This window comes from Phyllostomus hastatus, unplaced genomic scaffold, assembly GCF_019186645.2.
Source record: "Phyllostomus hastatus isolate PE091 unplaced genomic scaffold, TTU_PhHast_1.1 phas_contig_17, whole genome shotgun sequence".
Taxonomy (NCBI): Eukaryota; Metazoa; Chordata; class Mammalia; order Chiroptera; family Phyllostomidae; genus Phyllostomus; species Phyllostomus hastatus.
Window position 1 is genome coordinate 20,074,751 of NW_025333664.1, and position 140,973 is coordinate 20,215,723.

Here is a 140,973-nt window from a genome sequence, read left to right on the forward strand (position 1 = left end):
TTTACTTATCATGAGCATACTAAGAAACTCTTATTTTGTATGAATTGAAGACGCATGAGTCATTTTCTGCATGAAAACAGGATAATTATTAAAGAGATGATTACAAAATGCCAAACATCCCTATTCTTCATTTTCTCACACTTGTTAATTCAAGGTAACATTGGTGAAATTTTAAAGGACAGTTGACATTTTCAGAATACTATTCAACTTGGTTCCTTAATCACAAGGATGCCCTTGACTCAATATTTCTTCAGAGAACTTTCAGAGTGCTTTCATTCCCGACAATTCTTGGGCATCAGGTGTTAGATTGCTGCCTGAAGGTCTCTCTGTGGGGAGATAAAACATAACTGATTATACTCCTAATGTGTAATATGGCTGCAGGCACAGGCTGCACCAGCCAGCACACTGGTCTCCCTGACCACAGCACTTGCCCTAAGGGGGAGGTAGGGAACAAATCAGCCAGGGGAGCCCCAGAGGTTGTATCTGGATGATTGTCAGTTGAGCTCAATCCATCCAGAAATGAATGGATGGTTGAAGCTCCTGGTGGGTGAGGGGACCTCCATGTGGAGCCCAAATAGAGCCTATCCAGAAGCGGCAGAGCCCAGAGATGGATTCTGGTGTCGTCCTTTGGGCCCAGAATCAAGCCACTGCTGAACCTAACACCATATCTGGATGTTTGGGAACTACCATTTTGTTGTTGCTGTTGCTTTAAACCAGCTTTTGTTTTGCTTTCTGTCATTTGTAGCTGAAATATAGTTGGCATTCCTCTGATCCAAGTCCTTGCCTCAAGGCTGACTTAGAGAGGCTAAGTGATGTGTCCAAGACACTCAGAGCTGTGGAGTGTAAGAGCAGGAGGTAGGAAACCAACACTGAGGCAAAGGCTGATTTTATGACACTCTCCACTCTGGTAATTCATTTGGCCACAGATATGGGACTCTTTGGGGCTTATGTAAACATGGGACTGTACAACTTCTGATTTTGAGCCAACATGAAAGAAATAGACTTTTTTGTTGTTGGTCTGAAACCATACTCATTAAGCATGTTTATTAAGAATGGAACATGTAGCCCTGACCTGTGTGGTTCAGTTTGTTGGGCATCACCCCACAGAGCAAAAGGTTACCTGTTTCATCCCCAGTCAGGACCCTTCCCTGGGTTATGGGTTCTGTCCCTGATTGGGATGTGTGTGAGAGGCAACTAATAGATGTTTCTCTCTCAATGGATCTTTCTCTCTCTTTCTCGCTCCCTTCCCCTCTCTAAAAAGAAATAAATAAAATCTTCTAAAAAAGAAAGGAATGGAACATCTAAGGGTGATAGGGATTTTAAATTATTTTACTCTCTCGTATGTCTTCCCTAGTTCCACCTTCACCATTTACTGTTTTTCTGGTGAAAATTTTAAATAGACATCTAATTCTTTTAAGTTTTTAAAAAATGTTTTATTTATTTTTAGACAGGGGAGAGAAGGAGAGAAACATCAATGTGTAGTTGCCTCTTGTGCGTCCCCTACTGGGGACCTGGCCTGCAACCCAGGCATGTGCCCTGACTGGTAATCGAACCAGTAATCCTTTGGTTCACAGGCTGGCACTCAATCCACTGAGCCACACCAGCCAGGGCTCTTTTAAGTTTTTAAAGAATGAAAACCTCCAAGAGGAGGAAAAAGTTTGTTGCCTAGAATCTTTATTTTTTCTACTCTGGAACTTGGGAAATGTCACCAATTTCCTGCTTTGGCTGTCTTGGTGCCACCCTCCCAACAATTCCTATTATCTCTTTCTTCTGGATGTGTTTGGGACACTGCAGGGAATCTCTGCCTCTCAGCATCCCTGGTGTGAGGCACTGGGACCGCTCCTTGCTCAGGCTCCATGCACGCATGCGCTTTGCAGACCATCTGGACCTGGGACACTACCACCGAGACTCCTAAGGGGCTTTTGTCCTGTTATGCCCTGGATAATGAGTTACAGTAATTTGGAGAAGCAGGTAAACTGCCACATTCTCTTCCCTGAGGGTGCTGAGGAGTTTGTTGGATGCTTGCAGCTCACAGGCCCATCCTCTTCTGTCTATCACCCAATGGGATTCCTAGGGAGGGTTGTCCACCCCCCTGCATTGACTTGGGCAGCCCCTGGGAGGTTGTGTGTCTGTACTCACAGTTTTTGCATTCGGTGAAATCACTGAGATCAATGTCACATGATTTTGCTTCTTCCAACTGTGAATGAACCACCAGTTAGGTTTGCAGAGGAAACACAGCAGGCCACCTCCTCTTCTCCTCCTCCCCTGTCCTCCTGTCCTTCTTCCTCTTCTACTTCTGGGCCTCCTTTGTGGCAGAACTCATTCTCTCCTTCCCCCTGCCCCCAGCTGGAGGCACTGTCCTATCCTACTGCTGGGGTCTTTTGGGCCAGAGGGGATGTTGCATTCCCTAGCCTCTGGACTCCTGAAGGCCAAAGTGTCCTGTTCATGTCTCTCCCAGCCTTAGGCCATATCTGAAGAAAGGGCTTCTTCCTGTCTTCCACCCAATGACAGATTTTTTTGATGGTACCCTCCCCTTTCTATGACTTACGTTTTCTTGCAATTTAACTGTCAGCAATTGAGAAATGACATCATCCAAGGGCAGAGGGACAGGGAGAGGCAAAACATCTGTGACCCTGAGAAAGATACAGGCAGAGAGTTGCATGATTTTGCATTTTTGGATTTCACCCAAACATTGGTGATAACCCATCCATTGATGATACAGCTGCATGATGTCCTGCTGCTTAAATTTTGCAACCACCTGAGTCCTTTCACCTTCGGTTTTAGTCATGAAGGAAGATGCAGGGATACCTGGGAAAATTAGCAAAGCCGGGCATCCGACCAGCGTTCCCACATGGAGGAATTTATCCTTCAGATACTGTGCACCTCTGGGAGCACACTTGTGTGAGACCTTACATATCAGCATAGGGTACAAAGCAACTATTCTTTGTTAAGGGACCGGTTAAATAAATTATAGTGCATCTTCATAAAAGAAGTATAGGTAGAAATAACATAAGAAGCTATTTACTGATGCAACTGATTCCAAGGAATTTTTTAATGTGAAATGATTGGAGTGTAGATATTACATAATTTCTACCCATTTCTCTGTTCGTGGATGTACACACATATTAGTTGCCTATGCAGGTAATATCTCTAAAAGTCAAAAAGAAGGACTGGATTCATTGGTTGCTTCTGGGGAATATAATTAGCCAGCTGGTATACATGGTGGATGGGAGACTTCACTGTATGGCTTTTTATATCTTTTCAGTTTTGATCTAGGTGAATGCATTGCTTATGCAAAAAAACTAGAACAAAATAGAAGTGTGCTTAGTAGGTAGGATGCAGGCTGAGTGGAGAAAAGCTGTTCTGAAATATAGTAGGCTGCTCCCTAGCAGAGACCCCTCTCTGGGCCTCTGTTGATTGATCATTGAAACCATTGGGTTGACTGAGCTGATCTATGAGGGTACCGCCCTGTGTACCAAGTGGGGACCTTCCGGCACACTGGCCCATTGATCCAGAAAAGGAGAAAAATGGTCTCACGTACGTCTTCACCAACTGAAGGTACACTTTGTTGACCTTGATGTCCTTCTCCTTGACTTGGAGGTTGACACATTGGGTGCTGTTTATGGAAATCCCAATTTTCAGAGTCATGTCCCCATTCACCTGAAATCCCAGGAGGCTGATAACAGGTCCTACTAGGCTGTGGACAACAAGACACAGGTGAAACCAGACCTGGCTGCAGGATATTGCTCAGCCAAAGAGGTGTGTGTTTGGGGAGTGAGCCTCATGGGTTTGTTCAGGTTTTGGAGACGGGGAAAGCTTGGTGCTTCCCAATGAGCAGGCCAGTGCCCTGTACACGGGATTCAGAGCCTGGTTCATGGCAGGCATTGCATTAAACACTGACAAATCCCTCTCTTGGCCAAACTTCAGGAAGTCTTTTGCCAGAGGCACCAGGCTGCCTTGTATCTAGATGCCCATCACAGGTTCACATTTGTGCCTAGCACCTGGGCTGTCTGTTGTGTGGGTGACAGCATAAGAAAGACCCTCTGTATACCAGAACCAGGTCTCATTAGCACTGAATGTTCTGGAGAAGACAAATGGCTCTTCCTGCCACTGCTAGTTGTATTGGTCACAGACATGGGTTCTGGAGGCAGAATGCCTGGATTCAAAGGCTTTCCCTACCATATCTCAGCTGTGTGACTGTGAGCAAGGTTTGTAACAGGTTTGCTGGTCTGATTTGGTTTTCTAATCTTGAGACAGGGCTACTTTTCTGATGAGGTCATCAAGAGGTTTCAGGAAGGTGAGAGTGCCTCAGTTAAGTGCCTGGGTGGAGCTGGGTCAGTGAGGTATCTGTGCTGTGTGTGTTAGTGCAAGAAGTCTTCTTCTTCCCAGTGTGGACTCCTGCCCTCTCCTGTCTTCCTGTGTGCCCTGGGCTTATATGTTAACCTGTTCTTCCCCCACATGTTGACTCTCACTGGCAGGGAGCACTTCTAGTCGTCCCTCTGTGCCCAGCATGGCACCTGGTATGGAGTAGCATTTATTAACTACCTGTTAGGTGGGTGAGTGAATGTGTGCATGCACACGTTTACTTTGTTAGCTTCCTGAGTGCTGTTAAACATGTTTGTCTCTGCCAGCTGCCTAGGACCGTGTGTGTAACTGTGGGCTGATTCTCCTTAGAGAGTGCAGGTTATCTGGAAGGTGTACTTCCCGAAATTCCAGTGTTATCAGTACAAGATGCACTAAGCTGTTTCTCTCTGTGTTGGCCATCTGTATAAATGTGCATATTTCACAAGGAAATGTGATTTTCTGATTGGCTAACACTCTTTGAGGGTGGAGCTTTTATGGGGTCATTGTCCTGCCTTGGTCCTGTGGGCTGGGGAGGGGGACTACTGTGCCTGGTGCCTAATCTGCCCCAACCTCAGACATCCCGCCTTACTCTGTGCTGTCTCTGCCTGGCCCTTGAACACTGGATATGAAGGGCCTGGTCCAGGCCAACCCACTGACTGACTAGGAGACAGTCTCACCCTTTTCCACCAATGAAGGCAGTAGTCTGGGCTTGGACAAGGATCTCATTGTCCGTCATCGCTGACATCATGTCGTCCACCGTTGCTTTTTGAACCTCTAATCTGCAAAGTGACAGCATCCACAGTCAGTTCTGGCTCAAGGACTCAGCCTGAGCTGCAGGAGAAATACCCTTGAAGCAGTCAGTTAACAATCTACCAACCCATCCATTCCCTGGATTCCCCAGTCCTGTTACCCACCCAGTTCTTAAACTCAGGAAATCTTGCTCTCATTACCCCACAAAGGGCAGAGTTTTAGCCCAGAGCTGGAATATTGCTTTGTGAAAATGTGGTTGTCTCTGTCCATGGGATCCATTATGGGAAGATGAACTTGAGTATCCCGATCTTAAGCTTTCTCATGTGCCATACCTTAGGGTCAAGGAAGCACTTACCCTAGCAGGAGATCCTTCAGGTTCACACCTCTGAGCAGGCCTGAGAGTGCATCAGTGACACCACCTGGCACCACACTATTCAGTATGCCCTCAGTGGATTCTGTGAGCCCGCCCACTGTGTTGAGCACACCACTCAGGGGTTCACTGACTTGGTTGAGCACACCACTCAGGGGGAGATTAGAGAGAAGAGAAGAGCCAGCTTTCCTTGCAGGATCCCTCTTTGCACCATTGGGTAGTAGGCCTCCCAAGACCCCCTGGGCCAAGGGTATCAGGTTACCAACAGCATCAGTGGCTTTGGAGAGTGATGGCAATGGGAGATTTGAGGACTCGCTGCTGGTCCCCTTGTCTGGGGGACCACTCTGGCCACCACCACCGAGGATATTGAGTGGGGAAGTGAGGTCTAACAGAGACAGCAAGTCCAAGTTGGACACTGTTTCTAACAGTGTCCCAAGCAAACCGGCCAGATCCACCTCTGCACACTTGAGCATCTCCTCAATCTGGGGGGGCAGGGTGCTGTTCAGATCTGAAATGGTAAAGAGACACGTTCTTACCATTAGCTGCCCAGCTGGTTCAGCCAGAGGAGCCTTCCCAGCTGGAGAGCCGGCACTGAAGGGTTGGGGGCCCATAGGCACTGTCCATCCTGCCTTCTAGACACACCAATCCAATCCCTGCTCTGCCCACCTGGAGGATGGCCTGGCCACCTAGAAATATACTAGTCCCTGTTAAGAGTTAACATTTGTTAGCACATTCCTGAGGCTGGCCTGGTGTGAGTATGTTACTCTGAAGTGACTTGGGCATGGAATGAAAGGACCCTGTTTAGCTTTTGAGCCCAGTAGCCTAGAATATAACCTAGGCCTGGCTCTGCCTCTCGAAGACCAAGTGACCTGAGGCAGGGTGTTCTGTTTCCTAAGCCCCAGTCTCTGCAGCCATCCATGCGTGTGTGATGGGACCTACAGTGTGGGTACTGGGTGCTGGATGAAATGAGTGAGGAAGTAGGTGAGGGGAGTGTTGGTGGAGCTGACAGTTCTGGAGTTTCCTGGTGTCCACCTGGGTGAGTCTGTGCAAGTCCCTTCCCTTCTGCAGGCCTCATTTTGCCCTTGTGTGTCCTTGGGAGGTCCTGCATGTTGACACACTCCCTCTGCTGGACCTCCTGCATCAGCTCTCATCCTCCTGCAGCACTGTTATGGTGGGGGTGGAGCAGGTGCTAACCATGGGTTTGCCTCCACACTGGAGAGAAGCAAGTCAGGGAGAACTGGGACTTCAGAAGATGGTGGTGAGGGGAGGTAAGGGTGGTCAAGAGCCAAGTAGCAGAGCTGTGAAGTCACAGGGTTTTATCCTGTCATGCTGCTCAGAAGAGCTGTCACATCTGGAGGGTGGACAGCCTTGGCTGCCTAGCAAGAAAGTGAACTGGGCAGAGGGACAAGATTCTTGGCCCAGTAGAGTAGCAGGAGAAAGAAGTGTGCTGGTATCAGCCCCTGTCCAGCTGCTGGGCCCTGGCCTGTGGAGCTTGCCCACTGCTTCCTGTGCCCTCAGGAAGGCTTCCTGTGCCCTCAGGAAGCCTTCCTGAGGGCTCCTCAGTCTGGAGGACCCTTGCCTGTTAGGGTGATGTGGACACACCTCCATCCCCCATATGTCTTAGACAATGTCTTGCATATGTGAACCTGGAGACCCACACAAGAGTGTTTAGGTCAACATTGCTTAGAGTAGCATACAACTGCAAGAAGCAAAGTTGATGTGTAAATCGTGAAGGATTCATCAGGTAGAGTAATACAGTGAAAGGGACACAAGTTTCTCATGGATTAATCACATCACAAGCATGAGTATGAGAGCAAATGCAAGCAGGCTACCTTTTGAGAAACTTTATAACACAGAGTGGGGATTTTTAGAATGAGTAGCTGTATAACATAATGATAAAGAACTGGCAAGGGAGGAATGATCAGGCTGGAAGCTTCCTTTGGTCGGGAGGGATGGGGGGGTAGGAAGGAGATCTAGCCCAGTAGGAGCCTTGGGGCCATCAGCAGCCCTATTCTTGGTTTTATTCTTAATGTAGATGTTGGTTACAAAGGTGTTTGCTCTGTATACCTTTTCGGTTTTTGTATGTTTGACAATGAAATTCACTGCTGCCACCACCAGACACTGCTTGATGGACACACAGCTGTCCTCTGCACAACTGTCTGAGCTTTTCTGTATATGTGAAGTAATCTGTAATAAGGGGGGATGGTTGGAGGAGTGGAGCAGATGTTCCTGAGGTAGTGCAGTGGCAGGGAGCTGTGAGGCTGGGCACTGCAGTCAGCAGGCAGGTGCCAAGTTTCCCTCTGTCACCCTGTCCTGTCATGCTGGAAGGCCAACCTAGGCCCCAGCTTCAGGGCCATTAAGAGGAGCCATGTGGGCTTTTTGCTGGTCTTTGCTTACTGATGAGTCCTATTCCCTTCTTATTCCCCTCACTGAGTCACTCATTTGAGAAGTATTACAATTCCTGACTCCTTTGCCCTCTTGCTCTGGGAAATTCTGGGGGGACAGAATTCCACATCTCCTGAGAAGGGAGATTAGGGAGCACCAGTCTAGTCCAGGCTTTTCAGAGTGGCCCTGGATTTCTTATTTTCTGGCTCCTGGTCAACCAGGTTGGTGCTTTAAACACCTGTGGGTGTCTGGGCTGAGCTCTGGAGCTCAGTATTGAGAAGCTGCGATTTCCTGGTACAGTGTCCAGGTGATAATCATATAAAAGGCAGGCAACCAGAATTTGCTGGATCCAAGAGCTTCCTTCTCCAGGCTTGCTTTGACGTGTGCTATACCCAGTATGTGGACTATGAGAAGCAGCCTCAGCATCATCTTGATCTTACTAGAAAACCAATACTGCCCTGACAGGGGAGTTCAGTTGGTTAGGGTGTCATCCTGATATGTCATGGTGGAGGGTTCAGTACCTGGTCAGCACACATACAAGAATCAATCAATGAATGCGTAAATATGTGGAATAAGAAATCGATGTTTCTGTCTCTCTCTTTCTCCCCCTTTCTCTCTCTCTGTAAGATCAATAAATAAAACATGAAAAGAGAAGACCGGTACTTCTGTGGTACTGCTACAGCAGAAGGTCTGGGAGTGCGCCAGGCAGCTCTTCTGTTAAGAAGCTTTTGAAGTGACTCTGATACCACCTCCTTTTTGAGAACAATTTGTTCAGAAGCAATAACTAGCCTTTAGTCTTGGAAATGAGAAGCACATGTGAGGGGTGTGGAAGTTAAAGGTGTATAAGTAGAACAGGTCTTACTTACAGTCATTGAGTTTGCTGCTGGACATGGGGTGGTTAGCCACGGGGGGTGTTACAGGTGGGCGTTGTCTAAAGGAAGAGCTTCCTACAATTGGGGGATATCTGAAGAACTGTCCAGATTGTAGAATGGGTCTTCTTCCAGAAAGATTTGGCAACCCAGAAGGAAGGCTCAGCGGGTCAACTGCTGCTGCCTGGACAGCCAGTGTGGTGACCAGGGCCCAGAGGGTCAGCATCTTGGCAGCTGATATCTGTAAAGGAGGGAGGGCTTCGTCAGACACCACATTCCCAGTGGACCAGAGGGCTGCCAGTATGTTTGTACTGGATGTACATGCAAGGTCCTAGCTGTTGTAGGAGGGTGCCATTCACATGGTAGATATTGTAGTTTGCATAGTGTATTCAAGGGACAATGTTTCAGCCCATGGCAGTCAGTGTCTTGAGAAGGGCTTCCATTGACTTCTATTTGACCTTTGCATAAAGGTGTGTATGGGCTGGTGGCCCCCTTTGAGTTCAGGCCACACCTTTCCCTGAAGGGTCCCACATTCTCTTGCCAGTCTTTGAGTTAAACATCCTTGAAGTGGTCTGAGTCACCTCTGGGGAACTAGACAGTGTTGAGTGATCCAACTACAAGTGGTGGTCAAGGTCTCTCCCTGTTTCAGGTCAGGCAATATATAGCGGTTTCTTTGTTGGTGTGAGCTTATCAAGGGCCCATTCCTTTGTGGAGTATGAATGGTTATCAGCTGCTTTAAACTGTCTGCACATTCCCTGAGGGGAGCCCATGTCCCCATTAAGCAGGTGGTGAAACTTGTGTAGAGCAGGCAGTTATGCTTGCCTGTGCCCATTGTCCAGCCCCCTGGTAGTTTTGTCTGGTCAGGATTAAGCCACCCAATCAGCCATTCCTGGGCTTGGCACCTGCCACCTTTTTGGTTATTGGGCTGTCCTGTCATTTTAACTCAGTGTGTAGAGGCCAGAGTTACCTCCCTGTGTAAGCAGCTCAGGTCTACTCTGTCTTTCTAAGGACCATCATTCTGTTTTGGGAAAGCACTGGCATGGTTCAATGGTGGCATTAGCCAGTTCACACTATTGCACTAGTATCTGGCACAAAGTGGGCTCCCTGTGTATGAAGTGAATGATTGTGTTAACCAGGCCATCCACCTGCTGTGGCCCCTTCTGTGTGCAAGGCCATGTGTGGTCCTACTGACCCCCGGCCATGCGGCCTTTTTCCCTCGGCTGGGGTTGAGCAGCCATAACTGGAGCGCTTGTGTAAATGTGTGAGTGTCAAATCCACCTCTGTTGGTTGGGTGTGTCCATGCATATACACTTACTGAGTACTGGTCAGGGTGCAAACATCTGTAATGTCTTATATAATCCTCCCAGCAAGTCCCGGCCCTCGGTAGTGCTATTACTCCCCTTTCCAGCAAAGGCACAGAGCTGGCTTCTCTCCCGGGCAGGAAAGCCCATCTGACTCTGAGCTCAACTCTGTGACTCAGTGGAAGTCACTCCTTTCCTGACTGTCAGAGTCCTCCCTTCCTGTGCCTCTCAAAGTCCGTCTGTCTCTAGCGCTTTGGGTGACATGGAGGCTTGTGTCTCAGGGCCTTTTCCCTCAGTGGAGCAAGTAGTCTCTGGAGTTCTTCTCTGTTTGGATTTTTTCCTCCAGATGAATTTTATAAAATTGGCCTTGTCAACCTTTGTTCTTGCTGTGGGTAGGTAGGCGCTGACCACACCAGGCTGCCTGTCATTCATCAGCGTCACCAAAGAGCCCCTCTTGCAGAAATGTTGGGAAGGACATAATGGGAAGCCAGTAACAATCCTTCACATTGAACAAATTAGGCTTTATGGAAAAAAAATCGTCACATTCTCATTATTCACTAATTTTGTGCTCATCTGTGAGAAACTGGCATTTACTGTCTCAGGTGACATGTAAGTATCCTGTGAGGAAAAATAAGGCAATTCTGTGCCTGTGACTGAGTTGGTGGCAATATTGGTAGACACTGTCTTCAGTGGGACCCTTTGAGAATCCCAGTCACAAATCCCCATATTCTAAAAGCAGAGGCACAGCCGTCAGTTGTGACAGCTGGCGTGCTAGGCAGAGTGCTGCGTGCATTTCAGCCAGGAAGGGGCCTGGCTGAAGAGATTCCAAATGCAAACCCTACTGTTGTGCTTTGATGAATCTCCTATGCTTGTTTCCAGCTCCAAATTTTGACCTGTTCTTTCATGAATTTGATTCAGTGAGCTCTTACCTTGCCGGGTGTAGATGAGTCGGTGTTGATGGGTGCACGTTTTCAGAAGCCACCTCTCCTCCTGCTGTTGTCTGGATCTGTCAGGTGGAAAACCACATCCTACTTTTATAGACCAGTGTGTCTTGGAAAGTCATCAGACATGAAGACATGTGATTCAAGTGTGCTGATAAGGGTGACGTGCTACAGGCTGATTTCCAAGATGGGTACCTGCTAATGGTTGTGACATTTGTCTGTGTCTCTGTGAGAAATGTTCATGGTGCCTGGCACTTTTTCAGAGGGGGCATGCTGGCCAGGTACTGTCCCCTCCCTGATTTCAACCTTTACAGGCCTGTTATCTCTGAGTTGTGCAGCCGTGGTTGAATGGCAGAGTAGAGCTGTCTGTGAGGCCACAGATGCCCACTCACTGAGAGCCCTTCACTAAAGGTGCAGCACTGTGTCCATAGTTGGCACTCAGCACTGAGCGACCAAACTAGTGTGGGGACCCGAGGAGAGGACGTGGGGTTGCTTTGGACAGGGTGTCTGCCTGTTGGGTGACATTTTATATCAGGTGTGTATAGGAAGTATGCAAATGTGCAAATATTTGGGAGTGAAAGGATGGATGCCTGAGGACCAGAGACGTACAGGGCGTCTGCAGTGGGTGCAGCACGACTGCAGGCCTGGGGGCTTGTCAGCGTGGTTGCTCTGGCCTGAGCCCGGCCCACTTTCCTTTCCCAGAGTGCCTTTGGGAGGAGAGTGAAATGTTTTCAGACGTGTGCTGCCCTTTTTATTTGTGTTTTAGAAATTTCAATGTCTATGCTGGGCTTCCTCTCACGTGTTCCTTATTTATCAGCTTGTAAACTCCCAGAGCCCATGCTCTGGGCCTCAGGCTTTCCCCTCCTGAAGAGGGCTATTCTCGGTCATCTGTTCAGTTCCTACCACTGGAATTTTTGTCATTTTGTACATCCTGTCACAGTCCTGCTGTGTGGTGTCATCACAGCTTTAGGAGACCATAGCCTGGGAGAGGGAGATGACTCTGACAAAGCGTATGGTTAGTGTCTGCTTCTGCTCTCTTGAAGTGGGGGAGTTGGTTGGGTCCCTGCCTTGGAGCAGGCTCAGCATGGCTGCTGCCTGGCCCGCCCCCAGCCCACTGTGTTCCTCGTATTGCGAACCTCCAGTGCCGTTCCTGTTGCCAAAGGCCCTGTTTTGGGCTTTGTTGTAACGTCAGCTACAGAGAACAAATGGCAGATGACCTTTCCTCAGGGAGTAGAAGCAAGCATTTTCACACGTGTTGATAAGTGGAGACAAAGCCCACTGTCCTGGGTCTTATTTTTCTTGGACATTTGAGGAAAATTGAGTGATCATTTAGGTGAAATTTGTGACACCCATTAGTGGGTGCGGCCCTTACTTTTGATGTCACTGATGGTTTCTCTGGACCCAAAGAATGACCCCAGCTCCAGAAGTGGGGGAAAGGCGCATCCGGGGTGCAGCCTTTGATGGCCCCTTGGGGCTTCCTGGTTCCTTGTCTTTGTCTGTGCTTCAGCCTGAGGAGGCGGGGCAGCCATTGAATCTGCTAATCCAGGAAGCACGTGAAGCGGTTTCTCAGAAAGTGGCTTAGCAGGCTGAGCAGTAGGGCTCCCTTGTTGTCAAATCCTAAGTGATTTGACCTTCTGACTCTGGAAAGCGGGGGTCCTTTCAAGGCTGGCCAAGGCTTTGCTGGCATCCCAGTTGCTGGTGATAACGCTGGTGCCAATTTTTAATGGCCTGTGGGTAGAGATGTCACCGTAGGCCTTTCTGAGCTGTGCGTGTCCTGGTTCAGAGGCAACAAGATTTTGACCTTTCATGGGTGTTTCTTTAGTGAATATGCACACGTACACTTGTAGTTTTATCTGTGTTTATGTATAAACACAGCCCTCTGTAGCACTGCTGCCTCAGTGTCCTGTGGCAGAACGGTTCTTTGCTGGTAATGGGAGTTCACAGGGGCCTCATATATAGACTGTGTGTTTCTGAGTACTCTGGAGTTGTGTGTAAAATCCAGGTCAATTTTTAGTTCTTAGTATATATCTTTCATGGGTTTTTCAATGAGCCTTGTGTTTTAGCAAAGGCGATGAATCAGAGTTTAGGAAGAGGCAGAGTTTCTGCGCACAGGCTTTGAGGCCAGACTGACATGTGCGTGTGAGTCCTGGTTCAGTATGTGACCTTGGGACAGTAACTGAGGAGGTGATCTTCATTCATCCCAGAGGGTTAAGTGTCTGATGGGCACTTTGTGCTGCTTTTCCTCCGAACGCCTGCTGCGGGTTTGCCATTCTCTGGCTGCACAGTGCTGGTAGTCGGCATCGTCTTGTATAAATGCATCAAATCAGCTTCATATATCGCAGCAGGTGTCACCTTGGTGGCGTTTTCCTGTTGATTCAGCCACCTTGAGTTTCACATGGAGGAGATCTCGCTTTGCCTGAGATGGAGAGCAGGGTCCTGCCGTGAAAATCACACTGAAGCCTTGGTTCTAAGGCAGTGCTTACAACTACCGAACCACTGCGAGTGAGCAATCAGCAATGCTCCTCACCCTCGCAACAGCCCATTGTCACCGTCAGCAGCAGCGGCGGCAGCATCACCGTCATCACCCACATCCCTTTTTAGTGATGAAGAAACTGGCTTATTGAGATTAAGTCGCTCCTCTACAAAAGTGGCAGAGCTGGGATTCTAGATGTTCCTGAAACCAAAGCCTTGGCCCAGGACATGCCATTTGTCTTCTGCCACTTGTCCGTGAGGTTCTTAAGGGCTGGGGCAGGTACATCCTCGTCTTCACCTAGTGTGCAGTGAATGTCAAATAAGTGAATGAATGAACCAGTGAATGAGCCAGTATCTCTGAGGCTCAGTTTCTCTGCATGTCACATGCCTGCCTCTCCTACTTGGGGTTTATGGGAGTCAGATAGGACAGCAGCTCTGAGAGTGTGAAGTGACAGTCACACATGGGGCAGGGAGTTCCCTCCATCTTCAGGCCTCCTTTCTCCTGTCTTCACCCCTTTGCAGAAGGGCACTGGGCAGAGAGACGGGCTCCAGTGGGGTGGTCAGTGTGGACACCTCAGGGATAAACCCCCTGACTTCTCACAATAAAACAAACATTCTTATCCCTCCCCACCCCCTGGCCACCCTTATGGGGTGTCTGTCACTTTTTAGGTCTGGGCCAAGATTTTTCCTCTTAAAAATGTATGACAGCCCTGGCTGGTGTGGCTTGGTTGCCTGGAGCTTTGTCCCATAGACTGAAGGGCCGCGGGTTCGATTCCCAGTCAGGTTGCGGGCCGATCCCTTGTGGGGTCATGTTTGAGAAGGCAACTAATTGCTGCTTCTCTACCACATTGATATTTCTCTCTCACATCGATGTTTCTTTCTTACATTGATGTTTCTTTCTCTCCTTTTCTCTCTCTAAAAGCAATGAAAAAATATCCTCAGGTGAGGATAAAATATAAAAAACTGTATGACAGGATTGAGATCATGTCGCTCTCTTGCTTGACACTTGTCACCGATTCACCATTGCACACACCAGTGTTTGCCCTGGCTGTGGAGACTCTGTGTGGTTTGAGTTTGTCCTGCCTTCCTGTGTCCTCATTCCCCAACACCCCTCGCTAATCTGTTCAGCCAGACTGGCTTTCCTTTAGTTTTGGGGGGTTATACCTAGGTTAGGACCTTTCCATATTCTGCGCTCATTGCTTGAACTCTTTCCTTCACATTTTGCCTAAATTACTCATCCTGCAGGTCTCAGCTCACATACCTCCTCCCAGAGGCCTTCCCTGGTACCCCGTCTAAGCCAGGCTGCCCCTACATCAGTCTTTTTTTCAGTACACTCCTATGGTTTTCCTTTTTGGTCTTTCTTGGAATTTGTAGTCATGTGTCCGTTTGTTGGCTGATTTGTTTCTTGTCATCTCTCTTATAAGCCTCATGAGGGCAAGAAGTGTTCTTGCCTTGTTTTTGCTCAAGCGGAACAAACTATGTGCTAAATCATATTATTTATTTAGATTTTATTTATTTTTAGAGAGAGGTGAAGGAAGGGAGGATGAGAGGGAGAGAAACAATGATTGGCTGCCTCTCGTACCTGCCCCGACCAAGGGCTGGGACTGAACCTGTAACCCAGGTATGTACCCAGACCTGGAATCAAACCAGCAACCTTTCGCTTTGTGGGATGATGCCCAACCAACTGAGCCACACTGGTCATGGCAGATCATATTTATTTATAAATGAGAACATTTTCTACCTATTGGTAAAAGTCAACCATGTTCAACAAAAAAAGTTTCGAAAATATATTAAGAAAAAAACACTTTTATAATCTTAAAACTGTGATTCAACAATCACAGCCAGCATTCTGAGTTAATTTATTTTAATCTGGAATTACATGGTAAATCATCTTGCATACTGATTTTTTAGCGAGCATTTGCTTTTAATATCAAATGCTCTGTAAAACATGATTTTAAGAGCTGTGAGATATTTCTCATTAAGAATTTCTTTAAAAAAAATAAAAATCTTATCCTGACCAAGTTGGTTGGGCATTGTCCCGTAAAGTGAAAGGTCACTGGTTCGATTCCCGGTCAGGGCACATGCCTGGGTTGCTGGTTTGGCCCCTGTTCAGGGTGTGTACAAGAGGCAACTGATCCATGTCTCTCTCTCACATCAATGTTTCTCTCCCTCTCTTTTACCGTCTCTTTCACTCTCTCTAAAATAAAAAAAAAATCCTGTATTGTTGGACATTTCAATTTTTTACTATATAATTGATTCTGTGGTAATAGTTCTTGCCCTTATATCTTTATCTGCACCTCTGATTAATTTTTACTAACTCCTCAGTAGGGTTAATTTATCATATACATTTCTAAGAATATGAATATTTTTAAGATTTTTTATTTGAGTGAGATCTGGCTTGCTGTTGCCAACCTCAAGCATTTGGATTTATTGTAGGGGAAAGTGTGTGTCAATGAGTGAAATATCTGAGTTACAAATTTACTCAGGAAAGGAGAGCAGTGTGACTTTGCTGAACATCTTCAGTTAGGTTTTGTTTGTTTTAAGGCATTATGTAAAGGAACTCTCTGCTTTGATAAACCAATGAGGATTATTTGTCCTTGGAATATATCTTTACGTAAGTGGGAAATCTGAAGTCCTCGGTCCCTGCCTCTCCTCTTGTTTTCACCAATGTTGTATTCTCAGGTGTGTGTGGGGCCTAGATTAGCAGTGATAAGTTCATCCATCCATCACTCACTTGTCTGTCCATCCATCCATCTATCCATCCTTCTTTCTATCCATTTATCCATTCATCTATCCACATATTTCTCAGATATTTATTAAGCACCTGCTATATGCCAGGTACCAGGGATGCGTCCGTGAGCCATCATTTCTGTCCTCGTGACTTGTGGTGAGAGAGACAGACGCAGATTAGTACAAGGGGGGACCCAAGAAAGAACCTGGAATTTATTTGTAAAAAATTGTGTATTTATTCTTACATGTTTAAACTTCAGTCACCATCAAAGTACTCTCCATTTGACGTAGTACACCTATTGAGATGAAACCCAACTCACTGATTTTCATGCCTTTTAGTGCTTCTGCTTTTTTTTTGTTTGACCTCTTCCACATTGGCGAAATGTTTCTCTGTGAGGTCTTTTTTCATTCAGGGAAACAAACAAACAAAAAAACATGTTTGGGGTGAGTTTGGGTGAATAGGGAGAGTGGGGCATGGGGGTCATGCCTCTTTTGGTAAAAACTGCTGAACACTCAGCACAATGTGGGTAAGTGAGCTTGTAAATCACCCATTATGAAATGGGGAAACGTGCTGAAAGAGTTAAAAACAGATCACTGAAGCCAAACACAGTCTCTCACAACAATGCCAGCTGGCACCCTGATACAGATGGGTTTCTAGACCACTCACCTAGTGGGGAAGCCTGCACTACAAGGAGCCCAGGTTCCAGAAGATAATTCTGTTTCTTTTGGGTCTCCCTCATAAACTGTCTCTTCAATAAAATAATATGTTGTGCTAAGTGTTTTGAAAGAGATGGAGAGTTATTATGGGAGTGGTGGAGGACTTCTTAGATGAGGTAATTTCTAAGTTTACTTAAAGTATGTGAGGAAACTACCCACGCAGGGTCAGGGGAGGAGGGAGGGGGAGAGGCCTGTGCATGCCTGCTGCCTGCAGTAGGGAAGAACTGTGGAGTGTTTTGGTGTGTCTGGGCAACTTAGCACAGAGCAGGGTGGGAAGGAGGGTGGGGAGGAAGAAGGGACTAGACACCCAGGCCCAGGACTGGGTCAGGTAGAGCCTTGTGGGCTATGGTTAAGATTGTGGATTTAATTCTGAGTGGGATGGGAAGCTATTGGAGGGTTTTAAACAAAAAGTGATGATTTGGTTTATGTTTTGAAAATCCCATGCTGGCTGCTATGTAGAGTGTAGGCTGGAGGGACAGAGTAGAAGCAGAGAGGCTTTTTGGTGGATTTGATAGTGATTTGGACAGCAGGACAGCAGGATCAGTCTAGATGTTGGACTAGTGGGGAGGAATTGGAGACTTCATTTGCTTTTGGCCTGGGCCACTAGCTGGGGGATGGCGGGACCTCGTCATGGGTGTGTAAGAGAGAGAGCCTTCCATGTTCTCCCTTCTCGGTCCCTCTCTTTCTTCCAGTGAGTTTCCCCCCATTCTTTGGGTGGTTGTCCCTGCTGTGAAAAGGCATCTGTCTTGTGTTCACTTCCCTCAGTACTCTGCTCCTTGGTTCTTGGTGGCTCACACACTGGGGCCTGCCTCCTGGGGAACTCAGTGCCTGAACTCTGGAGCACAGAGGTTCCTCAGAGGTGCTTGCCTTGGGGGTTAGGAGTGGTGCTTGAGGGGGCAGAACCACAGCCCCAGCCTCCTTCTAACCAAAGCCACTCTCTTGTCATCTGTTTTATGTATGGGGTTTGTTTGTGAGCTTTTATTTCAAGAAGAGGATCATTAGCCTTGAAAATTTTGAAAACCACTTCTTAAAAGGTGTGTTTCCTTGGGTAGACCTCTAGGAGCGATGCCAGTGGGGAAGACTTTAGGCCACCAGAGCAGGTGAGTGGGAAAGGTGTTTTGGGCTGTGTGTTATCTGGCTGAGCTTAGAAACCTGGGGGTGGGGATGGGGGGCCCAGAGAGGCCATATGGAGTGGGGGGAGCAGGAAGGTGGTCTTTGGAGCCAGTGTCCTGACTTTCAGCATCAGAAGCGGTGTGAGCTGCCTGACTTCGCAATGGGGGTCATTGCACACACCCTGTCAGGTACCAATGACTGTCACCCCAAAGAATGCATGGGATAACAGGTGTGAATGCCTGCAGACTGCAGAGTGAGATGCACCTGTCAGAGTCATGGGAGGGGAGTGAGGGGCTTCGGTGGCTGGAGGAGAGGCTCTCCCAAGCCTGGATAGGTCTGAGGAGTAAGCTGAGGTCTGCCTAGCTTTCCTCAAGGTCCTGAGGAAGGCCGTATTTGTTCATTTTGTACTCAGCATCTACCATGTGCCAGGCATTGTGGTCACACACAGGTGGGCAAATGCTGGGCTTGGGGTAGGAAGATTCAGCTCTTTCTTGGGAAAGTGTGTCCCGGCCTCCAGCTTATCTTACATGTGACACACACACACACACACACACACACACACACACACACATATACACATACATACTAAAGGCTGGAAGATTTTGCAAGGCTGAAATGCAGGGCTGTCCTAGCTAGAGACCTTGTGGGGGCTGCCAGTTGGGGAATTTTTTTCTTCATTGTTAGGCTTATGGTTCATATTTGAAAAAAAGTTTTCGAGTCAAGTAATAAACCCACAGCATGGTTTGCTCTTGGCTCCAAACCTTTACTCCAGGACAAGGACTCTGCACCAGTCCTTGCGGTTCCTTCCATGATGTGTGCTGCATGGGAGAGAACTGGCCTGCAGTGGGGCCTCCCCACCCAGCTCTTGTTTCCAGAGGCCAGCTGAGGTTACTGAGGGAGATGGACCCTAGTTCATGCCCTGGACAGAGATCATGATGAGCCTCTATCCTGCCTGTGGTGGGGATTTTATCACAATCTAAAATTTCTTTTTATCATTTTTTTTCCTGGGTCCAGGCCTAATTTGCTGTCAGCTTTGGCTGGTGTCCTGAAGTAAGAGGGTCATCTCTGTGCTTTGCTATCTCTTCATGTTTGGCGAGTATGGAGCTGTTCTCATCTGACCGCAAAGGCCTCTGGTTCCTTGCCTTTCTCAGCTCCCTGCCCTGCCCTGCCCTGCCCTGCCCTGCCCTGCCCTGCCCAGGCTACAGGGAGGGAGGGCTTCTGGCCCTCTCCCTGGAGGCCAGTGCTTGTGGGCACATGACAGTTCTGCTGCCCGCCACACCTTTCAGGGCTGCAGGAGCTCAGAGGTGTGGTTGTGAGGTGCGGCATCTCACAGTCTCCCACTTGGAGCCAGCTTTCCTCTTGGGTGGTCTGGCAGTTTCCCTTGGCCCCTTTCCCTCATATTCAAGACCTCCCAGATATCTCTGGGTTTTACAGTCCCTTCTTTTCTTAGGGATCCCGAACTTCTCTTTCCTGCTTCCTTCCTTTCTCTCCCAGGGAACCTTTTCTGCATGTGTAGATTTTCTGTGTGTCTTTCTACACCCCATCCTATCAGGGCCTGAATTTGGGAAACTCAGGCCCCTTTTCCATTTTCTGAGGAACCTCCCTTTTCTGAGACACTGACCACTGAATTCAGAATATTCTCCGAGGGGCCTGGTGAAATCAGAACTATCAGGGAGAAAACTTTTTTTGAACATTTCAAGCTGGCCTCGTCACCTCCTGGAACCCCTTAGGAACCTCAGAACCAGTTACTTTCAGTAACTGTAAGATGCTCTCAGGCCATCTTTTCTATATTCTCTCCAGTCTTAGAATTAGCATTTTCCCTAAGGAGTCCTGATTACTTTTCTGAGGAATGGCACCAGAAACCAACATCTGGGTGCTGGGTATACATTTTGCCAATTTGAATGGGAGGGTGTTTTGTTTTTCAATGGAGTTGAAATTCATATAACATAAAATTAACCATTATGAAGGGATCGGTTTAGTGGCATTTACTATATTCAGAGTGTTGTGCAACCACCATCTTTGTCTAGTCCCAAAAGATTTCCATTAATGAAAATAAAAGCGCATCCTTACTAAGCATTTATTCCCTCTTACCTACTCTGTTCTCCTGGCAACCACAACTTTGCCTTTTGTTTCTATACATGTAGTTGTCCTGAATATTTCTTTAAAAAAATTTTAAAGCCTTTGATGAGGAAATCTACCAAAGGCTTTTTCAAAAAATTATTTATTTTTAGAATGAGGGAAGGGAGGGAGAAAGAGAGGGAGAGAAACATCAATGTAAAAGAGATGCCTCTCGTACGCCCCTAACTGGGGACCTGTCCCACAACCCAGGCACATGCCCTGAATTGTACTGGTGACCTTTTGGTTCTCAGGCCAACACTCAATCCACTGAGCCACACCAGCCAGGGCTGAATATTTCATATATTTCATATAAACTGAATATTTTGTACTGTACAATATGTCATCTTTTGTGTATGGCTTCATTCATTGAGTATAATTTCAAGACACTGGGCACAGTTTTTATGGTTTCACCAGGCTGTTACCTGCTCTGTTCTATCCAGGGTTGAGCATTGGGCCCATGCCTCTCGATGTGTAACATGTGATGTTGGGGAGGTTGGGTTCTAGCCCCTGGGTGATTTTCATGTTGGGCCAATGGGCAAAGGAAAGCACTTGGAGTTGGAGAGGGTCAGGGAACAGAAGTCTTAATCATTGTCATGATTGTCCCCTAGTACACTAGATAAATTAATCCTGGGTTTTGTTACCTCATCATTCACATTATCAATTTTTATGTCCCTTGTAAGTAGTGATTTTACTAGTCATAAACATATGATGAAGCTCCTATTTTGCAGGCATTGAAGACATGTAAGTAATTTTCTGCATGAAAACAGGATAATTATTAAAGAGATGATTACAAAATGCCAAAAATTCCTATTCTTGATTTTCTTGCACTTGTTAATTCAAGGTAACATTGGTGAAATTTCAAAGGACAGTTGACATTTTCAGAATACTATTCAACTTGGTTCAGTGTTGCTTGAGAGGTTTCCAAGTGCTTTCATTCTTGTCAATTCTTGGGTATCAGGTGTGCTGGGTTTAGATTGCTGCCCAAAGGTCTCTCTGTGGGGAGATAAAACATAACTGATTATACTCCTAATGTGTAATGTGGCTGCAGGCACAGGCTGCACCAGCCAGCACACTGGTCTCCCTGACCACAGCACCTGCCCTAAGGGGGAGATAGGGAACAAATCAGCCAGGGGAGCCCCAGAGGTTGTATCTGGGTGATTGTCAGTTGAGCTCAATCCATCCAGAAATGAATGGATGGTTGAAGCTCCTGGTGGGTGAGGGGACCTCCATGTGGAGCCCAGATAGAGGCTATCCAGAAGCGGCAGAGCCCAGAGATGGATTCTGGTGTCGTCCTTTGGGCCCAGAATCAAGCCACTGCTGAACCTAACACCATATCCGGATGTTTGGGAACTACCATTTTGTTGTTGCTGTTGCTTTAAACCAGCTTGTGTTTTGCTTTCTGTCATTTGTAGCTGAAATATAGTTGGCATTCCTCTGATCCAAGTCCTTGCTTCAAGGCTGACTTAGAGAGGCTAAGTGATGTGTCCAACGCCACTCAGAGCTGTGGAGTGTAAGAGCAGGAAGTAGGAAACCAACACTGAGGCAAAGGCTGATTTTATGACACTCTCCACTCTGGTAATTCATTTGGCCACAGATATGGGACTGTTTGGGGCTTATGTGAAAATGGGACTGTACAACTTCTGATTTTAAGCCAACATGAAAGAAGTTGATTTTTGGGGGGTCAGATATCATGTTCATTTAGCATGTTTATTAAAAATGGAACATCTAAGAATGATAGAGATTTTAAACTTCTTCACTCTCTCATATACCTTTTGTACTTCCATCCTCATTATTTTCTTGATGTCAAATTCACATAAAAATCCCTTTCTTTTTTCTTTTTTTTTAAGATTTATTTATTTTCAGAGAGGGAGGGGAGGGAGAAAGAGAGAGAGAGAGAAACATGAATGTGTGGTTGCTGGGGGCCATGGCCTGCAACCCAGGCATGCACCTTGGTTGGGAATCGAACCTGTGATAACTTTGGTTCTCAGCCCGTGCTCAATCCACTGAGCTACGCCAGCCAGGGCTAAAAATCCCTTTCTTTTAACCGTCTTTTTTTTTTTTTTTCTTTAAGGAAGCAAGTTCTCCTTCAAATTTCCTTTGGGTATAGGTAGACAGATGGGGATAAGGGGGGTATTTACTCATGTGTCAGGGTGGCAGAGACTGAGAGGCCTCAGCACACGCAAGGTGACAGTTCAGATGAGTCAGTCATGTGTAGTGGGCATGTCTCCAAAGAGATGACATATTCATCTGAAAGGCATATTCAGTTAATTATGGGTCCTCATGGGGACAGTACACAGATTATTTGATTTTAAGACCAAGAGTAGCCCTGGCTGGTGTGGCTCAGTGGATTGAGTGTGGGCTGTGAAACAAAGGGCCACCGGTTGAATTCCCAGTCAGGGCACATGTCTTGGTTGCGGGCCAGGTCCCCAGTGGGGGTCATGTGAGAATCAACCACACATTGATGTTTCTTTCTCTCTCTTTCTCCCTCCCTTCATCTCTCTCTAAAAAACGAATAAATAAAATTTGTTTCTTGAAAAAAAAAAAAAAAGACCAAGAGTGTCATGGTGTTATGACTTATATGGTGAATAAAGGGACAGTGGATCTGCCTAGGAAAGAGTCAGGAGATGGGATGGAGCTGTTAGGGCAGCCTGGAGCTGCCTGTGATGCCAGGGCCCACTGGCCCCATTTAGTCCTTTGGAGACTGAAGTGCAGAGTGGGCTTTAGTGCAAAAGGAAAATATTTGTATTTCTTTATCTCTTACCGAGTTAAGTAGTTCAACCTTGGCATTGGTTAGAAGATTTGAGGTTATTCCTGGTGGAATATTCCATTGATTGGAAAATTCTGAAATAAAGAAGGAGCATCTTATGATACGTGTTGAAAAAAAGCAATGACAGGGCTGGGTTGTTTCATCCACAGTCTACTGAGGGCGTTTCTGGGCAGTGTGTGGGTCTAGGAAAAATCACCCCTGCCCATTCAATGGAGACATTTAAGACATTGTCTCTCTCAGTCTTTTGGGTGTGTGTTGGTGAGTTTCCAAGGATTAGAAGAGACCCTAGAACTAACTGGAAACGTGGCGAGCTTTCTATGCACAAGGAATTGATACCAAGAGATACTGTATCTTGCTGTGTATAATGCACACTTTTTTGCCCACATTATTTGAGGGAAAATAGGGTGTACATTATATAGGAGTATAATGATTACCTACCATGGGTATAATAATCCCATGTATAATATGCACAAAAACATGAGTGTACCTTATACACAGCAAAATATGGTACATTGGCATGTCTGCCCTCACTATCTTAAGAAACCAGAAGAATTAGCTTCTGCAGTTTTGGTGACATTTTGTACTATAGTGGTCCCCTGTAGAGGTCGTCATGAATACGTACAGGTGGCATTTTGCACTATCATCTCTCGATGGTCATTAGGGTTACAACTTCAGACTCTTTACTGTCCCAAACCCTAGTGTCTGTGTGACTAGAGACCTGGGTCCGTCTTTCCTCTAAGTGGCATGATGCTGTTGTTCTGAAGATACCTAGGGGACTGGATTTCATTTGAACCTGTCGAAGAAACATTTTGATTTGGTTTTTATGTTTTGCTATCTCAAGATGCCGAAGTCTCTATCTGAAAACAAAGAAGTGCTTTTCAACCCAGATGGTGATCAGATGTACTGTGCTCTCTGCCACGACATGTTCTGTGGTGTGACTTCACACCCTTGTACATTGCTTGGGACACTAACTCTCCCAGGTGTTCATGTTGATTCTACATACCAGTAATGGTAGATACAAACTTCTTCATAACTGCAGACATCACATCTTCTACCTCGTCCATCTGGAAGAGATGGGAGGGACATTTTTATCAGTAAATCTAGTAGTCCTCCAGTTAGTCCTCACATCGGGGAAAGCAGTCTTGGGTCCCTCTGTGTGTGTGTGTGTGTGTGTGTGTGTGTGTATTTTTTTTCCCCCCAGTGGAAGAAGTCTCTTACTGGACAAGGCTATGTGGGGAGGTGGGTCTCAATCTAACTCTTAGGACTCTAAATTTTTGGGGATTTTCAAAAACCCTTAGGTAACCCCGACAAATGCTTTTTGGGTTCTTCTTATATCCCAGGCACCTCTGCTCTAGACAGAGGTGTGCAGCTGCGTGCCCTCAGGACAAATACCGAATTCAGTATTGGGGAGGACTGGTTGTTGCTGAATGCTTCCTCTTTTGTGTCCTATCCAAATCCCTCCCTGATCCGGTCCTCCCCGCTGGGGTCTACACACCTTCCTCCCTTTGCCTTCCCCTCCTCATCATGGCTGTGGTTCCATGCTGCCTTCCCTCTGCACAGTCTGTTTCCTTTACCTGGTATACATGTACTTTTCATCTGTGGTAAATACTTCAAGCCTGAGTTCAGGCATCATTGTTTTAGTGAACCCACTGTCTGCCTCCCCGCTGGTTCTCCTCCACTCTGTCTTCTTCGTGCTCAGTGGACAGCTATTTGCATAAATGTCCGTGTCCCTTCAGAAGGGTAGTTACTTGAGGTCAGGGACCATGCCTTCTATTTTCCTTTCATGACACAGAGCCTGGCATACCCCATACCTCCCCAGTAAAAATGAGACGAAGGAACTCTGGGCTTGCCATGACTCCCAGAGTTTGCCTCTTGATGGACTCAGCATTACCTGAAGGCTCCCATATAGGACACAGATCGTTCACACAAAGTCATAAGGTCGTTCCCCTCTGGGTGCCCATTGTGTGCTTCCACCCAGTGTGTGGCTACCAGTCACTTAATGAATGGTTGGGCTTGTTTATTCCTTTAATCTGTCTCTGTCTTCCCAATGAAGCCAGAGGGTCACTCCTGGAGTCAGGAAGTTGCATTTTTAGAGCCGGGCTCATAGTGCTGCTCACTAAATGTTTGTTGGATGATGGCATGAACATGTGCAAGGTCGAATGTGTTAAACATGGGGTTGGCTGGTAAATCTTTCATGAGTTTCCATCCTTGTGCTTGGAGCCTAGACATGGGTGCTCCCCTCACTCTTCCCACTTCCCTCTGCTGATCCATGCGCTTGCTCCGTAGGACATGGATTGAAAACCTCAGATGGGGAAGGTGAGGCCATGGGAGGCTGGGTTTGTTTTTGAGCAACTCCCATGAGCTGAGGCAAGGCTAGAATCTAAATCATTTTTCATCCTTCCTGTGGACCCCGAGACTTCCTGGTGTATCAGAACGACACATTCCACTAAAAAAGCATGGACTTCAGGCTTGCCTTCAGGTCAGTGGCTGAATGGGGCACTGCAGCAGTGGACTTAGGGAGCCAGTTTTACCAGTTCTCCTGAGAAGCCTCAGCGTGGAGCTCGCAGTCCTGCTTCGCATTGGGTCTGTGATCTAGTCTGTGTGACCTTTTCCCTTTCAAAGTCCCTGTGTCACTAAGTGTCTGGGTTTAAAGTGATTTCTCATACATCATAAATAGTTTGAAAATCTAATCAACTTACAGCCTCGGGGGGGTTCGTGCTGTGCACAAAGCTGTCAGGAAACAAAGTACAAGGAAAAATTATTTTCAAATAAAAAATATGAACTAACTCTAAAGTAGAGTTTAAGTATTAGCTCAGTTACTTAGTAAAACCATTTATAAATTATCAGATACAGACAGGTGAATACAGCATGTAAGTAAATCTTTGTTCTGAGTTCCCTGTAAGTATCCAACTACTTCCCAAGGGCCTTATCCATTATTCTTCTCATGTGATTTGAGTAGGTTCTTGATATTGTAGTACAACTGATAAATGTCAAGAGGAATTTGTATCTATGGACAGTACCTTAGAATCCTGAGGTCTGCCATCAATGTTCCTCTTACAATCTTCCATGCATAGGAGATGAAAAACCTCTGAATTCATATAAGACAAATGAGTTAAAAATAATACCATGACCACGCTACTCAGCAGACACGTCATGTTGTGATAGGACAAACAAGGCCACAGGTCAGAACTAGTGTGGAGACTGTCTGACCTCAGGAGATGACCTGTTTGTTCTGCCCTGGAGGCTGAGCCCACCAGACTGATTGATCTCCCTTGTCTTAGGGTCACCCAGGCCTGTGGCCCTCAGGGTTAGGGTAGTAACTCCCCTTATCAGATGCTGTTTTTTTCCATGTAACTTCTGCTTCTACTGGTTTCTCTTTGCAACTGAATCCTGATTTGTTGCTACTCAGCACTCACCGTTAGCCCTTGGGCAAAGATCTCACCATCCTTATTCACGTTAACCCAGTAGGTGACTTGCATTTTGTTGCCTGGCAGGCTGAAGTACAGTATTCTGGTGATATGGGCATTCAGGTCATTCATCTGTTGTAGAGAAGTCATCAGTTAGAGTGTGGAGAAGAGAGGAAGGACTGCAGCATGTTGCATTCTGAAACAACCACACACCATTCAACTTATTTATTCAAATATTAATTGATCCTGTAGTATGAGTTGGTCACCTCACTGGGTGCTGGCGTGGCTGAAGTGACCACACAAACAAGGTCTAATTCCAGACCTTGCCGTTTATCTCATTTTCTTTCTTGGAAGGACAGTGGTACCTACACTAGACAAAATTTTACTTTTCCATTGCTTCTCATCCAATTTAAAGACTGTTTCTTTTTATGGCCTAATGCCCGGCCACTCTGTGCTTGAGTATTTTGGGCGACTTTATTAAGGATATGTTTTAGATTGCTTGAAACAGAGCCCAGCACATAGAAAGTACTCAGTGATCATTGTTTCATTAGAACCACTGTCTCTATTCCTTTGACCACTGGGAGCAAGTGAATACCTCACATGTAGAGTAACCCCCTCCCTTGCTCCTGCTGTGACTCCTGATAAGTTACTTCTCTCACATTGGTCACCAGCAGAATGGGAATAAGAATCCCTACCTCCCAGATCTGTTGTGAGGATGAAACGTTGTTCATTATCTAAGGACAACTGGCTTTGTACCTGGCACATAGAAGGCACTGAGGAAACACATGTCCTCCGGTGCCCTTGCTCTCTGCTTTCCCGATATACACAGGATGCACATATATGTTCATTAAGAGGAAATATGTATCCCATTTCCTCACATTCATCTCTGGAACAATGTTCCAGAGCCCATTTCTACTTTCTCACACTAGAGGTTGACAGACTAGGCTTAAACACAACGGACAGGGGTGCCAGGGGCCACGTGGATGATGCTTACCTTGACGGAGCTCTGCTTGGCACTGACAGTGATGATCTCCCTGAGCATTGTGTTCGATAGAGTTATGGCAATGTTGGCATTTTTAGGATCTGGAGGAAGGAGACTACTAGGTGTGAGGACTTTCCCGTTAAAGAAAGCCTAGAGAGGGAAAACCAGAAATCATCATCATCCTGTGAGACTAAGATCAATTTCAGTGCCTCTGGAGTTCCAGCTGAGAGGTGGAGGAGTGAGGCGGCTCCATGTGGGCACTGCCATGGAGGAGCGTGAAGACGAAGAGCAGTAGACCTCCCCAGCCTCTGCTGAGGGACAGTGGGGGGTCGTAGGGTACCTGGGGACTGGAGAAGGACCTCCTTGTAAAGGAGGAAGCACTGCTTTTCTTCGGCTGATTAGCCCTGATGCCGTGCAAATCAGGCCCCCAGACTTTTGATTTTCCAAGAGAAGCCACAAATTCTCATTTTTTTTCAGGTGAATTCCCCCATTTAAGTGTTGCTTCAAGTAAGGTGTGTGTGTGTGTGTATGCATTTGTTCATAACTCAGTTCCTACCCTTTTTTTTTTCACATGTTCTCCCAACCTGGAAGGACCTCCTTGTCAAGCTCAAGGCCATCTTGTCTATGACACCTTTCCATAGATATTCTGACCTCCATTGAATAATTGCATTTCATATGCATTTTCCCCTCTGCTTATAAAATTCAAACTCTAGAAGGCAGGAAATTTGAAAAGTTCATTGAAGTATGAAGAAGGGAAAAGGGATCTTGGGTGACATCTGATATTTCTCCTTATTTTTTGTTGGCATACCTAATATAATTTTTATTTTACTTTAAAGAAATTAACAGTACCTTCATAAGCATTTTGAAAAACTTCTAATGATCTCATACTTGGCTCAATTATTTCCTTTTTGTTCCATTCTAGCTTTTCTCCTTTTCTCATTGTTAATATTTGTATTTCTTTGTCTTTAAATACATGTCCACTTAGGATGTTTGTACAAATGGATTTTCAGAAGTGCAGTGAAGTGGGTCAAAAATCTTGCCTTTCTTCAGTATTCCTTGTGGTTGGGATGGCGGGGTGGGGTGAGTTGGCCCTTTTTGTTGTTTTGTGTATTTTCCCATGTGTGTCTAGACCTGTGCTTACCACATCCTGTTGATCAAGAAATGATTGTCATTCTTGGAATGCCTCTTAGGCATTGTACATTGGACTTAAAAGGAAGGGAAAACATGGCTGACCCCCATGTCAGATGCTCAAGTGTTGTGGTGGAAGCCTGGGGATCCACCCCATGGTAAATATCTGGGGTCTAAGAAGGGATGAAGGTTGGTTTGTCATGTCATTAGAGTATATTTTGAGTTCAAGGGTGTTTCCAGCTTTCTTGCAGAATTTATCATAATAACAAAGAACACTTACACAGTAGAGGATTGAAAGACCTTGTTCAGATGCCTGGAGACTTCTAATGTAGTACTTGAACAACTGAGTAGCTGCAGGAGAGAGGAAAGAGAGAACGTGGAGGGACCCAACATAACAAGTGTTGTGTCCTGGGTTCTCTGCCTGGCTTTGCCCTCCAGGTGGGAGACCACCCCATTCCCTCAAACCCTGGCAGAAAGCTAGTGCCACACTGGCTTATTCTTATGAGTCTTGGAAGAATCTTCAGGGAGTAAGGTGACACAAGAACTCGGCCCTGTCCCTAATATGCCACAACTGCCAGGTGTAGGACAAGGTTTGTTGCCCATGCCCTGTGTTTTGTCTACTCTGCAACTAGGCACTGTCACCAATTTCCGGTTTTGGCTGTGTGGTGTCAGCTGATTAATCAAGTCCCATCACCCCTGTATACATGGACATATTGGAAGAAAGCTCCGCCTCTTAGCCTCCCTGGTGTGAGGCACTGGAACCGCTCCTTGCTCAGGCTCCATGCATGCTTGTGCTTTGCAGACCATCTGAGCCTGGAACACCACCACTGAGATTCCTAAGGGGCTTTTTGTCCTGTTATGCCCTGGATAATGAGTCAGTAATTTGAAGAAGCAGGTAAACTGCCACATTCTCTTCCCCTTCCCTGAGGGTGCTGAGGAGTTTGTTGTTGCAGCTCACAGGTGCATCCTCTTCTGTCTGTCACTCAATGGGATTCCTAGGGAGGGTTGGCCACCTCCTGCATTGATTTGGGCAGCCCCTGGGAGGTTGTGTGTCTGTACTCACGGTTCTTGCATTCGGTGAAATCACTGAGATCAATGTCACATGATTTTGCTTCTTTCAACTGTGAATGAACCACCAGTTAGGTTTGCAGAGGAAACACAGCAGGCCACCTCCTCTTCTCCTCCTCCCCTGTCCTCCTGTCCTTCTTTACTTCTGGGCCTCCTTTGTGGCAGAACTCATTCTCTCCTTCCCCCTGCCCCCAGCTGGAGGCACTGTCCTATCCTACTGCTGGGGTCTTTTGGGCCAGAGGGGATGTTGCATTCCCTAGCCTCTGGACTCCTGAAGGCCAAAGTGTCCTGTTCACGTCTCTCCCAGCCTTAGGCCATATCTGAAGAAAGGGCTTCTTCCTGTCTTCCACCCAATGACAGAGATTTTTTTGATGGTACCCTCCCCTTTCTATGACTTACGTTTTCTTGCAATTTAACTGTCAGCAATTGAGAAATGACATCATCCAAGGGCAGAGGGACAGGGAGAGGCAAAACATCTGTGACCCTGAGAAAGATACAGGCAGAGAGTTGCATGATTTTGCATTTTTGGATTTCACCCAAACATTGGTGATAACCCATCCATTGATGATACAGTTGCATGATGTCCTGCTGCTTAAATTTTGCAACCACCTGAGTCCTTTCACTTTTGGTTTTAGTCCTGAAGGAAGATGCAAAGATACCTGAGAAAATCAGCAAAGCCGGGCATCTGACCAGCGTTCCCACATGAAGGAATTTATCCTTCAGATACTGTGCACTTCTGTGAGCACACTTGTGTGAGACCTTACATATCAGCATAGGATACAAAGTTAATCATTGGAAAAAGCAACTATTCTTTGTTAAGGGACTGGTTAAATAAATTACAATGCACCTTCATAATGGAGTTGTAGGTAGAATTAACATAAGAAGAAGCTACAGATGCAACTGGTTCCAACCCATTTTTTTAATGTGAAATACTTAGAGTACAGATATTATATAATATCTACCCATTTCTATGTTTCTGTATGTATACACATATTAGTTGCTTATACAAATAATATCTCTAAAAGCCAAAAAGAGGGATGGATTCATTGGTTGCTTCCAGGGAGTATAATTAGCCAGCTAGTGTGTATGGGTTTACAGGAGACTTTAGTGTACAGCTTTTTGTATCTTTTGAGTTTTGATCCAGGTGAATGCATTGCTTATGCAAAAAACTAGAACAAAATACAAGTGTGCTTAGTAGGTAGAATGCAGGCTGAGTGAGCTGTTTCCAAGCAGAGACCCATCTGTAGTCCTGTTTATTGATCATTGAAACCCTCGAGGAGGACTTCTGATCAAGATGGTGGTGTAGGCAGACATGGCTCACCTCTTTGCACAACTGCATCAAAATTACAACTAAAATATAGAACAACCATCACTCAGAACCATCAGAAACTGAGCTGAATGGAAGTCTGAAAACTATGTAATTAAAGAAACCACATTCATCTAGACTGGTAGGAGGGGCACAGACACAGAATGGGCTGGTCCCTCCCTCACCCATGTGTGGTGGATAAAAATTCGGGAGAGATATCTCAGGAGTGAGGAGTCCCAGCCCCAACCAAGCCCCCCTGCCCAGGGTTCCAGTGCCAGGAAGATAAGTCCCCACAACTTCTGGCTGCAAAAACCAGCGGGGATTGAATCAGTGAGAAAAACTTCTGGACCCCCAGGCAGTTCCTCTTAAAGAACCCATACACAGACTCACCTACTCAGACTCATTCCCTCTGAGCTCTAGGAACAGGGTAGTAGCTTGAAACTCCCCAGTGACATACAGGGAGAAACTGGTGTCTGGCATCAAGGTGAGCAGAGGCTGTTCTCCCTTTTCTGAACCCTCGTCCCACAGAGCCACAGAGCCAGCAAGTTCATGTCATATCTGAGACTCCATCAACCTGGCTAACACTGTGTGACCACCTTGGAGATCCCAGAGACTCCACTCAACCCAACTTACGGGCCAATCCAAGCTTCTTTTACATATGAATGACTGTTCTTGGCTCATGCTTTACAACTTCCTAAATCCTCTCAAGCAAGTAACAGCTGGCCTCAGTGAGCCCTGGGTCCAGCACTAAAATCAGCTAGCCTACATTCACAGCCTGGCTTCACCTGGGAATCTCTAAGCCCAGCACAAGTAGCAGCCATCTTGGATTGCTTTATAGCATAGGCAGTATGACCTTAAGCAAAACAGAGGGGGGGGGCTGAGCTTGACCCCCGCCACCTGGCAAACACCAGGGCCAGTGGACCCAGTGGGCAGCTAAAGACCACGATGGGGCACCACCATCCAGACTCTGCACATTTGATCCTCCAGAGAGGGAGGAGTTTGGTAATAAATGATCACAGCCAATCCTTGCTGCTGACTGGCCTGGGCAAATCACTCCCATTGATCTGCCAACAGCAACCAAGACTCAACTATAAGAGGAGGGTATGCTCAGCCCACATGAAGGGTACCGCTCGAGTACCCAGCTTGGGTGATAGGGGAGGCTGTGCCAATGGACCCTAAGGACATCTACTACATTAGGCTACATTACCAAGACATGGAGTCAAAGCAGCTCTACCTAATACAGAGAAACAGACACAGGGAGGCTGACAAATGAGGAGACAAAGAAACATGGCCCAAATGAAAGAACAGATCAAAACTCCAGAAAAAGAAATAAACAAAATGGAGATAAGCAATTTACCAGATGCAGAGGTCAAAGCACTGGTTATAAGGATGCTCTAGGAACTTAGTGAGGACCTCAGCAACATAAAAAAGATCCAGTCCGAAACAAAGGATTCACTAATTGAAATAAAGAACAATTTACAGGGATATTACAGTAGAATGGATGAAGCCAAGAATCAAATCAATGATTTGGAACATAAAGAAGCAAAAACAACCAAACAGAACAACAAGAAGGAAAAAGAATCCAAAAAAATGAGGATAGTATATGCAGCCTCTGGGACAACTTAAGAGGTCCAACATTCACATGATAAGGGGTGCCGGAAGGAAAAGAGAAAAAGCAAGAAACTGGAAATCTATTTGAAAAAATAAGGAAAGAAAACTTTCCTAATTTGGTAAAGGAAATACACATGCAAGTCCAGGAAGCACAGAGAATTCCAAATGAATTAGATGCAAAGAGTTCCACTCCAAGACACATCATAATTAAAATCCCTAAGAGTTAAAAATAAAGAGAGAATCTTAAAATCAGCAAGTGAAAAGAAGTTAGGACCTACAGGGGAGTTTTCATAAGACTGTCAGCTGATTTCTTAAAAGAAACTTGGCAGGCTAGGAGGGATTGGCAAGAAATATTTAAAGTCATAAAAAGCAGGGACCTACAGCCAAGATTGCTGTACTCAGCAAAGCTATCATTTAGAATGAAAGGGAGATAAAGAGCTTCCCAGACAAGAAAACACTAAAGGACTTCATTATCACCCAACCATTATTATATGAAATGTTAAAGGGAGTTATTTAAGAAAAAGATGATCAAAACTATGAATAATAAAATGGCAAAAAATGCAAATCTATTAGCAATTGAACCTAAAAACTAAGCTGAGCAAACAAGAGCAGACAGAATCATGGATACAGAGTGAAGTTTGATGGTTGTCAGATGGGAGGGGGTTGTGGGTGAATGGGTGAAAAGGTGAGGGGGTTAAGAAACACAAATAGGTAGTGACAGAATAGCCTTGGGGATATTAGTGCAGTATAGGACATGGAGTAGTCAAAGAACTTATATTGACACATGGACATGAACAATAGTGTGGGGATTGCCTGAGGGAATGGGGGATGCTGGGTGGAGGGCAGCAAAGAGGGAAAATTGGGACAACTGTAACAGCATAATCAATAAAATAAAATAAAAAAAAGAAACCATTGGATTCACTGAACTAATGTATGAGGGTACCCCACTGTGTACCAGTGGGGACCTTCTGGCACACTGGCCCTTGCTCCTAAAATGAGAAAAAATGGTCTCACGTACGTCTTCACCAACTGAAGGTACACTTTGTTGACCTTGATGTCAATGTCCTGGACTTGGAGGTTGACACATTGGGTGCTGTTTATGGAAATCCCAATTTTCAGAGTCATGTCCCCATTCACCTGAAATCCCAGGAGGCTGATAACAGGTCCTAATAGGCTGTGGACAACAAGACACAGGTGAAACCAGAACTGGCTGCAGGATATTGCTCAGCCTAAGTGGTGGGCGTTTTGGGAGTGAGCCTCATGGGTGTGGAGTGAACCTCCAGGTTTTAGAGACAGGGAAAGGTTGGTGCTTCCCATGAGCATGACAGTGCCCTGTACATGAGATTCAGAGCCTGGTTCATGGCAGGCATTGCATTAAACACTGACAAATCCCTCTCTTGGCCAAACTTCAGGAAGTCTTCTTTTGCCAGAGGCACCAGGCTGCCTTGTATCTAGATGCCCATCACAGGTTCACATTTGTGCCTAGCACCTGGGCTGTCTGTTGTGTGGGTGACAGCATAAGAAAGACCCTCTGTATACCAGAACCAGGTCTCATTAGCACTGAATGTTCTGGAGAAGACAAATGGCTCTTCCTGCACCTGCTAGTTGTATTGGTCACAGACATGGGTTCTGGAGGCAGAATGCCTGGATTCAAAGGCTTTCCCTACCATATCTCAGCTGTGTGACTGTGAGCAAGGTTTGTAACAGGTTTGCTGGTCTGATTTGGTTTCCTAATCTTGAGACAGGGCTACTTTTCTGATGAGGTCATCAAGAGGTTTCAGGAAGGTGAGAGTGCCTCAGTTAAGTGCCTGGGTGGAGCTGGGTCAGTGAGAGGTATCTGTGCTGTGTGTGTTAGTGCAAGCAGTCTTCTTCTTCCCAGTGTGGACTCCTGCCCCTCTCCTGTCTTCCTGTGTGCCCTGGGCCTATATGTTAACCTGTTCTTCCCCCACATGTTGACTCTCACTGGCAGGGAGCACTTCTAGTCGTCCCTCTGTGCCCAGCATGGCACCTGGTATGGAGTAGCATTTATTAACTACCTGTTAGGTGGGTGAGTGAACGTGTGCATGCACACATTTACTTTGTTAACTTCCTGAGTGCTGTTAAACATGTCTGTCTCTGCCAGCTGCCTAGGACCGTGTGTGTAACTGTGGGCTGATTCTCCTTAGAGAGTGCAGATTATCTGGAAGGTGTACTTCCCGAAATTCCAGTGGTATCAGTACAAGATGCACTAAGCTGTTTCTCTCTGTGTTGGCCATCTGTATAAATGTGCATATTTCACAAGGAAATGTGTATTTCTGATTGACTAACACTCTTTGAGGGTGGAGCTTTTATGGGGTCCTTGTCCTGCCTTGGTCCTGTGGGCTGGAGAGGGGGACTGCTGTGCCTGGTGCCTAATCTGCCCCACCCTCAGACATCCCGCCTTACTCTGTGCTGTCTCTGCCTGGCCCTTGAACACTGGATATGAAGGGCCTGGTCCAGGCCAACCCAGCTGGCTGAGTGGGAGACAGTCTCACCCTTTTCCACCAACGAAGGCAGTAGTTGGGGCTTGGACAAGGATGCCATTGTCTGTCATCGCTGACATCATGTTGTCCACCGTTGCTTTTTGAACCTCTAATCTGCAAAGTGACAGCATCCATGGTCAGTTCTGGCTCAAGGACTCAGCCTGAGCTGCAGGAAAAATGCCTTTGAAGTAGTCAGTTAACAACCTACCAACCCATCCATCCCCTGGATTCTCCAGTCCTGTTACTCACCCAGTTCTTTAAACCCAAGAAATCCTTCTCCTATTACCCAACAAAGGGCAGACTTTTAGCCCAGAGCTGTAATATTATTTTGTGAAAACATGGATGTCTCTGTCCATGGGATCCATTATGGGAAGATGAACTTGAGTATCCCGATCTTAAGCCTTCTCGTGTGCCATACCTTAGGGTCAAGGAAGCACTTACCCTAGCAGGAGATCCTTCAGGTTCACACCTCCGAGCAGGCCTGAGAGCGCATCAGTGACACCACCTGGCACCACACTGTTCAGTATGCCCTCGGTGGATTCTGTGAGCCCGCCCACTGTGTTGAGCACACCACTCAGGGGTTCACTGACTTGGTTGAGCACACCACTCAGGGGGAGATTAGAGAGAAGAGAAGAGCCAGCTTTCCTTGCAGGATCCCTCTTTGCACCATTGGGTAGTAGGCCTCCCAAGACCCCTTGGGCCACGGGTATCAGGTTACCAACAGCATCAGTGGCTTTGGAGAGTGATGGCAATGGGAGATTTGAGGACTCGCTGCTGGTCCCCTTGTCTGGGGGACCACTCTGGCCACCACCACCGAGGATATTGAGGGGGGAAGTGAGGTCTAACAGAGACAGCAAGTCCAAGTTGGACACTGTTTCTAACAGTGTCCCAAGCAAACCGGCCAGATCCACCTCTGCACACTTGAGCATCTCCTCAATCTGGGGGGGCAGGGTGCTGTTCAGATCTGAAATGGTAAAGAGACACGTTCTTACCATTAGCTGCCCAGCTGGTTCAGCCAGAGGAGCCTTCCCAGCTGGAGAGCCGGCACTGAAGGGTAGGGGGCCCATAGGCACTGTCCATCCTGCCTTCTAGACACACCAATCCAATCCCTGCTCTGCCCACCTGGAGGATGGCCTGGCCACCTAGAAATATACTAGTCCCTGTTAAGAGTTAACATTTGTTAGCACATTCCTGAGGCTGGCCTGGTGTGAGTATGTTACTCTGAAGTGACTTGGGCATGGAATGAAAGGACCCTGTTTAGCTTTTGAGCCCAGTAGCCTAGAATATAACCTAGGCCTGGCTCTGCCTCTTGAAGACCAAGTGACCTGAGGCAGGGTGTTCTGTTTCCTAAGCCCCAGTCTCTGCAGCCATCCATGCGTGTGTGATGGGACCTACAGTGTGGGTACTGGGTGCTGGATGAAATGAGTGAGGAAGTAGGTGAGGGGAGTGTTGGTGGAGCTGACAGTTCTGGAGTTTCCTGGTGTCCATCTGGGTGAGTCTATACAAGTCCCTTCCCTTCTGCAGGCCTCATTTTGCCCTTGTGTACCCTTGGGAGGTCCTGCATGTTGACACACTCCCTCTGCTGGACCTCCTGCATCAGCTCTCGTCCTCCTGGAACACTGTTATGGTGGGGGTGGAGCAGGTGCTAACCATAGGTTTGCCTTCACATGGGAGAGAAGCAAGTCAGGGAGAACTGGGACTTCAGAAGATGGTGGTGAGGGGAAGTACGGGTGTCAAGAGCCAAGTAGCAGAGCTGTGAAGTCGCAGGGTTCTATCCTGTCATGCTGCTCAGAACAGCTGTCACATCTGGAGGGTGGACAGCCTTGGCTGCCTAGCAAGAAAGTGAACTGGGCAGAGGGACAAGATTCTTGGCCCAGTAGAGTAGCAGAAAGAAGTGTGCTGGTATCAGCCCCTGTCCAGCTGCTGGGCCATGGCCTGTGGAGCCTGCCCACTGCTTCCTGTGCCCAGGGCTCCTCAGTCTGGAGGACCCTTGCCTGTTAGGGTGATGTGGATACACCTCCATCCCTGGTATGTCTCAGAGAATGTCTTGCACATGTGAACCTGGAGACCCGCTCAAGAGTGTTTAGGTCAACATTGCTTAGAGTAGCACACAGTACATGAAAGCAAAGTTGATGTGTAAATCGTGAGGATTCATCAGGTAGAATATTGCAGTGAAAATGAATGGGCGAAAATTTCCCATTACAGCATAGATGATTCACCTCAAATGTAAGTAGGAAAGACAATGCAAGAAGGCCACTTTTTGGAAAACTTTATAGCATGTAGTGAAATTTTAGATTCAGAATTAGCAGCCACATGTGGTAGAATATGAAGAATGGCAGTGTAGAATTGATCAGGCTGGAGGCCTCTTCTGGAGGGAAGGAGAGAGGAGAAGGGAAAGATACGCAGCCCAGTAGGGGTTGTGGGGCTGTTAGCTCTATACCTGGTTTTATTCTTCTTTTTAGAGAGAGAGAGAGAGAGAAAGGGAGAGAGAAACATTGATGTGAGAGAGAAAGCATCAGCTGGTTGTTTCCCTTACCTGAATGGATCTGTGATGTACATACCTGGACTGGGACCAAACCTGTAACCTAGGTATGTACTTTGATCAGAAATCAAACCAGCAACCTTTCAGTTACAGGACGACACTCCAACCAACTGAGCTACATGGGTCCAGGGGGTTTTATTCTTAATGTAGATGTTAGTTACCAAGGTGTTTGCTATGTATACCTTTTCGGTTTTTGTATGTTTGACAATGAAATTCACCGCCGCCACCACCAGACACTGCCTGATGAACACACAGCTGTCCTCTGCACAACTGTCTGAGCTTTTCTGTATATGTGAAGTAATCTGTAATAAGAAGGGATGGTGGAGGAGTGGAGCAGATGTTCCTGAGGTAGTGCAGTGGCGGGGAGCTGTGAGGCTGGGCACTGCAGTCAGCAGGCAGGTGCCAAGTTTCCCTCTGTCACCCTGTCCTGTCATGCTGGAAGGCCGACCTAGGCCATGGCTTCAGAAGGCCATTAAGGGGAGCCATGTGGACTTTCCTGCTGGCCTTTATCTGATGGTGATTCTTATTCCCTTCCCGTTCCTCATAGGGAGTCTCTTGCAATTCCTGACTCCTCTGCCTTCGGGCCCTAAGAGATTGCTGGGGGACAAAATTCCACATCTCCCTGAGGAGAAACCTGAGACTAAGGAATCTTGGGGACCACAATTCTGGTCAAGGGTTTAGGGATAGGCCTGGATTTCTTATTTTCTGGCTCCTGGTCAACCAGGTTGATGCTTTAAGCACCCATGGGTGTCTGGGATAAGCTCTGGAGCGCAGCATTGAGAAACAGATTTCCTGGCACAGTGTCCAGTTGATGAGAATCATGTGAAAGGAAAGCAACCAGAATTTGCTGGATCCAAGAGCTTTCTTCTCCAGGCTTGCTTTGGTGTGTGCTACCCAATGTGTGGACTGTGACAAGCAGCCTCAGCATCATCTTGATCTCATTAGAAACCAGTACTGCTGTGCTACTGCCACAGCAGAAGGTCTGGGAGTGGGGCCAGGCAGCTGCTTTCTTATCAGGCTCCCAAGGTGATTCTGATACCACCTCCTCTTCGAGAACAATTGTTCAAATGGTATAAGTAGACTTTGGACTTAGAAATGAGGAGCACAGGTGAGGGGTATGAAAATTAAAGGTATATTGGTGGAACAGTTCTTACTTACAGTCATTGAGTTGGCTGCTAGACATGAAGAACTTGGCCACAGGGACACAGCTGGGTTTTGGGGTCTCAGACAGATATTTTATGGATGGAGATCCTTTTGGAATTGGGGGATATCTGGGGAACTGTCCAGATTGTAGAATGGGTCTTCTTCCAGAAAGATTTGGCAACCCAGAAGGAAGGCTCAGTGGGTCAACTGCTGCTGCCTGGACAGCCAGTGTGGTGACCAGGGCCCAGAGGGTCAGCATCTTGGCAGCTGATATCTGCAAAGGAGGGAGGGCTTCGTCAGACTCCACATTCCCAGTGGACCAGAGGGCTGCCAGTATGTTTGTACTGGATGTACATGCAAGGTCCTAGCTGTTGTAGGAGGGTGCCATTCACATGGTAGATATTGTAGTTTGCATAGTGTATTCAAAGGACAATGTTTCAGCCCATGGCAGTCAGTGTCTTGAGAAGGGCTTCCATTGACTTCTATTTGACCTTTGCATAAAGGTGTGTATGGACTGGTGGCCCCCTTTGAGTACAGGCCACACCTTTCCCTGAAGGGTCCCACATTCTCTTGCCAGTCTTTGAGCCAAACATCCTTGAAGTGGTCTGAGTCACCTCTGGGGAACTGGACAGTGTTGAGTGATCCAACTACAAGTGGTGGTCAAGGTCTCTCCCTGTTTCAGGTCAGGCAATATATAGCGGTTTCTTTGTTGGTGTGAGCTTATCAACGGCCCATTCCTTTGTGGAGTATGAATGGATATCAGCTGCTTTAAACTGTCTGCACACCCCCTGAGGGGAGCCTGTGTCCTCATTAAGCAGGTGGTGAAACTTGTGTAGAGCAGGCAGTTATGCTTGCCTGTGCCCATTGTCCAGCCCCCTGGTAGTTTTGTCTGGTCAGGAGTAAACCACCTAATCAGCCATTCCCAGGTTTGGGAAACCACCTGCCACCTCTTTGGTTATTGGGCTGTCCTGTCATTTTAGCTCAGTGTGCAGAGGCCAGAGTTACCTCCCTGTGTAAGCAGCTCAGGTCTACTCTGTCTTTCTAAGGACCGTCATTGTGTTTTGGGCCAGCACTGGCATGGTTCGACAGTGGCATTAGCCAGTTCACACTATTGCACTAGTATCTGGCACAAAGTGGGCTCCCTGTGTATGAAGTGAATGATTGTGTTAACCAGGCCATCCACCTGCTGTGGCCCCTTCTGTGTGCAAGGCCATGTGTGGTCCTACTGACCCCTGGCCATGCAGCCTTTTTCCCTTGGCTGGAGTTGAGCAGCCGTAACTGGAGCGCTTGTGTAAGTGTGTGAGTGTCAAATCCACCTCTGTTGGTTGGGTGTGTCCATGCATATCCACTTACTAAGTACTGGCCAGGGTGCAAACATCTGTAATGTCTTATATAATCCTCCCAGCAAGTCCTGGCCCTTGGTAGTGCTATTACTCCCCTTTCCAGCAAAGGCACAGAGCTGGCTTCTCTCCTGGGCAGGAAAGCCCGTCTGACTCTGAGCTCAACTCTGTGACTCAGTGGAGGTCACTCCTTTCCTGACTGTCAGAGTCCTCCCTTCCTGTGCCTCTCAAAGTCCGTCTGTCTCTAGCACTTTGGGTGACATGGAGGCTTGTGTCTGAGGGCCTTTTCCCTCAGTGAAGCAAGTAGTCTCTGGAGTTCTTCTTGCTGTGGGTAGGTAGGTGCTGACCACACCACACTGCTTGTCATTCACCAGTGTCACCAAAGACCCCCTCTTGCAGAAATGTTGGGAAGGACATAATGGGAAGCTGGTGACAATCCTTCACATCGAACAAATTAGGCTTTATGAAAAAAAATCATCGGGGGACTTCCGGCAAGATGGAGGCATAGGTGGATGCACTGTACCTCCACACACAACCAAGATTAGAACAACAACAATTTAGAGGTAGAATAACACCCAGAACTGATAGAGAATTTATCTGAATGGAAGTCGGACAGCCAAGAAGTTGAAGTAGACCCGTTCATCCAGACTGGTAGGAGGTGCGGGATGCAGCATGAGTCTTGGCGTGGAGAGCAGAAAGCAGTGGGCGCATAAGGCAACCGGGAGCGCATAAGGCATCCAGGGTGCGCAGGATCGCAGCGGGTAGACCTTGAGTACGCGAGCGGCAGCTGGCGGACCGAGTGAGGTGGTGATTGTGGACCGGGACAGAGCGTGCAGCCTGGGATTCCAGGGAAGGGACTGTGGTCCCAGGAAAGCGGAGCTACCGCCATTGTTCCCTCCCGCCCCTGCCCCTACATACGATATCACAATCTAGCGACTGGGGTGCCCAGCCCCAGTGAATACCTAAGGCTCCGCCCCTCACCATAACAGGAGTGACCAGACCAAAAAAAAGAGAGAGAGAGAGAGAGAGAGAGAGAGAGAGAGAGAGAGAGAGAGAGAGGGAGACATGTCTCAAACAGAAGAACAGATCAATGCCCCAGGGCTCATCCTTTTGAGTGACTAAGAGGTAGCCAATCTATCAGATGCACAGTTCAAAACACTGGTGATCAGGAAGCTCACAGAATTGGTTGATTTTGGGCACAAATTAGATGAAAAAATGCAGGTTACCATAAAAGAGATGAAGGAAGATGCATGGAGAACCAATAGTGATGGGAAGGAAACTGGGACTCAAAACAATAGAGTGGACCAGAAGGAAGAAAAAAACAACCAAACAGGAAAGAATGAAGAAATAAGAATAAAAAAAAAACCAAGGAGAAGCTGAGGAACCTCCAGGACATCTTTAAACGTTCCACCATCCGAATTATAGGGGTAGCAGAAGGGGAAGAGGAAAAGCAACAGATTGAACACGTATTTGAACAAATAATAAAGGAGAACTTCCCCATTCTGGCAAAGGAAATAGACTTCCAGGAAATCCAGGAAGCTCAGAGAGCCCCAAAGAAGTTGGACCCAAGAAGAAACACACCAAGGCACATCATAATTACATTAGCCAAGGTAAAAAATGAAGGAGAGAATCCTAGAAGCAGCAAGAGATAAGGGGACAGTCACCTACAAAGGAGTTCCCATCAGACTGTCAGCTGATTTCTCAAAAGAGACCTTACAGGCAAGAAGGGGCTGGAAAGAAGTATTCCAAGTCATGAAAGACAAGGACCTATATCCCAGATTACTCTATCCAGCAAAGCTTTCATTTAGAATGGAAGGGCAGATAAAGTGCTTCTCAGATAAGGTCAAGTTGAGGGAGTTCATCATCACCAAGCCCTTATTTTATGAAATGTTAAAGGGACTTATCTAAGAAAAGAAGATAAAGAAAACACATGTATAGTAAAAGGACAGAAAACTCACAATGATTAACAACCACACCTAAAGCAAAACCAAAAGAAACTAAGCAAACAACTAGAACAGGAACAGAACCACAGAAATGGAGATCACATGGAGGGTTAGCAACAGGGGAGTGGGAGGAGGAGGAGTGGGAGGAGGAGAGAGGGGGAAAAGGTACAGAGAATAAGTAGCATAGATTGTAGGTTGAAAATAGATAGGGGGAGGATAAGAATAGTATGAGAAATGTAGAAGCTAAAGAACTTATAAGTATGACACATGGACATGACTAAAGGGGGGGATATGGGTGGGAGAGGGTGTACAGGGTGGAGAGGAGTGAAGGGGGGAAAATGGGACAACTATAATAGCATAATCAATAAAATATATTTTAAAAAATCATCACATGCTCATTATTCATTAATTTTGTGCTCATCTGTGAGAAACTGGCATTTACTGTCTCAGGTGACATGTAAGTATCCTGTGAGGAAAAATAAGACAATTCTGTGCCTGTGACTGAGTTGGTGGCAATATTGGTAGACACTGTCTTCAGTGGGACCCTTTGAGAATCCCAGTCACAAATCCCCATTTTCTAAAAGCAGAGGCACAGCCGTCAGTTGTGACAGCTGGCGTGCTAGGCAGAGTGCTGCGTGCATTTCAGCCAGGAAGGGGCCTGGCTGAAGAGATTCCAAATGCAAACCCTACTGTTGTGCTTTGATGAATCTCCTATGCTTGTTTCCAGCTCCAAATTTTGACCCGTTCTTTCATGAATTTGATTCAGTGAGCTCTTACCTTGCCGGGTGTAGATGAGTCGGTGTTGATGGGTGCACGTTTTCAGAAGCCGCCTCTCCTCCTGGTGTTGTCTGGATCTGTCAGGTGAAAAACCACATCCTACTTTTATAGACCAGTGTGTCTTGGAAAGTCATCAGACATGAAGACATGTGGTTCAAGTGTGCTAAGGGTGACATGCTACAGGCTGATTTCCAAGATGGGTACCTGCTAATGGTTGTGACATTTGTCTGTGTCTCTGTGAGAAATGTTCATGGTGCCTGGCACTTTTTCAGAGGGGGCATGCTGGCCAGGTACTGTCCCCTCCCTGATTTCAACCTTTACAGGCCTGTTATCTCTGAGTTGTGCAGCAGTGGTCGAATGGCAAAGTAGAGCCGTCTGTGAGGCCGCAGGTGCCCTCTCACTGAGAGCCCTTTAATGAAGGTGCAGCACTGTGTCCATAGTTGGCACTCAGCACCGAGCGACCAAACTAGCGTGGGGACCCGAGGAGAGGACGTGGGGTTGCTTTGGGCAGGGTGTCCCCCTGACATTTTATATCAGGTGTGTATAGGAAGTATGCAAATGTGCAAATATTTGGGAGTGAAGGGATGGATGCCTGAGGACTGGAGACGTACAGGGCGTCTGCAGTGGGTGCAGCATGACTGCAGGCCTGGGGGGGCTTGTCAGCATGGTTGCTCTGTCCTGAGCCCGGCCTGCTTTCCTTTCTGCGCTGGTTTTCCTCTCACGTGCTCCTTATTTAACGGCTCCTAAACTCCCAGAGCCCATGCCCTGGGCCTCAGGCTTTCCCCAACTGAAGAGGGCTATTCACGGTCATCTGTTCAGTTCCTACCACTGGAATTTTTGTCATTTTGTACATCCTGTCACAGTCCTGCTGTGTGGTGTCATCACAGCTTTAGGAGACCATAGCCTGGGAGAGGGAGATGACTCTGACAAAGCGTATGGTTAGTGTCTGCTTCTGCTCTCTTGAAGTGGGGGAGTTGGTTGGGTCCCTGCCTTGGAGCAGGCTCAGCATGGCTGCTGCCTGGCCCGCCCCCAGCCCACTGTGGTCCTCATGCTGTGAACCTCCAGTGCAGTTCCTGTTGCCAAAGGCCCTGTTTTGGGCTTTGTTGTAACGTCAGCTACAGAGAACAAATGGCAGATGACCTTTCCTCAGGGAGCAGAACCAAGCATTTTCACACGTGTTGATAAGTGGAGACAAAGCCCACTGTCCTGGGTCTTATTTTTCTTGGACATTTGAGGAAAATTGAGTGATCATTTAGGTGAAATTTGTGACACCCATTAGTGGGTGCGGCCCTTACTTTTGATGTCACTGATGGTTTCTCTGGACCCAAAGAATGACCCCAGCTCCAGAAGTGGGGAAAGGCGCATCCGGGGTGCAGCCTTTGATGGCCCCTTGGGGCTTCCTGGTTCCTTGTCTTTGTCTGTGCTTCAGCCTGAGGAGGCGGGGCAGCCATTGAATCTGCTAATCCAGGAAGCACGTGAAGCGGTTTCTCAGAAAGTGGCTTAGCAGGCTGAGCAGTAGGGCTCCCTTGTTGTCAAATCCTAAGTGATTTGACCTTCTGACTCTGGAAAGCGGGGGTCCTTTCAAGGCTGGCCAAGGCTTTGCTGGCATCCCAGTTGCTGGTGATAACGCTGGTGCCAATTTTTAATGGCCTGTGGGTGGAGATGTCACTCCCCATAAAAGGGAAGCCCATAGGCTCTGCCCCATCTTCTAGGCTCATCGGATCCCAGTAGATCCTGGTATGACTCTGGGAGCCCTACAAGTCTTCTGGTTCAGTGAACCAGAAGAGACCTACTCCAGACAAGATAGAGATCGACTTTCTTATCTCCCTGTCAGTGGGGTTCACCCCCAGATTTAATATGAGTCAGAGAAAGAGTGGAATGTGATGTGTGGGGACACAGACCACTTTAAGAATGGCTGGGAGTCGGCAGTGTGTGGGAGCTGCAGCACAAGGCCTAGAGCTCAGCAGATTCCTAGTAAGTGTCCACTGACCCTGCTATAAGCACCTTGTGCAGGGTCTTATCCTGGCCCCTCCATGTCCCCCTTGGCTTAGCCTGTGCCTTGTAGATGGGAGCTCCTTCTGGGCTGTCTTTCCAGGCAGTGAGCGGTTCTTACGCCTATTTAAGCCCTGAGGTTGGGTCATGCTTTTCCTGAAATGCCCACTCACCCATTCCTGCCAGGCCCCTCATGTAAATGAAGGCCTATGTATGCTGGGCCAGCCCTGTTCTCCAGAGAACAGGAGCCCTATTGTCTGTCCTTTACCTGCTGGCCTCGGGGAGGTCAGGGAGACAATGGCAGTAATGTTGCTTTCCAAGAAAGAAGGGCTTTCAGTGATAAGGCCCAACATCAGGAGGCCAGGTAACAACAGTGTTAATGACATCACCCAGAGGTGACATTGTCTGAGCATCTCCCGTGTGTCTGGAATCATTCTCTCTCATTTCATCCTCACTATAGCCCTCTGAGATTGGGACTGTGATCCCCATTTCATAGAGAAGAAAACTGAGGCCCACTGAGGGGAGGCCACATCCCAGGGTCAAACAGCCATTGAGAGGGGCCAGGCGAGCACTCAAAGCCTGCCTCCAGAGTCACATTGTTTAGACAGCCCTCGACCCACCACATTGCCAAGATCAACAAAACATGCGATTCCAGCCAAGAGACTCCCACTATAAGTGTAAGGCCAACACAGCAGGCAGGAGAGCACAACTGGCTTTCTTATTCCTGATGCTCAGGGAGGTGGCCAAGACTCTGGATGTCATCCACGGGTGGTCTGATGTGGCCCAAACATAGTTCGGATGTGGCCCAGGTTGGCTCAGAAGTGCCTGAACATGACCCAGATGTGCCTTGGATGCCCCCCCCCCCCAAGGCTGCCGGAGGCACAGTGACTCCCGAGTTGGGACAAAGATACATTCCAGACTGCAGAAGTCATAGACAACTATTTATTTATTGCAGAGAGGGACACCTACAGAGTTGGTTTTCAGTGGAAGCCAGCCTACCCTGGATGGCCACTGTCCAAGTCTTCACTGGAAGACAGGAGAAGGGTCTGGGGTTCTACTCGGAGGCTGGGGTGACCACAAGGGCGTCCTGGAATTGGAGAAGAAAAGTCAAATGGGTTTTTTAGCTCCTGCCTTGTGATTTATGTTGGTTTGTCCTCCTCAAGGTGACCACTGGCATTGGGGGTCATGACCATGAACTCACTTATACAGAATCCTCGGAAGGGTCAGAGGAGTAGGGTCTGTGTGTGACAGGTGATGCCACACAGGGGTTTGGAGCACAGGCAGAGTATCTGCACGCAGAGTGTGGGACTGTATAGGATTGTTGTCCCCAGTCCCAGCTGATGACCAGTCTCCCCAAAATTTCCTCAAATGGAGATTCCTAGTTGTATCCACTGGGCCTTAGGCAGCTACATTTTTAACAAGGCTCTGGCTTTTTAAAAAAAACTAGGTGTGATATGAAGAACTTAATCCATTAGATTTCCCCCAACATTTCATTATGGTTATTTTCAAACACATAATAAAGTTGAAAAAATTTTATAGTGAGCACTCATATACTTATCACCTAGATTCTCCTATAAACTTTTAAAAACCATACTTGCTTTATTTCATATTTAACCACTTGTTTATTAGTTCAGCTAGATTTTAAAACACATGTAAAGCTATAAAAAGGAAATAAATGTGCTGCCTAGTCCAAAACAAATGAATAAAACAAAATAGGAAATTTGGAAACAGTTCCAAAGAATGAAATGGTACTTTTCCAATGCAAACTATAAATGTTGTGATGTGAGTTGATTTAAAAAAAAAAAAAGAGGACAGTTGCTAAATGCGCCCTAATATGAGATACGTGAAATGTGGGAAATAAGCCGGTGTCCATGCAATTGTGCAGACACCGGTTGTCTGTCCAACGTGAGTCCAGTGCAAGTATGTGTCTTAGATTAATAAATTGCTTCTACTTTAATCAGATTGTTGTAATATAGTCCACTAGTGCATGACCTGTGTATTCAGACATCTGCCAAGTTTTATGGACGAGGAGCCTGGGCTCAGAGAGGCCAGAGGACCTGCCTGAGGCCCCGGGGCTGGAGAGAGGCAGAGCTGGGGTGTGAAGCAGTCCTCTGGTCCCCGAGTCTAGACTCCCAGCCTCTTTCGGTACCACCCCCAGGACTGTTCTCATTATTCTCCATCACAGACAGCTGAAGGGTGGACATGGTTTTTGAGGAGGGCAGCTGATAATAAGTCAAATGTCGACCTGTCTTTGAAGCTAGTTAAAGAAGCCTCCTGCCATTCTCCCAAATTTGACTTGAGTAGGGTGGGGCACTTGTGAGACTTCCTTTCTTCTGGGGGTTTCTCTGGAACGGAATAGCTCAGGAATTCAGTGGTACCAATCCACAGCTTTGGGCAACTCAGGACAAATAAGAGTTACAGGTTTGGTCCAAAATGCCTCCCTGGTCTTTGCTGTGGCACTTTGGCCATGGAAGGGTGGGCCGTTACCTGCGGATTTTCTTAATTGTTAATAATTCTGCTTTCAATGTCTCTCCCCTTCTAGGGTAGACTAGAAACTCCAAGAAGGCAGGGGTTTCTGTCTGTTTTGTTCACAGTTGTGATCCATGCCTGGCACATAGTAGGTGCTTAGTAAGTTCCTGCTGGCCAGCTGATTGAGAGGGAACCACCTCACTGTCATGGGCTCATGTGGATATTGGGGCCCAAAGCAGGAGGTTATCAGGGCAGGTGCTGAGTGCAAATGTCAAATCTGCCACCTACTGGGTATGTGACCTTGGAAACGGACTTGTCATCTCTTAGTCTCAGTTTCCCCATCTGTCAAATGGGTATTATGACAGATGTGCCTCAAAGGGTGGTTGTGAAAACTGAGCAAGATGCTGCCTATACCCCAGTGCCTGGCACAAAATGATTATGGGCTGTTAAATATTATTAATGATAATATTTGGGGGTGGGGGTGGGAGTGATGCTGCTACAACTCCTCCCCCCAGCAGCTGCCAGAGAGAGTCATGTGCTCAATAAGCATGTATTGAGCATCTACTGTGCCAGGCCTTCCTGAATGAATGAAGGAACAAATGAGTGACAGGAATAAGTTGGAGGTGTATTGACCCCAGGCAAGGACGGTTGTATTCTTCCACTTACAGATGAGGAAGTAAGGCCCCAAAAGAAGAAGGGACTTGCCCAAGGTCCCCCATGAGTGACCCAAGGGGCCCAGGTTGGAACACAGCCCAACCTCCCAGCCCAGGGATCTCCCACTGACTGCGTCCTCCCCTGGGGAGGGATGTTTAACCCCACTCACCTTGGTCAGAGACCATGAAGCTGCCTTGAACCCCAAGGCCTTCACCATCGGCACTGATATCCCAGGTCTTAATTTGCCTGAAATAACAAATATAGTCAGAGACTGGTGGGCCTGGGGTGGACCTGGGCAGCTCTGGGCACTCCTGCAGTTCCCAGAGGGGGACTCAGGACCTGGCATGCCCACTTTAGACTGTCCCTTTTGCCTCTGCTCCTCTGCTCTCCTGCCCAGCATCCACTCAGCCTCCTTAACCCTTGCCTCCAGCACCAGCTGTGGCTGCTCCAAAGGGCACCCTCTGCATCCTCTCACGCTCCTGCTTAAGAACCATCAGGGCCTCCCGTTACCCTCAGCAGAAATGTAGAAATTAAGACTTCTCATTCAAATAAAATAAAGAAATGGAAAAGGTAGCTTGGCATAGGTTACCAATTTTCCCCACCCTTGTGACCTGAGGCTTAATTAGAGTAATTCCACCTTTTCTCTTGACTTCTTCCATTACTAACACAAATAACATTTTTAACAATAGCAATGGTTGAGAAGTGTTGAGCACCGACTGTGCTAGGCACTGCCCTTCTCCCCCATACCCCCACCTCTTACAAACAGCATCTCTTTTATGTTTCTGAGGAAGGTACTCTTATTTCCCCATTTTACACATGGGGAAACTGAGGCTCAGAATAATTAGGCAGCATATCTAAGGCCAGGCAGCCAGCAAGAGGAGGAATCAAGACTTAAACCAGGTCTGCCTGAGGCACTCCAAGTGTGCTCTCCTTGTGTGTTTACACCTCTATCTCCTGTCATCATCCCTGTGAGGCTGGGGCATTGCCTGGGCCATCTTTGCATGCCTGGGCTCTGGGACCAGAAGTTGGAGGTGGGAGAGCTCATTTTCAGATGACTGGGTGACTGGGAAGGCTTCCCGTGGTGGAGCTTGAACTGGGGTAGCAGATGAATAGAAGGGGCCCCAAACGGAGACTCAGGCAGGAGAAGTACCGTGCCACCCCCGAAGCCCTGGGAAGTGGGGGGATGGAGAGCAAAGGCACACACCATTCTCATTCGGCAGCAGAACAGAGGCAAGAATCTCCGTAGTGATGTCTTTCAGAAGCTCAGGCTGTGAGAGAGAAGGGGCACTGTTACCCTGACTGAGATCCTCAAGTCCTCCCAGCCATTCCTAGAATGGGCACAGCCCAGCCCCATAGTGAGGACAGCTGGTGGAGAGGCCAAAATCCCAAATCTCCTGCCAGTCAAAGCTGCAAGAGCTCCTGGGGGTGACACAAACCCAGCTGGCCCTGGGTCCAGTAGGTGAAGGGACTGGGGTACATCAGAATGATGCATCCCCCATCTGCCACTCTCAAGAGTTCCAACAGAATCTACCCAAGGAAATGTAGCCCTGTGCTTCCCGAGGCTTAGACTTCTCAAGGGAAGCTGGAAGTCCTGATTTTCATGGGGAAACCTCCCCACTTAAAAATATTAGGCAACAAATTAAAAAACAAAGTAAAAACATAAGGGAAAGAAAGAAAAAGAAAGAAAGAAAGAAAGAAAGAAAAAGAAAACAACAAAAACCCCACCAAATCCCCAAAAGACAGGACTCAGCCAATTCCAGATCTGTGAGTTAGTCTGACTCAGATGAAGAAACTGAGGACCAGAGGGAAGGGGCTGGGCAGGGTCACTGAGGTGGGTTTGTGATGTAAAGGTATGAAAAGGAAATAAATATGCTGCTTAGTCCAAAACAAATGAGTAGAACCAAATAGGAAATTTGGATACTGTTCCAAAGAATGAAATGGTACTTTTCCAAACAAAACTGCAGATAGAAGAGATTGGTTTTCTAATTTTGGGCCAAAACTTCACAGAAGGAAAGTGAGTGTATATCTGTGTGTCTGTATGTGTGTGTTCTCAGCTCTGTTCGGCATACAGTAGGTGCTCAGTAAATGCCTGAACCAGGAGGTTAGGCTTTGTGGCTGATAATATGGAGGCTGGCCAGCCCACTATGAGGCTACCCATGGGCACCTTGTTGAAAGTACATTCTGGGAAATATCTCCCTTCCAAAGGGGCCATCCTGGGCTATTCTGTGTCCCCAGGGGCAATCTGTCAATACTCACATTGAACAGGCCAATGTCTGAGTTCATCAGGTGGATCCCATCAGAGCTGCAACAGAAGGTGCCCATGAGAATGATTCCTCTGAGTCTCATTCATTCATTTATCCATTCATTCAACAACTGTTTATTGAGTACCTACTATGTACCAGGCACAGTGTAAGCTCTGGAGATATAGCAGTGAACCAAATAAAATTCTTGCTTTATGGAGCTTACATTATAATTGGGGGTGGGGTGGGGGGACAGAAAACAAATAGCTGCCCAGAGAACAGAAAAATTGTCCTCAGGCATGAGGACCATGGTGAGCTGGGGAACTCAGTCTCCTCCTGAAGAGGTACCTGATTCCCAGCTCAACTAGTTACTGCCATGGAGGAATACAGGCCCACGACAGTCAGAAATTCTGATTTTTAGATGTTGGCAACTCATTTATATATATATAAACCCCTTATAAACCCCACTCTAACCCTATGTGGGCTAATCAAAACACATTCATGGGCTTGAATTGCCGTAGGAGGCTCCAGTGTGTAGCCCCTGAACTCCCTCGGGGGCAGCAGGAGGGTGGGCGGTGGGCGGGGGGGCGCACAGAAGGCAGCTGGAGCCCTGTGCTTCTGGGCTGGGCTCCATGACTGTCACTGCTCTGTGATGGAGGGGTCCAGAATGGGCCGCCCAAGGCCGACGGGATGATGCTGGGCAGACTGTTCCTGCAGCCAGGGTCAGCCACCCCATGGCTGCTGCAAGGCCACTTCCCTTCCCTTCTCTGCCTTTCACACTCAGCCCTTGACCGTGGGACAGTCCAGCTAAGGCAGCCCTTCTGCCTGTCCTGGAGTAGTCATCACTGGATGCTCACACCCCAGAGACTCAAGACACTGTGTTTCAAGAAACCCAGGGGTGAACAGGTGGGACTCATTTTCATCACCAAGTCTTCACAGTGATTTACATGTTTACCTGATTTGATCTAAGCTGAGGGTAAGCTGGTCGCCTTCGGTGTGAAACTGAGCGTCTGAGCTGGCTTCCTGCAACGAGAGAAGCCCAGGCCCCATTTCTTTTAGGGGATAAATCAAGGGTGGGGTGTGGGGTTGTGCAAGGAGGCTTTGGGGTCAAGCTGACACAAATCTCAGCTGCCAGCTCTGTGACCTTGGGAAAGGGCTCAGCCTCTCAGAGCCTCATTTTCCTCATCTATTAAATGGGCTGGTACCTGTACCCACCCCCACTGAACAGATAACCACATAGGAGTGTTGTGGGGAATGACGATGATTACAATGATGACAGCAGCCAACATGCATAGAGCCCTCACTGTGGTAAATGACTGAAAAGGGGGAGCAAAAGGCCTGACCGACAAGAAGGTCACAGGGTCAGAGTTGGGCCCCCAAAGCTCCTGATTCTTGAGTTTAGAGCTCCCTATACTCCAATCCCACTGGGTGACAAGAGTGGTGGAAACGTTTAGCAAAGCAAGTGTAGTGAATGGGCACAGCGAAGACTCCCCAGATTGCTGCCAATGTCACGGGCAATGGAACTCACAATGCCCAGGGTGTAGAAGGGGCGGCGGACTTCATTGGTGGCAAATACTTGCAGCACGATGAGTTGGGCCACCTTGACAATGCCCTGGTCCAGAAGGACCTCTGGGGACTCCTGGATTAGGATCTTCACAATCTGCGTGTGCCCCAGCTGATTCGCAGCCTGGAAGGACATCAGACCTGAGTGTGGCCTCCCAAGCACTTCGCCTCGGCCCATAGGTCCCGTGTGGTCCGGCCCGTGCCCAACTTCCCGACCTCCCTGCTTTCTCTCCGTGCTCTAGCCACACTGTTCTCTCAAGTCCTGTGATGGATTGTTGCTCTGTCCATCTCACAGCCTGTGGTTTCGTTTCTCCTTCGGCCTGGAATACCCTTTCCTCCACGGAAACCCTCCCTAGTTTCTCAGACTCCGTCAGGTGCTCCAGTAATGCTCTCATAACCCTTAGAATCTGTCCTCTGTAACTGAAATATTAGCTGTGTAATTATTTGATTCCAGTCAAGCTGTGCTGTTAGACTGACATCTTCATAAGGACAGGGACTCAGTCTGTAAAAGTCACCAGTGCTGGAAGGAAGGAAGGAGAGTGACCCCACACGTATTTTTATTCCCCAGAGGCCCGTGGACAGACCACAGCAAACACCCATCAAGCTGCAGATGGCCGATGGACCAACCTTTTCACTGATCACCTCGATGTTAGACTTCAGCCGGAGGGCCAGCTCAGGAAGCTGAGGATGAGAAGAAGCCAGAGTAGGTCAGCTTGGGGGAGAGGGGAGAAACGCCTCCCGCAGCCGCACTGCTGGGGTCCCAAGAACTCTGGAAGAGCTGGGTGGGCCTGGTGGTCCAGGACATGTGTTTGCCACTGGTGGAAGATAGCCCTAGGTCAGCCGCTGCGGGGCATGGGGTCCCCCTTGGCCTAGACTTTTACTGTGGATTGGTGGTGGTTGTAGGTTTGTGGGCAGCTCACTGCTCCCAGAGGACACAGAGAAGTGACCCAGTTCTCACTATAGTCATGAACGTGGTTGCTGGTGACTCCTCCTTTTCTCTTACCATCTCAGCCCCTTGCTCTGAGTTCTAATCCTAAAGAACTTGGTTATCTGTGGCTTGTCATCTGACTTCAAGTCTTGACACCCTCTCATAACTTTGGGCCAATCCCTTCCCCCTGTGGGCCTCAGTTTCCCAATCAGTCATCTTGGAGGAGGTGGCACACCCTGGTTGACTACTGTGCTGTGTTGATAAAGATTCCAAGGCTATGTTGGCACCTAGGCTCAATAGGAAGGAAGACCCTGATTGATTAGTAATGTCTGCTGTGGGCCCCATGGTGGACAGCAGTGGCATGGTATCTAAGATGCCCTTTGGTTCAAGAGGACTGTTATTTGGTAGAAGAAGCAGGTTTATGAGGTTCCGGAGGGCAGACTAGGACCAGGGCTGGATGTCACAGGGAAAGTTTCAGCTTTAGAGCTACATGTCAGAGACAGAGACCGTTGTGGGGGTGGTGGAGGGTGCTCTCCATTACTAGAGGGATTTAAATTGAGCTTGACAGGGGATTCCGGCCCAGGGGCTTAGGGGTCCCTGCACCCCCTTTGATTCAGGAAATTCCTGTGATGCAGCAGAGGTGGCTGCATCCTCTGTCCCATGCTGAGGCTTACCACATAGTCCAACAGGACCATGATTTCTTCAGGAGGGATCAGGGCAGCCATCATAGCATTCACCACGTCCTGTCTCATGGCGAGGGTGAAAGGGGCGCTGTCCAGGGCGGGCATCGTCAGGGGAACTGCAGACTCATTGAACCACCTCTTCACATTTTTCTCTGAGTCCAACAACCTGGCCTAAGGAGACACAGAGCAGAGAGTGGGCTCGGAACTTTAACTCTGAGGCATACCCAGTAACAACCCAGAAGGACACAACACCACTCAGTCTGTTTCCCCTTTTGTGCTTCCTTCCAGGGAGCTTAGCTTGGCATTCAGTGCCTTGCTGTAGGTGATGAGTTATCTCAGGTGCCCAGTGCCTGAGATAACATCTAATCCACCTGCATCCTTTAGATAATCTGATTGTTTCAAACTTTAAATGTTTTATTTGGCATTCAGATTTCAACTTTTCAGATACCTCATGAACCTTTTGGGTAATGGGAAAATTAAAAACTGCAACAAAATTGATGGAAATGATTGATGCCGCAGTTTTCCAAAGGATCCATGGAAACTGGTCTGGGATGCGAGCTGCTTGGGCTGCTGGTCCCTTAGGGAGTCAAGCCCAGTGTGTATGCAGCTCCATGTACTGGGGTTCTCCTGCTTGCCAGTCTTCAGTCTTATTTCATTCTCTCCTTGGTGACTGTGACTAAGCTACATTTTACAAATGAGGAAACTGAGGCTTGGAGAGGTAAAGAAACTTGCCCAAAGTCACACAGCCAGAGACTGGTGGAGCTGGGAGAGAAACTTAGATCTGTGTGATTCTCGGTGATGTGTTTTGATCCTGGGCTCCCGTTTCAAGGTAACCAGGTAGCTGGGGGTTGGCCGAAGACTGCCTGGGAGAAAGGCCAACAGCTGCAGTGCACTCTGGCCTGTGACTGGGGAATTCAGGGTCGGAGGACAGATCGCCAAGGCCGACATTCTGTGTTTGGCCCTTTGATTCTACCTGTTGTTTTTTCTGCGTCAAATGGCTAACATAGGACATGTTCAGCCTGCTGCGATTTTCCTAAATCAGCCTGTGTCCTAACTGTGATCAGTGTTTTCTCCCTTGAAAGAGACCCATGGTGTCTGACCCTTGGTGGACAGAGAAGGGCAATGATGTCCCCAGTTTACTCTCATGGTTCCATGACACTCACCCCCAGGTTGAGCTGGATGACATTACCCTTGATGGCAGTAGACAGAAGGTCAAAGTTCAGGTGGTCAAAGCTGACGGGAATAGACACTGCTCAGGGACAAGAAGAAAGTTGTGTGAGGTTGAAGGGAGGTATTGGATGGGGTTGTTTGGGGGCTACTTTTGAATGGAGCTGCATTATTGCATGGGGCTGGGTAAGCAGAGGGGAGCAGGGGTGATGGTGATGTTGATAATGACAATGATGAAAATGATAATGACTGACATTTATTGAATGTATACTGAGCTCTGAGCTGTGTGAAACCTTTACATGTATTAGCTCATTTAATCCTCACAATAGCCTTAGGAGGTAGGGCCTATTATTACCCCCATTTTCCAGATGGGAAGCTGAGACTTAGAAAAGTGAAATGACTTGCTCATACTGTGAAATTTGAACCCGGTGGTTCTATGCCAGCGTCCTGGTTTGGAACAAAACTGACCTATTGCTTATAACTCTCCACCTCCCTACCAGACTGACCTGTACCCAGGCAGATCTGGATCTGGCCACTGGGTCTCACATGTTCGCCCTGGGATTCCTCACTTGGCCGCAAGGGGGCAGTGGCATCTCAGTTGCCCTCGCTGTTGGGCCGAGAATGGGGAGGGCATCGGAGGAGGAGGTACAGGGACGGCCAGGGAGTAGGTCCTCAGACCTTCTATACTCACTGACATTCTCCCTGATCCGACTCCTGCCCTGCCCCTGGGGAGGTGAGGAGCCAGATAGACTTCCGTTCTAGCTACAGTAGCCTTAGGTGGTAACTTTCAGCCTCAACCTCAGTTTACTCGCAGGACTGATATCTAGTAAAGTTGGCTTGAATCTGATTTACACCACAGCTGAAATCTGAAGAGTTGGGGTTAAGCCTTCCTCTATCACTAACTTCCTCTGTGAACTTGGATAAACGATTGAACTCTGAGCCTCAGTTTTCTTGTCTGTGAAGAGGGGCAAGGATCACTACTTCATGGTGTTGTCTGGGGAGTCAGCCAGACAGTATGTAAAACACCCAGCCCAGTATCTGTTCTATGGGTGTTCAACGCTGCTGATTCCACTCTCTTCTTCCCATTCCCCTGTGGCGGCCTCTGAATGAGCCACGTCAGATCCCAACACAGGAGGCAGTAGAATTTTCTTCTTCCTGCCAGTCCCCACTCTGAGGTGTCTGAGCACGGCAGAAATTTGAGGTGGGGGTTGAAGCCTGTGACCTTCCATTTTTGCTACCCTCAGGGAGGGAGCAGTGACCTCCTTCCTGAGCATACACTGGCCTCTTCCCTTGTTCCCTCTTCTCTAAGCCCAGAGTGGTTGCTGTGTCATCCATCCATCCATCCATGCATCCAGTACATGTTTGAAAATACTTCTCTGTGCTGCCAGAACACCTGCTTTGTGCCTGGAACTTTCCTGTAAATTTTTAATCCTCATTAACAATCCTGTGAGGTAAGGCCCATTTTATGTATGTATAAGCTCCATTTTATAGATGAGGAAGCTGAGGATGAGGAGGTGGAGTTGGATTCCCATAGTCACAGAACAAGTCAATGGTAGAGCTGGAATTTGCACTCCGGTTTATCGGGGGCACCTGCTGGGTCACGTGGGAACTTGCCTTTAGTAGGCACTGGTGAAGTCAGAGTTGTGAATTCCTCTCTGCTCACCCCAGGCAGGGATCAGCTGATGCTCTTCCCACCTGCTGCTCAAACCTGACTGGGGAGGCACCCTGTGGGCAGAGCCAGGGCCTGGAGGCTGGCTCATTGGTAAAGGAAGAAGGTGGGAGAGAGCAGCGCACTTACCGTTCACCAGGCGCAGGAGGTCCTCATGCATGTCCTCAAGGGCCTCCTCGATCACAGGACATAGCTGTGACAGCACAAATACAGAAATTCCATAAGCAAGGGGGTCCCACAGTGACTCATGTCTGGCTCACATGGCCTGAGTCCCACTGCAGTGCCCGTGGCCAGCCAGGTTTTTGTCCATGGGGTTGAGGACTCTGATGCATCCACTCCCCCAGCCAACCCAGCTGCTCAGAGTGCGCCCCTCTCCCCCGCACCCCGCCCCCCCCCCCCCGCCCCCGCCATCCCAATCCCCTGGTGAACCTGGGATCTTTTGCGGTGGTTTGCCCCATGCCTTATGCCCAAGGTACACCTGGCCCACCAGGTGCCCTCCCTATCAGACTCATCTTGTTCCCGAGAGCCCGTGTGTTCATTATGGAGTTTCTCCTTCATGTCAGACTCTAGGACAGAGGCCAGCAAGGCAGACGGAACCAGACTTGTGAACAATCTCTTTGTGTCCTTTGTGGGTTCGTGGCTCCTTCCAAACTGCCATCAGCTCTCGCCAGAGAGCAATTTTGTCCCCCAGGAGATGTTTGGAAATTTCTGGAGACATTTTTAGTTGTTACAACTCAGGAGGGGGATGAAGTTGACATCTCGTGAATGGAGACCAGGGATGCTGCTAAACATCCCACAGTGTACAGGACAGCCCCCCCCTCCAAGGGAAAGTTGAATTTTTCAGGATTTTCCAGTTTGAGATTCCTTTACAAAGGCTCTCTGGAATGGTTTAGTTAAGTATTAAATATGATGCAGCTATTACAATAATTCAGAATACTGTACAATGGCATAGCAAATATATGTCACTTAAATAACATAAAATAGTGTTGACACCGAGCGCTGCCACATAAACACATGAGTGCATGTGGGCGGAGCCTGGAAGGCAATATGCAAATGAGAAAACAGCTGCTGAGTTAACATAGCAGGATTATGGGTATTTCCCCCCTAAAGTTGTTTTGTTATTACATCATCTTTTCATTTTAAAAATGTTCTATTGTAAAAAAATTAGTTAGCTCACTGTCATGAACATCATCTTGGACTTTCTAGTGGAAATCAACTTAGAGAGTTTTAACTTATGTGTGGCATGTAAGGGACACATAACATGATTATATCATGTTTACCGACTCAGAAAAATAAATCCAAAAGGACCTGGTGGGTGACAGACCCCTAAGGACCACAGGTCGGTCGGAGACACTAGTATACTAGAGCCAGCTTGTACTGGTTTGTGAGGGCGATTTGTTCAAGTTTCAAGAATGTCTGAGATGGTACCAAATTCAGACATTATTAAAAGTTAAAGTATATAAACTTACAACTAAGAAAATTATATTGAAATCAAAGTTAATAAAAACTCAAAACTCATTACTTCCTAGTTATTTTCTTTATCTTACTGTTATCTCTTGCTCTTGTGGTCATTTGTGTCTACTGTATTCACGAGGGGGAAAACCATCTGATGGTGTGCTGCTGTACACTGCTTCCCAACTCTGCTCAGTGACATCGCCTTAGTAGCTTGAAATTGGCCTGGGAGGGAAATCAGCAAATGCTGCAAATCTGGGCTCCCTCCCCTCAGCCTCTCCAAAGTTAGTTGTTCAGCACAATTTATCAGCACATCACTGTTCAAGGTCTCCTGGCTGATTTTTGGCGGTTCCATTACCTTGACCTCAATGATCCCCTGCTGAAAGCATGATCCAGACCTGGAGTTTCCCACTCAAGGAGACACAGGTCCCTCAGAACCAGCTTGCAGTTCCACTCCAACCCTACAGGGGGAGCAATCTTTACAGCCCAGTGAGGTCCTGAGTCCACTCACCTGGCTTTTCACCAGTTTGGGCAGGGCTGGCACCAGCAGTTTCATGACATTGTTGGCTAAGGGATTGACCAGGAAGGAGAGCCTTCCCGAGAGGAGAAAAGGAGAGAGATTAGGAAAGGTCAGAGATGATTGCTCCTCCCTTGTTTTGCAGAAGGGGAGACTCAGTCCCGGGGAGGAAGGAACTTGCCCAAGGTCACATAGCAGGCTGTTAGAGACAGGGCTGGGAGTAGTCCCTGAGCCAGGTGTAGACGGTGGCAGAGAGTTCTCAGGGAGCAGGGGCTGGGGATTGCCATAGAAATTTGTGCTGGACACTGGAATGATGGCATCCCCCCCACCCCCCACCACCAAACTCCTGCTGAGAGGAAGAGGGAAGCACCACACTTTTGAGCCCCTGCTGTGTGCTACCTCTGCTGCTGAGTGCTTACAGCTGTGGCCTGGGCTAATCCTCTCACTGCCTCTTGGAAGGTGAGGCACAGAGAGGGAACTTGCCCAGCATCACCCAGACAGTAAATGAGGAGATACACTTGCCCGACTCTAAAGCCTGTTTTACCCCTGTCTCCACCCCAGCTTGCCTGGGGTGGTTTGAGGGGCCCTAGGAAGGTGGCTCCTCTCTACCTTTAAAAGTTTGCTCCACTGCCTGGCACAATGCCTGAAATTCCACCACTATGGCTTCCACACTTGATGTCTTGCAGTTTCTTTGGCATCACAGATTCCCTGAGGGGAGCCAGGAGGGTTGGTCCCTTTCTTTCTCTGAGTGTCAGTGTTCTGCATTTGTAAAATGGGGCAAGACCGCCACTTGGCTTTCCTCCCAGGCACTTTGGGAGCCCAATGGGAGGTGGCCACACTCACTTCTGCAGCAGGCTGATGCGCAGACTCCCCTGGCTGTTGGAGCAACTGCTGAGGACAAGGCGGGTGGCCTGGTCTTTGCTGTTGGTCCTCACTCGGATGGTGGCTTGGGCCTCTGTCTCCATGTGCATCTCCACGATGGTCTTGACCAGTGGCCTGGGAGTGAAGGTGCCCAATACTGTGAGCATCATCCCAGCTTCAGGCTGGAGCAAACCCGCTGGCCCTCTCCGTCTTCTGGCTCTCTGACCTTAGCATGTCCCATGCTCTCTTCTCTAATTTCTCTCCTGGTTTAAATCCTCTATATATGCCAACAGCTTCCAAATTTATACACAACCCCTTACTCAGGTGTCTTACAGGCATCTCAAGCTTAGTGTGTACAACACTGAACTGTGGAACTTTCCCAAACCTACTCCTCTCACGGTCTTTCTGTCTGGGTTGCTGGCCACTCCCTCCTGCCAGTTGCACAGGCAGAAACCTCGGAGTCAGCCTTGATTCCCCAGTCTCTCTCTCTCCTACCCTTTTATTCATCAGGAAATCCTGTTTTCTCTACCTGCCTTCCGAGCATATCCAGAACCTTGCCACCTTCCTGCCCCACAAACTATGGTCCCAGCTATCATTGTCTCCATCTGAATTATTTTAGTAGTTTCTGGATGACCTCCATATACAGGAACCAGAGGGATTCTTTAAAAAAATGTGAAGCATGTCATGTTTCTCCTCTGCTCAGGACCCTCCATGGCTCCCGTCTCACTCGGGAAAAGCCGAGTCCTCAGCCTGGTCCACAAGGCCCTGTATGATCCAGTCCCGGCTGCCTGCTGGCCTCACCTCCCATGATTCTCCTTTTCTCTCCCCTCTGTCTTTGCCATTCTTTGAACAAAGAAAGTGTACTGTTGCCTCAGAGCCTTTGCACTTGCTCTTTCCTCTGCTAGAACTGTTTTCCAGATCCCTGCGTAGGCGCAAAGGGGGGATGGGTAGATGCACCTGTTAGGCCTGCAGTGCCTGACCGAGGGGATACTCACGTGTTGAATCCGGCCACCATGTCCAATGGGATCGTGACCATTAGCTCCTGGTTGTTATCCGAGGGTTGCACCTGCACCTGGAGGATGTTGGCTGAGGTGACTTTCAGCCTGGATGAGATGCAGAAGAGACGAGAGTCATCTGAGCGTCAGCCACAAACTTTCTCCCCTCCATCGTTCCACTCTCCTCTGTTGCCCAGCCAGAAGCTGGACCCAAGCCCTGTCTGCCGACTCTTCCCCAGTGTGGTCTGGCCACACCCTCCCCCCAACCCCTGCCCCTGCTCACAACACTCCTGTGGCTCCGGCCTTACTTAAGACATGAATCCCAACTCCTTGGCCCGACTTCTAAGACCCTCTGTGACCTGGCCCCTCTGACCACCCCATGCCCACCTTGGGGTTTGAGCAACAGCCATTCTGACCTACTGTCACCCCTCTGTGCCTTTGCCCAGACTGGTCCCTCTGCCTGGAATACCATTTTCTTCTGCAGCTTGGAGTCAAATACTCACCTGTCATTCGAACTTAGAGGTGTCACCTTATCCCTTTACCTCTCACCCCAGGTCACTTCCCTTTGGAGTCACCCTATTAGGGGTCCTGTGTGACTCTTTCATGGTTACTAACTCCTCTGGGAGCTTCTGAGGAAGGGACTTCATTTGCCCCACTCCTTGTGGTCAGGCACAGAGTTGGCACCAACTGATGCTTGTTGACTGATCAATTGAGTGTGCAAAGTGTGTCCTGGGCAGAAGTGTGGGCAGGGAGCTCCCAGCCTGGTCCTGCTCCACTTACCAGATAATGAGGTTCAGGACGGAGTTTACCAGGTTGCCTATTATGGGGATTCCCCCGGCCGGCTTCTCCCGCATGGCACTGAGCAGAGGCAGCTGCTGCAGGATGTTGACAGCATCATGCTCCTTCAGCTGCTGGGTCAGCCCTGGAGACAGATTCTAGGGATTAGGGTTCAGCAGGAGGAGCAAGAAGGATGGCTTGGTGGGGGCTCCAGGCTGGGAGGGAGCCTCACTAGGACTATCAGACCTGGGCACAATACAATGGTGTGGATGCTTCCATCCTGACCATCACCACTGTGGAGACATGGCCTTGAGGATGATGGCCCAGATGGGTCATCTTCACATAAATACTGAGGCTGGGGCATAGGTAGACCACTCACACCCCTGAGCATTGCCAGCCTCTGCATCCCTCCCACCAGTCAGCAGCAAACCGTTCTGGACTCAAGAGGCAGGGGATTCATAAGGCTCTGTTTGGGGCTGTTTTGCTGCCAAAAAAACACTTGCTAACAATTCTCTGGCATCCACATCCTATGGGCCTCTTATCCAAAGAGTATCAAATGCTGAGCAGAGAAAGGGGGAGGCAAGGTTGGGGGTTTGTGAGCCAGGAGCCCTGGGTTTTGGTCCCTGCTGGACTCTCCCTGGCAGCCAGAGCCCATTTGGCTTGTGTGCAGAGTAGGTCAGAAGTGCTGCAGAGCTGATGCTCGGGAAGCAGCCCTGGTCCGGTGACTGATGGGAATCGATGTGTGAACACCCTAGCTCCCTCAACCCTCAGGCAGGATGACTCAGGGATGTGTGCCCCACTGTGTCCCAGATTCCCTGTGCACTATTGCCTCTGGGCAACCGCCCTTTTGCCTGCCCTGTGATAATGGAGATGGGCCCTGGAGATAGTCCTCCTTTGCTGGCTGGTGCAACGTTGAGCTCTGTCAGCAGAGGCTCTGGAAGGCCGCGGAGGAGGAAGAGGCTCCCCTCGCCAGGCTCCTGTGGTCTCATTGTCCGGGGCTGCGAGTTCAACAGCAGCCCCCTGGGCAGCTCGTGAGTACGGGTGGGTGCCCCAGCTCCTGTCCAGGAAGTTTCCTGGAGAAGGCTTCCCAGGAACCCTGTTCCTTGGGGGCAGCTTCCCAGAGAATTCCATCGGTTCCCCGCTGCCCGCTGGCTCAGCCTGCCAGCTGTGGACCAGCTCTGACCCGGGGCAGCTCAGCAGATGCCCCCCCACCCGCTGCGCTTCAGCCATATCCTCCCATGAGGTCCGGGGGGATTCTCCCCCTCCAGGTTTATTCTGTCCTTGGATGGCCTCTCCTCCCTCCCCAACCCCCTTTAGAGTTCTTTTTATTTTCTGTCGTAGCCAGTTTCCCACGGCTCCAACCCCTTGCTCATAATTCTTTATACAAACTCAGGAGTTGGGCTTCCCTTGTGGTTTCTGTGTCCCGACTGGCCCTATCCGACTAACACAGTTGCCCAGTCGGACTGAGCTCCAGTTCTCAGTGGTAGCTGCACTGTCTTTGCCTGACTTGTTTCCCACTCTGCTGCTGGTGTTTGTTTGTTTTTCCCTGAGATCCCCCCTAAAACCAACAACTTGCAAACAACTCCTGAACTCAGATTCTACTGTGGGGACACCCACATCGTGGTTGCTCATCTCTGAGCTCCTCTGGCTGCCATTCCAGGGGTTTGTGATTCACAGTGTGGGCCTGGAGCACCTCTGCCTGCCCAACAGCACCCAGAACTCTCTGCCCCCCATCCTTGCTTGGGGATCCCTCCTCTGGCTACGGAGCCTGCTGGACCTGGCCCCACCCCTGCCTGTCCAGCCCCAGCCGAGATTCACTGTATGTAGAGGGCTGGTCTCTAAATGCTTTAGATGGACTTCCAGAGCCGACTGATTATCATCCTCTCGGGGGACAACACTTTGGAGCCGTGATTTCCAACCAGGGCGATTCTGTCCCCTAAGAAACAGAATGTCTAGAGACATTTTTGGTTGTTTCAACTGGGCTGAGGATGCTGCTAACCACCCCAGAGGCACAGGACAGGCCCCTACAATAAAAGAGTTATTTGGTCCAAAGAGTCAGAAGTGCCAGGGTTGAGAAACTTGACCGTAGAGTTCATAAAATCCTTGTTACTTCCTGTCCTATCACACAGTCCCAACAACCTGATAAGGCAGGCCCCCTTGTTTGTTTCCAGAGGAGGGAGCCGAGGCTCAGGGAGTTTCCCAGGGCCACAGAGCTGGAGGCTGGTAAAGCTGTGCCTGGGACCCAGGCCGCCAGATTTCCAGCCCAGGGTCTTCTCTCTGGGGGCTGGTTGCACACGGACTCTAACTCCAAGGAGGCGCCCCACCAGTGGGGTTTTAGTCAAGGGCAGTAGGAGCTGCAGTTTCATCACACTCAGTGCCACACCCCCTTCTGCAGGCATCGGAACCTCAGAGGAGTGGGTTTTTGGAATCAAAGAATTTAAGACACCTTTCTTGGAATCATGGGCTCTTGGGATCATAGACACTCTCAACCTTTATGAGTCACCTACACTTGGGGTCCCAGCCGTGCCTTGCACACCTGCAGTGAGAGGAGCCCTCTCCCTCCTTTGGAGAGCTGCTTCACCTGCCCCATTGCCTTATGGTGCCGAGGGCTGGGTGGCCAAGACTTACTTTCACTGATGACTTCCGGGCCAAGGACGAGAACTGCAGGAGGGCTGAGGGTGGCTCCAACCAAAGTGGCTGCCAGCAAAGCACAGAGGAGGGTGAAGGTCCTTGAGCTGGCCATGTTCCTGAGGGTCAGGGAGCAGCAGGTGGGGGCCGTCAGAACCTGGGGTGAGCACAGAGGGCCCTGTTAGCCAGGCAGAGAGGCCAAGGGCAGGTCCACCATGCCTGGTGACTTGGGGTATAGAGTCCAGGAGAGTCTGTTTAGTGAAGTGATTAAAAGAGCGGGCTCTGGAGCCTGACTGGCAGGGTCCATGTCCTGCCTCCACTGCCAGGTGCTAGCTGTGTGGCCTAAACAATCAACTACTCTGTGCCTCAGTTTTCTCATCTGGAAATTGGGTATAATGAAACAGTGCCCTACTTTATAGCCCTTGGCACTTAAAACACTCAATGGCCCAACCTCAGCCAACTCCACCTTCTGTTTATTCCCTTCCTGCTCTGTAAAGCCCCCAGTCATTCCAAGCTGCTTGGAGGTCCCAGAACATACCCAGTTGTCTCTTGTGTTTGCGCCCTTGCCCTTGCTTTTCCTCCTTCCTGTAATGCTTTTCCCTTTCCTTATCTACCTGCCGAACTGCTATTCATCCTTTAAAACTTTGCCCACATGTCCCTTTCCTATGCTAGCTTTCCCCTGCAGACAGAGACTCTGGCCCACACTTGGAGGAGTGTTGCCCTGGGGCTGGTGTGTGTCCAGGACAGGAAGTTTGGAGGCAGGAAGGACATGGGAATTCAAGTGGGATGGAAAGTGGCAGGAAAGCTGTTTACTTAGTCTGAAGTTCTAAAGTGCCCAAGGAAGGACCAGATGGCTGCTTGGAGCTAGGAAGAGAAAGGCAGAGAGAGAGAGGGGGAGGCCTGGGGGTGTCTCCTGGGAGAAGAGTTGAGGGTATTCTGGCCCCGTGGCTGTTCTGTCCCATTCATGGGTGGACCATCAGCACCTGTAACCTGGTCCTGAGCTTATACTCTGGCTCAGCCTTCGAGCCCCCATAGAAGCTTCTGCCTCCTGTGGACTGTCCTGCTTGGAGGGAGGAAAGATGCTGACCCAGAGACCTGAGCCCTTTCTTGGCTCAGCGTGTGAGTTTCTTGTTGCCAAAGACAAATACAGCGTCTGCGAGACACGTGTCTTCTGTGACCTGGAATAGTGAGAGCTCTTAGAGACTCGTGAAATTAAGATTGAATATCGGCCTCCCTGACTAGGCCACAAGCTCTGGGAGGGAGCGTTGATTCTACCTGCTCCCCATCGTGCCCCCAGCACCCAGCATTAGTGCCTGGCACACAGTGGATGTTAAGTAAACAAATGGTTGCTGAATGAATCATGACCTCTAGGAGCCCTGGAAGAATGGGGAGTCTGAGCCCGCTGAACTGAAAAGGTGTAGGCCACGGGGGCCCCTGTCAAGTCACAGGACCCCGTGGTCCCTGTGTGCCGGGAGGCCTGAGGGTGAAGGAGAGATATCATGGGCTTCAGAGTCAGACAGACCTGAGTTGGGAGACTGCCTCTACCACTTGCTGGGTGATCTTGGGCAAGGGACTTACCCTCTCTGAGCCTTAGTTTTCTTATCTATAAAATAAGGGATAATAATAATAATACTTACATCACAGGGTTGTTGGGAGGATTAAATGAGACAATCCATGCATGGCCCAGCATGCTACAAGAGCTCAATGTGTTAGCTGCTATGATTGTAACAGTTATTGTTAATACTACTGGGGTCAGAAAGAGTGGCCGTGCAGTCAAAGCCAGAAAACAGAGATGACTCCCAGTGCTCTGCCCATTTGCCCAGGAAGTCCCCCACCCCCACTCTATAATCTTTTCCTTTCAAGCATCTTAGCCCTGTTTCCCCTCCGTTATCTTCCCACATCTCTCTGTCCTTTAATCAGAGGCATCCAGGGAGCCAAGAGGATGGTCACATCTGTTCCTGTGGATACGTGTCTCCTCCCCAAATCCTAGCACCCTGCACACAACCACCACATCGTTCCTTGCCTCCTGGCCTTTGCTTATGCTATTCCTTTTGTATGGGATGCCTTTCTTTTCTCCTTTGTTCAACCAACTTCTACTCATTTTCTTAACTGACATGTCACTTCTTCCGGGAAGCCTTCCCTGACTGCTCCCCACCACCATGTCCCTGGGCTTTCCTTGAGCACAGAATATACCACACTGGCCATACTAAGAATTTCCCGAGGGCCAGGACTGTCTCATACTTCTTGTCCCCAGAATCATCCCGGCACAGGGCTGGGCACAGAACAGTTAGTGTGAGCAGAACGAGTTTATGTCATTGTGATGAAGCCAGGGAAAGACTCAGCCATTCTTATCCCTCAGCACTGCTCTTTGGTCTTCTCAGTCAGGGAGCTGGGTACCTTTCCACCTGCTCTGAGGGTCCTGAGGGAACTTACCCTCAGGGCCAAGTCTCCCTCCTGCTTCTGATCTGACCCCAACAAGTGTCTCCAACTCAGAACCCTGCTGGTGCTGTAGGCTTTCAGTCCCTTCCCTACACTTTTACCTGGATGTGCCGGAGTCCTCAGCTTGGGCAGCGGGTCTGGAAGTCCAGGCTTATATCCTATATACCCTGGGCTGGGCAGTTAGTTACCCTTTGCATTTGGGCCAAGGTCTCAGGTTGGGCCAAGGTCTCCAAAGAAAATATTTGTGGCTCCTGTTGAACCACATCCTTTCCTGGAGGCAGCCTCAGAACTGCAGCTTCCTGAGGTTTGGAGAGAGGAGGTCTTAAGCTGTCATGAAGGCTGGGCAGGGTGCTGGGGCACATGGCAGGCAACTGGATCGGGCACATTGTGGCTGTGTTTGCAAATGCACCGAAGTCCTCAAACTCCTAAAGGCAAGGCTTCTTGGGAGGAACCCTGCATGTCCCTTGGGCACATGTCCAGAAAGGCAAATGCCCCCTCCTGTGCTTCCCAGCTGGCCATGCCCACTGCCCATGGACAATGCCTCTCTGTAGGAGGCCCCAGCCCAGTGCCAGGGCCTGGACCCACATCAGCTCCTGCTTCCTGCCTGTCAGCTCTGCACATTCGCTGGGGTCAGCAAGCATGACTGTGTCCCTATAGGCCTGGCATGCTTTGGAACCCACGGGTTGCATGGCTCTGACCGCAGTATCGCTCAGCTCCTTGAAGACTGTGGAGGGCCTCTTCATCCCGTCTTCACCCCTTTCCAGCTCCCAGGCCTTTAGTTGTGCCATGTCCCCTTCCTGGAATGCCTCACCCTCCCCACCCCCCGCCCTGACAACCCCATCTTGCCCTGTGAGGGCAGCAGAGCAGGGGAAGTCTCTGGAGTTTGACCAATGAGGTTCCATTTCTGCTCTTGGGCTGGTCAGCTGTGCGGCTCTGGGATGACTGTTTTTCCCCTCTGAGCCTCTGTTTCCTCAGCTGTAAAACAGAACTGTTTTGAGGGTCTCGTAAGACAACATGGAATGCTTGGAACATCAGAGCGTTTAGTAAATGGTAAATGGTTTTATTACTGTTGAAATAATATTGTTGACCTTCAAAGCCCAATTCAAAAGGCAGGATCTGCACACAGTGGCCTGATCTCTGCTCCACCTAGACCTGGTGTGCTCTTGCCTCCTGGGAGCCCCCAAAGCACTAAGTACTTACTGTCTTGGGGCTTGGATCCCCCTTTGCCTCGAGAGATGTCTGTCTTATCCATCCATCCATCCATCCATCCATCCATTATTCATTTATTCACCTACTCATCCCAGACTCCTTTCCAGTCTTCCTCTTTCTACCCCAATTCTCCCCTACAAAAATCCAATTTCCACCCAACAACTTGAATTAATCTTTAAAAAATATTACTCAGAATGGGTCACTTCCCTGCTTGTTAAAACCCTCCAAAGGTCTCTGTAGCTCTTCTGTGAAAAGCCAAGCTCTGCGAGGCCCAGCACGGTTGGCTGCTGGCCACCTCTCAATCCTCATCCCCCATCCCCTTTCCCCTCTCTCCTCTCATTCCTACCTCAGGGTCTTTGCACGTGCTGAGCCTTTTCCCAGGAGTGCTCTTCTCCCAGCCCTTCCCCTGGCTGGCTCCTTCTCAGTAACCATGTTTCAGCTTCAGCACCCCTTCCTTGGGAAGGCCTTTCCTGGCCACTCTGTCTTAAGTAGAGCTCTTTGGGCTCACCACCCACTGATAGATATCCTCACCAGCCCTTACTGAAATCTGAAAACCCAGTGCCATCTCAGGTACCACAATGCCACGGACGCTGTGTACCAAGGACAGGGGCCAGATCACAGTGGAAGCAGGTGGCCAAGAACTGGCTGCATAGCTCTTATGTCCCTCATGTGAGGGCTCCTGACCCAGACCGAAGTGATAAAAGGGTCAAGAGGGCAAATGACACAGCTGTTATCCCGCCTCCCCCTCTCAGTGAGGAGAGCAGGGGTGTTTGTCCCTAATGCAAACTTAGAGGGAGGGGGCTTTCCAGGGATGATTTAGGGGCTTGAGGGTCCCTGGAGTTGGGACATGAAATACACTGGATTCTCCTTCTTGCCTGAGACAAACAGGCTGATTAGCCAAAGTCATGGTGGGGAGCATGGCTTCTGTGAGCAGAAAACTATGGCTCTTTACTCCCTCTGGATGGGGTCAAAGCTTATGTATGAGTTTTTCCAAGGGCCTGGTGTGGACCCTGCAGGATAGAGATCTAGTCTGGGATTGGTTTAAGTCCCTCCCACTCTCATCCCTGGGCAGGTGAGGAAAGGGTGCCAGAGAACCAGGGGCTGGGGCTGGCATGCAGAGTGATCAGTTGGAGAAGCTCTGTCCTTATCTGAGGTTACAGCCTGAGAGGCCTGGTAGGGAGGTTTGAAAATACCCCTAAGGAAGACGCCCACTAGACTGAGCTCTGAAGCTCTGACCATCCATCAGTCAGAGGGAAACCTCTCCTGCCTTTCCCTGTCCTTCCTGTTAGAGATAGAGGAAAAAGGTGTGTGTGTGTGTGTGTGTGTGTGTGTGTGTGTGCGCGCGCGCATGCGTGTGCACGAGTGTCAGAGGGGTGGGGGAGAGAGAAATGGAGAGAGAGAGATGAGAGACTCCTCTCCTTTGTCTCTCTCCCAAGCTGGTCCTTCGAAGCCTCAGTTAGGGGTGGAGGGAGGGAGTGTGATGGTCAGCTGCAGCTGGACACTGACACAGCAAGGTGGCAGAGTGAAAAAGACCATGTCCAGTCTACAGATCACAATAGTGAGGCCTAGATCAGAGAAAATAGAGGTGATAGTGCCCCCGTTTTCCAGATTAGGAAGGTCCTTGGAGAAGGGAAGTGCCCTGCCCAAGGTCCCATGGCCATAACATGTGGAGCCAGGATCTGGAGCCCGCTCTGCCCGACTCTGGAGCCTGTGCTCTGCCCTTCTGTCCCAGCACCGCCCCCCATCACCTCCAGCTGGGATGAGGGTCTTCCTCTTCTGGGCAGTCTGTGGTTCTGTGAAAAACCAGAAATGGTTTCTAAGGACATGGAGGGGTTGGACAGATAGAAGTCAGGAGGTCTTGTGGACTGTCGCTGACTTGGAAGGCAAGAAGGAAGCCACCTTGAGGAATTCACTTGAGTGGCCTCAAGCCCACAATTTACAAAGGCTTTCTGTTGGCACCAAGGAGCCCAACAGAATGGCAGCAACACTTCGCCTCTTATTGGCTGGTACTGGCTGTGGGAGAAGCCGTCAGGGTCTGGACTCAGCAGAAGGGAGAGTGTGATGATTGATTAGCATGGTCTGCCATGAGCAGTATAAATGTCTACATTCTTGCTGCAACCACATGCTTCCTTGTTGAAGTTTTGCATTCTCTTGCAAAATAGCAAAAAGATAACAGAGTGGGGAGAAAATCTCTAGACAATAGGTTGTTGACGAATGCCTTTAGACAAGTCTTCTTATCTCTGGGCCTTAGTCTCCCCAACTGTTAGATGAGGATGTTGGGTTCCTTCATGTTGTGGGTTAGGTAGGCTGGCATAACCTGGGCTTATAGCAGAGGGAGCTGGGTAAATATGCAGTGAGGAATGACCTGTTTGGGGGACAAATTTATCCTTAGGAAAGCCCATACCCCCTGGCCCAGGGTCTGTGTAGGGTCTGTGTGAGGAAATTGCCCAGTGGTGTGGGCAAGATGAACTGTTAGGCTGCTCATTGCAGTCTTACATATAATAGCCCTAAAGTAGGACCAGCTTAAATGTCTAGCAACAGGGGATTTATTAAACAAATTGTGGGCCACCAGGCAGCCATCCTAAAACAATATAGAGAAATGTATTGAAGGCTTTGGCAAGTGAAAAAAAGAAATTATTTCCTCTATTTTTTATTCAAAAAAATTTTTTTTTTTACTCTAGGAAAATACTGGAAGAAAATGCACCAAAAATGTAACAATGCTTATTTCTTTGTGATGTTATCACAGGCGACTCTTACCGTCCTCTTTGTATTTTCAAAATTAAAAAAACTTTTACACTGAATGCATTTTTTTGATCAGCAAACAGTCCCATGAAATAGCTTGAAGATGAGTAAATACACGTTGGGCGGAGGACAAAGGACGGGAGGAAGCCTCACTGCTTTCCCAGGGCCGATCCGCAGATCCAGGATTCCGGGGAACACTGCGGTGACATGGCTGACAGCTGCAACAAAAGCCCAGTCACACTAGTCCCGGAACCGCGGGGCACGAAAGACAGAAATCAGAACTGGACACTCATGGGCATAATCGCTCTTTTGTGGGATAGGAATAGATAAGCTTTCATGCAAACAAACCCTGACTAAGCCAGACTCCGGGTGGGGTCATGATCAGGGTCAATGCAGGCGCAGGGCTAAACGCTGTGATTCCCGTCCACTCCGGCAGCATGTGGTTGGGTGGAGGTCAGCTGGACAGTGGACAGTGCCTTAGGAAAGGGAAACCCAGACAGAGGGACGCGTGCTTCCCATTCTGTTTGGTAACTCAGGACTGTGGGGCGGACAGACGCATCAGCCAGAAGGTCAGTTGGTCAGTCAGCTAATTGTATTACACACTGTGTGTGGACCCAGTTCTGGGTGCCATGGACATAGCAATGAGCAAACAAGCCCCTCCCCCATGTGCCCCTCAAGGGCTCACATTCTCTTCGGGAGACAGAGTGAGCCAGAAATGGACAAAGAAATATAAAAACACAGAGCTCAATTGTCTCAGCTGTGGGGACAGAGAACAAAAATAAACAACACGTATGGAAGGCTGGAGCTCTACCATCAGAATATTATGAGGGTGGAAGCAGCTTTAGCTTTAACTGGATGCTCTCCCGCAACATCCCCCCCCCCACACACACCTGCCTAAATCTCTTTGTTCGACTTTCACATTTCACATGTTTGACTTTGGGAACACACTTTGGGGGTTAATTATGTATAAAGGGAAGGGCTGCCTGAAGTATACAATAGGAACAACCCTACCATTTCAGAGTGCTCACTACCTGCCAGGCTGAGCCTCCAGCCCACAAGTTCACTGCTGTTAGCTCCATTGTACAGATAAGGAAATGGAGGTGCAGAAAAGCTGGGTGACCTGCTCAAGGGACAAGGGGCCAGGATTTGAACTCTGGTCCATCTGACTTCAAAACCTGTGCTCTTAATCTGTCAGACACCATTCCCCAAACACCTGCAGTCTGTGCACCACCTCCCTCTGCAGGCCGCATCTGCCTTGGCATTTGGCACTCACTGCCAACCCTGGATTACCGCTTATTCAACATATATTTTGGTAAATACAATCATGTTTAAAACTTAAATACACTTGATTTTCTATTTTTTAAAAAGATTTTATTTATTTATTAATAGAGAGAAAGGGAGGGAGAAAGAGAGGGAGAGGAACATCAATGTGTGGTTGCCTCTCGCAGGCTCCCTACTGGGGACCTGGCCTGAAACGCAGGCACATGCCCTGACTGGGAATTGAACTGGTAACCTTTTGCTTCACAAGCTAGCATTCAGTCCACTGAGCCACACTAGCCATGGCTGATTTTTGATTTGTAACAGAAAATTGTATAACCCTGGGTCAGCATAATTTCATCCTCATTTTGTGGATAAGGTTTGGATGAGCCCCCTTCAAGGAGGTAAAATACTTTTTCTCTTTTCTATTCTTTTAAAAAAATTATATTTTATTGATTATGCTATTACAGTTGTCCTGATTTTCACCCCCAACCCCCCTCCACCCAGCACCCCCATTCCCTCAGGCAATCCCCCCACCCTTGTTCATGTCCACATGTCATACATATAAGTTCTTTGGCTACTCCCTTTCCTATACTGTACTTTATATCCCCATGGCTATTCTGTAACTACCTATTTGTACTTCTTAATGCCCTCACCTCTCACCCATTCTCCCACACCCACTCTCCCATCTCTTTATCTTTAACCTTTGGCATTTTAATTATGATGTATCTTGGGGTAGGCCTCTTTGCATCCATCTTGTCTGGGACTCTCTGTACTTCCTGAACTCACATGTCTATTTCCTTCACCAAATTAGGGAATATTTTTTTCATTATTTTTTTTCAAATAGATTTCTAATTTCTTGCTGTTTCTCTTTCACCAGGTACCCCTATGATGTGAATGTTGGACCTCTTGAAGTTGTCTCAGAGGCTACTTATGCTATCCTCATGTTTTGGATTCTTTTTTCTTCTTGTTCTGAATTTTTTTTTGCTTCTTTATGTTCCAAATCACTGATTTGATTCTTGGCTTCATCCACTGTATTGTTGTTTTCCTGTAAATTGTTCTTTATCTCAATTAGTGTATCCTTTGTTTCTGACTGTATCTTCTTTATGCTGCTGAGGTCCTCACAGATTTCCTTGTGCATCCTTATAAGCAGTGTTTTGAACTCTACATCTGATGGGATGCTTACCTCCATTTTGTTTAGATTTTTCTGGAGTATTGATCTGTTCTTTCATTTGGGCCATGTTTCTTTGTTTCCTCCTTTTGTCAGCCCCCTTGTGTTTGTTTCTATGTATTATTAGGTAGAGCTGCTTTGACTCCATGTCTTGGTAGTATGGCCTAATGTAGTGGCTGTCCTGTAGGGTCCAACGGCACAGGGTCCACTGGCACAATGTAGGGTCCCTATCACTCAAGCTGAGTATTCCAGGTGAGCCCTTTGTGTGCACTGAGTACACCCTCCTCTTGTAGTTGAGCCTTGGTTGTTGTTGGTAGGTCAATAGGAGGGATTTACCCAGGCCAGTCGGCTGTAAGGACTGGCTGTGATCACTGACCACTAACCTCTCTTCTCCATGGAGGATCAGCTGTCCAAGGGCAGGGTGGTGCTCAGACATGGTCTGTAGCTGTCCATTGGGAGGGCTTGCTCCTGGGTTTCCCTTTCCTATGTGGTGCAGGCCAAGTTCAGCCCCCACCTGTATTTTGCTCAAGGTCCCCCGCTCCCTGAGTTATAAAGCAATCTGAGATGGCTGCTACTTGTGCTGGGCTTGGATATTTCCAGGTGAAGCTAAATTGCGAATCTAGGCTGCTAGTTCTGGGGCTCACAAAAGCCATCTGTTTCTTGTTTGAGAGGATTTAGGAAGTTGTGAAGCCTAAGCCAAGACCAGTCATTCATATGTAAAAGCAGCTTGGGTGGGCCCATAAATTGGGAGGGGCTGATCTCTGGGGATCTCCAAGGTGGGCCAAACAGTGTTATCCAAGGCACTGATGGAATCTTAGATATGGCACTAGTCTGCAGGCTATGTTGGGGCAGGGACCAGGAAAGGGACAATGGCCTCTGCTTGCCTTGATGCCAGGTACCTGAGCCTCCCCCTGCAGGCCACAGGTGCCCCTCAAGTTGCCTCCTCAGCGCTGCAGCCCAGAGGGAGTGAGTCTGAGTAGGTGGGTCCGTGTGTGAGTTCTTTAAGAGGAACTGCTTGGGGCTCCAAATGTTTCTTCCACGGACTTAATCCCTGTCGGTTTTTGCAGCCAGAAGTTGTGGGGATTTATCTTCCTGGGAGGCCTGGGTGTAGAGCTGAGACTCCTCACTCCCAAGATATCCCTCCTGAATTTTTATCCACTATGTGTGGATGTGGAACCAGCCTATTCTGCATCTGCACCCCTCCTACAACTCTGGGTGGATGTGGTTTCTTTAATTACATAGTTGTCAGACTTCTATTCAACTCAATTTCTGTCAGTTCTAAGAGATGGTTGTTCTATATTTTAATAGTAATTTCTATTTTATTCTTATTTGAGAAAGAGAGGGGAAAGGAGAGAGAGCACCTACAAACTGGGCATGTGCCCTGACCAGGAATTGAACCAGCTACCTTTCAGTTATGGGACACCACTCCAAAGAAGCGATGCTGACCAGGGCCTAACTACTTTTTCTAGAGTCATAGTGAAAACAAACAGAAATGTGCTGTTGAGCTCCGGCCCTGCAGCCTGCTCAAGGCCACTGGAGACAATAGCCTGTGCTTGGAGAGTTGTCTAAGACACACTAGCATCCTTCCTACTGAGCCTTTCATATCGGAAGGATTGAAAATGAGCAGGAAGACCAATTGTTTTCTCCCACTGAGGAAAACTCTGCACCAAGCTACCTATCACACATCAAGAAATGCTTCAGAGCCCTTTCTGAGTGTGCGAGCCAGGTTGCAAATCTCTTACCTTGTGGGCAGCTGTGTCCTCTGGCAGCGGAGACTCTGAAACACGAATGAAGTGTGTTCTCAAAACTCGGCACCTTTTCCAGACTTGCAACCTGCCTGGACTGCAAATGTCTTGCTCCTCACTTATATGAACTCCCCGGGGACTGGGAGGGGAGGAAGGGGACCCAGCAGGCACCTCCCTTGAAGTCACCCACATTGGATTGAGTTCCTGTGCTAACATTTACTCACTTAGTCACCAGGTCCTCTAGGAGATGAGAAAGAGGTAACAGTGGGTAAACAAGGAGACCTGTCTGAAGGTGGGAGCATCCTGGGAACTCATTTCAATGCATTCCCTCACACTGAATAGAGACATTCAGGACACCTTTCTGGCCCCTGTGTCCCCTCTTCCCCTGATTCCATTCTGCTTCTCTGCACTTTCAGAGTCTGCTGCTCTCCAGAGGGGAGGTCGTTCTAGGGTCTCTTTCCACAGAGGGCTTGATTTCTGGCTGCTTCCACTCATTCCCCAACTGCATCTCTCACCTCCTGAGTGTCCCCACACGTGGAGTCTCCTGTCTCCCTCATCTTCACCCCTGCTACCTGGCCTCACCTCAGGCCTCACCAGTTACTGACTGGGGCAGCTGCCACAGTCTCCCCTCTGGCCTCCTTGAGTCTGGCCTGGCCCTCTCAAATTTCCTCCCCACACTGTAGTCAGAGCCATCTTCCCTCCCCGAAAATCCTTTCTTATGAAATATTTCAGACACAGAGCTGTCTACTCACCACCTAAATTCTGCCCATCCAACTTGCTGGTGTGATGTATTTCAACCCAAGTTGCAGATGTCAGTACCCTCCCCACTAAGTTCTTCAGCTCAAGTATCGTTACCTAGAGTTCAACATTTGCCTGCAGTCGGGCTTTCCGCTCAGAGGAGGCCGGGGTGCACCTTTCTCTGGTCTGAGTCCATCTAACACCAGCTGCCTCCTCCACGATACCCAAGTTTAACCCAACGAAATCAGAAGCATGGGCTGGTAGGGAAGGGGGTGCCGCGTGTGTCCTGGCCCTCGAGGTCTGTCTCCAGACCTGGCTGCTGTGGCTCACTGGAATGAGCATAGGCCCGCAAACCAAAGCACTGCTGGTTCAGTTTTCAGTCAGGGCATGTGCCTGGGTTGTGGGGCAGGTCTCCAGTAGGAGGCGCATGAGAGGCAACCACACACTGATGCTTTTCTCCCTTTCTCCTTTCATTCCTCTCTTTCTAAAAATAAGTAAAAACATCTTTTTTTAAATAAAAGGTCTATCTCCAAAAAAAGTTGATAATTACATTGTTCAGACAACTGGGGACTGGACGGCTCTGGGGATTACAGTGGAAGTGACTATTCAGAAAAGACAGGCCCAGACTGATGGGTACCTTCTGCCTCTGTCCTGATTCTCTCAGCCCTCAGGGAGCCACACAGAGACCGACAGAAGCAGGAAAACATTAAGCACAGTGGGAATATCACTTTCGATAATATAGTCAACATTGCCTGACAGATGTGGCTCTGATCTTTAGCCAGAGAACTCTCTGGAACCATTAAAGCGATCCTGGGGACTGTCCAGCCTGTGGGCTGCAATGGGAAACATTTTGATCAACATACAACGAAAAGCGCTGATCTTAAGTGACCTTTTGCTGAGCTTTGACAAATGCATACATCTGTGTAAGCCAAACTCCTATTAAGATAACAGAAATTCATCATCACCCCAAAAAGTTTCCTTATGCCTCTTTCCAGTCCATTTCCTCTGGACTCTCCACCGTGGAAGTAGGTTCTGATTTTTTTCTTAACCACCAAAAATTGGTTCTGTCTGTTCTTGGTCTTCATGTAAATGGAACATACAGGATATACTCTATTGTGTCTGGCTTCTTTCACTCAGCCTGATGTTGTTGGTATTTGTCCACATGGTCGCAGCTATTGGTAGGTCCTCTCTTTACACGGATGCACAGTGTTCCATTGTGTGAGCACCTTACAGGGTGTGTGTTCATCTTTTTCCTGTTGATGGACGCCTGAGCTATTTCCAGTTTGGGATTATTATGAATACAGTTTCTATTGAACATTTCAAGACAAATCTTTTTGTGAATGAGTGTTTTCATTTTTCTGAATTGGAATTGCTGGGTTATAGGGGAGGGGTTTGATTATTTTACGAGAAACTCTCAGAACATTTCCCAAAGTGGTTGTACCACTTAACACTTCTGCCTGAAGTGTACAAGAGTTCTGGTCGCTCCACTCACACACCAAACACATGGTGTGCTTAGTCTTTCATTGTAGCCCTTCTGCTGGGAGCATCTGGGTGTCTTTTTATAAAGTATGTCCTTGGCTCTGATGGCTCAGGAGAGAGTCCAGCTCTGAGCCTTAGCTCCGGGAGCCCCACCCCCCCAGGTCTAGCCCTTCTCTGCCCAGCCTTGCCTTCTCCATCTCCTGTTTAGTTTTCTAACTCTGTTGACCTGAGGGTTTTTGGGTTTTTTTTTTGTAGTTCAGTTCATTTTTTTCTGTTTGTATGTGGGCTGGTTTTTCAGCCTGGAATGTGATCCTGCCCTCACTCATCTGATGACATCACAATTGTCTTTTTAGGCTCATCTAAGATGTTGCCTTCTCTAGGAAGCCTTCCTGAAGCTCTCACTCAGAGGAAGTCACTCCCCCCTTAGTGCCATGAAGGCACTTCTAGCTACTTCTCCTGCAGCTCTGATGACCCTCTTCTGTAACTGTCCCACCCTCTGCCAGGGGTGTCCAATCTGTGGCTCCCGGGCCACATGTGGCCCAATACAAAATCATCAATTTACTGACAATCTTTTTTTTTTTTCTCATCAGTTTTTGTTAGTGTTTGTGTATTTAATGTGTGGCCCAAGACAGCTCTTCTTGCAGCGTGGCCCAGAAACACCAAAAGGTTGGACACCCTTGCCAGGCCAAGACTGTGAACACTGCCAGGGAGACACCTGTATGACTCGCCCCTGTGCCCTTGGCACCCAGCATGGGCTCTACACACAATGGGAGCTGAATCGACAGTGGCAGCAGCGGCTGTGGGAGTAGCTGCTGATATCTGTTACGCACTCCCTCCGGCTGGGCCTGTGAGAAGCACAGCAACTCCCTCATTTAGTGTTCTCCGCAACCCCACAAGCCAGGGCTATTGCCCCCCTGTGCCAGGTGAGGAACCTGAGGCTCAGAGTGGCGAAGAGGCTTGTTGCAGGAAACAGCCAGGACTTGTCAAAGCTGGGGTGTGTCTGGGCATCTTCCTACCATTCAGGCATCTGCTCAGATGTCCCCTCCTTGGAGGGGTCGTCTTACATTTTCTCCCCATCCTCAGCCTTACAATCTCTCTGCACTACATGGCCCCACTTTTTGACCTTCTGAGCTGCCATCACAGCCAGCAATGATCTTTTTCACTTATTCATTGATGTTCTCCACATCTGCACCCCACTTTCAACAGTGAGCTCATGAGAACTACAACTCTATGTCCACCATGTTGCTCCAGCTCGCCACCACGCAGTGCCGCACACAGTGGGGGCACAGTAAGTGCTGGCTCTGGCTGAAAGTGCAGCAATGGACACCAGTAGTTGCACATTTTCTTTTAAGTTTAAGAAAACGGGCCTAGAAATGAAACATAAATATGCAATGATTTGTGCATTTTATTCCATATAAATTTTCCTTAAAGAACATAAACAAATGTTGAACTCTGGTTAATGAAATGCATCCTGAAGTATTTAAAGATAAAGTGAACTACTCTCTGTAATTTACTTTGAAAGGCATCAAAAAATAAGATGGATGGATGGATGGGTGGAAGACTGGATAGACAGGCAGATACATGATAGGGCAAGCACAGCACACTGTTAATTATAGAATCTAGATGGTAGATATACAGGTGCTTATAATGATGTTATTTCAAATTTCCTGTAGGTATGAATATTTTTGTAATAAAATCCGGGGGGGGGGGAGTTACACATGTGCACGATGAAACTCCGTCAGGACACAAGGAGGGTGAGTGAGCGGACCTACAGCCTCCTCATCCCCGACCCACTCTGCTCCCAGGGGGTTTAATCGCGGCAAACACTTCCTTGGCTGCGCTCCCAGAAAGCACTGCTTCTGCAGTAATCATCGAACCGCACGACGTGCTGCCCTTTGTCCCCCCATCCCTCGTGAACGTGTCTTGGAGGTTTTTCCACGTCAGTACATATAGTTGCAGTATTTCGTTTCACAGGCTGTGTCCTGCCACAACTCTTCCCCTTGTCTCCGGGAATGGGCATCTCGCTCACGTGAGTTTGCTCCCCCATCAGGGCCCTAGTGGTGCCTCCCAGCTATTCCTGCAGCAGCTCTGACCACTCTGTCATGAAAGACAACATGAGAACATGCCACAGAGGGTTTTACCTTGAGGTGCAGGGGCTGGCCTCTTGCCCCTCGGAAAGTTAGTCATTGGCTGTAGACTAAGGGGGTGGGAGACTCCTGTCAGCGGAAGGCAATTCCCTAGAGAAGGGGGAGGCTGTGAGTTGTTGGTGGTGAACACTGACAGCTTCTGGGAGTTAGTGCCCAGTTGGGGTGATCTGGCTGGGGCAATGCCGGTGTCCACAGTCCACTTCTTGCATTGCTGGAATGGACTCACTTTTCCCAGTAAGTTCACTCTATCCAGGCCCAGCTGCTCCAGGACTCCAGGTGGCCATGGTTGTAGACTGAATTGCATCCTCCCAAACTGAAATGTTGAAGTCCTAATCCCCGGGACCTCAGAATGTGCCTGTACTGGGAGATAGGGCCTTTAAATAGGTGATTATATTCAAGCAGGGATGTTACAGTGGGACTGATCCAGTCTGGCTGGGACCCTTATGAGGAGAGATGATTAGGACAACACCCCGAGAGGCATCGAGGGCATGTATGCCTGAGGGGCGACTGTGTGAACGGGCGGTAAGAGGGCAGCTGTCCACCAGCCAAGGAGAGAAGCCTCAGAGGGAACCGATCCTGGCGGTGCCTTGATCTTAGACTCCAGGCTCCAAAACCGTGAGAAAATAGATTTCTGTTGTTTAAGCCATTCAGACTATAGCATTTCATGATGGCAGCCCTAGCAAACTGACAGAGTCATGCTTATGAGAAACTTACAATGCTAACTAGAGTCCCCGTTGAGCCAGGAGGCCTTAACTGATAGTCATAATCTTCCTCCTCTACTCTCCATTCTATTTGTCCTACTTCTCAGCCCTTCTGCTGGCCCAAGTGGCAGGTTGGTCACCTGAATGGATGGAACTCGTTGTTGATCCCTGTTGCTGACAGGCCATACATTGAGTGATATTGATTGTGACAGCCTTGGTGTCCCCAATCTTTAAACCTTGCTTCTTCTAGGTCCCTGACTAAACTATTAAGTCATTTGCCTCAGCCTATGACACTATAAATATCTGTCCACTTCTCTCTTTTCTCAAAGGGGATGACCAAGCGTGCAGCCTGCAGCTCTGCGCGCTGGGAGGATTTCCTCTCCTTCCTGCCTTCCTGCATCACTCCAAGCGGGGCTGTAGTGGAACAGCATCCGTTTTGAGCTTGTAGCAACATACTGAGCCGACCTGTCCATGAACAGAGCTCAGGGCTTTTCCCTCCTCCATCAGCTGGTCACAGCGGATGCCTCACTGGTGTGAGCTGAGATAGAAGTGTTGGTGCAACACTGGGTGGCGCCATGGGCCACGTGGGCGGTCCCGGCCACCTATTCGTGCAGCTCACTTATGCCCACCGGGCCTTCTTGAGCCCAAATTAGATGTGCCACTTCTCCCTGAGGATGGATTGTTGTCAGTCCTGCCTGACCTCTGACTCGGAGAATAACAGTACCTAATGCATGATGGGAAGTTCTGGCCACATAGTCACTTGAGTGAGGCCTATGGCTGTGTGCCTCTTCTCTACCAGAGCCCAGGAACATGTCCAGAGCTGTTTTTCTAATAGTGTGCTGTTCTCTGCTGAAGATGGCATGGCCTCCCTCCAGAACTTTAGCGCTCTTCTCTGTGACTCACTCATTGGGGTTGGTCAGAAAATCCACAATGGCATCTTCATCTAGCACAGGTACTTCTAGTACCATGAAGTCTGCCCGGTCACATGGCTCAAGTGGCAGTGCTGCTTGGACTTCAGCCTGGAGCTGCTGCACAGCCATGTATTACTCTGCCCTCCCGCCCCCCCGCCCCACCCCTTAAATCTAGCCCAGAAGAGATGCTCAGTAAATATTCCCCTCTGGGTAGGGAGAGGATGGAGTACAGGGTGAGAGTGATAAATGCAAATGCTTGCAGAGTGAGGTTACCAGAAAAAACACAGGAAGCTCATTTAAATTTGAATTTTAGATAAAAGATGAACAATTTTTTTTAGTTTTAGTATATGCCATGCAATATTTGGGAATACTTACATTAAAAATCATTCATTATTTATCTGAAATTCAGACTTAACTGGTGTCTTGAATTTTTATTGGTAAATCTGGCAACCCCATTTTAGGGGCCAAGCATTTAATAACGTAAGATGACTTGATGTGATGAGGGTGGGGAAAATGGTGAAAGCATTTATAATTAGCACCCAGTTGGAGAATAATCAGCATTTAAAGAAATTTAAAGTAAAAATGGAATGCTCATGAATTTGTAACCCCTGGCAAAAAGCTTGAGCTCTAGTTTGACTTCCAGAATTTGAAGTCAATCCTGGATCCACTGCTCACAAGTTGTACGACCTTGAGCCTTAGCATTCTCATGTTCATGAGTATTAAATAGAATCCTGCATTTAAAGGACTGAGCAAGGTACTGGTCCTATCATTAATGCTAAATAAATGTTAATCTTCAAGCTGACTGCTGGGTTGCTATGCAATAGTTCCCTCTAGTGGTCATAGGGCATATATGCAAGTGCTGGTGCAAGGCTAGGATCCTGCAGGTCTTGGCTCAGGGTATCTGGTAGCCAGGCTAGTCAGGCACTGGAGGACCAGTCTGTAAACTCCCTACATTCCAGTCATTCACATACTACCTTTACAATTTATACCACATACCAGCCACATAAACTATTTACTAATTCTCCTTTATTCTCTTTTAAACTGTGTCACTATCTTTGAAGAAATCTATTATAATAGGAAATGTTACAATTTTCAGTTAAAAGCCCAGCATCAACTTTCAGAAATAGAAATTAACCACAAGTAGATACAAGTGAAACAAAAAAGTGTTCACTTTTCCAGGATATTGTAGTGAAAAGAATAACTGGAGGATCTCTCTCTATTCCCCCCCCCCCCGCCGATGATGAAATGAGGCTCAAATAATTTGCTTCAGAAACTGTTCCAGGAAATAGTTGGCATGAGTGATGATAACAGCTATGTTTCTTGAAACCTCACTACATGCCAGGCACTGTGATAGGCCCATGTTTTACATGCATTAGCTGATTTAATCTCCACAAACTCCCTCTGGGATGTGGGTTTTTGCAGACAAGGAAACTGGGGCTCAGAGTGTCTGGCCAGGGGAATGTGAAGGAAGTGATGTATGCATGCTACTTTTCAGCCTGGCCCTTAGTAATGTCCTGCCCATTTGCCAGTCCTCACTGCACTGTCTTGGTGACCATGGAGGTCATGCATTTCAGATGGTGTAGCTCCAAAATGGAGCATGGAGTAAATGTGTGAATCATGAATCCAACTTTATAGTGTTAGGCCACTGGGGTTTCAGGGCTCTTTTGTTACTGCAGCACAGATTTGCTCTGTTCTGACTAATACTGTGGCAATTTATATTACATTTTGAAAAAGGTAAGCAAATTCTGAGACATTACTATTCCGGATAATTATTAGAAGAAGGTAGCAGGTGGTAGAGAAACAGTTGAGGTGTGATGATGCGTTCAGGTCAAGACTTGGGAACGAAGAAGGAGTCTGAGACACAGTATACTCAGAATGTTGTGAGTAAAGAGGGTTGGGGGGCGCACAAGAGAGGTCAAACAAGTCAAGTGGTTGAAGTTTGAAATTAATGATTGAGCAGAGACGTGAAGCATGTTGTAAGGGCAAGAACTCAAGCACTTTTCCTCCTTTCCACTGGCTGCCATTTGAGATAGGTGTAGCTCTGAATGGCTACATTCATTGTTCAGAACTTGCAGTTCTGAACTCTGTGACTGTCCTCCCATGATGCCCTGTTGGTTGGTGGCAATAGTGTGTGCAGACAGTGGTGGGTCTGGACATGATGACAGATGTTTGGCAGGGGTTGAGAAATGTCACCCTGAACCTGCTCACTTTCACAAGGTCAGTGGGGTCTCCTAAAGAACAAGGGACAAGATTTCTGTGAAATCTGAGGAGTTTCAGTCCTTGGTTTGTCCTTTTGCCATTCTGTGGCCGTGTGCAAGTTGTTCACAGATATCCCAAGGCTCAGTGCTCTCATGTTTGGAGTGACAGAGTTGGGCTTGTCCTAGAAGGACCTCAAATAATGATAACATATTTATTTTTTATTTGAAGGGACAATCTTCACCATTTTGGTTAGCCCTGTTTTTCCTTCTTGCATTCAGTTTTTTCATAAATCTTATCTGTGTTAACAGTCTCGATATCCTTGGTCCCTTTTTCTTAGTTCCTTTAAATCTGTCTTCTTCCTCCCAAACTTGGACTCTCACCCAAGGCATCAATAATCTTTTCAGATGCAACTCCAGTGACTCTTCTCTGTCCCTACTTTTCCCAAGCCTTTCAGCAATGAACACTTTGGCCCAGGTGGTCCTTCCTCCTACACTTCCTTTTTGTTATCTTTATCATCCTCTTGCTGTGAGAACAGACAGGAGGCCAGTATGACTGGTTGCAAGGAAGCGAAGAGGAGTGCTAGACGACTTGTGCATCCCCAGCTTCCAGGACTCTCTCTTGGGGTCTCCCAGGCACTTCTGTGCAGTATGGCCCCGGCTAAAGGCATTATCTTCCTGCTAGAACCAACTTATCCTCCCACATTTCCAGTTACCTGTGGGCTCCCCAACCTGAGACATGGACAGGAGCTTCACCAGCTCCCTCACCACACCTGTCCAGGTCCACCCCCTGAACATCTCTCAAACTGCCATTTTTACTTTTTGTGTGGTAACCTTGTGTGTCACCATCATCTCTGCCTGGGGTGCCACATCTACCCCTAACATGCTGTCTACCTGTTCTAAGGGCCCAGAGCAGTCACTCTGAAATCCACATTCATCTGAACATCTCCTGGTCCTGCTAAAGACCATTATGATCTCGGATGTAAGGTCCACACTCTGTTCTGTGGCTCCAACCACCCAGACTGGGATGCTTTCCAACCAATGAGCACTCAAGTGATGCTGAAGAATGATAAAGCCCTGTGTGCAGACAAGAGCAATTTTATTTGGCGAGGAACTATGGAATGTAACACACACCTGGTGGGAAAGGAAGGGAAGCAGTTTCCTTGGAGAGAAGACTGCTGTTGGCCCCGAACAGTGGTTGTGTCATTGTGCAGGACATGGGCAGCATTCTGTGAATCGTCTGAGGCTGAACAGGGAATGGATTGAGCAGCAGGAAGTGGTTCTGCTATAAGAAGACCTCAATCAGAATGGGGACTGGAGGCCACTGACTCTTGTTTGTACTGGCCCATCATCAAACCCTCCAGAGAGAGGGCAGGAGGCTGAGATCCTAGGGCTAGGGGTCTTGTTTCAGCTACCAAGGGAACCCAGGCCTGAGGTCAGGGGGCTCCTTGTGCGTGTGTTTGGTGTGTATCTGTGTATCCATAGACACTTGTGTGCAGTGAATTTGCATGTATGTGCACAAGTATAAGTGTGCTGGTGTGAGAGTGTGTGTCTCTGTACATCTGAGTGACCATGTGTTTGGGTGTGTATGTGCATGCATCCACAACCATGTGTGTTTCTGTTTGTGACTGTGTTGCAGTGCTGCCTGCGTTCTCAACTACCGTCAGAATTTCTGTGAACTTTTCTGAGCACATCTGTCCTTGTCACTATGGCACTCGGCTCTCTCTTTGGATGTTACTGTCACAAGCCCTCTGCTGCCCTCACCCAGGGGAAGAACAGTAGCCCCCAAAGTCCTGGGGAGCTGGGAAGAGCACTCACTAGCTCAGGAGAGGCCAGGTCCCTTCCTGGAAGGTTTACAAGTTGATGGTAATACTCTCCCCAGGGATCAGTGTGTCTGGAAAATGAAAAAAACCACCACCACAGACCTGAGTCATGGTCTCAGTGTGAAGGTGTCTGGGATATCCCACATTCCTCCCGAGGCCTGGGACCAGGGAATGGCAACTCTGGAGGTCTGACCAAGCTCAGGCAAGGCTTTGCAGGGGCAATGCCTCCTTCCACCAACCAGCCCAGCTCTCCTCAGTGTCAGGGCTGATGGGGGAAACAGGGTCTATATCTCAACACTATCTGGATAAATCAAGGCAAAAAGAAACCCAAAAGGGAGAGATTTGAGGCTGGAGGGGTCTATCTGACCCATGGTGTGCAGGGACAGAGCTCCTTGGGGGCAAGCATTGCTCCAGCAGAGGGGGAGAGAGGGCTTGGAAGCAGGTACTTACTGACAATGCTTTGCACTAAGGACACATCCAACTGGCTGAGAAGTCTATTGACCAGAGAGCACACCTGAACCAGGGGCAGATAGTGAAGTTAGATAAAGTGGCACTTGGAGAGAGACCCTGGGGGCAACATCTATTTAGAATGGATTCTCCAGGGGAGTTTTCTACCATTTCTTTGTGTCTGAGAATATTTGTTCCTAAGCATTCCCACAGATAAATGCTCACACTTCCATTGGGCAGAAGGAGAAACTGAAGGCATGTATGTGGAGCATCTAATCACAGTGAGCCAGTGTTCACTCTGTGACATGACATCTGTTTCTAATAGGGTGGACTGCTCTGGGAGGGGTGCATTTCTGGTCAGATGAGGCACCCAAGCAAAGGCTGGAATCATGCTTCTCTGCAGCCAAAGTTGGGGTGGACTGGGGGCTTCTCTGGGTAGGGCCTATCCATTTCATCTGTGGTATGGGACACACTCAGGGCCTGGCCCAGAGCAATAACCAATCAGTATGTTGAAGGATGGTAAGAAGAAACATGGAAAGATGGATCAATAGACAGACAGACATAGATAGAATTTACTTATCAAACTGAAAGCTCAGAATAGCTCATCCCAGGGGCCTCTTTCAGCCTGAGAAGCTCTAAGATGCAAGGGCTAGGGGCCCTCACTTCAACGCACTTACCGAAATCAGCAGCATCTTAGGAAGGTCTTTAGTCAAGGTATTGGTGAGGTTATTAATAAACTGTTCAATGAAGATGGTTTGAGTTCTGAAAGAGAAAAGCCATGGGCAGTGCAGAGGCCTGGTGTCAGTATGAAGAAGGCTTCAGAGGGGCCAGAGGGGCCACTAGGCCTATCACAGTCTCAGCATTAAGCAACTGAAACTGGGCCTTATTCACATTCTTATGAAAGCAAACACCAAAGTGCCTATCCAAAGGTAGTAATATCCTACACAGCAATGCACACAGTGGGACATGTAGAATAAACACATAGTTCCAGTACACAGTAGGTATTCAATGAAATTTTGCAGAATCCATAAATGGATGAGCAGTGCTCAGTGTGTAGTAGCCATGAGGATTCAATGAGATGATACATATGAGCACAATATATGTGTTCAGTAGATGTTAATCATGATGGGGATGAATTCTGCATATTGTGCATGACCAGTCTTGTGACAGGTAACTGAAATAAGTAAGCCAGAGAGGCTCCATAGCTCTTTTACCCCTTACTAAGACAAAGCACATTCACATCTATTATGTAAGTGGGGTTATTGATCAATAGCCCCAATGCAGCTGCATATTACAGTTTGGGGAAGTACTGCCCAAGCTCATGCAGGAAGCCCTCTACCTCTCCCCATGTCCTCTAGTAGATGGGGCTTGAATTCAGACTTCTTGTTCACTGATCCAGCATAAAATTGGTCAGCCCATCTTAAGAAGGGATAAGTCATTATTTATCCATCCATTCATCCATCCATCCATCCATCCATCCATCCATCCATCCATCCATCTTCCCTCTTGCCCATCAATCTTCCCATCTGTTTGTCCTCCCACCCTTCTATCCTCCCACTCATCCATTCTGCCATTCTTCTATCTTTCCAACTATCTATCCATCATCCCATTCTGTTGTCTCTGGGAAGGTGAAGTCAACCTTCTGGCCTTACCCAGTAGGCAGGGAGATTTCCAGATTGACAGGGGATTGAGAGCAGTCATGAAGGACCAAGTGGACTCCATCCTCATCTTTCTTAGGAATGAGTTCTATAGTGGCATTTAGCTTCACAGACAGCGTTAACTGACGTAGTTTGCTCATGGGCCTGCAGAGGAGAAAGTGGCCCCACCACATTCCAAGAAGAGGAGGAATGCCAGCCTCACCTGGCTCCATCTTGCCTGTAGATGTACACATCTCATTTCCCAGTAGGGGAAACCAAGACTCGAAGAGGTCGAGTGAGTTTCCCAAGTGACTCCAGGTCACTGAACATAGCAGCAAATAAACTGAACTTGGAGGCTCATGTCTGTTAGGCTCAAATGCCTCCTTTTCGGCTGCCCATGGTCATCAGGGTCTCCTTTGGTGAGCCACCCTCCCACCTTCCCTTGGGGCCACTTACGATGGCAATTTGATGTCGAGGCTCAGAGGGATGTTGAGGAAGAGGCTGTGACCATCCTCACTTGACACAAGGCCAATTTCCAGAAGTTTGGGTTTAGTGATCTCTATACTGCCCAGGAGATAAAGGAAAAAACATTAGCTTTTCTAGCCCCAAAACTATAAACCACATTTAACCCAATCTTACCTATTCTAGAGGTAGAGCTACCCATGCAGTGGGATGGGGGAGACAGAAGGGGAGTCTTGCAGCAAAAACCACTTGGGTTCTGAGTTGCATCAGTTTTCCCCAACCTCTGCACTGGGCCATATCCTGACATACCCATGGCCCTCTTTTCAACTTGGGTCTGCAAGGTGTTCCAGGATAGAGACTGAATTGTATTTACATTCTGTCTGGATTGTGTTTGCATTTTCTATGCCAGTTCAGAGCCTTACAAAAAGAGAGGCTGCTACATTATTGGTTGACTTTATGGATCGATGAGCAGGTGAGTAGATGAATATGTGAGTGGGTGCATGGAAGAGTACGTGTTTAGATGGAAGGAAGGATGGACAAATGAATGGTTGGATGGGTAAGTGGATGAGTAGATGATGTATGGGCAAGTGGAGTAAGTCTGTAACAAACATATATGGGTAGAAATTACTCATGACTTTCAATGGCAGGTTAATCACCAATGTTTGTCATGGAGATGGGGAGAAACGAGAAGTCAGGGAAAATGGAAGTAAGCCTCTTCTCTGAGCCAGCCATTGCGGAAGGTGATTATACCTTTTCTAGTTCTCCTAACAGTTTTTCTCTGTGGGTGCCATAGTCTATTTTATAGATAGAGAAACTGAGTGACACTGAGAAAGCCAAAGAGGACTTGAGTGCCTGGTCTCATATCACACAGCAAGTACATGGTACATTTGAAAACCAAACTCAAGACTATGTCTGTTTTCAAGTCAGGGGCAAGCACCTCGGTGGGTAGGAATCTTGGCTTTGATCCAGCCCTACCAAGGACCCAGGCTTTGCCAGCTCCCTATGTTAAGCTTTCCATCATATCTTCTTGCTTAGCGAGCTCACAGACGTCTCATGGGAAACACCATATTAGATCGTTCCGTGGACATCACTTTGACAATGTAATCAAGGAAAGTGTTTTACACTTTCTTGGTTACATCAAAGTTCTGTGTTCCAAGGGATTCTGCAGGTGAGAACAAAATCCCCACTGTGTAGTGGAAAAACCTTGACTTTGGAATTATGTAAACTAGAATTAGATCCCTCCCTCTGCATCACTCTAGTTGTATGAGCACAGGCACATTTCTGTGCTTCAGTTTCTCCATCTGCAAAGTGGGCATTATTAAGTTGACCTCAGGGTTGTTGTGAGGCTTACAGATGATACTGAGGACTCAGGATATGCTTTAGGACTGAGGACAATTGCTGGCTCAAGAGGACTGGTGTTCCCTGCCAGACTGCGAGCAAGGCCTCAGACTGAGTGCTGGGCTCATGTTCAGAGTACTCTTCTTCCTCCTTTAGGCTCCTGCCTAGGGCAAACCAATCTCCAGTGGGTGGCCTCTGGTGGGGACCAAGGCCCTGCTTTAGGGCTACTCACCCAGTGAGGTCGCTCAGAGGATTGACCACTTGCTGAAGCAGCTTGCCAATCAGGCCACCAGAATTATCTCCTATAGTTTTCGGGATGTTCACGAGTGGAAGGTTTTTGACATTATCCAACAGACCCCCAGAGAGCAGGCCATTCTTGACAGCTGGAGATGGGTATCGGGGTTCTCAGGGGTCAGAGCTGACAATTTCAGATCCTCAGCCCCCTTCCTCCATTCATCCCTGCCCCCTCCCCCCATTGGATGGTGGGGAACACACACCACACACACACCCCTGAAGGAGGTTGTCAGAGATTCTCATTTACCATCTGTCAAATTTCCAGCAAGATCTGTGGGAAGCAGAGCCAGGTCCACGGGCAAAGGCAGGGCCAGCAGCCCACAGAAGACAATGAGGCCCCCAATTTGAAACATCTTCTCTCCTTGGTGCCTGTGGACAGGATGACAGGCCCAATGTGACACGGAGAGCAGAAAGAAACTCATCCACCACCTGTCCCTGGCCCCTGGAACACCAGCGAGGGAATAGCAATAGCTAGCCCTACTGAGCATTCCTTCTGTGCAGGCATCAGGCTGAGCTCTCCAAACTGGGTAACTGATTTCATCTTAACCATACCCTAAGGCATGGCACTAATCGTCTGCATTGCTTAGGTGAGGAAATGGGGGTCTAGTGAGTTTAGGTAACTTCCTTCAAGATCACAAGTACACATGAGGACAGGATTTGAAGCCAGACCCAGAGGCTTCTGTCTAAATTAAGTGACCATCAGATTTACTCTCTAACTGGGCTTACTCACAGCGGTTTGGATCATTGCCCCTAGTGCCTGCTCTTTAGACAAAGGAAATGAAAAACTTAAACATGGTAGTGGCTGAGGAACTGAACTGCTTTGTCACCATCCCTGTTCAGTCGTTTGGTCCAGGCCCAGCCTGTGCATGTCACACTATCAGAGGTCATGTAGTTGTAGCCACCATCTCATCCGGACCAGTGTTGGGGGAATGCTGGGCCATTCAAAGTTTTCATTTCACAAGGAGAATCAGGGAACCAGAGAAGGGTAGTGATAGTCTCAAGGTCACACAGCAAATTGAACGGCAGCTCTATGGCAGAGCTGTGGTTGGATGTAGGTCTCTGAACCTGTCCCCACCCCACACACAAATACATAACACACACACACACACACACACACACACACACACACACACACACACACATATGCACACACACTCTTTTCTATGCCTTTCTCTTCTCCCTCAAAGCTGACCTAGATGAACTTCTGGGGAACCCCTGGCATATGGCGGCCTTTTTCACCAGTCTCCTGCAAGATATCACCAACCTCTTACAGGCTTATTTGGTAGCTGGCAGGGGTGTCCAAAGCTGGAGCTGGTACCTATATTTTGGAGATGCCTGGCTATTTGGAGCAATATTCCATCCACTGGCCTATTTGGCCAAAGCTCCATCATTGCTGTGGCCGACTGAAATTGAAAGGGCTTTTTGGTCCAGAGAGCCAGTTGCAGCCTCCCTGGGGCTTGGGCCTCTGAATCTCTTTTGGGAAACAGACCTTTTATGAATCCACTAGAAGTTAAGGACCCTAGTCCCAGAAAAACGCATCAAAATGTATAACACTGGGAAGGTTTTAGGAAGTTTTTGGATGGTGATCTGAATTCACAAAGGCAACCTCAAGTTGAAACTCGTGCTGTAGAGACTTTGACTTAAGGTATGAATGGCATGCCCACGAGAGAATTTCAGCAGTCACACCTGCAGCCACAAATTCCTTTTTCTACATTTTCTACATTTTCTACATTTCTGCATTCAAACCTTCCTGTATTGACATTACTGGTCTCGTGGGGAAGTGGAGTGCATGGCCATCCCATGCCTCAGAAAAAGGCCTCTTCCATTTAGAAGAGGCAGTTTAGGCCAGTTTCTTTTAGAAGACCCTCAATGAGTGATCCTAATACAGCCACCCAGGGCCCACCCCACAGTGAGGAGCCTGGCACCCTTGCCACCCAGGGCCTCATTGTGGGAGCATGACAGGCAGGTCTCACCTGGGCTTTTCAGAGGTCCTGGTAGCTGTCCTGCTCTTCTCTTACCTCTCCTGCTTGCTTCTGCTGAGGAGGCAGCCTCTTTTATAATGTGGGAATAAGGAAGCATGTAATCAGGTGATGGGTTTCTAGAAATCCAGAATTCTGCAATCTGGTGGTATCTTTCAGGGCTCTCCAAAGTAAATAATTGCCTATTGCATTAGTAGGTGGGACAGTTAAGCCTTTTGATTGACAAGCTGTAAAGAGAAAAACCTGAGATGGGGATGTTACTGAAAAGTTCACGGTTTCATGAGTGGGGCTGAGGCTGGGGACCTGTGTTCCAAGGTGGCCTGAGAGATTAAACTTGGAACCCGAGGAGAGGCAGCTAGCCAGAGCCCAGGAAGAGACCCCAGTCTCATATGTAGGCCCTTTTCCATTCCTGATCCAGTTCTTTTTCTCCAGGTAGAGGTCTCTTGTTCCTAAAGTGTCAAAAAGAGTCAAACTGCCTCTCATTTCCCTTTGTCTGGGGGCTATCCATTCTCACCAGAACCCTGGAAGGGAGGGGTTGCTGCTCCTCCTTCAAGGAGGGGGAAACTGAGGTCCAGTGGGGATAAGTTTCCAAAGACACAGAGAGGATCTGGCAGAGGCAGAACTCTCCTCACTGGATAATGATGATAATAAAAACAGTGTCAGCAGATAGCATGAGCCCTTGCTGTGTGTCAGGACCACACTGATTTCCACAGGCAGCATCTCACAGACCCTTACAGCCCTGTGGGAGGTGGGACTGAGTACTCCCACTTTACATGGGGAAACGGAGGCTTGGAGTGAGTTGATACGCCCAGAGTCACACAGGGGACATGGTGCTGAGGCATTCACCCTCCTGTCCTTTCCCCATGTCACTGGACTGTACATTCAGTGACTGCTGTGCTTTTCCATACCTTTGAGTTTCATGCTGTCGTGAAATTTCTTTTATATCCTGGGAAAGTCTTCCCAGGTTCCCAGGCCTGAGGGATACTGTGGCATCCTGGTTTCTACCTTTACCCTTTCTTCTTCCCTTCCCCAAATGAAAGTGACAAGGTATTTGTCCACACAGCTTGGGCCTGTGGAGTCTATTTCACAGATGAAAGAACTGAGGCATGGAGGGATAAAGGTCTTGGACCAGTGAGAGCAGGCTCTGCCCTGCAACACCTAACACCTTATAAGCTACAGAAAGAAAGTAGAAAGTGCACATTCATAGGACACCTACTATGTGCTGGGTACTCTCCATATTTGAATCTTGTCTTCCTCAGAAGTGGTTAGTATTGTTGTCCCTCAAATGTCAGGTAAGGAGACCAAGGTTCGGAGAGGGACTCTTCCCCGGGACACGCAACAAATGAGTACTTCAGTCAGAACTCGCCCCTGCGTCTCGTCACTCCTGTCACCAGTGAGACATGCTGCTTTCCCTCAGGCCTCCCCTGGAGCTTCTCCCTCTTCCTGTGAGAATCCTGCAAGGCCTCCAAGGTGCCGGGGCCGTGGCTTTGAACTCAGTTATCCATTCAAGCACTTGCTAGACTCTTCCCAGAGTTTGTAGGTTGTGAATCATCCTTGAAGGGGTCCCACATTTTGATATCTTGGCATAGCTCTTATGGGTTGGGTCAGGTTGCTACTATCTTTGAGGGGAAACTGAGGCAAATAAGTCAAGGTGTCACAGGGGGGCAAAGGTAATCAGGTTCTTGGTGATCGCAGATAAAGAATTGAACCAAACACACAGAGTTTATAGCAGAAAGGGAAAGAGCAGATTTATTAAGCGATAGTACACTCTGCAGACTATGAGAGCAGGCCAACTCAGAGCAGAGATTGACCTCAGGGGCTGGAGGGATTCTATTCTTGTAGGTGGATATTTCCTGGCTAGTTTTGGTAGGGTGTTACTGAGCACGTACAAGTAGTTTTATTACTTTAAAGCTACTGCTCATGTGGTCCCCCATGATTTTCCTTGATTGGCCACCAGGGAAGAGGGCCCCACAATGTTAATTTATTCTAATGCTATTATAATGAAGCGGGGGTCATGTAGCATCATCTGCGCAGGTGCATTCATGAGTCACCATGATTCAGTGCTTTTCTAGAAAGTAGGAACAACCCATCTTAGAACAGGGTCTCTGTCCTGTATCGATGTCCTTTGTCTTGGTCCTGGGGCACTTCCAGAGTTTGCTCCCTCCTATTTCCTGCCACAAAGGGACTGACTCAAGCTTGTATAGCCAGTTACTGGGCAGGTCACAGCCCTTGTTTTGAAGACAGGAGGCTGCATATGCATGATGGCAGAAAAGGGACGAATTTGGGCATGGATTGCCTGGTTCAAATCCTATGACCCTGGGCAAGCCACTCTAATCCCTGCACAGGGCTGCGTGGGATCAGGGCTGGAGAGCTGATAGAATTAGTTCATAAGCTCACATGTCTATTCAGTTTTCTTTCTAATGTATCTATAGTTTAGTTACCATTTCAAATGCCATTTTCTGGGTAGCAAAAAACCTCCCCACTCCCCCATGGAGTTTTATTTCTTTTCCAGGGGCTTCATTTGTGCCACAGCACGTAGATGAGGCCGCCCTGTCCCTGTTTTGACTAGAAATACAGAGACATCCACATGCCTTCTGGCCCCTGACTGCTGAGATGCTGTATGTCCGTCCCTCCTGTCCGGAAGGCCCCTTTGGATTTAGCATTCACTTCTTATTTCCTTGTTAGCCACCCCCAATGGTTCTGTAGTTTCTCCATTCCTTGGGCCTCAGGCAGGACCAAGGTGGGGGGGGGGGCTAGGCTACCCTAACCATCTGCCTGGGCCACCTAGACTCTAGTTAACCTTCTTTCCCTGGAGTCTTGTCATCTGTCCTGGTTCTGGAAGGAAACACGGGCATGGGTGCCTTCTGCTCTTGAATCCTGCTCGTCAACTTCAGGTACCTGTTGTCCCACGACAAGTTTTGCCCGGGGAGTAGCCTTGGCACAAGATGCTTTCCAGAACCCACTGAACTATGTTCTCTTCAGTTTCTCCTGGGCTCTCATACTCCACCAGCGCAGTGTGGGGAATTTTCTAGTCTTGGGGCAGGAAATCCTCCTTCAATTTATTATATATGTGCTATTCCTGACGTCTCCTATGCCCTGAGTTTTGAAACTGAAAAACTCAGGTTAAAAAAAAATTAACCCACAGTAAAATTGGCTTTTTATCCTTTGGTGTGTGGGTCTATACATTTTAATGCCCATATAGTTTGATGTCACCACCACAATAATCAGGATTTAGAACATTCCATCACCCCCCAAACAGCCTCAGGCAGCCCTTTTAGAGAGAGTCACACCCACCCACCCACTGGTGAGCACCCATCTGTTCTCTGTCACTACTGTTTGTCAAAGATATGGGTGCTGGAAACTTCTGCTTATGCTGAAGTTGCCCCTCATTGAAGCCAAAGGTGCTGCCTGTTCCATTATTCCAAGCAGGGCAAGGGCATCAGGAAGTGTGGAAGGTCACACTGTTGACATTTCCAGACCGTGCTTTCCATTCTGGTGATGTCAATGCCTTCCCAGTACTTTCTGAAAAACCGCAGGTGGTACCCTTTTCCTCCCACATATCTGATTGTAGTTGGGAGCCTTTATTTTTATGAATCAAGAGATCCATTGTTAAAGGGCAGAATTACTCTCCAGAACCCGGGAGTGGGACATTGGTCCTGTTCCCTGGAGTAAGATCAGGTGGTAGCTGAGTGTGAGGGGGATCTTCAGATGGCCTTGGGATCCCCATTTGAGGGGCAGAGGACAAAAAGTGTTCACGGATCCCTTAGAGCTGGGTGCCCTAACTTTGATGAGAAAATACGTTTTTGCTTCAGGCAAATTCCACTTACCTTAGAGATTAATCTTCCTCCTACATTTACAGTTAATAATAATAAAAGCTTTTTGTGGGACACTAGAGCATTATCCCATTTCTAACAACCCTGCAGGGACACTGAGGCTCAGGGAGGACAGTCAGCTGCCCAGGATCACCTCAGCTAGGAAGAAGTGAATTTAGAGTGTCATCCAGGGCTGTCTGACTTTAGTGCTCATAACTTCTGAAGCAAGTTTGTGTCACAGAGTGTTCAGTTCAGAAAGTTCCTGAGAAATCACGCAGCCCTTAGTTCCAAACCAGGCTCAGCCGATGACTCTGGGTAAGATGCTTCTCCTCTTCCAGCCTCAGTTCCCTCACCTGCAAATAGGAGCTGACGGCACCTGCCTCCTGGGGCTGTGGAGAGGGTTAAATGGGAAAACAAATGTAGCACACAGCCCAATACCCAGCAGAGTCAGAACTCTGATTGGAGGGCATGCAGTCCTGGGGTACAGACAGGCAGGGCCTGGAGCAAGCAAGCTCCTGACCATTTGGGGCTGAGTTTCTGCTTAAATTACCCCCCACCCCAGACCCCAGTCTCATAACAGAGGTCTATCATGCACCAAGCTCTTCTAGGAGACAGCGCAATGAGTCCATGGCTCTGTGAACCTTAAAATGAAAACAACACAAGAAACCCGAGGAGGCCCCTTGAGGAAGGAGGTCCCAATGCCACCCCTGGAGGGGTCAGGAGGAGGGCAGACAAAACCTGCCTTCACCAAAGGACCAGGCAACCTCGTGGGAGGACGGGGCCCAGCCCTCCTATATTCGCTCTTTGAATCATGAGCAGGAAGAACCCCACAGCCTCAAGGCTGTCAAGGGGAGTCATCTGTGTGAACATGGGCACATAGGGTTGCAAATCCCTGCTGCAGCATTTTGGATTAGGGAGTCTGAAAGATGGGGACTTGAGTTTCTCTTGCCCTATTCTCACCTGTGAGACATTGAAACTTTCTTATTTGACCTTCTCAATCCAGCTGTGCCCACATGTCATCATTTCCTCCTTAGTGTGTTTGTGTGTGTGTGTGTGTGGCAGGTGTGGTGTTGGAAGGAAGGGAGGGAAGACTAGAGGGGGAATTCACAGTGGTCAAGAGTATGGGCTCCACAGTCTGGCTGCCTGAGAGCTGTCAACTTGGTCATTTCATTGCTGTGTGACCTCAGACAAGTGGCTTTCTCTCTCTGCGCCTCCGTGTCCTTATGGGTAAAGTAGGATAGCATTTCATGGGGTTTCTGTGGGGATCTGAGGGGATTTCTGAATGTGGGCTTCTGGCGCCAAGCTTGGCACATGCCAAAGGCTTAATATGTGTGTGCTACTGCTATTATATGTGTGTGTTATTTCCCCTTGATTTCTCAGTAGGCTTTCCCTCCCCTCAGGTGGAGGAGGGTAGAAATTCCTATTTAAGAATTGAATAGTCATTAATTAAATAATTAACAATGAAGTAAATGACATTTACTAAGCATACCTTATGGACTTAGCATATGCTAAACATATTGTAAGTGGCTTATCACGTACTCTGACAAACATCCTGCATGGTAAATATGTTTATTTAAAATTTTTTTGTTAAAGTATAGCCTATATAAGAGAAATGCACTGAGGTGAATAGTTCAATGAATTGTTGCAAAGTGACAATTGTCACAAACTGAACATCCTCCCCACAATCCTCACCCAGATCCAGAAACAACATCGCCTCACTTGAGCCCCTCCCAGTCGCTAACCCACTCCCCAGGGATAACTATACGACTGCTAATGGCATAGACTAGTTTGCGGTTTTGAGGTTCATATAAATGGGAGATGCAACATGAGCTCTTTTGTGTCTGGCGTTATCAGGTGTGTGAGATGCAGCTACGTGGCCATGTGCAGCCGTAGGTCATTTTGATTACCGTAGAACATTCTGCTGGGTGACTATCCCACAAGATCTGGTTATGCATTCTTTTGATGGGCATTTAGGGAATTTTTACTTTGGAGCCATTATGACCACTGCTGCTATAAGCGATCTTGTGCATGTCTTGTGGTGCCCACGTGCACGTGTTTCTCTTGCACATAGACCTGGGAGTGGAATTGCTATGTCACATGTTGCACTTGTAGGTGACGCTACCATCCAGTTTTATAACACAGTGGTACAACTTCCCTCCCACCAGCAGTGTGAAAACTCCTGTTGCTCCACATCCTGTAAGCTCTCTATCCGCATTTTGCAAGTGAGGAAGACGAAAAGGTGAAGTGCCTTGTCCCAAACACAGCTAGTGAGTCCTAGGACCAGGATTTGTTCATTCATTTAACCTCAGATATTGGTGGAGCTTGCAGTCTATGCCAGCCCTATGCTGGGACTGTGGGGGTCATCGAGCACCCTGATATACATGGTCCATGCCGTTATGGAACTTCTCGCTGGGCTGAATTGAATCTGAACTCAGATCTGTTTGATGCCAATGTTTATGCTTTTCTGCTCAGCCACCCTTTCTCTGCACTCCCTTGGAGCTCAGCAAAGTGCTTGGCACCTAGTAGGTGCTCAGTAAATATGGGTTAAATGAATGATGGATTGGGAAATCTCAATAGGAACCTCCCTGCATTGATGAACACATCTGCGGATGGGCTTCTGGCTGCAAAATACTGGAAAGAATGCTTTCTCTGGTATTTCTGAGCTAATGAACAAACCCAGGTATATTTATTCTCAGGATGAGCCTTCATCAGGCCTTTACTTCTGGAGCCCAAGCTCAGGGCCCAGGCAGGGGGTCCTCTGTACCCTTCAGAGCTACAGTTTACTATGGGGGAGGACAGGATATCCACATGCTCTGTGGTAAAGGATTTCCGGGCAGTGGAAGCCCTGCTCTAAGGGAGACTTAAGGTCCTAAGATGTGGAATTAATCTCCTTCCGATCATCAATAGGAAGCTGAACGCTCAAACCTGACATGGGGTGGCCTGGACTCACAGGTTGAGATCATGAGCAGCAGTCTGTTCTGTAAGAAGAAGAGCTGGTCACCAGCTTGTCTGCCCCTCCAACGCTCAAGTCCGCAGTGAAGGACACTCTCACCCACCCAGACTGCCTGAGGGCCCCTGCCCAGAGCATTCCCATTACAACTGTTTCCAAATGATAGCTAATGATTTGCTTCCTATTGTCTCCCATTTACTAGACTGAGAGCTCCATGAGGGTGGGGACCGTATCTGTTTATCTGCAACTGGAGTAGGTAGTCTCAGGTTTGGGGTGGGGCCAGTGGATTGAGTGGAACAGCTACAACCTCTGGGAGTGTGGAGGTTTAGGTGATTTGGTAGGGTCCTGCCTGCTTGTAGGAGTGCCTCCTGCTGTCCTAACTTTCTTGGGGGACAGTAATGTGGTCTCCTCTAAGTGTTCTCAGAGCATGTGGAGACATGCCGCCCTCAGCGGGCCTCACTGGGAGCCTTGCTGGGACCCCCACTCAGGGCACCTCTCCCAGTCGTTTGCCCATCCTGAGTCCTCCTTGGATAAATGCAGACACTCACCCATGAGGTGTTTCAACAGTTTCACATCCAGCTGCCTGAGGATTTCTCTGATCAGAGGACATACCTGGACCACCAGCACAGAGAGGAGGGTCGGATCAGGGACTGGGAAGAGAAAACTACAGGGCCTGTGGTTGGAAGCTTGATTCTCTTAGATTTCCACATGGGATCCTGGCAAGAGTGGCTTAGCTTCCTGTACTGAGGGCCAATTCCATGCTAGGTGCCCTGAACAGCACTTCCATGTTTATCTCCCTGAACCCTCATGCCATCTTTAGGAAATAGGGTCTGTGATGATTCCCATGCTGCAGAGAGGGAATCTGAGGCTCAGGGAGACTAAGTCATTTGACCAAGGACACACAGTTAGTGGGTGGCAAAACTGAACATTTTAATTGAGATCTTTCAGGTTCTAAAGCCCAAGATTTGAAACTCTTTGCCTAACTGCTAATATATACTTCCTAGTCGTCAGACTGAAGGATGCCCAAGGTGAAAATACTTTTCTCAAACTTACCTGATCTTCTATCAGGCGTGGGATAACTTTTTCCAGATTTTGTCTAAAATTGTGGAGAAAATGTTTCATCTTTGATGAGATATCTCTAGAAAGAGAGGTATATGTACAGAACAGATAAATACAGGCAAAATAATACTACGTGCTATGTATCGAATACACCTTATCCAGTCATTCAATCTGCAGCCTATATAAGAGGCATCATTGTCCACAACAGTCAAAGGGACAATTTGGAGAGGTGATGTGACTTGTCCAAGGTCACACAGTAAGTGTTGATTAGATTGGAACCAGGTCAGCAGAGCTCCAGAGTCCTCAGTCTTTCCCCTGCACTGTCCTCTCCATGAAAGTTTGGCATGATCTAGGAGCTCAGTGACCGTCTGATGAATAAATAAATGGGCAGTCACTGAGAACTTTGTTGCTTTCAGCATTCTGGAATTACAGAGAGAAATCAGACATAAATCTTGCCCTCAAGGGACTCATAGTCTATTGAGGTTGACAGACTTGGTCAGCCAGTATATAGATCTCCATTTAGCTCTGTTTTTTTTTTCCATCTTGTTCACTACTGTTGAGGAGGAGCTTTAGAGAAGAAGGGAAGGGCATCCCAACAGAAGGATCCACAGGTGCAAAGATATGGTGGTATGAAAATGCCTAGTGTGTTGATGGAGAGGCGGGTCCTTCAGAGACACTACAGGGCAAAGGGCTGGAGGACAGGGTAGGTGGGACAGGGGAGTGGACAAGTAGGGCCTTAAGTGACATCCAGGAGTTTGATCTTCATTGAGAGGACATTGGAGAACCATTGAAGGTTTGGGGCAGGGGCTGAGGGACATGATCAGATTCCTGTGCTAGAAAGTTAATTCTGCTGCAGGAGGAGAATGGAGTGAAGGAGGTGAGGTATAGTCAAGGAAAGCTGGAGGAAGCTCCTGCAATGGTCCAGGAAGTGGACCGTGAGCTGGGACAGTGAAGGATGGAGAGAAGGATGAAGAGACAGGAGCAAGTGGGAGCTACCAGGAAGTCACTGATGGGAGCTGGTGAAGATGGGCTGCAGGGAGCGAGGAGGAGGAAGAGGCTGGTTTCTTTTTGGGAAGGTGGCATGGCCATCATCGGGAGGGGACACAGGAGAAGGCACAGATCCTGGGGGAAGGGTATGATCTGTTTGGAGTTCATCCAGGAGCTGGTAGAGACTTATGGCCACAGATAGGGCGAGTCAGGAAGGGGCCCAGCCCTGGGGAGGGGCAGCTGGGACCTTACTCTGTTAGGACTGTTGTGTAGACACTGCTGGGCTCCACGTGGCAATTGCCTATCACCAGATCCCTCCGGCCAAACTCGTCTTTCTCCAGCCAGAACTCCACAGCGACGTTCATGCATGCGTGTGTCTTTGCAATCTTGTTATTGAAGGGCTTCCTGGGGAATGAGAGAGGAGAGGAGAAGAGGAAAGGGCAGGAGACAGAGAAAGAGTAGGAGGTGGATGCAGCCAACAGGAAGAGTGGCTGTTTGTGTGGGTGGCACTGTCCACACTCTGAGTCCTTTCAACAAACCAGCCCAGTGGGGCTCTGTGTTGCCTGCATGTTAAATCCTATAGTCAGTGATTAAAAAGAAAACTGCCATTAGCCAGAGTGGCTTCGGAAAATCCTCTTAATAGGGGCCTTTGGAAATTCAGAGGTTGAGAGTTTATCTTATTTTTAGTATTTTTGCTGTTGAGCTGTAGCCTCCCTTTCCTTGGGGGCAGTGAATATTAAAGGATGGTTAGAACAGAAGAAGGGAAGGGTGATGAGATACGGTGCTTTAAAAAAAATCAATGTAGTGAACTTATATAGGTTTAAATGAGCAAAGGGCCTGCCTCCGCTGACCAGTGATTGCCATCCACACAGTTCACTCAGAGACGTGAAGTGACTTGCCCAAGGTCACACAGCGAGTGAGTTTGGAAACCAAGATTTGAAACCAGGTTGGGGTCAGAAAGATCTGGGTTTGACAGGTTGCCAAATTCCTTCCCACCACCCAGCTCCCAGGTCCCCAGGGAGGAGGAGGAGGGTCTCTTAGGTCCCTCTTCTGTATGACTTACAGTTTCAAGTCAATGTCAAATTCAAGTGAGATTTTTGCTGAGAGCCACTCCTTATGGAAAGACATCTGGGTCCTGCCATGGTCCAGGTGAATGTTGGTGATGTTGGCACTACACAAAGAAGGAGCAGAGGTCCCACCAGGGAGAGAGGGACCTCAGCCATCAAGGCCATGGGCTGACAAACAAGGCTGGCCTGTCCATAAAAAGGGCCTGGCAGTGCATCTGAAGTCAGAGCCTTTTATGGATGCTCTGAGGGCAAGAGCCACCTGCAGGAGCCCTGGGCTGCAAGCTGTCCTGGGGGTACCCTAGTAGTTCCACGCTGTTATACTGGTTTGTGTAACCCACAGCCAACTGCAGGCCCAGACGATAGGCCTGTTCTCACACCAAGCCTCCCCGCTCAGTAGATGGCCTCACCACCTCCCCAGGTTGTCCAGGCACAGGCCCCAGGAGCTGTCTTTGATTCTCTCCATCCCTTATTTCCATATTCAAACCATTAGCAAGTCATGTTGCTGTCTTTGCTTGAAAAATATATCCTGAGCTTGGCCACTTCCCTCCACCTCAGTCACTTTTACCTGGTCCAGGTTAGCAGCACTTCCTGTCTGGAGATACTCTAGTTTCTCTGGGTTTCCTGCCATGATCTTGGCCTCTCTATAGACTGTTCTCCATGCAGCAGCTGAAGGGGCCTAACTCCCTTCTCACTCAACATTCTCCGCTGGTTTCTCACTGCTCTTAGAACAAAATCTGAACTCCACACCATGGCCCCTTAGACCTGCAGAGCCTGGCCTCTCCTGTCATCTGGCTCACCCAGCCACACAGGATTTTTTCTTTGTCTCGAACACACCGATTTCTTCCCTGGCTCAGGGCCTTTCCGCTCGCTGTTCCCCATATCCCTCATTGTCACTTGCTTCTTCATTCAGGTTTCTCCCTAAGGGTTACCTCTTTAGACAGGTCCTCCTGATCCGCCCCCTCGCTCTCACCCTTTACCTTGATAAATTTGTCTTCATGACATCTCCCTCCACCTGAAATTAGTCATTTACTTTTGAGGCCTCTCTCACCACTAGGATTAAGGTCCCCGAAGGTAGTGACCGTGTATCTTGGTTTCCCGCTCTATTCTCAGTACCCAGCCCAGGTCCTGGTACACAGTGGGCCCTCAATGAATATTTGTAACCATTGTTTAAGGAATGGAGGAAGGGCAGTGATGGTGGCGGCACCCATCAAGGAGAATCTTTCTGGTGAGATTGGAACTCATCAAAGTAGAGAGAATGAGGGATTCCAGTCAGGGAGGAGGGAGCTCCAGGGCACAGCAGGCTGGAATGATGCTGTAGGTGCTGTAGATGAGCAGCTTTGAGACTAGGAGGCTGGGGAGGCCTGCATCCATCAAGAGGAAGGAGTGAAAGTGGAGGCGAACAGTACAGGCCCAGTTCTGCAATGTTGACTGTAGCTTGGGATGGCTCTGCATCCACCATGAGCAGCAGAAAAAACTCCCCCAAATTCCCCAAAACTCCCAGCGGCAGGGACAATTATTATGCCCATTTCATTGAGGCTCAGAGAACTCAAATGCCTTGCCCAGAGTTACACAGCTATCAAGCAATAGAGTGGAGTTCAAATGTCTGACTCTAGTCCTGGGTTCCTTGGGCACCCCAGATGATCATCCAAGCTGTGCCTTGGCTGCCCAGGGTATAGATGAGGCCAGAGTGGTTCAGCAATTTCCCCAAGGCTGGTGGCAGAGCCAGGACCTAAATGCAGAAACGTTTACTCCCAAGCCTTCACTTTTAATTACCCTGCTATGCTGCCTCCACAAATACCCCTTGTATTTGTAGGTATAAATGGGTCCTCTCATTCATCCTTATATTGGGCCTCACCTCTCCTCCTTCCAATATTCCATCCTTCCCTCTTCCCAAGGCTTTGAACTTCCATTCCCCAGTTCTGCCCTCTAACCCAGGGCTCTGTAAAGAATCCCAGAGCTAGGGATGGGGTTCAGGGTCTCACCTGCCTTCTTTCTGCTCCTGGAGGCTCATGCCACCGCCGATTAGCCAGCCCACCATCCCTGGGGCCACTTGTCCGGAGGCATTCAGACTGTCCAGGAGGCAAATGGTCTGGATTCGGCCCTCTGCATTGTGCATGGTGAGGCCCTGGGTAATAACTGGAAATGGATAAGGGATCAGTGACATTGCACAATGTCACGGAAAAGGCAGGGGGTTTGGAGTCGGGGCCTAGGTTGCAGGCTGGTGCACCCACTTCTTGCAGAGAGATTGGTGCATATCGCCGCCCTGCTCCTAAACACTGAGATCCACATTCTTCTTCTGTGAAACTGCTCTGCAGGGTTGATGTGACATTTCTGCAGAGGATCTGGTGGGCCATAGCTGCTCAAAGGACATATTTGGTTGAAGGTTTACCCTGTGCTATATCTCTGTGTCTGGCACATAAAACCTAACATAAATGTAGATCACAATAAATATTGGCTGAAGATTAAAATAGGAGGGCGAGTAAAGAGGGAATAAATGTAAATGCTTTCATACCCTGCCTGGGATCAACTGCAGGACTGAGCGGAGCTAGCTCCCACCAGAAAAGAATGAATTCCAAAAGGAAAGGGCATTTGAAAAGCAATGGATGTATTAAAGTTCTGCCTCTCTTGGCTCTAGACTCTCTTGGCTCCAGACTCTCTTGCCCCAGGTGGGGGTCCAGCTCTGGCAAACTTCAGGGCTCACCACAGGCACTTATTTCACTGACTTCACCCTTTCTATGATCAGGGCCTGCCCTATGGGTTAGTGCAGACCCGCAGAAACCATTGTCACACCTAACCCTCCTTCCTCCAGGGCCAGCTCCCAGAGCCCTTTTCAGCACCTTGTGTTCCTGCTGCCTATAAACAAAAAGGTGTGTCTGCAGTCACAGATCTGCATTTAAACCTCAGCTCTCCTAGCTCCCTAATTCTGGATTTCTTCATCTGTGTAATAGGGGCAGTAATAATACCCACCTCATAGGGTTCTTGTGAGGAACATTGAGAACATTCATCTAAAGAATATTTATTGAGCATCTTCTGGGTGTCAGGCCCTGTACTGGGCACTAAAGACACAAACCAGTTTTCTGTCTCATAGGAGAGACATATATTAACCAGATTCAAAGATAGAGTGAAACTATAAGGACTCGTAGACGACAGTTTGGGAGAAATGTTAGCAATATTTAGACCTGATGAGGGACTAATGTCAAGAATAAATGAACATCTCCTTAAATCAAAAAGGATAAGTTAAAAAATGAACAAAAAATAAAAACAGGGAATTCAAAAAAGTCAAAATAGTTAACAAAATTATGATGAGATACTCAAACTTCCTACTAATTAGATGAAGTCAAGCTAAAACAATTAGATATCACTCACCTACACATCAGACTGGCAGATATTAGAAAGATAGTGTTATGTACTGAATTACATCCTCCTCCCCCCACCCTACCCCTTCAATTAATATATTGAAACCTAAACCTCCAGCATGGTTGTATTTGGAGGTAAGACCCTGAAGAAGGCAAGGAGGGTTAAATTCAGTCATTAGGGTGGGGCACTAATCCACTAGCACTGATGTCCTTACAAGATGAGAAAGTGGCACGAGTGTGTTCTCTCTCTGTGCACACACAGAGGAAAGGCCGTGTGAGGACACAGCAAGAAAGTGGCCATCTGCAGGCCAGGAAGAGAGGTTTCACCAGAAACCAGTCCTGTGGGCACCTTGATCTTGGACTTCCAGCCTCCAGTACTGTGAGAAAATGTCTGTTGTTTAAGACTCTTGGTCTGTGGTGTCTTACTATGGCAGCCTGAGTAGACTGGTACAGACAGATGGGTACTCTCCCATCTGTGGGGAAACAAGGGGGGACAGGTAAGCTCATTTATTACTGGGGGTATAGATTGACACAGACATTCTAGAGTGCAATCTGGCAGTTTTTAGTTAAATAGAGTTTGCATCTTCCCTGGGGCCCAGCTATCCACCTTCTGGGTATATCCCAGGGACAGTCTCCCACAGGTCCTCACAGGGACACAGATAAGGATGTTCATCTCAGAGCAGTTTATAATGGTGGGGAGTTAGAGACAACTCAGGTGTCCATCCTTTGGGAAATGACCAAGTGGAGGTGAAGTGGATGAATCTCATGGACTTCTATGCACCAGTCTGAAGCCACAGATGTCAACGGTGAAACCAGTCAAAAGCAATGAGACCTATGTGGCAACACCCTTCAAGCAAATCAAAGCACTGCATGTTTTACAGGGATCTGGGCATATTTAAACATGTGGATGCTGCAGTCCTTGCCAAGGAAGAGGGAATGGGAGTGAGAATAAGAGGTGAAAAGGAAAATAACATAAAATAAAATCAAAGGGGGGTCTTGCCATATTCATGATAATGATAATATGCTATGAATCAGTGTATGATCAAGCCAACCTCATTGTCTGTCCTCGAGTTATAAGAAAAAAGGAAAAGAGAGTATGTGACCAACCCAAGGTCATTCAGCAAGTTAGTGGTGAGGCCCAGATGATGCTTTCCCCACCCACCCTGTGACAGCTAGCAGAGCACAGGCTTAGCTTACTTCTCACCAGGGTGGATTTGCTGTTCGTGTGGGCCTTGGCCATGTCAGGCCAGGGCTGCTTGTGCAGTGCTGAGGACAAGGACAGCAAACGGAGGAGGACCAGGAGCCTCCAAAGTGGATGCATCTTGGTTTCTGGGACCTGCAAGTGTCAAGAAGGGTCAGGCGGCTACCGGAGTGGCCTCTGGGATGGGTGGAATCATGGTTTTCTGCTGGAAGATTACACCAGACTTAGCATCCAGAATGCTGTGGGGAGGTGTCCTGATGAGCTCTGGCAGCTGCTCACATGGTGATGGCGGCAAGCAGAATCCTGAGTGGAGGCCAGGGCTCCAGAAGGATGCCTTGTTGCTTGGAGACGCCCCAGTAGAGCCCACTGTTGGGTCATCCAGTAGGAATGCTCTTCCAGACCCTGCACAAGCTGGGTGTTGATGACTCTTCAGTGAATGAATAAATGAATGAATGAATGGGTGAGAATAGCTAATTCCAGACTTTCCAATTGGACTAGGACTTTCTTAAGGGCAAGGTCATCCTCAATGCCTACCACGATGATTGTTTGCCAGGAACTAAGTGCTAGTGAATGCTTGTTGAGTGACTAAATGACAATACGTGGAGGAATGCGGATGGCTAATCTCTGAATCTCTCATCAGATTATCAGTTTCTTGAAGGCAGGTGTGAGTCTAATTAATCCTCATGTTCCTGGTGCCTCCCATGTTACCACATGGTAGTTACTAATTAATTCTCTTTAAATAAAGTGAACAAATAAATGACTGAATAGCTGGCTGATGGTTTGTGAATAAAATTTACAGGAGGGGGACAGGAAGCCTTGAAGCCAAAGTATTAGGTTTACCTTGTTGCTCTGGGGTTGGGAGTTAGAAAGAATTTACTTCATCTCCCTTTCCTCACCGTCTCCAGAAATGGCACCACCAATCATCCGGTTGCTCCAGCCCCAGCCCTTAGAGTCCCCTTGACCCCTCTTTCTTTGCTCATCTCCAATGACTCCTCTGTGAGGAGATTCTACCAACACTTTCAGAATCTGACCACATCTGACAACTCTTCCTCAGCCTCCATCTTGGCCTGAACTGTTGCAGTGACATCCTACATGGTTTCATGGCTTCCTTCCTTGCCCACCTACAATCTCTTCCACACAGCAGCCTGAGCAATCATTTAAAGACATAAGTCAGACCACAGCACTCTTCTGCTCAAAACCCTCCCAAGTTTCCCACAGTGAACAGACCAAAACCCAAAATTCATGCAACGCCTCCAGGCCCTGCAGGGTATCTCCTGTTTTTCTCTCTGACCTTCCCTGCTACCACTCTGCCCCCCCGCCCACTGCCCTGTAGCCACACAGGGTGGGGAGTTGGAACCCCAAAATTCAGCTTCTGTGAGCTCTGAGACAAAGGTAATTTTCACTTTCCCAGGTTGTGGAGGATATGCGGGTCCTTTGCAAATGTCATAGCAGCCCAGGAGCCCCCTTGGGGAATTGGCTTCTGGTTTTGTAAGAGATCATAATAAAAGGATTAGTTTATAGCATGATGGCTTTTCCATTTGAGGTTCTCCCTCAGGGTTTACACTCCTCTTAGGATGTTTGTAGAATATCAATTGCTTCAAAATGCATTTTTCTAGTCTTCCTGGTCTTGTATAACTAGTTGGGATGTTGTTATTTATTTATTTATTTATTTATTTATTTATTTATTTATTTGTCGAGAAAATTGGAGAGAAGTGAGCACTGTTGGGAGAAACAAATATGTTGTCATTGGCTTTTTAGAGGTCTGAATGTGGGGTGGTGGGTTGTCATTTCCACTCCAACACAGGTTGTGCTTCTGAGGGCCCTTGAGTCTAAAGAAATAATAACATGGAGGGTATATAGTTTTGGAGCCTGGTGCCTCCATAAGGTCTCAGGAAGGCACTGCTCAAAGGGAAGCCCTAGATTTACAGCCATTTTGATTCATGATCACTTAGCAGTTAAGGGAGTGGGTTTCTGCATCACAGAGACCAGGGTGCAAATCCTGGCTCTCTCTTGGCAGACTCAGTTTCCAGATCTGTAGAGTGATAGCCACCACAGTTCAGACCTCAGGGCTGCAGTGAGGATTAAGGGAATCACGGCCAGGGCAATGTTTGAAATCTATGTTGCCATGCTGTCATCCTTATCCTCATCCTCACCTTTCTGAGTCTCAGCTTCCTCACCTGTAAACTGGAGAAGCTGGTGGATGGAATGACACCAAGTATGAAGAAGCCCAAGGTGGTGCCTGGGACACCGAATATGCACCAAGTGTAACTGAGCAAACTGGAGCTCAGCCATGTGGCACCTCTCCTCATGACCCCACAATTAATGTTGAAAGAAATAGGTTTTTATTAACAAGGACCCAACCCTGGGGGAGCTGAGAGCATCCCCACTCAGAGCCCTCCTCTCCTAAGAGACCTAATGCTTCCCTTGCTCCCCAAAAGACTACAAGCCAAACTATACCCAGAAGTTCCCCGCATCCTTATCTGTTCTTAAGCTGGCCATGCGAACAGATGTCCATCCTCTCCGGAATGTGCACTTGTGGGTTTCAGAATCGTCATCCTCTCACAGCAGCTCTCTCCTTCAGGATCTGGGGCATGCTGTTTTCAACTTTCATGCAGAGGTTCAGGAAAACATGTGCTGTGTTACACTAGATCATGGTAGAGTCTAGCAGGGCCCACGTTCCAAGAGAATGGCTTCTTTGTACATCCTTCAGAGAAGCAGAAGTCTGCAACTCAGCATTCCTGGTCACACTTCAGCTCCCAGCATCTCTCACCAATCCGTGCTTGGCTTGGCAGGTCCCTGTACAGACTGGATTCAGAATTCTGAAGAGGAGACACTGTTCAGCTGCTTCTGGTACCTTAGGACTTGGAGTCTCATGCAGTATTCTGAAGAGGCATAATAAGCCTGATTTGGGGAGAATTTAAAAAAGGCTTGTAAATTCAAACCAACATCTGTGGTTGAGTGAAGAATCATCACTTGTTGATGTGTAGAGGAATAGTTAGCAAAGAGGAAAAAGGAGTTTTCTTTTCCTCTCCTTTTGCCCTGCAATATCCCTCTAGTACCCCTTATAGGCAGATCCTAATAAGGAGCCAAGTAGAGAAGAAGATATGTGGTTTGAAGTGTTCCAGACCTGGCATCACAAAGCCTAGTACAGAAAGATGGATTTGGAACCAAGAGACAAATGCTTAATAACCACCACAGTTTATTTAAAAGAGTAAGTGGTATAAGCTGTCTAAAATGCACAGAAAAATGTGATACAAGAATCAAGGCAGTGATGAGGAAGAAAGAGGAAGAGGAGCAGGTGGGGAATAGGTTGGAGTAGTCATCCAAAGTGTTCGCTGTTAATGACTTGAGGAACGTGAACACTGAATAAGGGTTCATTGGTGTTGGTCGTGAAGGAAGTCATAGATGACTGAGGGCAAGTTATTTCCCCCCAATGACAAGCTGGGGGAAAAAGCCAAATCATCTAAAACTGAACAGTAGATGAAGGTGAAGAAGTAGAGGCAGTGAATAACAATGTCTTTTGAGAAGTTTGGTGGTAAAGGAAAGAAAAATGGGGTTGCCAGAGTCAAAATAAGTTTTCTCCAACAAACCACAACTTTGTAGACTGTTCTTTCCTGGAGGCACTTAGATGGCGAGACCAATACTTGCTCCACAGTGAGGAGACTTTGGCCAAGAAGAGGGATCTACCCAAAGTCACAGAAACACTTCAGAAAACATCTCAGACAAGACAGAAAACCTTGTTCCTTAGTTTTTGGAAAATTCTGGGCCAGAGTGTTCAGGAATTTTTGAGATAAAGTCTCACTGACCCTGGCATTCTCCCCCACCTTCCAAGCTTTTGTCATCCTTACCAGACTTACACCATCTGTAGTTATTGTTCCCTCTGCCCATGGGGTGCTATGGAAGTAACACAGTCCACAGTTTAGAGACAAAAAAATTATTATGGGAAGATTATGGGGAATCAGCACATGGATTCGGGTAATTTACCAGAAAACAGCCTCCATATCCAGAGAAGTAGGGGATCTTTGGGACCAGGGTGGGTATGAAATTTCAGGCAGCAGCAATTAACATGAACATCTACATAGGTGGTGGCTTGGAGTGCGGAGGACATTCCAGAGAGGAGACTAGCAAGCAGGACATAATTCTGTGTGAGATAATCAAGATATCAGTCAACATGATATGCCCTTTCTAAGGAGACTGAAAGCCAGAGCAGAGCGAGTGTCTTTCCCTCATTCTGCATCACACTGCTACTGCTGTCCGCTGTCCATGGTGCTGAGTCATATTCCTCCCTGGATACTGATCCACCACCTGTCCCCGGACAACAGTTTCTTGCTGTTCCCTGGTCTCTCTGTCTCTCTGTCTTTCTCTCTCATCAGCTAAGAAGGATCTTCCTTCTCACCTTGGTCTACTTCACGACGCTAGGATGCAAAATATTGCTTGATACGCTGGTTGATCAAAAGACTTATTTCCCACTTTTAATATTGGCAACACATTCACATTTATAAAACATTTTCTAGGCGGAACCAAATATGTCTGTGGCACTTCTGTGAAAGATGGCAGCCTAAAGGTATTGGTGGGGATAAAATGAGATGCCCTAAGTCTTTCAAGGTTTTGAAACTAGCTGTAAATTAGCTTTGTTGGAGCTGCATTATCCAATATGGCGACCACTTGTCACATGTGAATATTGAACACTTGAATTGCAGCCAGTCCAAATCAAAATGTGCTATAAGTATAAAATATACACCAGATATCAAAGGCTTAGTAAAAAAATAGGATGTAAAAGATTTCATTAATAAGTTTTATATTGATTACATGTTGACATGATAATACTTTGGATATATTGAGTAAATAAAACATATTGCTAAAATCAATATAATCTGTCTTTTCCCTTTTAAGTTAGCATTACTAAAAATCTCAAATTTATACATGTTTCTTGTTATATTTTTACTGGATAGCATTAATTTAGAGTACTACATAACTAAACTAATCAACCCAAGGACATAGATTCAATTACGTTCCCCATCATGGACCATATCTTCCTGGTGGCTCAATCCATCATGTGCACCCTCATCCTAAGAAAGAATGTATACAGTTCACTGCAAACTTATCCTCACCCCTCAGAGGAGGATGCCTCCATCCCCTACGATGCCTATGACCAATCACACAGAGCTTCTCCCCATCATGTAGAGTACCAGGTCCTTTCCTCCTTCTGTATATTTGCACTTGCTGTATTCTCTGTTTTTAATGCATTTTCCCACAAAGAATCTCTTAGTCACCCTTCAACATCCACTTTAAATCCTGTCTTCTCTTGGAAGCCCTGCTGGAAGTCTCCTGGCAGGGCTGCCAAGTCTTACCTCTATATGTTCATAGAACCTCAACTGGAACATCTTGTTGCATGCAAAATTGCCCATTTATTTGTCATATCCCTTACTAGGCTGGGGGCTCTTGAGGTCAGGGGTCTGGTGTGATTCATTTTATAATATTGGTACCTGGAATAAAAACAGGGAGTAAGATCAAATCCTTGCCTTTATGAAGTCTGCATTCTAGTAGGAGAGACAGAGAAGATACAGGTAATCATAGGAAGTCAGATAGTAGTGGATGCTATGAAGAAAACTGAAGCAGGGAATAGAGTGGCAGATGTGTCCTTTTTGAGAGACCTGAGATAGTGACACTTCAGCGGAGTGTATTCAGCACAGAATAGTTGCAAATAAATACATGATACATGAAAAATTTCATCTCCTTTTATAGACACCCCTTTACTTTTTTCACCAAATATCATCCTTGTAAAGATACCTCTTATAACTGAGCCCCTTCCATGCTCCAGCCACATTGCTCTTCTTTCTTTGCTTTGAAAAGGAAAGCTCATCCCTGCCTCAGGGCTTTTACACATGCTTATCTTCCTGCCTGTGGTGATCTTTCCCTGGGTCTTGTTGTTTTGTGAGCACTTACACACCCTTAGCAACTCCTCATGGCCTCTTTACATTTTAAAGTTGTGCTAATTGTCAATTTCACCATGCCACATTGGGAGACAGAGCAGACACATGAACATTTCTATCATACTTTGCACATATATTTTTTAAAGCTCTACTGTTGTTCTCACAATGGTCCTTTTTCACTTTGCTGCTATCACTAACCTTCTTGGGAACCATGGTGACTTACTGTACATATATAATAATAACAAACAGCAACAAAAAAAAACCCAAGAAAATATTCATAGCACCATGTCCTGAGATGTTAGCCATGCGAGGTATAGCAGTAAACTGCCTCACACTTGTGCATTCTTTCTTTTGTTTGTTTCCTGAGAGACATGTGACTGAACATACAGGAGTCGGCATGAAACTGAAGTTTTTTGTTCAACAACTGAGACACTTTTTCCATGAACAACTTGGCTGAGAACTGAATTGTTCAAGATGGGACACATTCAAGCACTGAGGCTGGACTATGGGAATGAGCCTGTCACCTGGCGAGACCTCTACACGGGGCACTGAGTGATGGACAGCTGGGAAAGGACAAAAAGCCCTCCATGTCATCGTGTCCATCTAGCAACTCCAAATAAAACACTCTGCACAGGAGGCCCCAGGGGTTAAGGAGGAAGGGACTCACTTAAGCCGGATGTGTCAATAACATATTTTGAACTGTACATCATGAATGTCACAAAATGTCTTTCAAAATATCTTTCATTTACTGTGTCCTGTTTTGACCTGGCGTCTTCATCTGTACCACGAATGGGGTGCATCTAGGGACAGTGACAGAGGAAACCATTCAGTCTGCTGTGAGTGAAGGTGAGGGAGAGGGTGTCCTGGCCTCAGTTTGGAACCTTGAGTTCTAGCCTGGCTCTGCCCATTCCTTCCTCTTTGACATTGGACAGCTCCCATGCCCTTTCTGGGCCTGTTTTCCCATCTGTAATAATAGTAGCATTAGCTACAGCTGACAGGCAATTTTCACAAATGCTTATGGAATCCTCATAGCATGTTTACGATATAAAAACTACTTAGTCCCACTTTACAGATGGGGAAGGATTTAAATCTAGTTCTGCCTTATGCCCAAGCTTGTAACCTTGCCACCATATCACCAATTTCGTTCAGAGCAGATCTGAGGCCTCCTTGGTGGGCAAGAGGAACACTTCTGTGTTACACTGAGAAGACTTGCCCCCGAACACAGATGCTCTCCATCATTTGTTTCAAAAGCTGAGGTAGCCAACCCCTCAGTCTTAATTTCAAAAGTGTATTAAAATATGTATTTCAGATTACTCTAATAACCCATGTTTACAAAATAAATAAATACATAAATAAAACAATGCCTCTATTTAGAGATAGCATTTGATTCATTTAGAGATGATAACACATTGGTTCATTTGCCTCTAGTCTTTGCTCTGTGTGACTAGATATAGATGATATAGATACATGGTCAGCTAACTACCCTCTTTGTGGGTAGATCTTCTTGAAGGGACAATTGAGTGGTACACTTCCCTGTCTGCCACACCAGTCATTTAACTATTCTGGACAAAAATAGGACACCCACAGAGTCCCAACCATGGGGACCTTGTTGTGCTGATCTTCCACCAGCCATCCTCAAATGCAGCCTAAGTCTCCTGCTGCCTACTCACTGTTTCCCTGGGATGTCCTGCCCCTCCTGCCTCAGGGCCTTTTCTGTTGGCCTGCCTGGAAAACAGTAAATTCTCCATAAATCTGTGTGTGTGTGTGTGTGTGTGTGTGTTTTAAGATTTTATTTATTTATTTTTAGAGAGGGAAGGGAGGGAGAGAGAAACATCAACATGTGGCTGCTGGGGGTTATGGCCTGCAACCCAGGCATGTACCCTGACTGGGAATCGAATCTGGGACACTTTGGTTCGCAGCCCACACTCAATCCACTGAGCTATGCCAGCCAGGGAAAATCTGTGTTTTTTAAAAAAAGATGAATAAATGAATGAATGACCCATTCCTTGAAGTCTTGCTCTCATCTCAGCATTGTTCCAGATACCCCTGGTAGAAATCAGTCTTTCTCTGATGCCAAAGCTGGGTTTGTGCTCTGTTCAGCTCTAGGTCTGAGGATAACAGCTTCTGCTTCTAATTTGTCGGCACTTAGGAGCTGTGTCTAAATTTTCCCGTCTCCCCATGCCCTTTTATACGTGCTTTGCAAATTTTATCCTTTCCAAATCCTATGAGGGGCTGATGCTCTAAAATTCCCATTACAAGCAGGGAGTCTGTGCTCTGAGAAGCTTAGAGCCAAGATTCACCATCAGGAGGAAGAACCCAGAGCTGAGCTCTCACCCAGGACTTGACCCCATTCAGCACGTCTTCTACCTACTGATACGTGTTAGAGCTGAACACCATTCTAACTTGGGTCATTGGAGAGTAGGGGTTCCCAGCAGATGTTTCAGCACCACCACCCACTGGAACATCACGGTGTACCTCCTCTTTGTAGAATATCAGCAAGGAAGCCAAGGAGAGGAGGCTGAATGAGCAGACAAGGACCAGGTTCTAGGGGAAACACGGTGCCAGACTTGGGGCCTCCACCCTGGCAAATTGTTGTTGGCTTAAAAATGAACTTCATTTTTTTTTAAGAGTAGCTTTAGGTTGACAGCAAAACTGGGCAGAAGGTGCACAAATGTGTTGTGTACCTCCTGCACCCACACAGGCACTGCCTCCCCCATTACCAGCACCCCGCACTGGAGTAGGACATTTGTTACCATTGATGAACCTACACTGACTCATCATAATCACTCAAAATCCAGGTTACATTATGGTTCACTCTTGGTGTTGTACAATCTATGGGTCTGGGCAAATGTATAATGACATGTACCTGCCATTACAGCATCAGAGTAGTTTCATGTCCCTAAAAATCCTCTGTGCTGTGCTTATTCATCCCCCCTCACTCCTGCAACCACCAACCTTATCACTGTCTCATAGTTTTACCTGTTCCAGAATGTCACATACTTGGAATCATACAGTGTGAAGCCCTTCACATTCACTTAGTAATATGCATTTAAAGTACCTCCCTGCCCCCTCATAACTTGATAGCTCATTTCCTTTTAGTGGTGAATAATACGCCATTGTGTGGATGTATCACAGTTTATTTATCCATCCATTTACTGAAGAGCCTCTTTGTTGCTCTGAGTTTTGGCAATTATGAATAAAGCTGTCATAAACATCTGTGTGCAGGTTTTTGTGTAGACAATCCTTTTCAACTTCTTTGGGCAAATAACAAGGAACACAGTTGCTGGATCATGTTTGGTAACACTCTCTGGAAGCTTCTATCAGCATCCTGATGTCCAGATCCATAGGTGCTGCTGTCAGCAGCTCCATTAGTAGCCATGCCTGCAGGCAGAGGGTCAGCTGGATAGGCAAGCAATCACAGGACAAAAGGGGCAAACGTTGACTCCGCTTGCCAACCTTGGATAGGAGCCAAAGAGAATTGTTTTGTTCCCCCTTCTGGAACCAAAGGTGAGGCCTTGCTCTTTCCTGCAACACTCTCTCCCTCCCAAGCTGAGGAGGGTGGGATGCAGGCCTCTGAGCCATTAGCCCCAGCCCCAGATCCTAGTCTGGGGGAGCCCTGGACAGCAAAGGGCAAAGGCCATGGGAGAGGCTTCTCTGGCCCTCCCTCTCTCCCTGTCTACAGCCCAGTTACCCATCCCAACAGTTCCTGCCCTGGCTCAGACCTGGACTAGCCATGGCCTTTGTCTCCTTTCAACCCACCCTACACATCACCTGCCAAAGGAAACTTCCTGAAACTGAGATTAGCTGAGATTGTCTCTCTCCAGCTCAGAAAACTTCCATGGCTTCCTGGTACCTGGCCCAGTTGTTCTCCAAGAGTTGTCTCAGGAGGGGCAAGGGGTGGGGGGCCCAAGTCCTTTCCCAGGGGGTCTTCATGGTCCACACAAATTCTAAATTAATATAAATCTATTATTTGTCTCCTTACTCTCATTCTCCCACAAGAGCAGAGTTTTCTACTCCATGATACACAATATTGTAACAGATTGAAAACAGAGAAGATATGAGAATCTAGCTATTTTTTTATGAAGCCAGCCATAATGGTGACGTTTAAAAATGTAAAACAGACTGACTTTTCTTACTAACAATGTTTTATTTTTTATAAAATAGATCATTTTGTTAAAATGCAATGAGATTATTGTTGTTTTAAAGGGATCAACAAATACATCTTTTTAAAAAGGTTTCAGTGTTACAGAATCCCAGCCTCTGCACCTCTGAAACAGATGTGTGGGCCCGATGGCCTGTGCCAAGACTCCTAATGTTACAGGTGGGCACAGGTAACCAGGTTCTTGGTGATCAAGACAAAGAATTGAACCGAACACCCAGAGTTTATAGCACAGAACATGGGAGCAGGCCAACTCCAAGCGGAGATTGACCTCATGGGCTGGAGAGACTCTATTCTTATAGGGTGGATCCTTCCTGGCTAGTTTTGGTGGGCTTTTACTGAGCATGTGGTCTCCCATGATTTTCCCTGATTGGCTACCAGGGAAGGGGTCCCACAATATTACCTAATGGACCCTTCTCCTTGTGCTAGGTTCGCCTTGTCCATCACCGGAGAATTATAGATCTCCATGTTAGAGATTGGTGAAAAGGAAAGGAATTATTTATTCAAGTTATACATATTTAAGAGTAATGACTTAATGTCTTCATTAAAATCCTAAAGTCCCTTAAAACACCCACAAACACACACAGTCCTTTCTTCCCCCCTTTGCCTGGTCTAGGGTACCGTATCTCAGGAAAAGAAATAGAAGTATGTGGCTCAGGTAACCCCCAGTTCTTCTCAGTAATCTGTGCTCAGCTGGTAGGCCTCCCTCGGTTCTTGGCACTATCAGTTGTGTCACCGGGATCTCCAGTTCTTATTCCAAAACCACATGACACCTTCTCATGGCCCACCAGCAAGAGTCCTTTCATCCCTTTCCTTCCCACAGCATTTCTCCTGCATTCTTCTGAACTGCTAAGAGAGAGTTCTGCATCACTGCTACATCTTGTTTTCTGGCTTCCTAAGCTGCGTGGCAAAGGGAGACCCCAAGCCATGTGGTTCTGCCCTGCTAAATCTGCATGACGATTCTCTGCCAAAGCCATGTGGCGATTCTTGTCAAGGCTGCTTCGCCTGGGTTTAAATCCCAGCGCTAATCTTCTTCTGCAGCCCCATTTCCGACTCCTCCCACAATCAGCTACACTTGCCAGTACTCCCATAATTTCCAGTTTTTCTGGGCTGCCATAGTAAGTCTGGGCAGGCGTGGCCCGGTGGCATGGAGCCGTCATCTCTAAGCTCTGGAGCAGGCTCTGTAACCAGGGGGAGTCACCTCCCAGTTACATCTTGGGTGGAAGTCACTCCTTTCTCCCTGGCTCAAAGCATGACCACAGCTGTTTAACATATCTATGAAACCAGTTAAAGGTTATAGAAATGTTAAATGACCGTTCTAGAGGTCATTAGACCTCTCTCTACACCCAGTTACATCAGAGTTAGTTTGTTTTATGGCAAATATCGATGGATGGAATCCACCCATATAGACAAACGCTCTTTGAGGTCTTCAATTTTAGAGAATGAACTGAGAAGAAAAAAAAGAATTAACTACAAGATAAGAGGATCATGTCTAAATCATCCCAGTGTGGCATTAAAGGCTCTGTCCTCCATTTGACCCTCACACATTTAGGCTACAGCAGCACCCAGGGCTGGCAGACCCCTAGGTGACCTCCCGGCCATCCCTCATTTGGTCACTTCTGCTTGCAAGGCCCTTTCCTTCCTTCTCTCCTTGTCATCCTTTCAATTTCATGTCAGTCAGCACCTGCCTTCCCTGACTGCCCTTACCTCAAGGCTGGGTCAGAGCCCCTCCTCTGAATCTTTTTCTCTGCACTTTTTTGGTCTCTTTCTATTGTCTCTTCCTCTAGGGGCTGTGAACCTCTGTGGCAGGTGCAGGTCCTGCTCCCTCTCTCTTAACCCCTGCTTGGCACACCTCAGGACCACAGTCGTGCTGTGCTGGGTTGGGCAGATGCCACTTTAGTCACCCCTGAACTGCCGAGTGCAGAGCCTGGCTTAGCTAGGTATGTAACCCCCTTTCTATTTTTTAAAAAATGCATGTTTTTCTCCTGTAAACATTAAGAGAAAAATGCATCACCCCCACAAACAAACTTTTGTCAGATTTCAGTATCCCTTTTCAGTGTTTCCCCCCTCTTTCAGTTCTTTGCATTATGGTGATTCCAACTAAGCACAGTTCTAAGATCTGTGTTTTCACCCAGCTATAAAACACAGTATTTTTCAGTTTTAAGAAAGTGTTCAGAAATAGACTATTGAATTGATTTAACAGCTGCCTCCTTCAACGTGGGATCTGTGGCATTTCCAGTGTGGTAATGTTTAGTCTACCCTCATTCAAAGGGCAAATATTTAAAATAAGTGTCCATTTGCTGGCAAATATTTGGTGAAATATATACATACTCTCACTGAAGTGTAAATAGAAAGATCTGGTTTGGTAAATAATTTTGTGGTATGTTACTGGGGTCATAAAACATTCTAAGGCATAGAGTTTATAATTGTGGCCCTGGGATTATCCTAAAGGATTGTGAAAATATTGGAAAGATCCAGCATGTGTTTAACTGAATGAGGCCTTCAAAAGAGCTTGCACTAGAGTTGGGTGCTCTAGTTTCTAAATGACTTGGGGTCCAGTCAAGTTTTGCCATCTTTCTCCCCTTATGGCAGAGGTCCCTGTTAGGTTGGAGTTGCTCAAGAAACCATATGGACACAGCAAGCTAAGGAGCAGGGTTTATTAGCAGAGAATAAGAGGGAAAGTGGAGCCAACCTAGGGAGGCTGGGGAGCCAACCAAGGGAGGTTAAGACTCGTGGGGGAAAGTGGGGCTAACCTAGGGAGGTTAAGACTCACTTGGTTGTTCTTAGGGCAGGATTTTTAATGCAAAAACCCATGAAGGGTAACTGGTTGGGGTGTCAGAATCTGATTGGCTAGAGCTGGTTGCTGGGTGTCATTTCTGCAGACCATTTTTTAAAAATATGTTTTATCGGTTATGCTATTACAGTTGTCCCTTCCCCCTCTTTATTCCCCTTCCACCCTGCACACCCTCTCTCACCCACATTCCCCCCTTTAGTTCATGTCCATGTGTCATATATATAAGTTCTTTGGCTTCTACATTTCCTATACTATTCTTAACCTCCCCCTATCTTCTACCTACCATTTATGCTACCCATACTCTGTACCTTTTCCCCTTCTCCCCACCCACTCCTCTGCTGATAACCCTCCATGTGATCTCCATTTCTGTGATTCTTTTCCTGTTCTAGTTGTTTGCTTGGTTTGTTTTTGTTTTTGTTTTTGTTTTAGGTTCAGTTGTTAATAACTGTGCATTTGTTGTCATTTTACTGTTCATATTTTTTATCTTCTTCTTCTTCTTAGATACATACCTTTAACATTTCATATAATAAGGGCTTGGTGATGATGAACTTCTTTAACTTGACCTTATCTGGGAAACACTTCATCTGACCTCCCATTCCAAATGATAGTTTTACTGGATAGAGTAATCTTGGATGGCCTTTCATGATTTTGAATACTTCTTTCCAGCCCCTTCTTGCCTGCAAGGTTTCTTTTGAGAAATCAGCTGACAGTTTTATGGGAACTCCTTTGTAGGGAACTGTCTCCTTTTCTCTTGCTGCTTCCAAGATTCTCTCCTTATCTTTAATCTTGACTAATGTAATGATGATGTGCCTTGGTGTGTTCCTCCATGGGTCCAACTTCTTTGGAGCTCTCTGAGCTTCCTGGACTTCCTGGAAGTCTATTTCCTTTGCCAGATTGGGAGAGTTCTCCTTTATTATTTGTTCAAATAAGTTTTCAATTTGTTGCTCTTCCTATTCTCCTTCTGGTACCCCTATGATTTGGATGTTGGAACATTTAAAGATGTCCTGGAGGTTCCTAAGCCTCTCCTCTTTTTTTGGAATTTTTGTTTCTTCATTTTGTTCTGGTTGAAGGTTTATTTCTTTCTTTTGGTCCACACCATTCATTTGAGTCCTGGTTTCCTTCCCTTCACTGTTGGTTCCCTGTACATTTTCCTTTATTTCACTTAGCATAACCTTCATTTTCTCATCTAATTTGCAACCATATTCAACCAATTCTGTGAGCATCCTGATTACCAGTGTTTTGAACTGTGCATCTGATAGGCTGGCTATCTCTTCATTACTTAGTTGAATTTTTTTTTTTTTTTGGAGCTTTGATCTGTTCTTTCATTTGGGCCATTTTTTTTTTGTCTTGGTGTGCCTGTTATGTAATAAGGGGGGAGCCTTAGGTGTTCACCAGGGCAGGGCAACCCACATTACTGCACTGTGGTGTTGTGTGTGGGGGAGGGGTCCAAGAGGGAACAATGGTGCATGCTCCTCTCTCTGCTGGTTTTCAGTCACCTCCCCTGATTCCTACAATTAGATTGGGCCCTTCTGGTGCTGATTCCCGGGTGGGTGGGTTTGTGTATGTTCTAAGACCCTGTGGATCTCTCCAATGCACTCTCCTGTGAGGCTGGGAGTTTCTCCTGCTGGCACCCCGACCGCCACAGATGTTTTCAATCAGAGATCCGAGGATTTATTTCCCTGAGCTAGAACCCTGTGTTGTGTGGTCTGTCTGGCTCCCTAGTTGTTCCTCCTGGGTTATCTGCACTTGAATGTGGGACCGCCCAGTCCACCAGCAGCTGCCTTGCCTCGAGTCCTCTCCGCCCAGCTGCCTGTCTCTGCCCCTCCTACCAGTCTGGATGAATGTTTCTTCTTTAACTCCTTGGTTGTCGGACTTCCATACAGTTTGATTTTCTGTCAGTTCTGGTTGTTTTTTTGTTTTTAAATTTGTTGGTGTCCTTCTTTTGATTGTGGGAGGAGGTGCAGTGTGTCTACCTATGCCTCCATCTTGGCTGGAAGTCCCCATTGTTCTTGATACATCTTGTCAGGCTCAAGTTAAAGCTGCATCCCGTTATGCCGGATTGGCCAACCCCAGACCCCAGTTTTAGCCGGGCATCTGTCTGTCCTGGGTAGGGTCGGCAGGCAGTTTCTCAGGCAGGCATTTTCCCAGGCCACAGTTTCCCATGGTACAGTTTTCCCACCTGGTGATTTTCCATTCCTCCTAGGCCTACCTAGGTCTGTCAGTCCCCTCATCCCCTCAAAGTGTCCTCCTCTTCCCTGAGACCTTCTTCATGGGGTGCCACCACCTCCAGGAAGCCCTCACCTCTCTTTGAGGTCTGGATTGAGTGGGTGAGGAGCTAGTCTGGGCAGTGCCAGGCTCACTGTGGGAAAATGTTTCCTCACTTCTCCACTTTGTCCCCTTTCCCCTTCATTGGTCCTATTAGTCACCAGTGGAATTGAGTGGCCTTGGCTGTACCTACTCTACCCACTCTATGTCCTAGCTTTACTCACCTAGGAGTCATGCATTTGGTCCATAGCTTATCACTTCTGTCTCGAGTGCCAGGTATCTGGCCCTAGTTAATAGAAAATAATGACAAGTCTTTTATAGGCCCCCATCCTGGGTTGCTAGAATTTTCCTATTCACCCACCTACTCGGCTCTCCTGGAGATGGTGTCTGTACAATCAAGAAATGCTTCGTTCATTCATCCACTCATTCATTCACTCAACATTGGTTAGTACCTGTACAGTATCTGGTTTTTTCTGGGCACTGGCTGCTGAGCAGAGGAGGGCACCTGCCCTCAAGCATCTCACAGAGAGATAAGTACGAAAGCTGAAAACCACGATGATGAGAACTGACACTTTCTGAGCGCTCTCTCTGTGTTGGACAGCAATGACAAAGGAGCTTGGTGAGACCTATAAGTCGGAAGCACTGTGTCTTTTGCGGGGAAGCATTGAGGAGAGGCCCCCACTTAGCTGGGAGGTGACTGATAGCAGTGTTACAGCTGAGGAGGGCTTAGCTCGCTGGAGACACAGAAGGAAAGACGCCCCACGTGTATGGAACAGGGTGAACAAAGGCTTGTCATAGACTCAAATTGGTTACTGCCTGTAGGGAAAATGGGGTCAGTCAGGTTCCCTCACCTGGATGTCCACACAAATGTAACTTAGCAGTGTTCATATAACCTTGAGTGGGGGCCCGCCAATGTAGAATGAAGCTCTGTTATGTAACTGAAGGTCAGCCTTGGCTCCTTGCCAGCTTTGTGTGCACTTAGTATATAAGGGAGTTGAGACTTCCCACCACGTGACTCACAGCTTGCTGAGCTCATGGATCACCCCACCCCAGAATAAAAGCATGTCAGACATCCCAGCGGCTCCACAAATTTTCTTCCGTCTACCCAAATCCGGTGTGAACCTGCCCAGCCTTGACTGGTCACAAAACAATTGGTGCCAGCAGGATTTGTCACAGTACGGTATGAATACGGAGGAGATGCCAGTCCCCTTGGTGCGGGGTCTGGAGAAGGGTGGCTGATCACTGGTATGTGGTATCAGGTGGCAAGATTCCTGGCAGCTTGGGACCCCCCCCGTCCCAGAATTGGCCTGATAGTGTTGCACCTGACACGGTAGAGAAGGCCCTGTAGGTGGTAGGGGAGACCCTGGGAAGCCAAGTGCCCAGGCAGCAGCTGGGGGTGAGGTGTGAGGGTCTGGGTGTTTTTTTCAGCTTTGTGAGCTGAGACAGAGACCACTTTGCAAAGCAGCGAAGTTACATGAACTCCCAGGAAGAGAGGAAGTCCTGGAGGCTTGATTCATGCCCTGGAGGAAGACTTCTGAACCGCTGAGCAGTGGTGATGCCCCTCCGTTATTGCAGTGAACAGTTTGGGTGGGGTGGGAAGGACTAGGTTCCCCACCCACTTGCTCAGTAGTGATACAAAAGATGAAGTTGCAGCAGCCAAGGGCATCTGGGGGCAATCTGGCTGGCCTTGCCCAGATGGTTGAGCACAAAACCTATCATTTGTACATGCAGTCTGAACTAGTTGATCTTGGTAATCAGTTTCACCAGCGGCCCAGGGACCCCTTAGCAGCGTGGCTCTTACACCTTTGGGATTTAGGGGTGGATAGCATCATGTGCACTGATAATGAGATGGAAAAGTTAGCTTCCAGCACGACTTACCCCTCTCTATGCCAACGGCTGCAGAATAGCCCGAGGCTCAGAAGGGGGCAGGGATCGCATTCTCTGTTGGAGTGGGTCATGGCTGCGATTCATACTGTCTGGGTGGATGCAGGAGACATGACAGACACTGTGACCAAATGGCAGTCCTACACAGACTTAGTATAGACCCTGCGGGAGTTGGGCAAGCACCAGGCCATGTTGAATCCCAATACTCAACCGCCGATGATGAGTGCTTTAGGTAGGAATGAGGGGTCTGGTGCAGCAGCACGCCCCTTCTGCTTCCTTTGGATCCTGCCTGGCTACCTTGGCCCTGTGTGTCGGGCACCATATGAATGACGTCATCACAGTGGTGGTGAGTCTGGGGGAGGCAGAGACTCACCGCGGCAGAAAGGAGTGCTGATGGTGTCTGGAACTTCCCTCGTGTCTGAGTCAAACAGCACCCCAGTGCAGGTGACCAGGACACAGATGTGGTCAGACCTTTTAGAGGCAGGAGTAGATGAACTAAAATTGATAGGAAGCCAAACGCCTATTTTTTAGGACTTTGGAAACAGTTGCAAGCTGATGATCGTTTCCTGTGGCCCCACAAGATGAAGGTGGTAAGGAGGAAGCAGCCTGATGTCACACAGCATGCCATTGGCAAAATGAGTCAGGTAGAACAGGGACAAAACAGCCTTAACAAGAAGTGCCCAAAACACAATGGCTCAAGTGAGTTAGTTCATTCCTTTCTGCCAGAGAGCCGAGAGGTGAGTGGTCAGGGGTTGCTGAAGCAGAGGTGCCATTCTCAATGCCCAGCTTCCACCTCCGGTCTCAGGCATTTGCTCCACTTGTTTCCATGTCTAATTGGAAAGAAAGGGGGAAAGAAAGCCTCGAGGACGTGGAGGAACCCCCCTTTTCTTTTAAAGAACAAAGTGGAATTTGTAGCATCACTTCTGCTTACTTGCCACTGGCTGGACTGGCCCCACTTGCTGCAAGGGAGACTGGGAAATGTAGTTTCTGGCTGGGGGCCATGCACACCACTAAAGCCTGAGGCAGGGAGAGAAGAATGATCACTGGGGCACAGTCTTTCCATAAAGACAAGCTGAAAATCCAAGATTTTGTTCCAGGACCACAGGTCTCTACCAAATCTGGGCTTTCGACAGTCAGCCAACAAACACTAGGGTAGAAGTCATAACAGTAATTCAGCATGCAGAGGCTGAGACTCCTCTTGTGCTCACTAGTGTCAGGCCCTGGTTACACACTTTCCACTCATTGGCTCCTTTAATCCTCATAAGAGCCTAAAGAGGGAGGTTTTACTGTCAATTCCATTTGGCAGGTGAGAAAACTGAGATTCTGAGAGGTGAAGTAGCTTGCTCAAGATTTCGGGACTGGAAAGTGGCCGGGGCTGACTTGTGCTCAGATGTGCCTGGCTTCTTGGCCTTGACCAGTAGCCAGCAGCCCTTCTGGCGAACCTGAGCTGCGGTTCCCACAGGAGTGCTCTGCCCAGACCCCTTCAGGCCACCCCAAGGGTCCAAGGGCCCCCTGAAGTGACTTGACCCCGTGAGTCAGCCTTCTCCGGAGGCCCCTGGGAGAATTAGCAGCTGAGTACAGGTCTCTGTGTGGCCTTGGCATCTCTGAACCTGAGTTTCCTGTGGGGACAAAAGCAGTCCCTCCTTCACAAAGTTGTGCAACATAATGAGATGGTCGCTGGGCAAAGGGGGCAAAAATTCTTTGGGTCTCTTGGGGGGAAAGTCAGATGCCCTCCTGGAAAAAAGAGGCAGCTGGGATCTTGACACGGGGCTAATGCTGGCATGTGGCCCATGTGGCATGTCCGCACAAGCGAATGTGACTGGGGAACGGGCGGCATGAAACTGAGGGCCTGCATGTGTTGAAGGAAGAACAGCCTCAAGAAGACCTCCTCTGTCCTGGGCAGAGGAAGGCAGGGCCTGCTGAGATCTGGCGAGAGGTGGCCAAAGTGCCAGGGAGCTTGGATGTCACCTCTCTGAACAAAGGCTCTCGTAATGTGGGTTCAAATTCTGGCCCTGCCACTTGCTCACTGGGTGGCCTTGATAAATCACTTTGCTCCTATGAACCTCAGTTTCCTCACCTGTCAAACGGGGACAACAATGGTGTTTGGTATAAGGATGTTGTGAAGAATTAATGAGGACACGTGTTCCAGCAAAGGCAGCCCTCTGTGACGGTGGTTGTCTTAGCACAAGCAGTGATAAACTGTCTTGACCATGGCCTAGTGCAACCTGGGGAGAGCTGAGTGCTGGGGTGTGGGTGGAGGGGCCTTGGGCAGAGAGGGGAGCTGGTCTCCATGGGACAATTGAACACCACCAGGGCCCTTGGCCTCACCAAGCAGGTGGGGCTTTTTTGTGCAGCCCACCAGGTGAGTGCACAGGCTCTTAGGGCCAGCAATGGGAGAGAGGGATGAGCCCTGGGAACTGGAGACCATGGGTGCTCTCAGGTAGTGCTTGACCAGATCTCAACCCCAGCAGAACTCTGGCCCCTCAAAAGACATGGAGGGGCAGGCTGGGATGTGGCCCAGACCTCTGACTTTGTGTCGTCACTCTGCCCGGTACTCCTGCATCCAGCCAGACCAGGTACCCCCCGATCCTCCACAAGTCCTCTCAGAGTCCCTGGGGGTGCAGGAATGGAGGAAGGCACCAGATGGGGCTGTCCCAAGAATGTGACTGTCCTGTTCCCACTGCCTGTCTGGTCCAGGGTAGGTGCTCCCTATATCCCCACTAAATGTATGAGTAGACGAATCAAGGGTTCTAGCATGGCCACAGACTGCCCCTCTGTGCCCAGTGTCCCTATTTGTAAAGCAAGAAGGTGGGCTGGATAGTCACAGATGTCTCTTCCAGTTCTGGATCCCAGTCTCTGCTGCCCTAGCTGCACTTCCCTCGCCAAATCCCAGATGGAAGAAAGGCAACGGGTCACACAGGAGGATGCAGAAGTAGCTTTAATTGCTGAGAGTGGAGGGTGACAAGCATAGAGATTTCTGTGTCAGCTGTGAAGCCAAGGAGTAGCTGAGAGGAGTCCTTCTGGCTGGACTCAGGCTTCCACTCCAGTCAGATGGTGATGGTGGCAGCATCTTCCTAGAGGGAGATGCTGTGAGGAAACAGGGCCAAACAACGGCAAAGTAACCTGGAAGGAAACCGCAGGGAGTCAGGCCACTGACAACAAAGCAAAGGGGCCCTTATGCGCACCTGCATTCACCACACAACTGCTGCCCAAGTTCTTCCCCACAATTCCCTGTGAGGTCTAAGGCCTTGGTGACAACAGGACTGCTACCCAAGGTTTGGGGTCTTTCTTTGGCACCTGATGTTGAAACATCCTTAGTCCCTCACTCTCCCCTCTCCTCACCTTGGGAACAATGGCAAAAAGACTAATCAGAGCCCTGGTTGTGTAGCTCATATGGTTAGAGCATTGTCCCATTACACGAAGGTTGCTGGTTCAATTCCCAGTCAGGGAACATAACAAGAAACCATCAATGAATGTATAAATAAGTGGAACAACAGATCAGTGATATTCTCTCTCTCTTTGAAAACCAATTAAAAAATAAAAAAGACTGATTGAAGCCCAGGACTGGAGTCTGGGTTCGGGGCTCTGTACATAATCAGGATCATGGACCAGTCTGAGGTCAGCGTCAGGGCCCCATCCGTGACTAATATCAGAGCTTAACCAATAACTGGGGCCAAAGCCCAGTCTGTGGCTAGGATCCGGCCTCAGTATAGGTATGTGATTAAGGCTTGGGGTTTAGAGTGAGACCAGGATCAGGGCTCAGCTTGGGGCTAGGGTCAGGGCTTAGTCCAAGACCAAGATCAGCAAGATCAGAACTCAGTTTGCTGCAAGCAAAACAAGAGCACCCAAGCTTTGCTTTGGCTTCACCATATTCCCCTGAGGAGGAGCCTCATCCTTTCTTAGTGTGGGGCACAAAGCCTGGTGCCTCACCAGTGGGGGTCATCACAGCAGTCCGCCTCATGTGCCCTCTTTAGGCAGATGATTGCTGCTTAAGTCCATCTGGAAGAACAAAATCAATAGCAGGCCTCAGTCTCCACCAACTAGAAACCAGACCCCAATGGCTACCACTCTCCAGTGGGTCAGCCTGACAGCCATAGACCTCAGGCATGTCTCTCCACCTCCCTGAGCCTCAGTTTGTCCATCTGTAAAATGGGTACAATAACGGTACCTATCCCACAGGGCTATTGTGAGTATCCAATGAGATGGTGCATTCAGAGCACAGAGTGATTGCCCAAGGAACTAAACCTGTGGTTATTTTTATAGAAGGGCCAGCTCCAGAACCCTGACACATTCACTTAACCCATTTCCTTTGCTCCAGCATCCCCAGCAACCCGGCCACGCCTGGAGACCTGAAGGCTAGAGGAAGCCTCCAGTGGCTGGAGAGGCCCCAGCTCCTCATAAGAAGGAAGAGAGGAAGAAAGATGTCTTTTAGCGATGCTCACTTGATATTAGGCTCTTTGTGCTTTTTCCTTTGATCCACTCACCAGCCCCACAATTTTTATAGTCTTGTTTTACTCGGGAGCAACTGAGGCTCAAAGAGGCAGAACCACTGGACCTAGGTCCTACGGTTGCTAAGTAGCAGAGCCAGGGTTTGAACTCAGATCTGGCCTACCTTCTTTCTCACATCATTCTGCCAGGCAGCTTCTGTGAGTTAACTGAGGGATGACAGTAGGAAGCTCTCAGAGGCCCAGAGAACCCCATCCATTCTGCAAGGACCCCCCACCCAGCTACACCCTCCCAACTTGCTCAAGATGTTAGGTCCTTCTTCTCCAGGGTCCCCTGCCCAGACCAGCCTGTGGGGCGGGCACAGAGCTGCATGTCCACCCTGGGAAGGCTGTGTAGGGCATGCCTTCACTTCCCCAGGCTATGACTTACCAATGGTATTCTGAATAAAATCCACACCCAGTGTGTCGAGAAAGAGCTGGACCAATGGGCACACCTGAGAGGGGAGAGAGAGGGAGAGAAGAGGGAGGAGTAGGAAAAAGGACAGGTCCATTATCAATTGGGCACAAACTGCCGGCCACCCACAGAGAAGCTTTTCACATGGGATCTTAGGACCTTTGACCCTTAGGATTCTGGAACACTAGAAAGTTAGAAGTCCAAAATGTGAGAACCTTAGAATGCTAGAGTCCTAAAACCTGCAACCTTAAGTCCTAGAACCTTAAGAATCTAGAGCGTTAACATCGCAGGCTCCTGCCCTCTCGGGAACCTGGAGTTTTAGCGTCAGGTGGGACCTGGGAACCGTAGGGCAGTGTTTCTCATGATTTCCTCACAGTTCCCTGGGGATCTGGTTGAAATGCAAATTTCATTTCCACAGGTCTGGGGTGGGGCCTGAGAGTCTGAATTTCTAACAAGCTACCAGGCGAGGCCTGTGCAGCTGGCCAGAGGGACACATGCTGAGTAGTGAGACTCCAGTTCTGTGAATCACCAAGACACCGGGAGGATTTTCCTTTCATACACCCAGGTTCCTGGCGCCCTTCCGGAATGACTGATTCAGAGTCTTTGGAACTGTGGGCACACGGCGCCCATGGTTTTGTAGGATACACAGGAATCCCGCACCAGGCACATATGGTTTTGGATGATGTGTAAATAAAAAATCTATTCTATAGATCTGTGTTTATTTTTAAGATTAATGTTATTGTAAGTGATATTAATTTCTATTTATACCAAGGATATGAAGTTTCCTTTTAAAAATAAGCGTGTTCAAATAAATTTAAGTAAGTAAAATTGTGTTGATTAAAGGGAAACATTAGCTAAAAAATACATGGGCAGTATACAAATATGACAGATAGTTCAAGTTTGGGACTCAGTGATTTCAGCTAATGCCAGGCCTCCGCTCCCCTTCCCCCATCCCTCCAGGCTGAGCCAGGAGGGGCAGGTTCCAGCTGACGGCCCTAGGAGAAGTTTGCACCTCAAAAGGAAAGGGACCTGGACAGTGCAGCCAGGCCTGTAAATGTCACATTGCCCCTGCCAGACCTGGCCCTGGGCACCCAGGAGTGGAAGACTCACCTGCGTCTCCACTATGGTGGACAACGTCTCGCTCAGGAAGGTGGACACAGCGTCTACGAGTCTGTTGGCCACTTTATTGCGTCTGGAAAAGAGAGGAAACTAATGAAGCATGGGCAAATGGGCAGAGCTGCCAAGCAGCGGGGGCTGGGGAGGGGGTGGGGGATGGCGGAGCACCTTGAAGGCCTGTGAACAAACCCAGGACCACTGAGATGCATTAAAATTTTTTTCATATATTTATTTTTAGAGAGAAGGAAAGGGAGAGAGATAGAGAGGGAGAGGAATATCGGTGTGGGGGACATACATCAATCAGTTGCTTCTCACATGCCAGAGACCCAGGCATGAGCCCTGGCTGGGAATCCAACCAGCGATCTCTCTCAGTTCACAGGCAGGAGCTCAATCCACTGAGCCACACCAGCCCAAGCTGAGGTGTTTTTCTAAGCACAGACAGAGTCTCCCTCTATCCAGAAGAATCATCACTTATAACCCCCTGTCTGAGCAGCAGCTCATCCCAATACTTCATGAGAGTCTCATCGCAACCCAGTTCATTCAACAAATATTACAGAGCAGGAACTACATGCCAGGGACCAAGCTAGGCTGGGGACATGAAGATGAGCTAAGTACAAGTAGCTGCTGACCTGGTACCTAAACATTAAACAAGTCTTGCTAAGGCTGGTTCCTTCCCACCTTCTGCTCAAAACACAACTGTCACCTCCTCAGGACAGCCCTTTCTTACTGCTCCCAGAAGGAAGAGCTTTGCATCACAGTTCCCTGATAAGTGTGCTGCTTGGCCTAGGGCTTCTGCCATCTGACACATTGCTTGAGAGCTCTTTATAGATGGGCTGAATGCTGGCCTGTCTGTCTTTCCCTCAGGACAATAAGCGCCACAAAAACAGGTCCTTGTCTGTTCTCACCAACAAAGTCTCCAGAGCTCAGAATACTGCCTGCCAGGACATAGCAGATACTCAGTCCATTTGAACATGAAAGAATGAAAGAAGTAAACATACAATTAAAGGTGTAATGACAACTTGTGACAAAAACTCTGAAGGGTGAGAGTAGACACTTTTGAGAGAGAGAATGAGAGGAACCTCATGTTAGAGCCTGAAGGAAGAGAAGGGTGTTGAAGTGGAGGGGAGCAAAGGTGTTCTAGTAGCTAGGACAGCTCTGCGCCAGTCTGGAGGTGCGAAAGGGCTAGTCGGGGCACAGAGCAAAGGCCAGTGTGTCTTCCCAGGGTGAACAAGGGGGGAGTGAAGTGAGATGAGGACGGCACAGATCACGCAGAGCCTAGATGACCACGGGGAGGGCTTGGGATTCCATCCAAAGTGGAAGGAAACGCCCTGAGAGGACTTAGAGCAGCAGAATGGAATGCCCTCTTGTACAGATATGGACATTGAGACCCAGAGCGGCAGGATGAATTCCCTGGGGCAAAACGCGCCCAGGGGGGCTCAGGCCTTTCCAACCAACAGCAGGCCTTGGAACCTTTCTTTGGTTTCAGGGGGGTCTTCAGGCAACCCTGATGGGAGTAGGGTGGATTGACCTCTGCTGATGGCCCAGCCTTATTTCCTGCCAAGGCCAACCTGCCCCAGTCCTCAGCTTCCAGAGCATCTCTCCTCTCCCAGCCACGGCCAGGGTGGCCCTTTCTCCCTCAACCCTCTTCCTGGGGCCAAACCGGCCCTTTCAATCACACGGTTTAAGATGTAGATTTTTGTGGATTAACAGGGATCAATGATTTAAATGGAGAGGATTATGTTTTCAAGATACTGTTTCAGGAACTTTCCAGTGGGTGGAGAACAATTTGGGGACAATCTGAAATTAGATCCCATGGTGGGCATTTACTCCTCTTCCAACCAGAGGCAAGAAGGTAAATATAACTGATGTTGGTGATTGACAGCATGGCATAACAGTGAAGGGGTATTTCTTCAAGAAGATATAGCAATCCTAAATATGCATGCCCCTAACAACAGAGCTTCAAAAAGCAAGAAGCAAAATTCTGATAGAGCTGAAGAGTGAAACAAGCAAATTCACAATTATAGTTGGAGATGTCAACACTCCTTTCTCAGTCATAATGGACACAACAAAGAGACACAAAATCAGCATGGATATTATTAATATTATTGAGAGCTTAGTATACGCCAGGCTCTATGCTAAACACTTGTATTTTATCATTTGGTTAGGTCAGCAGCCTATGAGTAGGTATTATTGTTAACTTCAGTTTACAGATGAGAAAACTGAGGCTCAGAGAGGTTATTGCAAGGTTATAAGTTAGTAACAGAGCTGGTATTTGAAGCAAGGTCTGTCTGACTACAGAGCCTAAACCTGTTTTCACCACATTGTATCCCCTCCCAGGTATAGGAATAGGGCTGAAATTAGGGGTCCTTGACTTGTGTGAGAGCCCTGCTCTACTGAGACAGATGGGACTTACCTGTCCAACAAGCTCAGTGAGATGCTGGCTGGGTCGCTGTTGCATTTTGTCATGACCACTTTGGATTTGCCATCCTCAGTTTCAATTTTGGCACCAGACAGGATGTCTATGGAAAGCTTCAGGTCAACTGTCTGTCCAATGAAAAGCCTGCAGGAAATAAGATTCACTGTGAAGAGAGGTCTAGAAGACCTTCCACATTGCCTGCTCCGGCTCTTCCACCTGTGTGGACATTATCCAGGATATCTATGGATAATTGTCAACCTTGTCCATATTCTTTATGGGATTAACATATTTATATTAGATGCTTCTTCTTGGCCACATAGGTTTGGTTCATATGAAATTTTCCTATAGAATCACACTAATAACTAAAATAGTAATAATAGTTAACATTTATTGAGCAGAAATTATGTTAGGTACTTATAAAAGGTATTTTGCCTGGATCAAACCATCTAATTATCACAACAAGACCATGAAGGGAAACCACCATTGTTATCTCCATTTCAAAATGTGGAAGCATTGGTATAGAGAGGTTAAGTAACTAACCCAAGTTCTCATAGCTAAAGTATGATGAAATGATACTGTACTTAATTTACAAGTATCTTTCCACAGGTGCTCATTCTCTTATCTCTCTATTTTTTAAGAATTAATATACTTTAAAATGATAGTTTTTAACCATATTATTTCACTTATATGTGGAATCTAATGAACAAAATAAACAAAATAGAAACAGACTCATGGATACAGAGAACCAACTGACAGCTGTCAGAGAGGATGGAGGCTGGGAGATGAGTGAAATAGGTAAAGGAGTTAAGCAAAAAACAAACAAACAAACAAACAAAACCCCAAAAAACTCATGGACACAGACAACAGTATGGTGATTACCAAAGAGAAGGGCAGTTGCAGGGAGATAAATGGTGATGGCAGGCAACTAGACTTTGGATGGTGAACACACAATGCAATGTGCAGGTGATGTATTTTAGAACTGTTCTCTTAAAACATAATTTTATCGACCAATGTAACCACAATAAATTTGGTCAAAATAAAGTATAAAATTAAATATTTCACACATGCCCTTTATTATATACTATACATCACTATATGCATTTATCTGTAATGGTTACTGTTATTTAAGGAGAATCTTGAGAGACAAAATAATGCTAGAGAAAATTTTGCCAAAAAGTTATAAATGTCTTCTCCATTTTTGCAAATTTTACTATTAAGTAAATGTTATGATTCCAGAAATATATTTAATGGAGGATTCTTTTTAAAAAGATTTAGTTGTGGCCAAAGTAGAAACTGCCCTTATTTATAGTTTGGGCCACACAGCAGCATGGAAAAATGTCTGCTTCCTGTTTGGAGATCCACTGGCTATCCTGCACTGCCTCCCCCAATCCCAGATTCTAATGCATACTCACAGGTTCAGTTCGACATCAGCGCTGATGGGGAGGGTCAGGCCAAGTTCACCATCAGGAGTCAGTTCAGTTTTGATATTCAGGAGGTTGACATTACTGACTTTCAACCTGGGCAAAAACCAGAATTCACTCTTGTCATTCCTCATGACAGCCATTTGCCAAGCACATCTCTGTACCAGGATCATGCCGGGCAGTTAGGCCTCATCAGCTTTGCTTACTTTGGTCTTTACCATAGCCCCCTTCAGAGGTTTGATTGTCTCCATGTCATAGCATGGCATATGGAGGATCAGACAGTTGTGATTTCTCCCAAGATTCCAAGGAAGAATAACTGCCAGAGCCAGGATTTGAACCCACAACTGTTTACTCCAAAACTCTTAAGCGTGAAACCAGTGGGTGTGAAGATTTCAGTTATATTTCTTCTGAGGGGATTCAAAATTTTATTCTCAGCAATATGTGGAGAAGAAAGTCTTAGTCCCTGAACAGGGAATACAGGTATCAGCAAACAGGTGGCGGTGTGGGTGAAGAGAACCTTCATCCTGACCCTGAAGTCACAGAATGTGGAAGCCGAAACCCACGGGATGCCAAGGATGACTCTGGCCCTGCCTATAATTTACACAAGCTCTAGTGGACCTGGCTTCAGACCGCCTTGGTTCTGTGGGCAGACAACTTTTGTTACCTTTCTGTCTTTAATCTTAAACTTATCCCCTCCCCAAAAGATACGGGGGGCAAAGATCTCCACCATGAAGCACCTACTTACCCCAAAATGTTCTTCCCAATGGACAAGACTTTAGAAATAGCATTATCCAACAGACGATCAGCTTTCTGTAACACCTGCCCAGACAGTTGCCCAATCTTGGAGTTCTGAAGCCTGGTAAGGTCTTCCTTCAGGTTCCCAGCCACAGCTGACAAAAAGAATCACTATTTAGTGTCATGTACCATTTATGAAGTACCTACTATGCATCAGGTACTAGATAAGACTGTTTGCCAATGTCATTTCCTTTAATCTTCCTAACAACTCAGTGAGGTAGGTTTTGATATTGTCTGCATTTTGCAGATGAGGAAATGAAGGATGAAAAGTTTAAGAAATGTGCCTAAAGACACATAGCTGCAGAGCCCCTCTTCCCTCCACACAGTCTCCATGCTGATATATACCCATTATTCATCAACAAAGAAATCAATCAACTAGCCAGGCAATCCATAATGACTGTATAACTTCTAGTAGTGACTTGGAGGGTCTATTGCTCTAAGTGAGATGTCCACACAAGTTTCAAAAACTAGGTGAAAGTGAGAGAGTAAACTAAAATATGGAAAATCTAGAATCAAGAAAAAATGTGACTCCAACCCATGAAAGTGACAAAATGTAGTCAGAGGAAGAGAACTCTGAAGCAGGCCCAGACAACAAGAATTCACATGGGGGCAGGAGATCAATGTCCTAATGGGAGGTCTCCAGTGGAAAGAGGGACTAGGTAGAATAAATGACATGAAGGTATAGAATGGTGCATATGAAAAGAGTTAAGGATATGTGTGTAAAACAACTTACGTGAGAAACAGCAAGGCAATTACTAACTCAAGGAAAAACAAAAGACTGTACTGGAGAAGATATGTAGTCATAGCACTACAACTCGGCTGTGCAATGAACAGTATCTACTTGGTTATAATGATGCAAACCGAGGATGCCAATTTAAATAGAACTATGTCTGGTCTTATAACTCATTAGGTGACCTGAACCCAGACACTTCTGTTTCTGAGCTTCGTTTTCTCAGCGGTGAAGTTGAAGGTTGAATCTCTTCTGTACCTTTAAGGTTGCCTGGCAATATTTGAAAGGTAGCCATTTACAGTTGTTACTAAACTTGTATAAAAATGTTTAACTATGTGCTGTTAATTTTTTTAGAAGAGGAAGAGAAAGCCAAGTTCTTTTAAGCAATCAGAATAAAAAAGAGATTCAATTAACTATAAAAGCCAGGATACAACTACTTAGGCTAGGTAGAGTTAACTTCTAACGAATTAATACAAATCAGTAAGAAAAGTAAACAACCCAACAGAAATAATACGCTAAGAATATAAACAAAATATTTACATTAAAATATGTAAAAAGCTACAAATATGAAAATGTGAGTGGATTCTCCTATAATTAGAGAAATGTAAAGTGAAGTGAATTACAGTCTTTCACCTATGAGACTGGCAAACATTTAAGTTGTCCATACCAGTGCTGTCGAGGGAGCACAGAGAAAGGTACTCCCACCAACTGTTGGAGACAATGTTAACATAGAGGATTATTTGTCAACATCTACTAGAATTTAAAATGTGCATATCCTTGAACTTTCGAAATCTCACTTTTAGGGACTTACCCTATTCATATGTTGGAAAAAGTTTGCCATGATATAATATGTAAAAGGATATTCATTCAAGCATTGCTCGCTTACAGAAAAATAGTAAGCGAATGAGCCAGGAAGTGAATAACCAACCACCTTACCCAGGGAACTACCCAGAAAGGGCAGTCCCTGGTGGCAGCCCCTGGTAATGCAGCCTAGTGTTTAGGAGGCAGGGTCCTGGGTGCTACCTATCATCAATCTTATTGACTCACTTTCAACTGTATCCTCAATGAGCTCACGTCCTTTATCAATAACATCTTGCAGGTCATTGCCAAGTCCCCCCAAAAGCGATGCTGAGGTCCCAGTGAGCAGGCCACACAAGAGAACAAGCTTCCAAAGCTGAAACATCTTGTCGATACCTGGACATTCATAAAAGAAACAGGAGTAAGAATTACCCAGTAGGAAAAGGAATTTTTAGGGAACACTACCATTCTTACATTTATTATCCCTTTAAGATAGATGTGCTTATCTCCCGCTTTACAGATGGGCAGCCCAGGTCAGGAAGCTAAACCAGCTTGCCCAGAGACGCACAGCTAGTGAGTGGACAGGCTGCAATTTGAAGTCACTCTTGACTACAAGTCAATCTTTTTACAAAAAGGTTTTTTCCACCTGCTGGCTTCTTTGCTTGGGACATTTGTCCTCCTCTTTGCATTTTTTACCTAAGTCACGTCCTATAGACTCTCTGGCTTCAGTAAGACAACATGTCCTCTATGAAGCCTACTTGAGGCCCCTCGCTAGAGTCTAGGTTAGGGGGTTTCACCTCACCACTTTCCTGCCTTCATTCTCTGCTCAGTGTCCTGAGTACCAATGACGGGATGACCTGTCCTCCTCTCTCACCAGGCTGTAAACTCTTTAGAGGAAGAATTGTGACATTTCGCTGTTGAATCCTCAGCTTCCAGTAAAAAGCCTGCACCCAGTGCAGTTCAATGAATAACTATGTGCTGAATAAAAGTATGAACAAATACATGGACACTGTGTCATGACCCTGCATTGCTCACCAATTTGACACTTCTCTGAATATAATCTCTATCTACCTCATAATTTGCTATGTTCAAAATATTAGCTAACCCAGGCAGCCCCAGTCCTCTGACTCTTGCTCCCAAAGTCTACTGAAGACCACCTTGTGGGGTGACCTCAGGGGGAAGCCCACAACTCACAGGTTTGGAGAAGGATGCTCTCGAATCCTTGTTTCCCTGCACGGCCTCCTGGGATTCTTCTGGGAGGTGCTGGCCCTTATATTGGTGGCCACAGGATGGGAGACTGTCCATGGAAGCAAGCCTTGGTTCCGCAGTCATGCAAGGAGACTCCAAAGAAAATAACTCCTGCCCAGAATGAGCAGAGAGGCTCCAACCCAAAGGCCACCTGCATGCTTGAATTGGAATGGATGGATGTGGGGAGGACTTCCTGCCAAAACTAAGACCAGGTTCTCACCGTGCCTCCAGCTGCCAAGACGGTGGCAGCCATTGTGATTGGGGGTTGGGGTGAAGACTAAGAATGGACAGACTAGAGAATGTGCTGGTGGGAGAACCTGTAGTGATCATCCAGCCTATTTCTCGCATCATTTGGAAACTGATGCTCAGAGAGGGGAAGTACCCAGCCTGAGACTGTCCAGCAAGATAGGGACAGAGATGGGGCCAGAACTGTGGTCCACAGAAGGTCAGGGTCAGTAACCACAAAGGTCCTCCCATCCTCCCACCCAATCCTCTGGCTCCGAGTGCTGTCTACAACGTGTTTCGCGGTGGAGCCAGCCTCTGTGCGAATGTTTGCAGTCATGGGAGTTCATTACCTCTTAAGGCTGCCTCTTCTATCAAGTGGACTTCCTCCTGAGAGTGAACAAAATCCACCTCACGTTACCCCCATGTGTGGACAGCAGTGAAGCCCAGAAAGGTTAAGCACCTGGCCTGAGGTTGCACAGCCAGTGTCAGGAGACAAACCCCACAGTCCGTCACCCCCGGCACACCTGCCCCCTCACTCTGTTGTCGGTGCAGCAGCCAGAGGTGCGCCACTCAGCTTAAACCCAAATTCTTACCATGCCCTACAGGGCCCTGTGCCACCGCGCCACTCTCTCTCCACACTCCTCTCCCACCTGTCCCTCCAGGGCCCTATCCTGTCTTCCTTCTCTTCCAGAACATTCTGACCTCTTCCTGGGCCTTTGCATTTGCCACTCTCTCTGCCCGAGACTCTTCTGTCCAGTTGTCCCCAGCTCTTGCTGTCACCGCTTCAGAACCTCCCTGACTGCGCCCCTGAGGTGTCCCCTCCCTCCCCATTATCCCTGACCTCAGCCCCTTGATGGCTCCTTTCACAGCAAATCGCCACAATTTGATTTTTAAAACTTGTTCTCTAGCCTCAGCAAATCGTTACCACCCTGTGCTGAGACTTTCCCCATGTGTGGTGTTTGAAGACTCTGGCCTGTCTTTAAAATGCTCCAAACCTCTCTCCAGGGCATCTTATAAAAGCAACCACTACCTGCGAAGGTGAATGTCCCCACTGCCAGAGACGCTCTGGAACTGGACTAGGTGACAACTAAGCTCCTGTGAGGCTTGTCCTGACCGTGAGCCTCAATTCTAAGTTCCCTTGGTCTATTGTTCAAAGACCATTGTTGCACATTTTGATGCTTCTTCCCCTCAGGTTTTCTTTCTACCTGAGTCTAGCTCTCCTGAGTGGGTATTTCCCCCTCAGGCTTCCTGTCTCCTTCCTTTTCTCACCCCCCCCCACCTCCCAGGACCCCAACTCCACCTGGCTGTGGGCTCCCGGAGCCCCGGTGGCTCACGCTAGGTGCCGCCTCTCAGCATGACCACACTCGGGGCAGAGCCAGGTACCCCGCTGGTATTGGCGCGTCGCACGGTCAAGCTCTAAGGTGACACAAACTGGTCTCCTGGCTGTGGGTCTAGGGGGGTAGCACAAAGGCAGGACCCTGTCCTTTCGGATGAAGTTCCAAGGTCCTAAGGAGCCATATTCTCGGGGTCACTCACACTTCTGCAGCATCTCTGGCCCTAGCTCATGAGAGGATAGGACTTTGCCACAACTTCAAGGGCCCTGTCTGCTAAAGCACTAGGGGGACTCCCCCATGTCTTACCCACACCAGGATAAATCTCCCAAAGTGGGGAGAGACCATGCCCCCTTCATCCTGTGGTCCTCCAGGTCCTCCTTCCACGGTGTGTGTACGACTTGTGAACAAGCACAAACACACTTACACATATGTAGTGTATGTGCACATCCACACACATGTGCTTTTGTGCATATGTGCAAGATAGCACAAGCCAGACTCGTCTGAAGATGCATCTCGCTGCCTAAATGAAGAGAACTTTTTGCAGAATCGTAGAGACCACGTTGCTACTGTGCTGAATGAAAGGGCTCACTCCCCGCAAAGGTGGATGTGAGACTCCCCAGGCTGTCTGGTTCTGTTAATTTTTCCTTAGGGACTTTAGATACAACTATCTGGCAAAGCCCACCGGAGAATGAAGTCCATACTAAGGAAATGAGAGAATATATATCAGGTGAGTGCCTGGATCTAGTTGTGGCTGAAGTCACATGTACCCCCAGAGTTTTCAGTTCAAATACATATATCCCCACTTTTCATTTAAGCCCTTATGCATTGAATTCCTGCCACCGAAATGCACAGCATTCCTGCATCATGCTTTTGAACACTCACTTCGGCCTCCTCCCTCTGATGGCTGCTCGGAGTCACACACTGCACTTGAACGACCACAGGCACCAAAGCCAGAGGAGCAGTTAGAGCTCAACATTTAACCTCCTTGCTTGGAAGTATAGGGAGTCTGTGGCCCAGAGAAGGGGAAGGAATCATCCAAGGCCACACGGTGACCTTGAACTTCACTTATTTTCCACTTTTATTGCATATCTTTTAGTTTTGTTGGAATTTTCTACAGTGGGCAATAGCCTTAAGAAAAAAGATTATGCAGAATTGCCTAGGAAGCTTGTTTAAAATGCAAGTGCTTGAGCCCCATCCCTAATCATTTGGGTCAAGTGCTCTGGGAGCCCAAGAGCGGCCTGTGTCCAGCTGCCCGAGTGCTATCGGCCAGAAACGGGAATAACTGGACTCGATGACTCAGGTGCCTTCTGCCTGATTTCTATGAGCTGTGACCATGACCCCAGCCTCCAGAGCCTCGGCTCAGCCCAGGCATGACCCTCCGAACCCTGCAGCTCGGTGGGACCCTGGCACTAGGCTTGCCGCTGTAGGCACGCTTTCCCCATCAGTCCTCGTGACAACCCCGTGAGGAGGGTTTGAGCCCCATTTTCCAGTCGAGGAAGGTGAGATTCAGAGCAGGCATGTGGCTGGCTGGGGCCTTACAAAGATGGGAACCAAGCATTTGGGTCCCCAGAGAAGGTCTTCTGGCCAAGGTCACAGTGAAGCCATCTGTTGGGGCAAAATAGTTCTTGGGCTTGAATATCCTGTTTATCCTTCAGCCTCTGCTGTTTGAGTTGGTTGTAATGCCTGGTGCATTGGCCCCTGTCAACCTGGCACTGGCACAGGAAACTCATGTGGATGACCACGTGGCAACAGATATACTAGCAGAGAGCTCAGAGGCACCTGCGTCTGTCTCCTTTGCTCCCCGACCTGAAACTCAGCAAGGACCGGGCAGGCTTGCTGTTGAAGCGAGTGTGGCCTGGGCAAAGGGTGAGATGAGCTGGGGCGCTCACGTCCCTTACATTGGCCCTGGTTCTGCCACTGGAGTACAGAGCGGGGAGGGGATGGCAGCCTAGGTCCTCAAGCCTGGACTGGGACCCGGAGAACCCAGGCAAGCAGAGTCTTGCTGGATGTCCTGGGACCAGTCATCAGTCCCCCTTCCCTGGCTGCCTGGCACTGAGTTCTGCAAACATCTGAGGCCCCTCCTCATCAAGGCGTGAGAACAGAGCTGAGGGCCGTGCTGAAATCTTGTGGGGAGAGTTTTTGCCACCCCAGGAACACAGCCCAGGGAGTGAAGTGTGATGTGGTGACCTTAGACCTCGTGTGAGTCCCAGGCCTCAGTTGCTCCATCTGTAAAATGGGGCAAACACCCCTGTGCCTGGATCCCAGCACCCAAATGGAAATCAAAGGGTGCCCATGGGGCTCTGAGGGTGTCAATCAGCGCCTGGTTCTGGCGCTGGGGTTGGGTTTGCATCCAGTCTCTCTCTGCCCGATGTTGGCTGCATAAGCTGAATGAGGGGGTATCTCACTGAAGCCTCAGGCTCCTTATCTGTGAAATGGGATGAGCTATAGGACCTGTTTCAAGAATGAGGAGGGATAATGCGTGTGAAAGGGTTAGTATGTGGTTGGCCCTCGGTACGTGGTAACAGCGATGAGGATTATAATTATTGTTGGTTTCTGGCCACTTCCCTTCTCTCCACCTATTTCCCATCAATATGGGAAGATAAATGAGACAGTGCATCCAATATGCTTAATGCTCAGTTACTGGCAACTACGCTTCTTTTGTGTGCAGTGAGGACCTGAAGTGCCGAAAGGGGTTCGGGCTTTCAGGATACCAGTGTCCACCAGTGCTGGCTTCATGAGCTACTGGTGTATGACCCTTGGCATGTGCATATCCTTACTGAGCCTTACTTTCCTCTCCTGGGCCAACGTAGGAAAGTCTGAGAACTGTGGTCTCACATGTGACTGTGATCGATTACAGGGACCGACTGGATGGCACATTCTGCTGAGAAGCCCTCTGAGGCCGCTCCTGGAAGGAACGCTTGATTAGTGACATCTGTCACGAGTGCTGGATGGGACAGTGCAGCACCACAGTTTGCCGGTGCTGGACTAGGTGATGTCTCAGGGTCCCAGCTTGGCGATGGGCACAGCTATGCTGCATGTCTGTGGAGGTGGGACTGAGGTGCAGGGGGATAGAGGAGGAGGCTCCGGTCTGGACTCCAGTCCTGGCTCTGCTAATCACCTGCTTTGTGACTCTGAGCAGGGCACTCATTTTCGCACAGGGACTCAGTTTTCTAAGCACAACATACAGGGAGCCCACAGGACAGAGGTTCCTCCCCAGACAGCAGAGCTCTTGGGGCTCTGAGAGGCGGTAAAGAGCATATGGAAGCTACTGGCTACATCCCCACCAGCCAGAGCGGCCCCTGCTCTTGCTCTGGGCAAGATCCCACCAGCTCCTGGGGCACGACCCCTCTCTGAGGCCACGGGGCCGCAGGCATTATCCCTAGGGCCTAGCACACAGCACACACCCAATAAATATTTATTACAGCCTGTAGAAGAATTTTTCCTTATTGCTAATTAATTTTAAGTGGACACATTTTTTAACCTGTACATTTTATAAACCTGGTCTTGGCGTCAGCCTTGGATATGTGTCCCAACCTTTCCCTTTGTCAGCTGTGTGACCACAGGCAAGTGCCCTAACCTCTCTGAACCTCTGGGTTTGTTTGTTTGTTTGTTTGTTTGACCATAAAATGAGAATAGAATGGTTTCTAGAGCTGCAATGGGAACTAAATGAGGACATGTCAGGTCTGTGTAGCACCTGGGGGCATGGGCTTGGCCAGCTAGGAGGGCTCTGTCCTCTGCTGTGTGGCCTTGGGGATCCCTGGCCGAGCCTGGTGCTTCTCTGCTCTGGGCACTAAGGCCAGGCCCAGCGGCCCTCCAGTTTGCTGACTTGTGACGAGAGGATGGGGGTCCGGGGGCTGGCACAACACTGGGCTGTGTCAGTGCCCCTTTCGCCCAAACTCTCCCCAGACTCTCCAGGACAAGGGTGTCTGTGTGGGGGACGCGAAGAGTCTCTGGTGGTGGGTGGAGGTTGGTACTTTCAGCGGCCATTTGAGGTCCAGGCCGGCTCTTCTGAGTAACCCCGGAGACAGAAAATGACAGCTCCTGCTCGTCCCTGCCTTCCTTCCTCTCCAGGGTACAAGCAATGTCCTTGAACGGAAGGCATTTGCCTTTCAGGGACAAAGGCCCGGGCTGTGAGGGTCGTGGGATGAATTTCTCATTGAAAATCTCCAGTGAGGCGTTACGGATTAGCTGTCTCGGGGCTGGACACACTAATCTCAGTGTGACACCGTGTGTGATGACAGCACCCCAACCGTGGAGGCTTCCTGGTCCCGCTGACGCAGCCCTTGTGCTCTGAGCTGGCATCTTTTTCCCGACACGGCTCAGCTCCCTGGGGAGAAGCGTCCTAGAAGGTCACTCGGCCTCCGGAGACCAGAGGAGGCGAGAGGTGGGCTGAGGTTGCTTACACAGGTGGAGGCAGGGCTGGGCTGAGCCTCTGCCCAAGGGATCCCCCCTTCCCACCCCTTCCCACCCCTTCCCCACTCGGTGACAGAACCTACAGATATGTACCCACTCCCGTCCGCCAAACGAAATGTCCTCATCTTACTAGAAAAAGGCTGAAAGACTTCTATTTTCCTTTTTTTCAATCAGACA

The 140,973-nt window shown here is 47.9% G+C and overlaps 5 protein-coding genes across 7 annotated transcripts; all 5 read right to left on the reverse strand.

Moving 5' to 3' along the window:
- Window positions 1-2,029: 2,029 nt before the first annotated feature.
- Window positions 2,030-13,542, reverse strand: LOC123815033 (vomeromodulin-like). The gene is made up of 6 exons (XM_045833195.1): window positions 13,488-13,542; window positions 5,450-5,972; window positions 5,022-5,123; window positions 3,542-3,697; window positions 2,549-2,633; window positions 2,030-2,197 (listed from the first exon to the last, which is right to left on the reverse strand). The coding sequence occupies exons 1-6, from the start codon at window positions 13,540-13,542 to the stop codon at window positions 2,030-2,032; spliced, it is 1,089 nt and encodes a 362-aa protein (XP_045689151.1).
- A 9,135-nt stretch (window positions 13,543-22,677) lies between these two features.
- Window positions 22,678-38,824, reverse strand: LOC123815034 (vomeromodulin-like). Its single transcript, XM_045833196.1, has 12 exons — window positions 38,581-38,824; window positions 35,322-35,844; window positions 34,893-34,994; window positions 33,398-33,553; window positions 29,862-29,946; window positions 29,458-29,515; window positions 28,675-28,745; window positions 27,279-27,416; window positions 26,294-26,416; window positions 23,881-23,941; window positions 22,872-22,951; window positions 22,678-22,716 (listed from the first exon to the last, which is right to left on the reverse strand). Exons 1-12 carry the CDS (start codon window positions 38,822-38,824, stop codon window positions 22,678-22,680), a joined length of 1,680 nt encoding a protein of 559 aa, XP_045689152.1.
- A 6,721-nt stretch (window positions 38,825-45,545) lies between these two features.
- Window positions 45,546-73,915, reverse strand: LOC123815129 (BPI fold-containing family B member 1-like). Of its 3 annotated transcripts, XM_045833328.1 has the most exons (17): window positions 73,781-73,895; window positions 69,626-69,828; window positions 63,221-63,377; window positions 60,596-60,737; window positions 59,816-59,923; window positions 58,803-58,955; window positions 57,954-58,035; window positions 56,120-56,183; window positions 54,318-54,403; window positions 53,146-53,325; window positions 52,171-52,224; window positions 51,509-51,667; window positions 50,936-51,003; window positions 49,997-50,042; window positions 48,945-49,008; window positions 47,910-47,986; window positions 45,546-45,704 (listed from the first exon to the last, which is right to left on the reverse strand). In XM_045833328.1, the coding sequence occupies exons 3-17, from the start codon at window positions 63,333-63,335 to the stop codon at window positions 45,672-45,674; spliced, it is 1,431 nt and encodes a 476-aa protein (XP_045689284.1). In that variant the 5' UTR covers window positions 63,336-63,377; window positions 69,626-69,828; window positions 73,781-73,895; the 3' UTR covers window positions 45,546-45,671. The 3 variants fall into 3 exon arrangements, with proteins under 3 accessions (XP_045689284.1, XP_045689283.1, XP_045689285.1); XM_045833327.1 differs by lacking the exon at window positions 69,626-69,828 and having other exon boundaries at window positions 73,781-73,915; XM_045833329.1 differs by lacking the exons at window positions 69,626-69,828; window positions 73,781-73,895 and adding an exon at window positions 68,617-68,635.
- Window positions 73,916-82,445: 8,530 nt separating this feature from the next.
- LOC123815035 (BPI fold-containing family A member 3-like) lies at window positions 82,446-104,486 on the reverse strand. The gene is made up of 10 exons (XM_045833197.1): window positions 104,363-104,486; window positions 101,792-101,945; window positions 99,806-99,913; window positions 98,995-99,147; window positions 97,750-97,834; window positions 97,245-97,308; window positions 87,894-88,044; window positions 86,318-86,425; window positions 84,902-84,986; window positions 82,446-82,481 (listed from the first exon to the last, which is right to left on the reverse strand). Exons 1-10 carry the CDS (start codon window positions 104,484-104,486, stop codon window positions 82,446-82,448), a joined length of 1,068 nt encoding a protein of 355 aa, XP_045689153.1.
- A 19,932-nt stretch (window positions 104,487-124,418) lies between these two features.
- Window positions 124,419-134,800, reverse strand: BPIFA2 (BPI fold containing family A member 2). Its single transcript, XM_045833619.1, has 9 exons — window positions 134,771-134,800; window positions 133,826-133,972; window positions 131,999-132,143; window positions 131,245-131,349; window positions 129,830-129,976; window positions 127,411-127,492; window positions 126,277-126,340; window positions 125,332-125,400; window positions 124,419-124,524 (listed from the first exon to the last, which is right to left on the reverse strand). Exons 2-8 carry the CDS (start codon window positions 133,959-133,961, stop codon window positions 125,372-125,374), a joined length of 708 nt encoding a protein of 235 aa, XP_045689575.1. The 5' UTR covers window positions 133,962-133,972; window positions 134,771-134,800; the 3' UTR covers window positions 124,419-124,524; window positions 125,332-125,371.
- Between the last annotated feature and the right edge of the window lie 6,173 nt (window positions 134,801-140,973).

Coding starts and splice junctions, on each gene's coding strand:
- LOC123815033 (XM_045833195.1), bottom strand. CDS start 13,542: ATGACGGTGATGCTGCCGCCGCTGCTGCTGACGGTGACAATGGGCTGT. Junction 3,698..5,021: donor GCCTTCATTGGTGGAAAAGG/GTGAGACTGTCT, acceptor TGTTGTCCACAG/CCTAGTAGGACCTGTTATCA. Junction 2,198..2,548: donor CAGTTAAATTGCAAGAAAAC/GTAAGTCATAGA, acceptor GTTCATTCACAG/TTGGAAGAAGCAAAATCATG.
- LOC123815034 (XM_045833196.1), bottom strand. CDS start 38,824: ATGCTGACCCTCTGGGCCCTGGTCACCACACTGGCTGTCCAGGCAGCA. Junction 29,947..33,397: donor TACCTTCAGTTGGTGAAGAC/GTACGTGAGACC, acceptor TATCTTTCTCAG/GGTCACAGATGTTTTGCCTC. Junction 29,516..29,861: donor CAGTTAAATTGCAAGAAAAC/GTAAGTCATAGA, acceptor GTTCATTCACAG/TTGAAAGAAGCAAAATCATG.
- LOC123815129 (XM_045833327.1), bottom strand. CDS start 63,335: ATGGCCAGCTCAAGGACCTTCACCCTCCTCTGTGCTTTGCTGGCAGCC. Junction 60,738..63,220: donor CCCGGAAGTCATCAGTGAAA/GTAAGTCTTGGC, acceptor ATCTGTCTCCAG/GGCTGACCCAGCAGCTGAAG. Junction 58,036..58,802: donor CGCATCAGCCTGCTGCAGAA/GTGAGTGTGGCC, acceptor CCTCTCGGGAAG/GCTCTCCTTCCTGGTCAATC.
- LOC123815035 (XM_045833197.1), bottom strand. CDS start 104,486: ATGCATCCACTTTGGAGGCTCCTGGTCCTCCTCCGTTTGCTGTCCTTG. Junction 99,914..101,791: donor CAGGAGCAGAAAGAAGGCAG/GTGAGACCCTGA, acceptor TTCTTTGTGTAG/TGCCAACATCACCAACATTC. Junction 99,148..99,805: donor TTTGACATTGACTTGAAACT/GTAAGTCATACA, acceptor CTCATTCCCCAG/GAAGCCCTTCAATAACAAGA.
- BPIFA2 (XM_045833619.1), bottom strand. CDS start 133,961: ATGTTTCAGCTTTGGAAGCTTGTTCTCTTGTGTGGCCTGCTCACTGGG. Junction 126,341..127,410: donor CCACCATAGTGGAGACGCAG/GTGAGTCTTCCA, acceptor CTCCCCTCTCAG/GTGTGCCCATTGGTCCAGCT. Junction 125,401..126,276: donor TTTTATTCAGAATACCATTG/GTAAGTCATAGC, acceptor TTGTTCTTCCAG/ATGGACTTAAGCAGCAATCA.